General features: G+C 42.0%; 3 protein-coding genes and 1 pseudogene across 6 annotated transcripts in view; 3 read left to right on the forward strand and 1 right to left on the reverse strand.

The window, feature by feature from the left end:
- Window positions 1-23129: 23129 nt before the first annotated feature.
- On the forward strand, window positions 23130-85518 carry VIRMA (vir like m6A methyltransferase associated). 2 transcript variants are annotated; one of them, XM_084798855.1, is made up of 24 exons: window positions 23130-23342; window positions 30063-30178; window positions 35416-35502; window positions 37375-37423; window positions 39896-40064; window positions 41725-41847; window positions 42719-42991; window positions 46972-48112; window positions 53115-53603; window positions 55212-55366; window positions 56737-56819; window positions 60337-60430; window positions 60564-61108; window positions 61615-61850; window positions 62861-63113; window positions 65862-66079; window positions 69183-69315; window positions 74584-74736; window positions 75172-75332; window positions 76972-77068; window positions 79102-79268; window positions 80204-80535; window positions 84384-84527; window positions 85190-85518. In XM_084798855.1, the coding sequence occupies exons 1-24, from the start codon at window positions 23280-23282 to the stop codon at window positions 85342-85344; spliced, it is 5436 nt and encodes a 1811-aa protein (XP_084654981.1). In that variant the 5' UTR covers window positions 23130-23279; the 3' UTR covers window positions 85345-85518. The 2 variants fall into 2 exon arrangements, with proteins under 2 accessions (XP_084654981.1, XP_084654980.1); XM_084798854.1 differs by lacking the exon at window positions 74584-74736 and having other exon boundaries at window positions 23152-23342.
- An 11302-nt stretch (window positions 85519-96820) lies between these two features.
- Window positions 96821-144179, forward strand: part of RAD54B (RAD54 homolog B) — a 72084-nt gene continuing 24725 nt past the window's right edge. Inside the window, exons 1-5 of one of the 2 annotated variants that reach the window (XM_084798896.1) lie at window positions 96821-96954; window positions 100404-100554; window positions 102224-102335; window positions 139415-139609; window positions 142826-143098. In XM_084798896.1, coding sequence (XP_084655022.1) covers window positions 100420-100554; window positions 102224-102335; window positions 139415-139609; window positions 142826-143098 — 715 coding nt within the window. In that variant the 5' untranslated portion in view covers window positions 96821-96954; window positions 100404-100419. Of the gene's footprint in view, window positions 96955-97088; window positions 97231-100403; window positions 100555-102223; window positions 102336-139414; window positions 139610-142825; window positions 143099-144179 lie in introns of those variants that run through there. The other variant, XM_084798897.1, reaches the window with a different exon arrangement.
- Window positions 101113-101666, reverse strand: LOC311596981 (small ribosomal subunit protein eS26-like; annotated as a pseudogene). Its single transcript has 2 exons — window positions 101637-101666; window positions 101113-101452 (listed from the first exon to the last, which is right to left on the reverse strand). The product of its transcript is annotated as a small ribosomal subunit protein eS26-like (transcript).
- Window positions 121968-128526, forward strand: FSBP (fibrinogen silencer binding protein). Its single transcript, XM_084799007.1, has 2 exons — window positions 121968-122510; window positions 126405-128526. Exons 1-2 carry the CDS (start codon window positions 122137-122139, stop codon window positions 126928-126930), a joined length of 900 nt encoding a protein of 299 aa, XP_084655133.1. The 5' UTR covers window positions 121968-122136; the 3' UTR covers window positions 126931-128526.

A 144179-nucleotide genomic window follows, 5' to 3' on the forward strand; every position in this document is an offset into this window, starting at 1 on the left:
GACGGGGCTCCAGCAGCCTTGCCCTTCTGCCTCATTCCCTCTGCCTTGCTAAAAAAACAAAAAACAAAAACAAACCTCTGGATTGCATTCCAAGGCTGTTTCTAAAAATCAAAACAAAACGAACAAAGAGTTGCATAAATTTTTTTTTTACTCAGTCTACTGAGGTAGATAATACAGGAATGTAAGCTCCAGGGTTGGAAGGAGAAGAGGGTTAGCTGTTAAGACATACTGCAGGCGCCGGGCGTGGTGGCGCACGCCTTTAATCCCAGCACTCGGGAGGCAGAGGCAGGCGGATCGCTGTGAGTTCGAGGCCAGCCTGGACTACAAAGCGAGTCTAGGACAGCCAAGACTACACAGAGAAACCCTGTCTAGAAAAACCAAAAAAAAAAAAAAAAAAAAAAAAAGACATACTGCAGGCAGATCTTTGTTAAGTTCAAAGCCAGCCTGGTCTACAATGCAAGTCCAGGACAGCCAAGGGTACACAGAGAAACTCTGTCTCCAAAAACCAAGAAAACAAAACAAAACAGAACCGTACTGACTGATCTTGCAGAGGATTGGAGTTTTCATTCCCAGCACGGGTATGTATCAGACTGCTCAAAGTAACTCAGAGGGACCAGGTGGCACACTGTGAGTTTGAGGCCAGTCTGGTCTACAAAGGGAGTCCAGGACAGCCAAGGATACACATAGAAACCCTGTAAGACTCTGATAGGCAGAGTCTATTTCAGGAAGCGACCGAATGAGAGGCAGAGGCTGCGGGAGGCAGAAGCACGCAGATCGCTGTGAGTTCGAGGCCAGGCTTGTCTACAAAGTGAGTCCAGGATGGCCAAGGCTAACACAGAGAAACCCTGTCTCGAAAAACCAAAAAAAAAAAAAAAAGCAGAGGCTGGTGTGATACAAATGCACACCAGTTTATATACTTAAAAAATATATATATTTACTACATATACAGTGTTCTGCCTCCATATACACCTGCTCATCAGAAGAGATCTCGCCGGGCGTGGTGGCGCATGCCTTTAATCTCAGCACTTGGGAGGCAGAGGCAGGTGGATCGCTGTGAGTTCGAGGCCAGCCTGGTCTACAAAGTGAGTCCAGGACAGCCAAGGCTAACACAGAGAGAGAGAGAGATCCTGTCTTGAAAAACAAAAACAAAGCCTCAGGCTTAATTACCAGTACCCCACATATAAATAAACAAGCACACCCCCCCCACAGTGGACTCTCCTGATGGTTAAATGATTCTAGGCGCACACTTCTCTCAGCAGCTACTACAGTAGCAATGGGAAATGGAGTCAAGTTGCCATGAACGTTCAAGATACAGTAACCTTACCTTCAGCTCCCTTGTTGTTACATAGTCAATGACAGAAATGCTGGGACAGCTCCTGCTGCCTGTCAGGTGTCAGGTGACTGCACCAGTAGCTAGAATGCCCACATGTGAGGTATCCTCTCAATTCTCCGTCTGTGAGATGGGTGGGCAGCTGTCCCAGAGTCTGCCAGATTTTGTCCTTTGTGGTTTTAATGTTGTTTCCACCATGGCAGAAGCAATGCTATCCTTTCAGTAGTATGTAGGGTTCCTACATTCTCTTTTTAGCATCTTGGAGGCTGTTCTACTCAAAATGTTAAAGATGAGTTTATCTGCTGGGCGGTGATGGCGCATGCCTTTAATCCCAGCGCTCTGGGAGGCAGAGGCAGGCACGTCTCTGTGAGTTCAAGGCCAGTCTGGTCTAATAAGTGAGTCTACGACAGCCAAGGCTACACAGAGAAACACTGTCTCGAAAAACCAAATAACAAAACAACAACAACCTTTATAGGCATGGTGGCACATGCTTGTAGTCCCTGTGTGGAGGAGGCAGGCAGAGATCCCTGGGACTCTTGGACAGAGGAAACGAGGTAGAAGGAGGGAGGGAGCTGGGGGAAAGAGGAGAGAGAGACAGACACACAGAGACCGAGACAGATAAGAGGCTACAATGCAATTTAGATACATATTTGATCTTCAAAGGCAAAGATCTAAAAATGAAGCTGCCTCAGCGCTGCTGGTAAAATAGTCTTACAGTGTGGCTCCCTCTGGTGGCCAGATGAAGTCAGTATACTGCAGCGATTCACAGGCTGCTGCTTTAGTGGGTCACAACACTTGGTCTCCTTTGAAGATGGTCGTTACAAGCCAGAGAATTTTAATTTAGAGATTTTTTTTAACCAAGCATTCTGTCAGAAACCTTAGAACAATGCTAATATCTTGATTTAGAACAAAACAAAAGGACAAATATAGGAGACAGAGTCTAGGTGCATGAAAAATGTAGTTAACAGTTGAGACACAGAGCAAAGCGTTAATGTCAACCAGTGGACAGGAAATAGGAACCCAACAGAAATGGCAGCTCTAGGAGGAAAGAAATGCTAATGCCAGTATTTTCAGATACTTGAGAAATAGGTAAAACACTGCGCCTAGTTTGTATTTTGTTAAAGAATACTTGTTTAGTCTTTACATTGTGAACTTAATGAGTACAAGTGTTTGCTTGTTTGAGACAGGGTCTCCCTAAATAGCCCAGGCTGTCGTCAAATTCACAATCCTCCTGCCTCAGCCTCCCACGGTTGAAATTACAAGTGTGGCCGGGCGGTGGGGGCACATGCCTTTAATCCCTGCACTCGGGAGGCAGAGGCAGGTGGGTTGCTGTGAGTTCGAGGCCAGCCTGGTCTATGAAGCGAGTCCAGGCCAGCCAAGGCTACACTGAGAAACCCTGTCTCGAACCCCCCCCCCCAAAAAAAAAGAAAAGAAAAGAAATCATAAGTGTATGCCACCATGTCCGGGTAGTATAGTAGTTTTAAAATAATTAAATATAAATAATATTAAAATTCTCAGTAGGTAACAGAGCAACTTAAGGAAGGAAAGATTTCTTTCAGCTTGCAGACTGCTGTAGCTGGGGAGGCAAGATGGCAGGAGAGTGGGGGCACGTGGTACCTGCAGCCAGGAGGCACAAATGAGTACTGATACTCAGCTCACACCCCTCTCCCAGACGTGCCCAGAGCTCTGCTCCTCCATCCCATCAAATTGACAGCATCAACCATCACACCAGAGTTCTAGAATGTTAGATACCGGCCACCTAACTCTGGAACCTGATCTCTCTTTCCAATAAAAAAGGCCTTGACCAAACTCTGGTGCGGGATCACAGCAGTCAAGGAGGCGGGAATCAAAGCGGAAGTTTCTCTGCTGGCTGTGGCGGGGTTACGGGGCGTGGCTTGGGCAGCGGCCAATGTGAGACAAGGAAGAACTGGCCATATAGGTGAATACTATCTCTGTGTGGCAAGTCCTCAAGGGAGGTGAGTGTGTTTTCCTCATAGAGCCTGTGGCCAGCCCTCAAGGAGATGATGCGTGCCACAGTATTCCCTCGGTGTTCCTGTGCGGGCAGGGGCGGTGCACACATGTCTTGGTCCAGCCTTTCAGCTTTGCTGCACATGGCCTCTCTCATAGCCTCTCTGCTCAGTCCGCAGCAGCACTGGCCCCTCCTAACCCTGTCATGACCCGGTCCTCCCTCACCACCCTACCCGTTCTCCCTCAGGACTCTGTTTGCTTTCTCCCTGGCAGCGTTTAATTTTTAATTGAATTTATTGATTTTCATATTGGCCTGTTTGAGATTCTGTAGAAAAGTGCCGTAAACTTGATTGTAAGCAATAAAATTTTATTTCTCACCATTCTGGAGCCTGGAAGTCTAAAGTCAGCGCGGTGGCCATCTCGGCGTCTGATGAGGCTCCACACAAATTCTATTTCCTCAGGAGGCAGAAGAGTGACCTCTGGAATTAGCATTTGATAAACACGTTATCGAAGAGGAAGGCTGGTAGCCATAGCTCCCTAGGGCAGCTCGTAATGGATAGACCATTCATGGGAAAGTGGGTGCTGAGAAAATGACTTTTCCTGCAGCTGGAGAGATGGATCAGCTGCTGAAAGAGCTTGCTATTCCATCCCTAACACCACATGATGGCTCACACTGTCTACAGCTCTGTTCCATCCCTAACACCACATGATTGCTCACACTGCCTATAACTCTAGTTCTGAGGATGTGAGGTCACCATGTCCACAGTTGCAGCACATACATACATGTAGGCACACACTTGAAATACAAATAATATTATATGGAGCAGATTATATTTAGGAATATATATACATGTGTATCTACACACATATATATGCATATAACAACAATTAATGAAAAAAGAGGCCATGAGTTTGAAAGAGAACAAGGAGGGTTTACAGGGAGAAAATGTTGTTATACTTACTTTTTTCTTTCTTTCTTTCTTTCTTTCTTTTTTTTTTTTCTAAAACAGGGTTTCTCTGTGTAGCCTTGGCTGTCCTGGACTCTTTGTAGACCTGGCTGGCCTCAAAGTTATACTTACTCTTAAAAAAATAAAAGAAAAAAATTAAAAATAGAGAAAAGAAGCTGGGCAGTGGTGGTGCAAGCCTTTGATCCCAGCACTTGGGGGGCAGAGACAGTCGGATCTCTGTGAGTTCGAGGCCAGCCTGGTCTACAGAGCAAGTTCCAGGATGGCTAGGGCAGTTACACAGAGAAACCCTATCTCGAAAAACCAAAAATAGGGGCCTGCAGAGATGGCTCAGAGGTTAAGAACACTGGCTTCTTTTCTATAAGTCCTGAGTTCAGTTCCCAGCAACCACATGGTGGCTCACAACCATCTATAATGAGATCTGGTGCCTTCTTCTGACACACAGGCATACATGCAGGCAGAGTACTGTACCAATATCTGATTTTTGGCTTAAGGCTTACTCTACAAGATAGAACTCACTTATCAACACTGCCTGGGTGATCGAGAGCCTAAGACTAGATAGCACAGGACCGTAAGTAAAGCCAAATACCCTAAAAATAAAGCAACAACAAAACCCCATGGCAATAAAATGGCTCCTAATGACATTCTGCTATATGAATGAGGAAAAGAAGAGGAGGAGGAGGAGGAGAAGGCATAGTGGAGGAAAAAGCTTATTGTAGATGTGAGGGAGAGCAGAGCCAGAGCTAGAGACATTTGGGAGAGTCCAGACTGAACATGACCCTGAGCTGGGCCATGTGAGGAGGGTGGGGGAGGGGAGAGCCAGGAGAACAAGACGCTAAAAAGGTAAAGGGTAAGAGGACTGATGTAGCCAAAATGACTGAGTTACTTAGGGAAGAGCAGCTTGGAGAAGGGCAGACAGCCCAGCAGCCCCTGGGCTGGAGAGTTTCAGGGTAGGAGGCGCAGGGATGCCAGCTAGGAAGGCCCAGGAACAGGTAGGGACTGAGGGATGCTGGGAGAACCTGGAGGGCCAGCGTCAGCTTTGATATGCTAATAGGCACCCTTCTTAGCCAGTGGCCTAACACCAAGACATGAATGCCTGAAGACCAATCATCACCTCAAAGATTAGGGGAGAAAGACCTGTGAGGGGGATTTGAGGTTAGTGAATGCAGGGACAGACTTTGCACCGAGAAAACTCCTTTTGGGAAAATGTGTCTGTACCCTTCCCTAGTAGGGCAGGCAGCTCTCTCTCTGAGTTTGACGACAGCCAGGTCTGCAAAGGGAGTCCAGGACAGCCAAGGCTACACAGAGAAACCCTGTCTTGAAAAAACCAAAAATAAAAATACAAACAAACAAACAACTTCTACTGTGAAATAAAAACAGGAGCCACGTTGTTAAGGAACCGCATTGTCATATATTGTTACTAAGTTTCCATATCTTACAAGAATAAGTTTCTGTTTTCTAAGCCTAATGTATTCTATGAACCAGATTTTTTTCATCCTATGCTGACTTGTGGCCCCATGATGTCTGCCCAAGCATTTACCTTGCTAAACTCTTGAATCTGGGATATATGATTGTCCTTTTACCTTACAAAAATGTATCTTCCCAGAAACCTTGATGATTCCTCTTTCTTATGACGTATTCCTTTACTTATCTACCCCACAGGCAGCCTTGAGCCCTGAGTCCCCCGCTCTTCTGTCCAGATGTCAACAGACAATTATCTCAACAGCTGTTTTCTATCAAACCCCTAACCCTTCCCCATAAAAGCAACCTCAAAAGTCAGCGATGGGCTGCTCTCTGAATCCTGACTTTGGGAGCTGGCTGGCCAGTCTAAATAAAGCATGTTTAATCAGACAGTCGTGGAATTGGATTTTCTCAGGTCTAACACTACCTGTCAGTCAGGGTACAGCTCTCCCCTATTCCTGCTCCTGGAGAACAGCCCCTCCTCCCACCAAAAACTCAGAGAAAAAGAACCCTTCAAAAGAACCTATTAGTAGGCCAGGCGTATGCCTTTAATCCCTAGCACTCGGGAGGCAGAGGCAGGTGGATCACTGTGAGTTCGAGGCCACCCTGGTCTACAAAGTGAGTCCAGGACAGCTAAAGCTACACAGAATAACCCTGTCTGGGAAAATAAAAACAAAAACAAAGAGAAGAACCTATTAGTTACTTTTCTAGTACAGTGACAAACTTACAGAAGGAAGGGTTTGTTTGGGCTTATGGTTGCAGAGGGTTCGGGTCCACCACCATGCAGGTGGGGAAGGGTGGCGGCAGGCAGGCGTGGCAGCTGGAGCAGTACGGTGGTGAGAACGCACAGAGAGCAAGAGCCTCAAAGCCTGTCCCTAGTAGAAGTTTTTTTTTTAAATTGCATTTATTTATGTATTAATTTATTTTGGTGGGTGAAGGTATGGGTGTGGGTGCCTGGTCCACCGTATACGTATAGAGGTCAGAGGTCCACAAGTCAGTTGTTCCTTCTATGGCTAGATTTCGCAGGTGTGGACTACCCTGCTTAGCTGTATATGCCTTTCAAGTTTGTTGTTCTTTAATATATGTTAACTAAATACCAACTGTTTCATTGTATTAACTCTAGGGGGAAAAATCTATCACTTCTGGAGATCATTGGTAAAGCATATGAAGGGTTTCTGGGAGCTGCAGGTCTTCTTCAGTATGTGCTGAAGGGTAGAAGAAGCTGGGTTCAGATGTCAGCGACAGCAGCAGGGCAGAGGAGCTCTCCATCAGCGTATTTGAACTCACCAGTGAGGCAGACGCCACAAGCACTCTTAAAATTTTGTTTTCTCAAGGTATATTTCTGTAGCTATTATTATTAACAATGTGTGCATGTATGTGCGTGCATGTATGTGGCTGTGTGAATAACACATTTGTGGAAGTCAGAGGACAACTTCTGTTGTAATCTGCTTAAAACTGTGGCTCCTCTGTCAACACCTGCTTTCGTCTTTAGCATAACAGAAGCCATTTTGTTTTTAAATCTCCATTTTGATCAAGAGATGAAATCAAGGTTAGGTTTTAAGGTCTACCTGCCTGGGAGCTTACATAGCCTTTTATTTACAATTTAATACTTGTTGAACATTCTGTTTGAATTAAGGTATATGCTCTATTTAAACAAAACCACAATGTCGCTGGGCGGTGGTGGCGCATGCCTTTAATCCCAGCACTTGGGAGGCAGAGGCAGGCAGATTACTGTGAGTTCACGGCTAGCCTGGTCTACAAAGAGAGTCCATGACAGCCAAGGCTACAGAGAGAAACCCTGTCTTGAAAAACAAACAAAACAAAACAAACAAACCCCACAATGCCTTGTTCTGTTCCTTTCCCTTGGAATGCTGGGGAACTGGAAAGGCCCCAAGCCTACATCCTAGCCAGTCAACCTCAAATGCTTTCTCTAGCTTCACAGATACGATGTACTTGGAACAAAATCCATTCTTCTTGTGTTTAGCTGGTGGAAAGGATGTAATGCTGCCCTCCCCTTGATTCCCACCTGGTTACCTGGTTGTCTCCTGGTTACATTTTTTCTTATAAAAAGCCTGCCTTAGATACTGGCTGGCATCACAGTTTGGCTCCTGAGTCCACTGTGTCCTTGACCATGGTCAGTCTTGGGGTGTGGCGTTCAATAAAGCATCCATATCTGACTGAGATTGGTGTCTGGGTAGTTTACGTGACTATTCTTTTTTTTTTTTTTTTTTTTTTTTTTTTGAGAGGGTCTCTCTGTGTAGCCTTGGCTGTCCTGGAACTCACTTTGTAGACCAGGCTGGCCTCGAACTCACAACGATCCGCCTGCCTCTGCCTCCCGAATGCTGGGATTAAAGGCGTGTGCCACCACGGCCGGGTATACGTGACTATCCTTATACTACTGCACTTCCAGGAGTCAGTTCACTCCTGCTCTGTGTAGATTCCAGGAATGGAAGTCAGGTCATCCAGTGCAGCGATAGGCCCCTTCACACGCCCAGAGAGCCAGTTTAAGGCCAAAGTTTTGCTTTCTTTACAAGTTACACAGTATAAAAGGCAGGTTTCATTTATAATTATAAATACGTTGCAGAAGTTGTATTGTTGACTTACTATTTCTGAAAATGATCTACCATAATAAACAATACTGGCTGGGCATGGTAGTGCATGCCTTTAATCCCCTCACTCAGGAGGCAGAAGCAGGGGGATTGCTGTGAATTCGAGGCCAGCCTGGTCTACACAGCGAGTCCAGGACAGCCAAGGCTAAACAGAGAAACCCTGTCTTGAAAAACCAAAAACCAAAAACAAAACAACAACAACAACAAAAACAATACTCGCAGGGCTGGAGAGATGGCTCAGTGGGTAAGAGCACTGGCTGCTCTTTTAGAGGACCTAGGCTCAATTCCCAGCACCCACATGGCAGCTCACAACTGTCTGAAACTCCAGGATCTGACACCCTCACACAGGCATACATGCAAGCTAAACACCACTGCTCATAAAATAAAAATGAATAAATCATTAAAAAAAAATACTCGCTGGCCATAGTGGTACCACACTTTTAATCCCAGCACTGGGGAGGCAGAGCCAGGCAGGTCTCTGTGAGTGGCCCACAAACGGCTGTTGCCCCAGAGGGCCCGGCACCTTCTTCAGACCTTTATGGGCACCAGGTGCGCACATCGTACACACACATGCCTATAGGCAAAGAAGGCCTCTGCTGGGCCTGAGCACGGCAAACATGGCTCTAGCAGGCCTTGCCTTTCCCCCTTCGCCCCTCCTCCTTGCTAAAAACAGGTCTGTTCTCTTATTTGGCCATTTCTTCCTCCTGAGGCTGACCACCAAGGTCAAACTATCAACGTATTGAAGTCCAGCAACCAAAAGTCCCCCTTTGGGGACCCTGATTAACCTGACCAATCAACATGAAACACCTCATCCTAACACGGGGTTTCCCCTTTACCTTCGAGAACCGTCATTTGCCTCTGGGCCATGTCTGTCTCTTCTCTGTCCCCCTAGGGCAAAGATTCCTCCTCCTGCTTCTCCCCTGCCCCTTTCTCCTTCTCCCCTGCTCTCTGTCTCCTGCCTTTGTCTCTTATTCCTTTCCATTTGTCCCTCTGGGGCAAATAAATCTCCTTTGCACTGAGAACTTGGTCTTGGTGTGTCCTGTGCTGACACTGGTCCTTTCAAGCAAAGCATTCATACAAATAAAAAAAAATACATTAATGTAAAAGGTAATAAAACAAAAAAAATCAAACTGAGGGAGGTGATAGTGCATTCCTTTAATCCCAGCACTAGGGAGGCAGAGGTGGGTGGGTCTCTGAAGTCTGAGACCAGCTTGGTCTACAAAGTGAGTCCAGGACAGCCGAGGCTACTACATGAAGAAACCCTGTCTTGAAACATCAACCAAGTAAACAAATCAGAATGATAATATTCTATGTTTCTGCATTAGACAAACTTACTCTGACTGCTGACGAAAGTAATTTGAGTTAATAGTCATTCATCAGACTTTAGATTCACTTCCGACTTGGGTTTTTCTAATTCATCAGAAAGATGAGCTAGTCACAGGAAGGGCCCTGGCTTTTCACCTGAGAGCCATGAGACTTAACTTGTCACGTAGACTAATCTGTGCAGGGGATGGGTTCAGAGACTCCATGCACATCTGGAGTATGTGAAGTGTAGAGTAGGGAGTTTCCAAAGAGAGGCTTGTAACACTGGGACACTCACGTCCACCAAAGCTAACTTTCAAGGTGACTGTTGCCTGCAAGACAGCCTCCAGGAAACAAAACAGGCACTGTCCTCACTCAGGAAGTAACACCGCTGGATTAGTCATTATACCTTAGAAACAATAAAAGTGCAGTTGGTGGGGCTGGAGAGATGGCTCACAGGTTAAGAGAACTGACTGCTCTTCCAGGCGTCCTGAGTTCAATTCCCAGCAATCACATGGTGTCTCACAACCATCTATAATATGACCTAATACCCTCTTCTGGTTATGTAGGTGTACATGCAGGCAGAGCACAGTATACATAATAAATAAGTAAATCTTTTTTTTTTTTAAAGTGCAGTTTGTGCCATTTTTCACTGCAAATTTACAAATTGGAAATAACACAAGACAGAAATGCTGGGTGAGGTGTGCTTGAGACAGGACCAATTGGTGAGTGGTTCTGGGAATCCAGACATTAAGGAAGACATAGGGGACATGAACACTGTCACAGACCGAGCAGGATACATCTACCTGCCCTCCTGGCTTTGACATGTGAATGAAGGTGGCCACCACGTGCTTGGGTCTGCCCTGTCTCCTCTGGCTCTGTCAACTTTCTGTCCTTTTATGTCGTTTACTTGTTTCCAGTGGCTTTGGGTTTTCTGTGTGCTTGTAAGTGTTGTTGAAAAAAATAGGAGTTAGGGCCAAGCACGGCAGTGTTTGCCTGTACTCCCAGCACTTTGGGAGGCAGAGATTGGTGGATCTTTGTGAGTTCAAGGCCATCCTGATCTACAGAGTGAGCCCAGGACAGCCAAGGCGATACAGAGAAACCCTGTCTCCAAAAACCAACAAAACAAAAATAAGAAAGGTCCATACTGTCTGTGAGCTGGAATGGCCCACTTTTGATAAGGGAGAGCCAGATGCAGGGCTGCTCAACCCTCAAACTGCCAAGGGAGTCTGTCAAGTGGTCACAGGCGACCCTGACCATTTTCCTTACATTGGCCTCTGGCGCTCTCTTCTCCTTGAACCCCCTTCTTGGCTGAAATGTTGCGCCCTTAAACAAGGCTCCTGTTTTAGTTACCAAGTCAGAGATTGAGTAAAAACCTAAGTAAAATGCCTGGACTCTCTCTTCTGGTTCCTGTGAGGGAGGAGGAGGGGGAGGAGGGAGAGGATAAGGAAGGGGGAATAGGAGGAGGAGGGAGAGGGGGAGGAGAGGGAGGAGGAAGAGGTAGTGAGGAGGAGGAGGAGAGGAAGGAGGATTATTTCTCTCCATTTTACAATCTACACATCCAGCCAGTCCAGGGTCTCACTGTCTGAAGGGGACCATGCACCAGCAGTCCCAAAAGTCTATCCTGACCTGCTCTCACCTTTATGCCCCAGGAGCAGGCTGGATTATGCTCCACTCCGTCTGACAGACCCTAGCCATTCTCCTTAGAGAGGCACCCCCTAGTGGGCCTCCACTGCCACTGGTGCGAGGAGCCTAGGCCTCCTTTTTTAGTTTGTGTTTCTTTTCAAGCAGCAATCTAAATAACTGGAAGACCCAGAACCCTCTGTTCTATGAGAAACCCCAGGCCCTCATCAGCTAGTTAGAAACTGATTTCTTCACTCAGCAATCCACCTAGGATGATTGTAAGATATTTCTAAGTACACTTTTTGTTTTGTTTTTTTGAGATGGGCTTTCTCTGTGTAACAGAGCCTTGGCTGGCCATGAACTCACAGAGATCCACCTGCTTCTGCCTCCCCTGAGTGCTGGGATTATAAACATGTGCCACCATGCCTGCCTCTAAGTACACTTTTTACTACCCAAGAGAGGGTTGGATGGTGACTGAAACCAGGAGGCAACTGTGGAAGAAATATTGCCCTCAACTATACCGAATCTGGATCCTAATACTGACAAGGTGAGGGGGCCCTAGACACTTAGCTCTGGAGCCTCCTGACCAGAAGGACAGAACCAACTAAAAAGGTAGGTGAGGTAATTCAGGGAAATCCAAAGTCTTCTGCTGGGTTCCTGGAGCACTCTCAGGCATCTGCCCTTTTCTGCTTGAAATCCAGCAGGTTCCTTTTTTTTTTTTTTTTTTTTTGGTTTTTTGAAACAGGGTCTCTCTGTGTAGCCTTGGCTGTCCTGGACTTCCTTTGTAGACCAGGCTGGCCTCGAACTCCCACTGATCCGCCTGCCTCTGCCTCCCGAGTGCTGGGATTAAAGGCGTGCGCCACCACCACCCGGCCTCTCCAGCAGGTTCTTAATATTGCTTTTGTCTCCCAGTTGGCCCCAGATATTTATAGGAAGTTATGGAAATTATAAGGGCTCAAGGGGATGAATAGGTCCTGGTTGTTAGAAATATCTCAGAAGACTTTTAACAGTAGAGATCCAGGAAGTCAAGAGGCTGCCCAGAGAAGTGGTGGCTGTGTTCAGAGAAGGACACAATAAAAATCGTAAGTGCCCTGGGCCACCAGTCAGCCTTGGAGAAGGACCAATGTACACGCTGTAGAGAAAAGGGACATTGGAAGAATGAAGTGCCCATGATGCAAGCAGGAAAAAAGAGGGCAGATTCCCAGTCTTACAGGGTCAGGTTGGCCAGGCTTGGGGGTCCACACCAACGAGCCACCAGGGGTTCATGGTCACAGGAAAAGTAGGGTGCAAAACTCTCCAGTTCCTGGTGGATGTGGGTATAGCTCATTCAGCACTGACCCAACCCTGGGTTCTCTCACTAAGAAAAGAACCAGCATCCAAGGGGCCATAGGGACTGGAACCTACCCCTGGACCACCTCTTAAGAAGTGGGCCTTGGACAAGGTTCTGTGGCTCATTATATCTTGTTATGCTGGGCAAAGAGTCCATATCCAGCCGTCCTGGTGATTTGCCCCTTATCAGAAGAATATAGAATGACAGAAGAGAGCGCTGAGAAAGTGGGCACCTGTGACCTCCTCTTGACAGAATTTATTTTTGTTTGTTTTTCAAGACAGGGTTTCTCTGTGTAGCCTTGGCTGTCCTGGACCCACTTTGTAGACCAGGCTGGCCTCGAACTCACAGTGATCCACCTGCTTCTGCCTCCTGAGTGCTGGGATTATAGTCGTGCGCCACCACGCCTGGCCAGAATTTTTTTTTTTAAATATTTTTAATTTAATTTTAATTTATGTACATTGGTGTGAGGGTGTCAGATCTTGGAGTTACAGACAGTTGTGAGCTGCCATGTGGGTGCTGGGAATTGAACCCAGGACCTTTGGAAGAGCAGGCAGTGTTCTTAACCACTGAGTCATCTCTCCAGCCCCCCTCTTGACAGAATTAACGCTAACATTCCCTGGAGCGTGGGCAGGGACCAGTTCCCCTGGACTGACCTCACATTGGCCGCCAACTGTTGTTAAACTCTCAGGCTCGATCTTGCTTGTAAAGGTAAAGCTGTACCCAATGACAAGAGAAGCTAAGGCAGGCATTAGACATCACATTAGCCACCTTAGAGAGGCAGGAATTACGGTCCCCTGCCACACTCCACTACTCCCTGTCATTAAGCCAGGCACCAAAGGCTATTATCCTGTTCAGGATTTAGAAGTAAATAAGAATGGAAATTATGCTGGGCAGTGGTGGCACACGCATTTAGTTCCAGCATTCGGGAGGCAGAGGCAGATGGATTACTGTGAGTTCAAGGCCAGCCTGGTCTACAAAGTGAGTCCAGGTCAGCTAAGGCTACACAGGGAAACCCTGTCTTCAAAAACCAAAACCAAACCAAACCAACCAACCAAACAAACAAAAGGAATGGAAATAATCCACCTGATTGTGAAAAACCCTTACACTTTTCTCAGCCTATTAGATCCAGAAAAACAGTATACACCATCTTAATCTTGAAGGACACCTTTTTTTTTCTCTCTCTGCCTCTGGCACCTGTGAGCCAACCTATATTTGCCTTTGAACGGTCAGACCCTGAGTCAGAGTTTAGTGGCTAGTTAACTTGGATTAGACTGCCACAGGGATCTAAGAAGTCACCTACTCTGTTTGATGACACTCTTAGTTGGTCCTGCTTAAGTGCCACCGAGGGTACTGGCATGTGTGGATGGTCTGCTCATTGCTACAGGCACACTCTGAAGGAGTGTCAGCAAGCCACAGAGGAACCGTTGGGAATGCTGCAGCTACCACATGTCGGCTAAAAGGGCCCAGTTTCTCTCCCAAAAGGTAACTTAGCTCGGGTATTGCTTAGAGGGTGACAGCAGGTCCCTGTCCTCAAGCAGGATGCAAGCTATATGAAATACCCATGAGCCGCAGGATTCGTGGGTACAGTTGGATGCTGCAGACTTCGGATACCCAGCTTTGCAGAAAGAGCAAGGCCGTTCTACCAGAGCCTGGAAGGAAACGGTCTCCTGAGTTGGGAGGGGAAGAAAAGGAGGCATCCTCAAAGCTCAAGGAGGCCTTGATATCAGCCCCAGCACTTGGGCTACGTGACTGGGCACTAAACTTTTCCATGTTTTTGTGGATGAACTGCACAGGGTGGTGAAAGGCATACCGACTCAAATTTTGGGACACTGGGAAAGGGTGTGGCTTTATTTGTCTAAATGCTTAGATCCTGTGGCAGCAGAATGGCCAGCTTACATCTGTGCCATTGCTGGCACAGAACTGTTGCTAAAAGAAACTGATAAACCAACCACGGGACAAGGGCTGGTTGTTGCCACGCCCCCCTGCCCCCCTGCCCCCTAACTCCATTGAGATGCTCTTTTGGGGAGTCTCTGTGCCTCACCCATCATCAGACTCTCCTTGTCCGTGCACCCAGGATCAGATTCTATCTGCGGTATTAAATCCAGCGCCTCTCCTGCCTGTCCCTGAGGAACAGCCAGCCCACAGCTGTGCTCAGGTTACTGACCACCTGCAGTGTGGACATCCAGACCTCTGACACCAGCCTCTCAGAAAGGTAGATGTGACCCTACTCACTGATGGAAGCTGCTATGTACAGGATGAGGCCAGGTATGTAGGAATGGCTGTGGTGACACTTACTGACGTAATCTGGGCTCAATCTTTGCCTCAAGAGACATCAGCCCAAAAGACAGAGCTGACAGCCTTAACCCAGGCACTACAGTAGGGAAATAGCCACACAGTAAACATTCACAAGTACACCTTTGCCATGCACACTTCCATGGTGTTTTGTACTAGGAGTGGAGCCTGTTGATCTCCTCAGCAAAGAAAATCAAAATCAAAGAGGAGATCCCTGATCCACTTGGCTGCTGAAGAAACTTGCTTGAAGTGGAGGTTTCTGCTGTCTTTAAAACTCAGTTGTGTCATGTGACATTTTGCTGGAGGCTGTCTCGTGCGAGGGGTGTGATTTATGGCCAGCTGAAAACATCTGTGGGTGGACTCTGAGAAGGGAATATAAATAGAAGCCCACAGACAGCGAGGGGATTTTTTGCAGTGCTATGATTTGCAATGGTTCACATTGCTTTGCTGGTCTTCATTTTTGGTACACTTTGCTTCACAGAGAGAACTGCTCCAGAGAACCTCTTGTAGCATTCTGGTTGAGTCCGCTGACTTGTGCTGATTCGGCAGAGTTTTGCTGTTTCTGCCGGATTGTGCCACTGTTACTGATTGCTGTTGCTGTTTGGTGTTTGCTGTCTGGCTGGACTGCTGGTATTCTGACAATGCAGAGTGGAATGACCCCCAAAGAACTATGTCTAAAAAGGCCCACATCCCTCGCTCCTATCAACCTTTGTTCTCTCCTACCTCTGGTTGGTAGGTTGGAAGGGAGGTGGAAGCATTTATGAACCCTAAATAAAGTAGTTTTTTGTTTTTTTTTTTTGTTGTTGTTGTTTTGTTTTTTTAAATCTAAACCACTGGGCGTGGTGGTGCATGCCTTTAATCTCAGCTCTGGGGAGGCAGAGGCAGGCAGTGAAGCAACGCCAACTGCCAACCACTGTATTTGTCCCAAGTTGTTTTTCCAGTACGTTGTAATTTAGATGTGTGGACACATCTCAAATTCTACCATTCTGGATCGAGTTGCAGGAGGATCAGTAGTTCACGATTGTCACTGGCTAGGGAACAAATTTGAAGCCAGCTTGGAATACAGGAAAATAAAACGGAAAAAAATTGAAAAGGGAATACAAGAAAGAAAGAAAACAGCCTTTAATCCCAGCACTCGGGAGGCAGAGGTAGGTGGATCAGTGTGAGTTCGAGGCCAGCCTGGTCTACAAAGTGAGTCCAGGACAGCCAAAGCTACACAGAAAGACTTTGTCTCAAAAACAAAACAAAACAAAACAAAAAAAACAAAAAAAAAAACCAAACCCTGCCTTTTGACACAGATTTCTAAGTAGCCCAGTAGCCCACTTTGTAATCTTTCTGGACAAGATGTACTGCCAGGATGGCCCAGCACATCTCCTCCCATCAGTTAAGAAAGCTGTTCTGAATGTCACTTGAACAGCTCAGGAAGCTTGAAACAAGACATTTTTATCAAACTAGTGAATTCAAGGCTGAGAGCTGTCAGCTTAATTGACCATGCTACATCTTTGTGGCCCGTTGCTGGGGTCCTAAAACACGACATGGCTTTAAGGTTATCCGTGCTGGCACGAGTCTCACCTACCTGCCAGGAAAGACCTCTCTCACATGTGTTGTAAAAGCCAACATGGGCCCATGTGGGGAAGTGTGATTTTTTTAAAAAAATTTTTCTGATGTGTTATTATTACTTGGAAGGACCCAATAGTAAGATCTGAATCTTCACTGTAATTTCTGGAAAATGTTTACCCAGACTTCCTTGAGTTAATGTCTTAGAAGAAGTTGGGAGGGAAGTTTGACACAAACTTTCACTGAGGAAGCTGACAAGAGCATGTGTGTTTCACAGGAGTGTAAAAGTAATTTATATTCTCCTGGCTCAATTGTCTTGGCGGCTAATTGCCTTCTTCTGCTAACCTAGGCCTAGAATCTTTTCAGCCTCTGAGCCTTCCTGCTTAATAAGCTCACCCTTTCTTTGTTCTGAGCTCTGGGCTGCTGGTTCAACTCAGCTATTCCGGCTCAAACTTTTCTCCCAGCTGACTTATTTAATCTGGCTTCTCTCTTGGCCCAGAATTGCTCTGCTTGGCTTTAAACTAACTCAGCAATCTGCTCTCATCTTCTGTCTTACTCTCATTTTCTGGATTGTTCAGTCTTCACCTGAGCTCTCTCTCTGCAACTCCTCTTTCTATTACTGTCCCTCACTCAGTAAAACTGCCTCTTAAATAGCTTCCCTTTCAGGAGGAAGCAAGAAGCTTATTGCCTTGTGTTAAGTACACTTTCTGTTTCCAGCTAGATGATGTATGTTCTAGAAAGTAAAAAGTTATGTTTGTCTTTTGAAAGGTGAAATACAAGCAAATTTCATAACTTATCCACAAAAACTAAGGACCATCCCAAAGCACAAGGTGTCACTTTAGTGACTGTTCTTGTTGATGTGAGTAAGTATTTAAAAAGAAACAATTTAACTCTATTTATTTGTTTATGTATGTATTTATTTATTCAGAGTTAGTTGTAGGATATTTGATCCTATTGTGAGCCCTGAGATTGTGAACTGTAAAAACCTGTCTTTTGTTGGTGAGGTTCAGCCCTAACACACACCTTCAATCCAAGAACTTTCTCTTATTTTAAATAGGTGATTATGGTGTGCCTCAGCCCTAGCACATACCTTTAATCCAAGAGCTTTCTGTACATAGAATTTAATAAAGTTAACTCTATGTCAAGAAGCGGAGCAAGAAACCAGCCGACAGGGATTAAGTAGAAAAGAGGCTTTGAGTTGAAGGGTATCTAAGACAGAGTGGAGAAGAAGGGGCTTTTGAGCTCTTGAGCTCTTTGATTTTTCCTCCTGGGCTGTCAGATGAGCCAGCAAGCTGTGGGCTTTGGGCTTTTGGTTTTTCATCTGAGATGTGAGCTGAGGAGGAATGCCAGCTGGGTATGTTCTCTGCCTCTCTGAGCTAGCAGGTTTCATCCCAGCATCTGGCTCCTGAGTCTTTATTGATAATATAGAACGATTTGGGTTTTACTTTCCTTAAAACAACAAGAGACAGAGAGAGTGTGTACTTGACCACCACAGCCTATGTGGCATGTGTGTGGAGGTAGGAGAACTTTAGAGAGTTGATTTCCTCCTCCTCCCTTATACCACAGGGATTGGATTCGGGTCCTCAGGCTTAGCAGCAAGTGCTCTTACCCTTTGAACCACCTTGAGCAAAGATTTAGTTAGGCACTGGGGCAGTAGCTGAGAGCTCACTTCCTGAGACACATCCATAAGGCACAGAGGGAAGCCTGGAATGCTAGGGCTTTTGAAAGCTCCCTTGAAGCCTGCCTCCTCCAGCATGCTCTCTCCAACAAGGCTGTACCCCTAAGCCTTCTCAGCTTCATCAACTGTGAAGCATGTATTTAAATATAATAGATGAGCCTGTGGGGCCCACCACAGGACCTGCCCTCTTCCTCCTCTTGTCCTTTAGTCGTTTTTTGTTTTGTTTTTAAAAAATATTTATTTATTATGTATATAGTGCTCTGTCTGCATGTACACCTACAGGACAGAAGAGGGCATTATATCATATTACAGATGGTTGTGAGCCACCATGTGGTTGCTGGGAATTGAATTCAGGACCTCTGGAAGAGCAGTCGTCAGTGCTCTTAAGCTCTGAGCCATCTCTCTAATCTTTTTTTTTTTAAGGTAGGGTTTCTCTGTGTAGCCCTGGGTGTCCTGGCAACTCTGTAGACCAGGCTGGCCCAGAACTCAGCCTGCCTCTGCCTCCCGAGAGCTGGGAGTAAAGGTGTGCGCCACCACCGCCCAGCTGACAGGTTCTTACCATGGAGCTCTAGGCCCACAGTGATGAGACTACGTGATCTTTGCTCCTTGTGTAGTCAGTTGACTATCTCAGGTATTTTATCTTATTTTTGTCTCAGAAATGAAAGTTATAGAACTACAAGTAAATTTTTATTCCCCTCAAACTCTGTGTGTGTGTGTGTGTGTGTGTGTGTGTGTGTGTGTGTATGTGTGTGTGTGTGTGTGTGTGTGTGTGTATGTGTGTGTGTGTGTGTTTGTTTGTTATGGGAATATGTGTTACTGGGGACTGAACTCAGGCTCTTGTGTGTGTTAGGAAAGGGCTCTACCACTGCGCTGCATCTGAGCAAACTCAAGCACATGTGTGTGTAATGACTAGAAATCACCCTCAGGTGCTACTCCTCAGGAAGTGTCTGTCCACCTCGCTTGTTGAGACAGGGTCTCTCCTTAGGACCTGGAGTTTTCCCAACTAGGACAGGTTGGTGACCCAGCGAGCTCTGTGAATCCTTTGCTTCTGTCTCCCTAGCACTGGAATTACAAAACCACACCGCCGTGGCTGGCTTTTCCTGTGAGTGCTGGGATTGAATTTAGGTCCCATACTTACAAGGCAAGTACTTTACCAACTGAGTAATCTCCTCTGATCTGAACATAGATTTTGAAAGCCATATCGAAGAGCTCTTGGTTAAGGCAAAAAGCATGGTATAAGCAAAGAAATGTGCATATAAAACACCTCGGCGTCAAGCATTCAACCTATCTGAGAATGGCTGAAATACTTAGGTGGTGCGCTGTGCATAGTGAGAAGATGTGAGCCAGAAACAAGTGGATCTGTTTTCTTAGAAGTCTAAGGGCTGGAGAGATGGCTCAGAGGTTAAGAGCACTGGCTGCTTTTCCAAGGGTCCTGTGTTCAATTCCCAGCAACCAGCTGGTGGCCCATAACCATCTGTATCTTCTTTCTAAAGGCCTCTTCTGGCATGCAGGTATACATACAGGTAGAGCACTCATATATGTTAAAAAAAAAGAAGTCTAATTATGTTCTCAATGTCACTGAGTGTGATGAATTCAACTGCACCACTGAATTCAAATCATGTGCATTCTCCAATTCAGGCTTTTTTTTTTTTTAAGATAAAGGCTGATGAAATGGCTCCTCAGGTGAAGGTGCCTGTCCGTGAGCCTAATGATCTGTTTGATCCCCGGGAGCTACACGGTGGAAAGAGAGAATCAACTCTCGCAAGTTGTTCTCTGACCTCCATAAGTACACTTAAACATAATACAAATTTAAAAAGGAAGCCGGGTGATGGTGGCGCACACCTTTAATCCCAGCACAGAAGGAGGCAGAGGCGGGTGGATCGCTGTGAATTCGAGGCCAGCCTGGTCTACAAAGTGAGTCCAGGACAGCCAAGACTACACAGAGAAACCCTATCTTGAAAAACCGAAAAAAAAATGTATGGGTGGGAAGTAAAGACATGAACACCTCTCCAAAGTAATAAATAAGTCATTAGAGAATTGCAAATGTAGACAGTAAGATAACACTACATAAATATCAGAATAGACAAAATATAGGACACTAACAACATGTTTATCAGGAACTCTTTTTATTTATTTATTTATTTATTGTTTTGCTTTGTTTTTTGAGACAGGATCTCTCTGTGTAGCCTTGGCTGTCCTGGACTCACTTTATAGACCAGGCTGGCCTCGAACTCACATCGATCCACCAGCCTCTGCCTCCCGAGTGCTGGGATTAAAGGCATGTGCCACCACACCCGTCGAGACAGGAACTCTTAATGCTGGTTAAATGCAAAATGAGGTAAATATTTAGAAGACTTTAGAAGACAGTTTGGTAATTTCTTACAAAGATGGTCCTTTTTATCATATAGTAGAGTGATTGTCCTAAGTATTTAGCTTAATGAGATGAAAATTCATACCCATATAAAAATCTCCACTCAAGTGCTTATGGTAAAGATAGATAAAGTAAAACCAAAAACCAACCAACCGAACAACCAAATGAACAAAACAAAAACAAAACAAAACAAAAAACCCCAAACCCAACTGTCGTATGTCCACACAATGGAATACAACGAAGCAATAAAAACAGAACTGACATACAAGCACTCTGGAAACAGAGGCAGGGGATCACTTTGAGTTTGAGACTCTTGTAGTCTACTTACCGAGTTCTACGACAGCCAGAGTAACATGGTGACACCCTATCTCAGAAAACCTCAAATTCAAACCCAATCAAAACAAGCCAAATTCAAACCAAAGACACAGAGGTACACAAAAACACTCCACAAAACTATCAAACTATAAGAAGACTTGGAGCATGTTGCTTAGTAAATGAAGGCAATCTTCAATGGCTACTTGCTGCAGGAATCTACCTACACAGCACGATGGAAAAGGCACACTGTAGAAACACTAAAAAGCCAAGACCTGAGCTGGGCCTGTGAGTGCACATCTTTCTTTAATCCCAGTATTTGGGAGACAGAAGCAAGTGTATCTCTGTGATTTTTGAGGCCAGCCTGGTGAATGAAAGGCTTTCAAATTATTTTTTAAGAGATTGTATCAGTAGATACATAGTAATGTATTTAAACACTACTTAATTAGAATATATCAATATTGGCTCATCAGTAGTAATACATGTGCAATGTTACTGAAAGTAATTAATAGAAGGAGACTCTGAGTGGGGAAAAATATGGGACTGTCTTTGCAATTTACTGTAAAACTGCTCTTAAAAAAGGCACATCCCTGCAATGCCAGCATTGGGAGGTGGAGATAGGCAAGTTGCAATTTTTGCATCAGCTTGGGCAACTTAGTTTTAAAAAATTGTGGGTTAGGGATTTAGCTCCTTGTAGAGTACTTGCTTAACCTTCTCAAGGTCCCAGGTTTGATTTCCAGAGCTGGAGAAAAACAAAAGTATGTGTGGACACTTTTGAATTTGTAGTTATTTCTTTGGGCATATACGCAGGCTTTTTTTTTTTTCTCCCCTGGGTGAAGGAGAAGTATTTACTTGCTATTCCATTCCCCACACGCACTCACTCGTTAGGTAGAAGATAGACAAGCGCAACCGAGGTAGAAGGGACTTCTACAGAGTTCCACAGAGAGCTTGAGTCCTTCCTCTCTCTCTCTCTCTCTCTCTCTCTCTCTCTCTCTCTCTCTCTCTCTCTCTCTCTCTCTCTCTCTCTCTCTCTCTCTCCAGACCTGGTTTCTCTCTGTAGCCTTGGCTGTCCTGGACTCCCTTGTAGACCAGCCTGGCCTCGAACTCACATCGATCCGCTTGCCTCTGCCTCCCAAGTGCTGGCATTAAAGGCGTGCGCCACCACCGCACGGCTGAGTCCTGTTTCTTGTGTAGGCAGCCTGCCAGTCAACAACCTTGGCCCCAGCCTTCAACGTGAAACCTCAATTTTCAAAAAGAAGAAAATGTCCTAAGAGAAGATCATGAGATCAAATAGAAGACTTTGAACAATCTCTAGCAGAAAGCAGTTCTGGCTAACATACAGGACAAAGGAGACATCAAGCCCCTCATCAAGGATGGCAAAAAGATGGTTACATAAAGCGGTGCTGGGAGATACCCAGGACACTGAGCTGATCCACCCCATCTCTCTCGGCCCCGCCCCCTCCCCCCCAGGCTCCTGTTTCTATGTATCTGCTTCTGCTAGCTTGTTACAACTTGATCAACGGTTCTTGAGCTTACCGGAAAGGAGGGAGACTCCTTAACACTCTCGCTAGGACGATGTGTAGGTTGTCTAACATTTGACAGAGAAACTATTCACAAAATTAAAACAAACAAGCATACTTTATTTTGAGGTAGGGTCTCAATTGAGTAGTCCAGGCTGGCCACAAGCTCAAAATCTTTTGTTCTTGCAGTGTTGGAATTGGCAGACCTCATGTCAGCCAGAGACGGACTTTTCACTCTACCTCTCTCTTAAACTATTCATAACATTTCATTTATATACTTTTTGAACTTTATTATAATTAATCCTCACAATCAGCCCATGGATAACGGATTTTTTTTTTTTACATTTTATTAATGAAAAAATGTTCCTGTCGTTTGCTAAGGTTTTTTTTCCCCCCTCTTTCTCTCGTTTTTTTTGAGACAGCGACTCATGTAGCCCAAGCTGGCATCCAGCTCACAATACAGTCGTGGCTTAAATCCTTCCACCTCCAGAAAGCTGGATAGCAGATGTGCGCTCTTTTCTTCTTTTTAAAAACACTTCTTTTCAGATTCACTCATTGCACATAGTTTTGCCTGGAAAAGCTGCCTCGTGGGAGGCGTATGGTGCTGCGTGTCTAGATTTGGCACAATTTCCTATCCTACACCCCTTCAGGCCTCATAACCCCTCGCAGCGTCGTGGCGTCGCTGCGCGGAAGACGGACGGGATTTGGGCCTCTGCAGACGCCGTAGTCCCCTTCCTTCTTTTCTCGGCCCCTTTGGGTTTTCAGAGGGCGCCCTCCGCCTGGCCGGAGAAGGCGGGGCTTGAGACTTAAGGCAGAAAGATGCGACGGGATAGGCCGAGGCTGGCGGAGACGGCGTCCTGTTTACCGGAAGTGCTGCAGCTTTTCCCTAGCCGGAGCCTCAGCCGGGGAGGTTGGAGAACTGCCCCGGAAGTCATCTCCCGGTCCCCCGCCCGCGGCAAACATGGCGGTGGACTCGTCCATGGAGCTGTTATTTTTAGACACTTTTAAACATCCGAGTGCTGAGGTAAGGCTTCGCGACCCGTTTTCGACACGGCCCCTCAGCTCGGGCACGCCTGCTGTGGAGTCGGGGGTCGTCCGGGCCGTGTCCTTCCTCCGTTGCGCTGGGTGGGTGTGGGGGGGTCCTCTGGTCCACACCCCCTCCCCCCAGCTCGGTGCGAGCCCCGTGGCCCTGGGCGGCGGCCCTGCCTTTCCCGGCTTTGATTTGCGGTCGGCGTCTGGGGACAAGTCAGCTGCGCTGCTGGCAGTGCTTATTTTGTCCTGTCAGCGTTGAGTGTTGAGGGGGCGGGGGTCCCGGATCTCAGGTTTACTTCGGGTGGGGATGGGGGGGGGGGATGCAGGCGCGAGCTTGGGCATCTAGTCTTTGACAGCAGTGCCAGGTTCTAGTGTCTTCAGGATACCGAGTAACCACGACAGCAAGTACCTCTCTTCGGTGTCGCCTCTCATGGCAGTCTTTTTGCTCAGTTTGGCTTACACTTCAGTACCTTGGAAGGAATTCACCTATTAGGACGTGTCATGGCTACGAGACTCGCTCCCTTGCATGGAGAGTACTTGGCCAATCGTGCAGTATTGAAGCAATTGTAATAAAAGTCTGTCTTAAGAAGGCAAATCTGTAGTTTTCAGGGGGCGAAGGTGAGGTGTTGAGTAGTTTTGTGTACAGAATTACTTGGGCGTTCCCCGAATGGCCTACGGATACTTAAAATTGAATATACTGGATGTAGCTAATTAACGAAGGTTCCCAAAAGCCAGCCAAAAAATGAACTTTAACGGAGTCCACAGGGAAATTCGGGTAGGAGGAAGAGAGAGCAGATGAGCAAGCCTCATATTTCTTTGTCTCACTGGAAACTCAATAGTTTAGAAAACCATTCTTTGGGGATCGTTTTCTTTTGTTTGTATGATGAGTGTTCTTGTATAGTGCGCCATGAGAATAGGGTAGAGTGTCTCATATGCTTTCTCAGTTGTATGTCCTGTGTTTAGTACAGCGTCTAGGAAAATATAGACGTTTGACTGAAAAAAGTTTAGAATGTTTTCCTATGAAATAATGAAATGGGTAGTGATAAGTTTAATTAATTAATTAAAAAAAATTTTTTTTGGTTTTTCGAGACAAGAGTTTCTCTGTGTAGCCTTGGCTGTCCTGAACTCACTTTGTAGACCAGGCTGGCCTCGAACTCACAGCTATCCACCTGCCTCTGCCTCCCAAGTGCTGGGATTAAAGGCGTCCACCACCACAACCAGCAGATAAGCTTAATTTATTAAGTGGTGTATAGGCCTGTAAAAGTCAAGAGTTGGTGCTTTGGGTTTTTGTGTTTTACTGATAGTGAATTTATGTCCTATGAAATAATTTTTTAAAAAATTTATTTTCAGGTGGGCCACACAGTACTATTTAGTGTCTATTGGCCTATAATTCAAGCTAGCCTTGAGAAAACTCAAAATGGCAGGTGTAGTTGTTACCAGAATAAACTTTTTTTTGTTTTGTTTTGTTTTTTTTTATTTTGTTTTGTTTTTCGAGACAGGGTTTCTCTGTGTAGCCTTGGCTGTCCTGGAGTCACTTTGTAGACCAGGCTGGCCTTGAACTCACAGCGATCCGCCTGCCTCTGCCTCCCGGAGTGCTGGGATCACAGGTGAGCACCACCACACCTGCCGGGGGAAACTTATTTATAGAAGTAGAGAACAATACAGTTAGAAGAAAGAACCAGGAATAGTGTTAATGGTTTTTTGTTTTTGTTTTTTTGAGCCAGGGTTTCTCTGTGTAGCCTTGCCTGTCCTGGACTTGCTTTGTTGACCAGGCTGGCCTCGAACTGACAGCGATCTGCCTGCCTCTGCCTCCCGAGTGCTGGGATTAAAGGTGTGCGCCACCACACCTAATGATGTTAATGTTTTTAATCCCAGTACTTGGAAAGCAGAGGCAGGCAGATCTTTGTGAGTTTGAGAACAAGTTGCAGGACAGCCAGGGTGACACAGTAAGACCCTGTCTTCCTTTGTATCGAGTACCAATCTAACAGCAAAATGATCATTCCTCCAGTCACTGTTTCCTATTGTTCATTCTTAGACATTAAGGATCATAGGAAAACAGGGAAGGTTAAAAATGCTTTCTGGGAGTGATTGAAGAAGGATTAGAAGAATCACATTTGAATTTATCTTGAAGGAGCAGGGTTTTGTAAGAAGTACAGAAATATTTGGATTAGAGTTAGAATTAAAGGCATGTGCCGCCATGCTCAGGCACAGAGCACACCTTCAATCCCAGCTCTTGGGAGGCAGAAGCAGGAGGATCTCTGTGGGCTGATATACAGAGCAGGTTCCAGGACAGCAATGGCTACACAGAGAAACCCTGTCTTGTACAGACAAATAAACCTAAAACAACTCAGTTTGAGGCTGCATTGGCTCTGTAAAACAAAAGGCCCTGAGAACAGACAAAGTTCTTAATCAGTGTCTGATTTAGGAAACTGTAGTAGATACTTATTCAGCTCTCTTTGTGAACATAAAGCGTGCAATATTTTAGAGCAAGGTCACTCTTGTGACTATCAAGGAAGGTTTCATCAAGGCAGTTGGCATATTAAGTAATGTCTTATTGCTGTGGGAAAGGAAGGCTAGTGTAGTCAGTGTTCTCTTAGGTTATGCCCGAAGGAGCTGTGTGAATTGGCACCTGAGAGGCAGTTTTAAAGCCATATCACAGTTCGAGGCCAGGCCAGGCAAGGTTATACAGAGAAACCCTGTCTTAAAAAACAAAACCAAACCAAAAACCCAAAACAATCAAACAAACAAACATGTCAGGGAGCGTCTTAAATAGTAGAGTAGAGTAGTGGGTTCTCTTTGGTGGAAGCCTATGGTTTTTGTGCAGGGGAATTATATGATACAACTAGTAAACTCTATTAGGTGGATTGCTTGGTCAGTCATAGAGCAGTTCAGTGAAAATGGGTAGCAAAATGAGGAAGTGCAAGTAAGATGCAGCGACAGCTCGTTAGCAGATGGATTTAACACTTGGCCTGCTTATTGAGTACTACGTGCCAGGAGCAGTGCTTTGACTATTTCAATGAGTTTGCTCTGCTATTAGTTTTGAAAGTTGCCTTCATTTATAGATAAGAAAACTTGGTAAAGGGTCAGGTTGCTTCCTTGCACTGACACGGCATCATGAGGGTAAAATGACATTCCGGGACATGCCTGCATTCCTGACATCCAACGGAAGAATTGTGAGCTCAAGGCCACCTGGGCCACATAGGAGAGAAACAAGGCACTTGCTGCCAAGCCTGAGGACTAAGGTTCAATTTCTGGGTCCCACTTGGTTAAAGGAGAAGAATTTCCCTGTGAAAGTTTAATCAAAGGTTAATTTCCCTCCCGGATTACCAATTTCTTTAAAAGCGAAGCAATGATCTTGTTTCATTTTTACTCGTATTGCCCCTCCTCTGTAACGTGCCTTGCGTGCATTGCTTCTACTCAGTCCCAAGTGCAGGATGGGATCGCACCACTTTAGAGCCAGAAAAAAATGTACGTTTGTGTGTTTTCTTACTGGCTTGGCTTCATTCTTATTCTTTTATTGTGTGTGTGTGTGTGTGTGTGTGTGTGTGTGTGTGGCTGTGTGCCACAGTGCTTGTGTGGACAGCTTAAGAGGCAGCAGGAGATGAGCGCGCTGAGGGGGAGAGAGAAAGGCAAGCCAGTGAGAGGGGCAAGCTGACAGCTCCAAGTCTCCAGACAGTGACTTCCTGTGGGAAAATGTGGTCTTGAAATCTGACCAGTCTGTTTGTATTCATATTATTTCATGATCATAAACTTTCCCAGAGTTCTCACTCTCAACCTTACTTAGATCTTATTTTGTTTTCCGAGACTGAGTCTTATATAGCCCAGGCCAGTGGCGGGCAAATGTTAAACTCCTGATCTTTCTTGCTGGTTTTTATGGAATTGAGGGTAGGACTTTATGCATGTTAGAAAAGCACTCCTTTCAATTGCTTTACCTTTAACTCCTTTAAAACAAGTTACCTTTAGGCACCTATAAAAGTTTTTTCATTAAATGACTATGGCCGATACTGAGTTTAGAGTGAGTCTTGTGACATACCCTCTCACGGGCTAGGGAAAGAGCGGGTACACAGAGGAGAGGGCTTATCTGGACTTGGTTCAGCTTTTGAGAGAAAGTTAACATTTAAGAGAGCTGGGGCAGAAGTGCATGAGGGAGTCTGGTCAGAGCACAACTGAACAGCATAACGGAGGTCTTGAACTTGAAAAGCAGTGTAGTGTGTCAGGGGCATTCACATATCAGTATTTTGGGTTAGAACAGGTTTATAAGACCTAGAAATTTGGCTTGGCTGAAGGAGCAGGACGTGATACATGTTTATATTCTAGAAAGACTACATTACTTTTTCAGTAGGAGAATGGGGTGGAGCAGAATAAAAAGCACTGAGCCAGGAAGGGGGGTCCTGCTGTAATGCGATCAGAGTAGAACAGTGCACAGAACCAAGGGAACAGCAGCAATGAAGGGGGTGCCGAGACGCAGGAACTGCTCAGACATTCAGCCCTATGACATGGAAATTAAATAGATGGAAGGTTAGGTGAGAGGACGAAGAGCCAAATATGACAACGTATTAGGCATGATGTGGCTGGTGACAGCACCGGGGATGAAGGACAAAGTTCGTTGTGCAGACTTGCCAGGTTTGAAGTATCTGAAGACGTTTAAATGGAGATGTCCCCTGGGGCTTAGTAGAACTAGCCTAGGTGGAGATAGAGAGTAGTTGTTGTCCCCTGGCTGTGGGGGAAGATCTGTTTTTATTCTGTTGCTTGTGCTCTGCTCAGCCCAGCCCTGCTTTCTTCCCTCCGTTTGCCCTCTAGTCCTTATGAACTATGTTCCTAGTCTTTTGAAACTTGACGCTGTCTGCTTTATTGATGCATTCTCTTCTCTTTTCCCTAGCAGATCTTCTCCATTCCCTGGCCCGCAATCCCCTCCTCTCTGATTGGCCTTGGATTTAGAGAAATATGTAATATATGTGTAGTAGAAGTGGTAACAGCTAATACAGAAGATGCCCTGTTTATAGGCAGTGTGTTTAGGGCTGGAGGTGTGGCTTGTTTGGTGGAATGCTTGCCTAGCATGCCTGAAGCCCTGGGTTCTGTTACCACAAAAAAACTGGACCTGGTGGCACATGCTTATAATTCCAGCACTTAGGAGGTAGAGGCAGGAAGGCCAAAAGTTCAAAGCTATCAGTCGGGCGTCTTCGCGCATGCCTTTAATCCCAGCTCTCAGGAGGTAGAGGCAGGTGGATCGCTGTGAGTTCGAGGCCAGGTTGGTCTACAAAGTGAGTCCAGGACAGCCAAGGCTACATAGAGAGACCCTGTCTTGAAAAACAACCCCCCCCCCAAAAAAAGGAAAAAAAGTTCAAAGTTATCCTGATTTAGACATCTCTGCTGTAGCTCAGGTGTGTAGAATAGCTGTAAAAAATGTTTTTGTTTTTATGGCCTTGCATGGGATAGGACTTTCTCTTTAAATAATCTTGAAAAGAATTTAAAATCACCTAGGAATAGTATGGCAGCTTTCTAGTGTTTGGGTCCAGGTTCTGTCTGTATTGTTCCTCTGCTGTCCTTAAAGTAGTAGTGCCTGTGCTGTTGATGGTAGCTCATCACAACACTTGTGTTCTAGAACACAGCAGAATGTTGGAGAAAAGGTGGGAAAGAACGTCAGAGTCTGAACCTTCGGTTAAGGATGTGGCCCATACTTCCTACTTCGCTTCCATTTCATTTATCAGTGGATGTCTGTTTTAAATACCCATGTATATGAAGCATCTATAAACATTTCTTGAGTATCTAGAGTCACGAATAGAAAAAGTTTGAGAAGCTTGGTCTAAGCAAAACATCAGTGGAGAGGTAAACACACTGCAGAACATTTTATGTAATACCAATTGAGAGACTTAGTTAGGTACATTATCATCCAGATAAATCATCAGCTATTGAAAAAAAATGCTTATTATTTATGTGTATGTGTGTATCTCTCTGTGTGCCACGTATACTGGGTGCCCTTGGAGGTCAGAAGAGGACATTGGGGCCCCTGGACTTGTGAACTAGTAGATGCTGGGAAAACCCTGGTCCTTTTGGAAAAGCAGCAAGCATTCTCAGCTGTTGAGTTCTCCAGCTCCATCGTCAGCTGCTTTAAACAGTGATTTTATACAGCATTGTAATTAACATAAAACATAATGATATGTTTATTGCTGATGGTGAGGATTTAACCCAGGGTCTTGAACGTGTGAGCCATGCGCTTTTTTGGGGGGTCGGGGTGTGAGAAAGCATTTCTCTGTGTGTAGTTCTGTCTGACCCAGAGCTCACATTGTAGACCAGGCTGGCTGGCTTTGAGATCCACCTGCCTATGCCTTTCAAATGCTGGGATTAAAGGTGTGCACTTTTTGTTTTGTTTTGTTTTGTTTTTTTAAGATTGATTAATTATGTGTACAGTGCTCTGCCTGCATGCACACATGCAGGGCAAAAGAGGGCACCAGATCTCAGTATAGATGGTTCTGAGCCACCATGTGGTTGCTGGGAATTGAACTCAGGACCTCTAGAAGAGCAGTCACTGCTCTTAACCTCTGAGCCACCTCTCCAGCCCAAGGCATGAGCTTTTACCAATGGGTTACATCCACATTACTGGATTTTAAGATTGTTGATGTCATTTTAAGTTGAGAAAAAAAAAGTTAAAAGTGTATTTTGAATTGAAAAAGAAATGTTTTACTAACAGTATGTTTTATCCTCATTTTTATAGCAAAGTTCTCATATAGATGTGGTTCGTTTTCCATGTGTGGTTTATATCAATGAAGTCCGAGTTATACCCCCAGGAGTACGAGCCCATAGCGGCTTACCTGACAACAGAGCATATGGGTAAGTCAATTCTTTTGTGGATATTTTTTTTCTTTAACTTAAATATGCTCCCCCCCCAGAGTGTGTGTGTGTGTGTGTGTGTGTGTGTGTGTGTGTGTGTGTGTATGTGTTATAAGACACTGGGGAGCCCTGCATGGGTTTAACATACTATGTAGACCAGGCTGTCTCTGTCTCCAGAGTGCTATTATTAACTGTGTGACTCCATGCCTTCCATATTTATTTTTATTTTTAGTATTTTTGGTAGTGCTAAGGATCAGGTCCAGGGTTCATTATATGCTAGAGAAACATTCTATTATTGACTATTTCCAGCCCAGGTGAAGTGATTCTGATGTGACTTGTCATTTTGTTTTTTGGTCTTTTGGTTTTTCTGAGACAGGGTCTCTCTGTGTAGCCTTGGCTGCCCTGGACTCACTCTGTAGACCAGGTTGGCCTTGAACTCACATGAGTGCTGGGATTACAATCATGCACCATCACACCTGGCTGACATTTCCTTTTAAAATAAAAAAGAGTTGGTTTTATATCTGTCTGTCTGTCTGTCTGTCTGTCTCTCTCTCTCTCTCTCTCTCTCTCTCTCTCTCTGTGTTCTGCATGTATGTATGTATGCAAACCATGTGCATGCTTGCTGCCTGTAGAAGTCAAAAGAGCTGTCACATCCCCTGAAAGTGGATTTAATGGCTGATTGTGAGCGACTGTGTAGGTGTTAGGAATCAAACCTGAGCGCTCTGCAGGAGCAACAAGTGCTCGTGATTGCTGAGCCGTCTCTCCTGCCCCTCATTTTAATACTTTAAAATGTGTGTTTTTGTTTGTTTTGGGGGGAGTAGGGGTTGACTCAGAACCAATGACGTACTCTCCAGAGCCATTTCCTCACTTCCTGTTTCATTGTTTTTATTTTTTAAGAATGTATTTATTATTATGTATACAGTGCTTTGCCTGCAGGTACAGCTGCAGGCCAGAAGAGGGCATCAGATCACATTATAGATGGTTGTGAGCTGCCATGTGGTTGCTGGGAATTGAACTTTGGACCTCTGGAAGAGCAACCAGCGATCTTAGCCTTTGAGCCATCTCTCCAGCCATACTTCCCATTTCTTAAAAATTGATTTTGAGATAGTCTCACTAAGTTGTCCAGGCTAACTTTTTTTTCCATTTTTTAATTTTTTATTTTTTAAGTAATTTACTCAGGCCAACCTTTAATGTAGTATTCTACCAAAGTTCCTCAGAAGCTGAGACCATAGATATGTATTGCCATGCCTAGCTTAAACTATGCATGTGACCTTGTGTATTTGTGCATGTACACATGCATGTGTATTTCTGTAGAGGCCAGAGGTCAGTGCTAGGAGTCTTGCTCATGCTTTCTTCATGCATCCTTATTTTTAAAGATAGTGTCTCTTGCTGACTGTTTGGGTAGACGGATAAGTAAGCTGTGGGGATTCTCCAGCCTCTGGCCCCTTGCACCCAGTGTGGGTACAGACTTACCTGGGTTTATGAGGGTGCTAGGAGTGTAAACGCAGGTCCCCATCTTTTGCAGCAGGTATTTTACCTGTTAATCTATTCCCCAGACCCTATACATACGGCATTTTTTTTTTAAGTTTGTCCCTTCAAAGGAGCCATTGGCTGTAAATAGTACGTGGTTGTGTGTTACTTTCTCTTTCTTGGGTTATGTAGAAATAAAATATAAGACCATTGTTCTTGACATTAGAGAACTTTAATAATTGACTTAAAAGAGAGGTTTCAGCAGGGGTGAGGGGGAGTGGTGCATGCCTTTAGTCCTAGCACTTGGGAGGCAGAGGCAGGAGGATCTCTGTGAGTTTGAGGCCAGCCTGGTATACAGAGGGAGTTCCAGGACAGCCAGAGCTGCTACACAGAGAAACCCTGTCTTGGGGGAAAAAATAGAATGGTTTTATTTTTGTGTAATGTGAATAACCATTATTTTCTAATTTTAGTTCTATAGGTTGAAAATAGAAGCCAATGTTTGGCTGTGAAAATGTGAATATATATGATAAATGCATCTTTAAAAGAGGTTTTAGCTTATAGCACAGTCAAAGGCTTTATATACTGATATATTTCATTTTATTGATACTATTTTTAACTCCACTTCTGTTATATAAAATAGTTCAACCTGTTACTTTGTGGTGATTATTATGGGACAGATTCAGGGTCAAAGTTCATTTCTTCCTAATTATGAAAAATAGTTGATTATTTATAGAAGTGGATATAAAAATCTTCAGAGATGTGATTCAGAAATGATAATGTAAAATATAAAACAGTTCCATAAGAGACTGTCCTAAAAATGAGGTGGAAAGTGAATTGAAGAAGATGTCTGACATTAGCCTCTGGCCTGTACTAAGCTGCTTTAGGTCTTTATTTTTATAGTCATGATGCAGGTTGTAAGGAGCTGGGAATCAGGCTGGAGAGAAGCTCACTTATGTGGGAAGCTGCAGTTCCTTGGTAGCAGATGTTCTCTGTGGAGGTTAATCCTGCTCACTTCCTAACAAAGCTTCCTGCAGAGGGGGTGGTGCACAAGCGAGCATCCCTAGAAGAAGGCTTAGCTAGCATGCTCTGTGACTTACTCCTGGAATTGACACACTAAGAGTCTTACTATATTTTCTTAGTTACATATTCTAGTACAGTGAGTCTAGTGTAGGAGGGGCCTATACAGGCTGTGAACAGTAGGAAACGTGGGTCATGGAGACATGTTGGAGCCTGGCCCCCACAGCAGGAAAAGGAGGTCTCTGTGCTTCGCTACAGTGGGTGGAGTATTTATTCTGCTTGCTTTATTCCCTGCTTCTTAGCTGGGGGGAGCGGCTCCTTATGTTGTAATGAGATACGAAAGTACCAGAAACATTTACACATGGCTAACATGTAGAACAATAAGGATTAATGGAGAAGAACAAATTTTATTACATGTTGATTTATGTTTGTGTATATGTATGTGGCCCTTCGTGTGTCAGGCGGTCATGGGTGGCCGTCAGAGGACACCTTGTGGCCATTAGTTGTCTTCTTCCACCATGTGGGTCCCCAGGGCTTGGGTCAGTATTGTCCGCAGTCTTTCCAGTGAGCTATCCTAAAGCCTGGAGTCTTTGGATTTTGGTTTTGGAGACGGGGTTTCTCTGTGTAGGCCTGGGTATCCTGGAACTCGCTCTGTGGACCAGGCTAACCTGGAACTCGTAGATTCACCTGCCTCTGCGTCCCAAGTGCTGGGATCACAGGCATGCACCACCTTAATCGGCAGGAAGCCTTACATCTTAAACTTGAAAATAATGCTAGAGATAAAACGATATGCATGTAACATACTTTATAAAACTCAGGAAATATATAAGCAAACCCAAATTTCCTGTAATATCTCTGTCCTAATAGGATCCTAAATTTGATTGTTGTTTTTTGTTTTTGAGATAAGTTCTTTGTGTAGCTTTGGTTGTTCTAGAACTAGCTCTGTAGACCAGGCTGGCCTCTGTTTGTGAGTGCTGGAATTAAAGGCACACACCATCATAGTCCGAATTGATGAATTTTTAAAATAATTTGTTTATTTATCTATTTATTTGTTTTTAAAGATGTATTAGTATTCAGCCTGCAATTGAGCTAGTAGGCCAGAAGAGGGCATCAGATATCATTATAGATATCTGTGAGGTACCATGTGAGGTACCATGTGATTGCTGGGAATTGAACTCAGGACCTTTGCAAGAATAGCCAGTGCTCTTAACCTCTGAGCCATCTCTCTAGTCCCTATGTATTTATTGTGTAACAGCCATGGGATTAAAGGCATGCACCACCACAGCTCTACTTAATGTATTTTTAAAAAGATATATTTGTTTGTTTGTTTGTTTGTTTATTTGTTGAAGCAAGGTTTCTCTGTGTAACAGCCCTGACTGTCCTGGAACTCATAGACGAGGCTGGCCTGAAACTCTCAGAAATCTGCCTGTCTCTGTCTCTTGAGTGCTGGGATAAAAGGTGTGTGCCATCACTGCTCCTTACTTGTATTTTTAGTTGTATGTATATGTCTGTCTGTCTGTCTGTCTTCTGTGTGTGTGCATGTGGGTCAGGTTCCCATGGAGGCCAGAAGAGGAACCTGGATCCCTTGGAATTAGAGTTACCTGCAGTTGTGTGAGCTGCCCAGGGTGGTTTCTGGGAACCAAACTTGGGTCCTCTGCAGGAGCACTACTTGCTTTTAACTACTGTGTCTTCAGCTCCTGTTTTGTTCTTTACTTTCTGGGTTGGTTTTCACTGTGTAGCTTGGGCAGGCCTTGAACTTGCAGCAGACTTCCTGGCTCACCTTTCTAAGCGCTGGGCATACAGGCGTACACTACCATATCTGGCTTTGGATTTTGTTAGTTTTCTCCTTTAGATTTTTTTTTTTTTTTTTTTTTTTGAGATAGGGTGTCTCTGTGTAGCCTTGGCTGTCCTGGACTCGCTTAGTAGACCAAGCTGGCCTCGAACTCACAGCGATCTACCTGCCTCTGCCTCCTGAGTGCTGGGATTAAAGGCGTGTTTCACCACTGCCTGGCTCTCTTTTAGATTTTTGTGGGGAGGATGTGGTGTGGGTGTGTATGCTACAGTGTGTGTGGAAGTTGGAAGAAAACATTCAGGAGATGGTCTTCTTCCATGTCTGGGTCCTGGGGAGTGAGCTGAGGTTATTTGGCTTGGTGGGGGTGCTTTACCATGTGAGCTGTTTTGCTGTCCCTGGTGTTATAAGTGTGCCGTTTTACATAAGTCACTGTGTTGTGAAAGTCCAGTGCAGCCAAGTATCCTCTGATTATTTTTGTTTAAGAGCCTCATGTATCCTAGGCAGGAGCTCAGCTGTATCTGTAACATTAAAAATTTTAAATGTTTAATGTAAATACCATATAGCAGGTGAAAGAACTAAAATTATCTTTCTGATTTTGACGATTCATTTTTAGGTGGGTAGTGGTGGTGGAGCAGGCCTTTAATCCCAGCACTTGGCATGCAGAGGCAGGTGGATCTCTGAGAGTTCCAGGCCAGCCAGAGCGGTTATACAGGAAACCCTGACTCAAACACCAACAATAACAACAAACTCCCCCCCTGCATTTTTAATAATACTTAGATGACCTGAAAATTGTATTTTGTTAAAATATGTAAGCCATTTGCTTTTTTGTTATTTAAATCTCTGGTATTTTTTTTTCTGGTCTCAGGCTTGCTTAGGACTTTGTACGTTCTCTGTTTTTTTGTTTTACTATAGGAACTAAACTTTAAAGGCTGACATCTTGTCCTTGTTTGATTTACAGGGAGACGTCTCCACACACATTTCAACTAGACTTATTCTTCAATAATGTCAGCAAACCAAGTGCTCCTGTTTTCGATAGGTTGGGAAGGTATGTATGTACTGAAGAGCTTCATCGAGACCTCATGAGTCAGAAAGCAAGCCCTTCCGCCACAAGGAAGTGTGTGGTGCTAGACACAAGAGTGCAGCCTACCTAATGCCAGACTCCTGAGAGAGCTTAACAAGATACAAGTCCAAATGTGTGACAACGTAATAGTAACATAATCACCATCGTTCATTTGCTCTTTACTTGTGTGTACATGCATCATAAACATGACACTTACATAATTTACTACTAACCTGATTTGGAAAGGGCAGCTTTCTGATTCTTAAAATTATATTAGGCAAAATAACCATTAAATGAGTTTAATAAGAACTCATTATAACATGACAACAACCAAAGGTCTCTTTAAGATGAAAACAATACATTTCTACTAGGAATTAGCAGACTTTACTCATTCTTTCCTGAACCTCTTAATTTCTTAGGAAATTACATTGAAAATTTAACTTTTTTTTTTTTTTTTAAATTTAACATTTTTAAAACCCAGGACTTTAGACAATTAAGCATATGCTTTCCACTGAGCTGTACCCAGCCCCAAAATGAGTACTTTTCTTTTCTTTCTTTTTTTTAGTGGGGAGGGGGGGGCGCGTTTTTGAGACAGGGTTTCTCTGTGTAGCCTTGCCTGTCCTGGACTCACTTTGTAGACCAGGTTGGCCTCGAACTCACAAAGATCTGCCTGCCTCTGCCTCCCAAGTGCTGGGATTAAAGGCGTGCGCCACCACCGCCTGGCAGTACTTTTCTTATATTTTAGTCCTAGTGTACTCTTTACAGGGTGCAGTGCTAGGGATTGAACTTAGGGCCTTTGGATGCCAGGCAAGCGCTCTATCACAAAATGACACCCTCAGCCTCGTGATGTGCATTTTTGTTGTTAGAGGATAGTGCTGTGGTGCTCTGTCTCTTTGTTCGTTAGAGTTATGTGGAGGTGCTTTTAAAATGTGTGTGCTTTAAGCAATGTGTGTCCTTAACCCAAACCAGCTACATCAGAGTCTTTTGTGACTTGAAAAAATTTAACATTTGGTTACATTGAAATATTTGAAAGTGGAAAGACTTTTAAAAGTGTTTTTTAAATATCACTTTATTATAACCTGAGCACCTCAATATAAAACTAAACACTGGTGAAAACTGTTTTTCTTACTAACTTTTGAGTTATTGAAAAATGCACAAGCTCTGCTAACAGATAACACTTAAATAGATTAAAGTACCTGACATACAGTAGATTTCATATAATGAAAATACCTAAAACAATGTAGTATACTGAACTGATAGAAAACAAGGTTGTAAGACTATTATTAATTACTTTGTAATAGTTTATAGATTACATTGTTTTCTATAGTTCTAACCATATAGGAACAGCAGAAACCCTTTCCATTCTTAAAGAGAGAGAAAAAATTATTACCTGTTTTAGTAGCTGTACTTTTAAGCAGTTTTAAAATATTACAGAAAATAACAAACAGAAGACACTGTAGTACATCTGTTGTAGACCCAGGTCTTTTGTCTGGGAGCAACCAAGGTCCCACCTCAGGCCCCTGCAACTACCCCACAGCTCTCTCAGAAGCCGGGCCGGGCTGGCCTGAGACCCCAGGACAGGGCCGTGGGTACTTTCCATGGTGCCATCTTGGGAAGCAAAGTTTAATTTACTATTTTTACATGTACATCCCATGGTGAAGGTGTGTAAGGTCAGAGCACAAGTTTGTAGAGTTGGTTTTCCTCTTCCATCTTTACATAGGTTTTGGGGATTGAACTCAGGTCATCAGACTTAGGTAGTAAGTGTTTTACCTAGTGAGCTATCTCGCCAGCAAAAACTTCATAATTTGTAATACTTATTATTTGAGCCTTTCTGTTAATTTTTTCCCATTTCCACAGCCTGGAATATGATGAGAATACTTCTATCATCTTCAGACCAAACTCAAAGGTAACTATTGATGTTACTTTCTCACCTTGTTTCTTCTGTTCTTCTATTCAGTTTTTTATATAGGTGAGTGAGACAGCACTGGACCCAGAGTTCCAGGGTGTTATGTCTTGTCTGCATCTTACAATTAAAAGCTGCTTTAAAATCTAATTGTTCTGTCTAAAGAGCTTGAATCATTTTATGCTACATATGAAATAAAATATCGTTTTAAAACAATAAAGTACTGGGGCTGTGGAGATGGCGCAGTGGTTAAAAGCACTTGTCGCTCTCACAGAGGACCTGGGTTTGGTTCCCAGCACCCACATGATGGCTCACAACCATCTCTAACTCCAGTTCCAAAGGATCTGATGCCATGCTCTGACCTCTACTTACATCAGTATGCAGGTCGTGGGCATACACAGAAAAACATCCATACACATTCAGTAAATCTGAAACTGAAGAGCTTTACAGGCCTCTCTTTCTGTGAATTTAGTCTTGACTCTGGCATAGGTCAATATTTTTGGGTTTCGCTTTTATTCGGGCAGACAAGCTCATAGCATTCAGGCCAGTAAATTATTACTAGATACTGCTATGTTCTGTTAAGGTATTAAAAAAAGAGAGATTTAGTTTTAAAAATTACTCATATGTATCTGTATGTAGGTATGTGTTTATGGGTTTCCCCAGATCCCCGTGGAGCTAAACTCACGTGCACTTGAGAGCTGCCTGATGGGGGTGCTGGGAATTGAACTCAGGTCCTCTGCAAGAACAGTACTGCTCTTCTGACCCATCTCTAGACCCTTTATTAAGGTTTAAAAAATACACCTTTCATATCCTTTCCACATCAGTACTTGCTTTATTTCTTTGTGCACCAAATCCATTTAGAGTCATGTAATGGAAGATCTGAAATACAGAACGAATGTGGGGCCACCTAGCTGAGAATAACTCTGGAGTATAATCTGCAATCTTTTGTATCCTGTTTATACAGATTTATCTTCTTTATCTGTTTATCTTTCTTCCACTAGGATTCCTTTTTGGCTTGTTTTATGTGTTTTTAAGGATTCATTTCCATTTTTGAGTGGTGGAAAGCTGGCTCATCCTGCCCTTGTAGAGGACCTGAGTTCAGTTCCCAGCACCCTTGTCAGGTGTCTGACAGCCCATGTAACTTCAGCTCTAGAGGGGTCTGTCTGCTGCCTGTGACCCGCAAGAGCACCGCACTCGTGTGTGCATACAAGCAAACACACTAACTAAAGTAAAAATCTCTTTAAAACTAAAAAAATTATTTTGTGTGTGTGTCTGTATGTGTCTTTGTTTTATGTGTTTGTCTGTGTTTTTGTATGCCACCCACGAATGTGTTTTCTCTCCCTGAGTTATGAAAATGTTTCTCATTATTCCAGTAATAAGGCTCCATATGTAGAACTCCAAATGGTTTTCTTTTCAACATTTAAAAAAATAATTTGTTCATATTACATCCCCATTGTCCCCTTACCTTTTCCACCCTCTCCCCTCCCCTAGCCCTCTGACAGTATACCTCTGATTTTAATGTGAGAAGTGCTGGACAGTTTATGGACCTTTATCGTTCTGGAAACTGGACATTGTTTGTGCTGTTTACTTCCATGACTCTCACCTAGTTCGCTCTCAGTTTTCTTCTCTTGCTGAGAGCTTGTCCATGCACTTTGACCACAGTCAACATGACCTATGGACATGGGAAGACTTAGTCTTAGCATGGGACCATGCTGGAGGACCATGTCAATCTATGCCTGTGAGTGATTTTCAGCAATATTGACCTGCATTGTATTAAAAAACATTTTTAGCCAGGCAGTGGTGGTTTACGCCTTTAATCTCAGCACTTTGAGAAGCAGAGGCAGGTGAATTTCTGTGACTTAGAGGTCAGCCTGCTCTGCAGAGCTAGTTCTAGGATAACCAAGGCTATGCAGGGAAACTATTTTGAAAAACCAAAAAACAGAGCATCTGGGTATTTTGCCTGCATGTATGTCTGTGTGCTACATGCACATGGTGTCCATGAAGGCCAGAACAGGGCATCAGATTGCCCGAAGCTGGAGTTATGGATGGTTATGCGATGATGTGTGCTGAGAATTGAATTTGGGTCCTCTCTAAGACCAGCCAGTGTTAGTGCTCTTAACTGCTGAGCCTCTGTTTTTATTTACTTTTTGTTGTTGCTGTTATGTGTAAATGTGTGTATCCGTGTATGAGTATGTGCACCTGAAGCTTAAGTGTGATGCCTGTAGGGACCAGAAGGAGGCACTGGACCCCCCAGAAGCGAGAGTTACTAGTAGCTGTGAGCCTCTTAATGTGGGTGATGGCAACCCAACTTAGGTCTTTTGAAGAGCTGCAAACACTTTAACTACTAAGCCAAACCTCCAGTTCCTTCAGCATTGTTTTTAAAGACTTTAGCTGAACCATAAGCTGATTTAATATCATTTTGCTTTTGGAATATTAAAACATTAATGTGAGATCTTTCACCATCCTAAAAATCAGGTAAATACTGATGGTCTGGTGCTAAGAGGCTGGTACAACTGTCTGACCCTGGCAATATATGGATCGGTAGATAGAGTGATAAGCCACGACAGAGACTCTCCACCGCCTCCCCCTCCGCCTCCACCTCCTCCCCAGCCACAGCCAACTTTGAAAAGGAATCCAAAACACGGTGAGAAGCTGAGTGTGCTGTCCCAGTGAAACTGCTGTGGGCTCTCTTACAGCAAGAAAAGCTGATCCAAACAGTGTTTCTATTTTTTCCTCTAACCTTGTATAAAATCTGACATATTTGTTAGTAAGAGTTTATTTTTAGTTTCTTCATCTGTTTTTCTGAAGAGCTAGGTAGCTAGCTTGCTTTGTTTGCCTGCTTTTCAGATGCAGTCTTAGTATACAGCCTTGGCTGGTTTAGAACTCCCAGAGCTCTGCCTGCTTGAGTGCTTAGACTGTAAGTGTGTGCCACCACACCTGGTCCTGGAGAGATTTTAAATAGTCCCAATGCTGGATGGCTTTCTTTTTTTCTATCTTCATTTTTTTCTGTTCTTTCCCCCTTCCTTTCTCTCTTATTTGAGACTTTTGTGCTCATTAAATAGAAACAAGAACAGTAAAGACCTTCAGTGCACTTGAGTGACTTTCCTTCCTTAGCCAGACAGCTTGGCTCATTTCTCCAGCATGTCCCCTGTACACTGCAGTGCTGATTGCTATAAGGCGTTGAAATAAATAGTGTCTGGGATAAATTGTGAAGAGTCTGCACGTAGGTGTTTTTAATTATTTTTGATGGTGGTGGCTTCACACTGTATTTTCTTCTCTTTCAGTCTTTTTTTTTTTTTCTTCTTTTTTTTTGTCTTGTGGTGTTTTTGAAACCGGGTCTCACTATGTAGTTCAAGCTTCTCTGACTATGGCCCAGGGCTGCTAGAACTTGAGATATTCCTGCCTCCTCAGCCTCCTGAGTGCTGGGATTACAGTGCATGTTCTCTCTTTTCTTAAATCTTACCTGCTAAGCCCATTTAGACTTTTACATTACTCTTTCTTTTTTTTAAACCCTTTATTCTTCTGAACTGGTAGAACATTCTTTTTCTTTTTCTTTCTTTTGTTTTTTTGTTTTTTTAGAATTTCTTTGTGTAGCCTTGGCTGTCTTGGACTCCCTTTGTAAACCAAGCTAGCCTTGAACTCACAGAGATCCACCTGCCTCTGTGCTCCTCCCCACCCCCCACCCCCCCAGTGATCAAAGGCATGTGGCTAAACTATGCATGGCTAAAACTTTCTTTCCTTTTTCCTCTTTACTAGATTGTGAGCTCCTGGAGAGACACGAATATGCTTTATTTACATTTGTCCCTTTAACCATATCAGAGTTGCATGTGTGTATTTGTGTGTGTGTAAGTGTGGTGTATGTGTGTTGTATTTGTGTTGAGTATATTGCACTTACTGGATTTAGAGGTGCTGTAGTTCAAACCCAGGACTGTGTGCTGTCTGAGCATGTGCTTTGTTATTTTTCACCCAGTCCATAGCAGTTTTTTTTTAACCCTTCATCTGTTGAAAGACATTTGAGTAGTTTCTCCTTTTTGCCTATTAAAGTGAAGTAGAACATTTATCTATACTTTGCTGTCTGAAAATAAGTCTTTATGTTTCTAGGGTATTGTCCTAGACTGTCCTAGACTATGTCATAATTTGGTGTGTGGACAGTTAGTCAGCAAAATTTTTATTACATCTCCAGGCAGGAAAAGTTTATATTCTTACTCAGTTCTGAGGATAAGTTCAGATGATAAACATTTTTTTGTGTGTGAATTCATTTCAGTATACTTTAATAATTTAAATGTATTGTTTCCCATCTATAGCTGATGGTGAGAAAGAAGATCAGTTTAATGGAAGTCCTCCACGACCCCAGCCACGGGGACCACGAACTCCTCCAGGACCTCCTCCGCCTGATGATGATGAAGATGATCCTATGTCTTTGCCAGGTATAGAGTCTGTGCTAGGGTCTCCTCCCACCCACTAGTCATACAGGGTGCTGCTTCTTGTTTCTTGTAATTTTTAAGACAGGGTTTCTCTGTGTACCCTTGGCTGTCCTGGACTCACTTTGTAGACCAAGCTGGCCTCGAACTCATAGAGATCTGCCTGCCTCAGCCTCCTGAGTGCTGGGGATTCAAGGGGGTACTCAGTGGGTGCTTATTAATTCAAGAAAAACATAAGGTGATCAAGTGTTAATGATTGCTGTCTCTCTTCAAGCTCCCTCGTCCTGTCATATATTCTTTGTGTTTTTCCTGTTGGCAGAGTAGCTTGTTAGATAAAATGTTAGGTAATTTGAAGCTATACCAGTGGTGCTTTGAAAACAGTATACAGTATATGTAGTATATAGCACATATATACATAGTATATATAGTATATATAGTGTAGAGCAATCAAAAATAAGTAGTGTGTATTGGTAAAAACAGCTCAGCTAATGAAAAGAAACATTTCACATATACTACAGAGCATAAAATACTATAAATTAGTATACTTTATTAATTGTTAGTACAAGAAGTTATAGTGAATGCTGTGAGTGGGACTATTTTTAGTTTGGATCAGGGTTTCTAGTTTAGGCTGGCCTCAGATTTACTATGGAGCTGAGACTGGCCTTGAACTGTTGATCTTTCTGCTTCTACTTCCCAAGTGCTAGGATTAGACACATCCGTCATCTTAACAATTTTAAGTTATTAATCTACCATATTTTAAAAATCAGCATTTGTGAGCTAAATTATTGAACATGTGCTAAGTGGCTGTAGGCTCTAGTCCTGCTGCCTTGTGCTATTTAAGTCATTGAATAATCTGCTTTAAATCTCCTTTTTTCAGTGTCTGGTGACAAAGAAGAGGATGTTCCTCATAGAGAAGATTACTTTGAGCCCATTTCTCCTGATCGGAATTCTGTCCCCCAGGAAGGTCAGTATTCTGATGAGGGGGAAGTAGAAGAGGAACAGCAGGAAGAGGGAGAAGAAGATGAAGATGATGTGGATGTAGAGGATGAAGAGGATGAAGATGAGGATGACTGCCATACAGTAGACAGTATCCCTGATGATGATGAGGAAGATGAAGAGGAAGAAGGTGATGAGGATGAAGAAGGTGAAGGTAGGTAATGTTAGCTAGGACTTTTTGATTTTAACTACTAGAGACTAGCTACGTGTTCTTTGAGCATCACAAAGTTTATAACAGCACTAAATCAGTTGGAAGAACCAGGTGTGGTGGCAGCACTCAGGAGGTAGAGGCAGGTGGATCTCTGTGAATTCAAGGCCAGCCTGGTCTACAAAGCGAGTCCAGCAGCCAAGGCTACACAGAGAGACCCTGTCTCGAAAAAGCAAAACAGCAACAAAAATGGATCAGAAGCGCTCTAAGGGGTCATGTAGTTTGGCCTCAAGACGTGATAGCAAATAAGGTCTCTTCTGTCTGTCGTTCTCTGTCAACTTACTTATTTTTGTGATGGTGTTAACCTCCTCTTTTTAACTAACTAGCCAGAAGTGCCTGACTGTCATCTCCCTGAGGAGCGGCTTTACTTGGCTTCTAGATTGAGTTGCTGCTTGGTACCATCAACATTAGCCAGGGAAGCAGGGTCTAAAAATGGGCCAACTTTCTAACCGTACATGCCACATAGATACTTTAACAAGATGCTGCGATAATTTTACAAACCTGTCTTCTGGGTGGCTCAGTTAGAAGTACAGTGGCTGAATGGTGCAATTCTTTGGTTTTAGGTTTTAGTTTTAGTCAATTGACAAAAATGTCTTTAAAAATTCTTAATTTGCCAAGAAATGGCATGTAATACTAAACGCTTACGCAAAGTGACAATTTGCCTTGACTTTAAAAAAACAATGAAGGTGGTTGTGGAATTAATTGCAGGGCCATTTATGAGCTGGATCATTGCAGGCATTTATGAGCTCACAAATACATAGTAATTCTAAAACAACTCTCACCCCCATTGTTTTTATAAGACAGACACATAGTTAAATTCTAAGTGATACTTTTTTTGTGTGTCCTCCATTCCAAGATTGCCAGGTAATCATGTTTAGATTTCGTGTGTATGGCTGGCATATAGTTAGATTTATGCATCAGTTTTCTTATGCAGGACAACTTATCAGAGAAGGCAAGGATTAGCAGGTTAACTGACCTACTTGTATCTGGCTTGTTTGAGAGTCAGATTCCCAGAGACTTGTCCTTTCATGAGTGTGTTGCTAAGGCTAAGCAAAGAACTGTCAAGAGAGGACAAGTAATTTTCTGGAAACATTTTATTTTTTCAGTTATTTTTACACATTTTTACTCCTTAATGGGTAGGCAATAGTATTGCTAGGCGATAAGGTAAAGGTAGTCTTTAGTTTGTGATTAACAAAAGAGACTTTTTTTTTTCAAGATAGGGTTTCTTTATGTAGTCCTGGCTGTCCTAGAACTCACTCTATAGACCAGGCTGGCCTCGAACTCAGAGAGATCCACCTGCCTGGGTATCCTGAGTGTTGGGGTTAAAGGGGTATGACACCATGCCCAGCTAAATATATTTTATTTTTAATTCTGTGTAGATCTGTGTCTGTGTATGGGCAAGTTCAAGTGAGTACAGGTTCTTGAAGAGGCCAGAAGATGGCATTGGATGCCCTGGAGCTAGAGGTGTAGGTGGTCGTGAGCCCTCTGATGTGGGTGCTGGGACTTGAACTCTGGTCCTCTGGAAAAGATAGATGAACATTTCTTCAGCCCCCTACAATATGTTTTCCTGAAAGACTTGATCTTGTGATTACATTATTCTCTTTCCTTTTTTTATGTTTGCATGCATGTATATATGTTGTGTTTTGAGAATAGGCATATGTGAGTTGGTCATAGCACAAGCTTAGGTGTCAGTCCTTGTCCTCTACTTTGAGACAGGGCTCTTATTGTTCACAGCCTCACACTCCAGGCCTCCTGGCCTGCAAGCTTCAGGGATGCTCTTCTGTCCCATCTTGATAAAGGAGCACTGAGGTCCAGCCTTAGGTATGTTCTGGGGTTTACTCAGAACTCAGGTTCTGAGGCTTGAATGGAAACACTTTACCTACTGACCCATCTTCTCTAGCCTGTCTGTCTGTCTGTCTGTATATGCATATGGAAGCCAGAAGTGTCTTTTTATCACTTTCTCTCCTTATTTTTAAAAACATGGTCTCTGAGTGAACCTGGAGCTCATTGTTTTGGCTAGGCTGGCTGGCTAGCTACCCCCGAGATCCGCTTGTCTCTACTTCCCTTACCTTCAGTGTTGGGGTTACAGATGCATGTCACTGCACCCTAACATTTATATGGGTCCTGGGTTCTCGGACTCTGATGTTTATGCTTATATAACCATGGAACCATTTCCCCATCTTTGGTGTTTTTCATGGCGCTGGGTATCAGAACCTAGATTCTTATGCTTGAGTGCCAGACACTGTACCAACTGAGCCATCTCCTCAGTCTCCTTGTCCCCCTTTTTTGGGATTGTCATTTATTTATTTATCTATTTATTTATTTATATTTTGTGTGTACAGTTGTTTTGCCTGCGTGCATGTTTATGTACCACATGCTACAGTGTCCACAGAGAGCAGAGGGCATCAGATCCCTTGGAGCTGAATGGTTGTGAGCCACCATGTGGGCACTGGAAATGGGACTTGGGCCCTTGGGAAGAGCAGCAAATACTCATAACCTTTGAGCCACATCTCCAGTCTGTGATGGAGTGCTGATGTGTAGCCTAAGCTGGCTTGGTACTCACTGCAGCTCTCTTGCCTTTGAGTCCTAGGATTACAGGCACTGAGTACCATGCCTGGTTTGTAATAGTCTTATGTATCTTTTGTTGTTTTTTTTCTGAGACAGGGTTTCTCTGTAGCCTTGGCTGTCCTGGACTCCCGTTGTAGACCAAGTTGGTCTCAAACTCACAATGATCTGCCTGCCTCTACCTCTCAAGTGCTGGGATTAAAGGTGCGCACCACCACGCCTGGCTGTTTTACTTATCTTTACCACTGGCTGTCTTGGACTCCGTTTGTGGCCCAGGTTGAGTTCTAACTTAGATCTGTCTGCCTCTGTCTCCCCGAGATCACAGGGCATGCACTATTTTTTTTAAATCTTAAAAATAACCTTGGAGCCAGGTGTGGTGGTGCATGCTCACCACTTGGAAGGCAGAGGCAGGTGGATCTCTGTGAATTAGAGGCCATCCTGGTCTACAAAACAGGACAGCCAAGGCTACACAGAAAAACCCTGTCTTGAAAAACTAAACCCAAACCAAACCAAAACCTGTAACTGGGCATGGTAGCATGCAGCTTTAATCCCAGTACCCAGAAAGCAGAGGCAGACAGATCTTTCTGAATTCTAGGTCAGCCTGGTCTAATAATGAGACATTGTCTCAAATAAATAGATATAAATAATTAAGTAGAATTAAATTAAATTTTGGGCTGCCATCCCCAAGACCCGCATGGTGAAGGAGAGGACTGCCTCATGCTGGTTGTCCTCTGATCTGCACACATGTGCTGTGACACATGTCCCCCAACCCACATAAATAAATGAGTAAATAGTAAGTTTATTTTTAAAAATCTCTGAAGAGGCTGGGGAGAGGGCTCAGTGATTAAGAGCATGAATTGCTCTTGTAAGGACCCAAGTTTGGTTCCCTGAATCCCCACTGGGCAGCTCAGAATTGCCTGAGGCAGTCAGCCCAGGAGCAGTCTGACACCTGTGGCCTCCTCGGGCACTGAAGTGCACATAGCCATACATAGATACATGGAAAATTAAAAGTAATTAAAAAATTTAAGTATCTCAGAACTTCCCTTCAAAGAGAGGGATTTTTGTTATTTTGTCTGTTTTTATTTCTGTAAGGAAAAAGTGTCATCACAGAATTAATTATAATGCTCAATAGGCATAATGGAGAAATTAGTAAGCTTATCCATCATTATCCTATCACAAATTTTAAATATTGTCAATTCTTGTTATGAGTAGGTAGGATCAGAAGTTGATTTTTTTTTCCAAGTAGGACAACAGTCATTGAGAATGCTTGGTTTACCATGAAACAAGGTTATTGATCAATCAGTGTTCACGCAGTAAATAAGAGTGATGTAGTGCCTAAATACTGTTTAAACATTTTTCAGGGGATGATGGTTACGAGCAGATCTCTAGTGATGAAGATGGAATTGCTGACTTGGAACGTGAAACTTTTAAGTATCCAAACTTTGATGTTGAATACACTCCAGAAGACCTGGCGTCTGTCCCTCCTATGACATACGACCCGTATGACCGGGAGCTGGTGCCACTCCTGTATTTCAGCTGCCCCTACAAAACTACATTTGAAATTGAAATCAATAGAATGAAGGATCAGGGTCCAGATAAAGAAAATTCAGGAGCAATAGAGGCTTCAGTGAAGTTAACTGAACTGCTAGATCTGTACCATGAAGATAGGGGTGCAAAATGGGTAACTGCTCTAGAAGAAATTCCAAGTTTAATTATAAAAGGATTGAGCTATTTGCAGTTGAAAAACACAAAACAAGACTCCCTTGGCCAGTTGGTAGACTGGACGATGCAAGCTTTAAATTTACAAGTAGCCTTTCGCCAGCCCATAGCCTTAAATGTCCGGCAGCTTAAAGCTGGAACCAAGCTTGTGTCCTCATTAGCAGAATGTGGGGCTCCTGGAGTCACAGAGTTGCTACAAGCAGGAGTGATCAATGTATTGTTTGATCTCCTTTTTGCTGATCATGTCTCATCTTCCCTTAAGTTAAACGCTTTTAAAGCTTTGGACAGTGTCATTAGCATGACGGAAGGCATGGAGGCATTTTTAAGAGGTACGCAGAGTGAGAAAAGTGGCTATCAAAAACTTCTAGAACTCATACTTCTAGATCAGACTGTGAGGGTTGTCACTGCTGGCTCAGCTATTCTTCAAAAATGCCATTTCTATGAAATCTTGTCAGAGATTAAAAGACTTGGTGACCACATAGCAGAGAAGACGTCATCTGTTTCTAACCACGGTGAACCTGATCATGACACAGATGCTGGACTGGAGAGAGCAAACCCAGATTATGAGACTGAAGTAGAGGCATCTATGGACATGGATCTTTTGGAATCCTCAAATATAAGTGAAGGTGAAATAGAAAAGCTTATTAATCTCTTGGACGAGGTTTTTCATTTAATGGAAACTGCACCTCATACAATGATCCAACCGCCTGTAAAGTCTTTCCCAACAATAGCACGGATTACTGGACCTCCGGAGAGGGATGACCCGTACCCTGTTCTCTTTAGGTAAGACATCTCATGAGTCATTGGAGAAAATAGGGTCAGGAGCAGTGAATGGTTTCTTTAGCCAAGTATACATGAGAGGTTGAGAAAATAGGCATGGGAAGTAATGTAGTGAGTTTTGGAGTGCAGAGTGGGGTTAGAACTTCGGTTGAGTAGTTTTTACCTGTAACAGTAGGAGATGAAATATGGAGGAGCTGAGGAGCAGGATAGGAAAGCATTCTCAGGTGACAACAAAAGCAAGTAAGCAGTGAGGGTGCGGGGCCTGGGATGGAGCTCAGTAGGTGCTTGTCTGGCTTGCAGAAGCCTCGGGAAGTGGGAGCACAAAGATCACAAGCGTTATGTCATCCTTGGCTGTGTGGTGAGTTTGAGGCCAGCCTGGGCTATGTGAGAACCTGTTTCTTAAAGTAAAAAAAGGGATGAGACAACAGCCAGAAAGGCGTGTCGTGCACAAAAAGGAAGATTTTTATTTCATGTTTCTGGAATGGGCAAGCACAATGGGAAGAGTGACAGTTTAAAACTCAGTAAGGAGGGAGATGTGTACAGTGTGGGAGGAAGTGCTCAGTTACTGGAACAGGGTGTGCTAGGAGCTGAGGTTTAAAGACGTATGCCAGGTGTGGTGGTATGTACCTTTAGTCTGAGCACTTGGGAGGCAGGTAGTTGGAGCTATGTAAGTTCAAAGCTAGCCTGGTCTCCATAGGAAGTTCCAGGCCAGCCATTCCTACTTTGTGAGACCCTGCCAGAAAAACAGTCTGGTTTTCAAATGGCAAAAGAGTAGAAAATATGTGAGTATGCAAATGTAGTTGCTTTTGTAATATTGGCGACAGATACCAAGGAATTGAGGCCCTTGATACTGGTAACTTTTTTTTTTTTTTGAGACAGGGTTTCTTTGTGTAGCCTTGGTTGTCCTGGACTCCCTTTGTCGACCAGGCTGGCCTTGAACTCACAGCAATCCATCTGCCTCTGCCTCCCAAGTGCTGGGATTAAAGGCGTGTGCCACCACTGCCTGGCTGGTAACTTCATTTTTAATAAAACAGGAGGTATAAAGTCATGTCCTGATGGTGGCTGAAGGTACTAGGTGGAAGGAAGGAAAGAGCTACTTTCAAACATATACACTGGGGCTTAAGAAAACCTAAGATGCTGTCTTGACGTATTTGTGCGATATGGAAGAATATCTCAAATTAGTTGGCACCCACCTTACAAGTGGGTCTTTGTAGAGATAGCCATGTGAGCTTGCTGTATTAACTGCTTTCCAGATAGTCTGTAAGAAGTTAAGGATATACTTGGGGTCATCTTGTCATTTTGAATTATCTTTGGGTTTATAGAAAGCGGTCACTGAGGGTATTTATTTATTCATTTAATTATTTATTGGTTTTTTTCGAGACAGGGTTTCTCTGTGTAACAGAGTCCCCTGGACTCCTAGACCAGGCTGGCCTCAAACTCACAGAGACCTGCCTGCCTCTGCCTCCCAAGTGCTGGGATTAAAGGCCACCACCGCCTGGCTAGAAGGTATTTATTATGAATACTGTGATATTTGTGAACAATTGTTACAAACATCGTAAAAATATTCTGGAAGCCCCAGTTCAAGCAGTGAAAGGATTAAAGGATTTGTTTTTAGGGCCTGAAGCGATGGCTCAGTGGTTAATAGGACTTGTCCTCTTCTTGAGTTTGGTTTCCAGCACTCACATGGTGGCTTATAACCGTCAGCAACTCCAGTTCCAGAGGGTCTGGACTGTGTGGGCACTGTACACACATGGTGCATAGACACATACATGCAGGCAAAAGCCCCTTGCATATAAAGTGAAAATTAATCCTAAAAATTTAAAGTCAAGTTTAGTTTTTGGTAAGTGTAAATTCTGACCTTTCATCTACTTATTAGTAATACTTTAACAGGAGTTTACAGAAGTTGTTCTGTTACCATGTGTAGTGACTACATGTGCAACGTGTTAGACTTTCAAACTTAAGAAAGTAAAATACTTTTTGTAAGTCAAAGTTAACAAATGTACATTAAGTTAATCTTTGTGAAGTTTTTCCCATTTCAAAATTTTTGGGAAAAACTATTTTTTCCTGAAACTGTTTAAGCTTCATTTCTAAAAAAACTGATTTTAGAAGAGCTTAGCTAGGCATGGTGGCACATTATAATTCTAGCATTCATAAAGCAAAGGCAGGAGGATGGCCGCATGTTTGAGACCAACCTTGCCTACACAGTGCCAGTCCAGCCTAGATTTATAGTGCCTTACCCTGTTTGAAAGCAAAAACAAAAACCACAGTTGTCAGTAACATTTATTATGTCTGTTCTGTAGTAGTGGGTACATTATAACTTCTCTCCTCCTAAAATTATATATACTAGGGGCTGGAGAGCTGGCTCAGTGGTTAATAGCACATACTGCCCTTGCAGAGAACCAGTGTGATTCCCAGCACCCATGTTTATAGAGGCCAGTAACTCCATTTCACAGGGGATCCCATGGCGCTAGCTACTTCAGGTCAGATCTTTAAAAAAAATGTTATGTATATGAAGAAAAGTTCTGGGGCTGGTAAGATGGCTCAGTAAGTAAAGGGACTTGCCACTAAGACTGGAGTCCTCAGTTTGATACCCAGAACCCACATAATGGAACGAGAGAACCAGCTTTCTCAGGTTGTCCCCTGATCTGCACGCATGCATGCACGCTAATGGAGAGAATCAGAGCTTTTAGATTGTCCTCTGATCTATACATGCATGTGCGCGTGTGTGCACCGACACAGACACACACACATACGCAAAGTATTAAAAAAAGAAACAGTTTTGAAGCCAGAGCCTGGTAGCTGACTCCAGTAATCCCATCACTTGGTAGGGCGGAGGCAGAAGGATTGCCATGAATTTGAAGTTAAACTGGGCTACAGAGTTTGAGACTAACCAGAGACCCTGATTCAAACTAAAAAAGGAATAGTTCTTACATTGTATTCTGGAAAAACAAAAAAAACAAAAAGCCCCCAAACCTGATGGTTAGTAGTAACTACTTATATGTTGTAATTTATACTTTGTAATTTTTTTCTGTGGTGATACTAACTCATCCTACAGTAAAAATCTAAGTCCACGAGATGTTCCTGTGCTATATAGATAGTATATTCCCTGGGTACACTAATTCACAGGGACTGGTGTTTTTTTTTTTCCTTTTTATTTTTTATTAAACTTAAAATTTTTTTTACATATACATTTATATTATCACACATTTATACAATAAACTACCTATAGCAAGAGGAACCATGACACAGTCAAGAATTATATAAATGTTACATTCTCAGTGTTTTGGCTATTTGTATTTGACAGTCTTGAAGAAAACGTCTTTTCTATCTTGGTGTGCCTAAAATTCTGAATGTAAATCAATATCATATCCCATCATTATCAACTTAAAACATCTATCTAGACCTAAAAACATACTAACCTCTAAACAACTAAGCTTAATTGTAAAACTAAACTACCTGGTCTTCAACCCCAACAGAGACTTGAGAAGGAATAAAATTGATTAACCTGAGTATACAGGGAGTGCAGGTTAGTAGCTTTCCAGATGAGAAGATGACAGAGAAAGTTTACTACATGAACATTCACCCAAAACTCTATAACATTGGAGCGTTATCTTCAGCCTTCTGGCCCAATATATCTGACAGACATATTTGTGAAGTAGGAACTATTGAGGACTTGGCTTATTCTGTCTTGGCAGAGTTTGGCTATTGACTTTGCCTGCATCCAAGTTTGCCCTTTTTAAGGCAGAATTCTGTCTGTGGTAGAAACGAAGACATTTTGCCCAGTGACTTGTTTGCTATATTTGAAGCCATCTCTATAAGGAGGTTCTTTGATGCTCATCATCCTCTTTGAGATAGGCTGGCTGTTGCCAGGAGTTAACCTGTCTCATTGTTAGTGAATGTTTAAAATAATAAAACATTTAAAAATGCCATAAGTTGTATGTCTCTGAGGTTTTTGAAGACCTTACCTATTTTACCTTATCTTTCTATACTTGTATCTATCTGTTGCACCTAAGATGTATATTCTTGTGATTAAAAATAGACTAGTAATTGATATGACCATGATTTGATCAACTAACAATTAACTTGTATAATTTATTTATCCTAAACTGACTGCAATAGCACTTTCAAAGTATTGGAAGTAAACTTTGTATTATAATTGAGTTATATGGGTACAATACCTCATATTAGAGTAGAAATATGTATAATATGTGTAAAGAATAATCTTACATTTGAATTCTATACTACTGTATCTAAAATTACACTTATTTTGCATCTATATACAAAATTCTATACCAGTGAATTAAAAATAACCTTGTGAGTGACAACTGAGGCATTAAGTTGAGTAGATTCACTAATCTACTCTTTGTTCTATCTTCCCTGTATATTTCTATATCCCCCCTTCTTTCTTTTCAACCCATATCTCCAAACTTAGGAATGTATGGTAAAGGAAAAGAGAGACATTGCTGAGTCTAACCTTGTTTTTCTCTCTAAATACAGACTGGTATTCTATAAGTAGTGAAATAGGACCATTTGGTAGGTGGTTTAGAAACAAGAATCAGAATTAGTCATGATGAAGTAAAAAAGAGAAAACCTGGCTGGGCATGGTGGCGCACGCCTTTAATCCCAGCACTCGGGAGGCAGAGGCAGGCGGATCTCTGTGAGTTCGAGGCCAGCCTGGTCTACAAAGCGAGTCTAGGACAGCTAAGGCTACACAGAGAAACCCTGTCTTGAAAAATCAACAACCAACCAACCAAAAAAAAAAAAAACCAACAACAACAACAACGGAGCACGCGAACCGCGAACCTGTCATTGGTCATTTCTTCAGGATCTGTTGAATATTTTTTACTTTATTTGATGCCACAGAAAAGAGTTGGTACTCACATTGTAATAAGTAATAACTATTTCCATAATTAAAGCCGTTCATATGTTTACTTTATCCAGTCTGTGTTTTGAGTAAAGGAAGATGCTTTGCACCTACCTGACAAGTGTCACTTGGCTTCCACAGGTATCTTCACAGTCATCACTTCCTGGAGTTGGTTACCTTGCTTCTGTCAATTCCAGTAACCAGTGCCCACCCCGGTGTACTGCAAGCCACAAAGGATGTTTTAAAGTTTCTTGCACAGTCACAAAAAGGCCTCCTCTTTTTTATGTCAGAATATGAAGCAACAAACTTGTTGATCCGAGCTCTGTGCCACCTCTATGATCAAGATGAAGAGGAAGGCCTTCAGTCTGATGGAGTTGATGACGCCTTTGCCTTGTGGCTGCAGGACTCAACTCAGACTCTGCAGTGCATTACCGAACTGTTCAGCCATTTTCAGCATTGTACAGCCAGTGAAGAGACTGACCATTCAGATCTCCTGGGCACCCTCCACAATCTTTACTTGATTACTTTTAATCCTGTGGGAAGATCGGCTGTTGGCCATGTTTTCAGCCTGGACAAAAACCTTCAAAGTCTCATCACTCTAATGGAGTACTATTCCAAAGAAGCCCTAGGGTAATTTTCTACTTACTCCTTAAACTCTCAATTACATTAGAAAACTAGATCACTAATGGGTTAGTGTCCTTATGAAAGAAGGTATGTATGTATGTATACCTTAAGATACACACAAACACACACACACATATCTACATATCTTTTCTCATAACATGTAACTTGATAATTACACATTAGAATAGCAGGAATTTCTGCAGTGTGGCTGGTAACCAATGTGGTGGATTTTCCCAGCTTCCTTCAGTTACCACCTGGTGCTGAGAAAGGTTGCAGCTACAGTACCCCTCTGCCTTGTGTGAAAGGGACTCTTGGAGCCCAGAAGTACATACCCTAAGTTAGTGCCCACACGCTTTCACTTTCACCACACTCCTCATTTTGCAATTGCTTTGATTGAATTGGAGGGATTGAGGAAGAGAGAGTGATATGGAAGAGCTGCCCAAGAGGGCAGAGGAGCTTGGCATACAAGGAGAGAGACCCGCTCTCTTCCTTGCTTGTGTCATGAAAAACAGGCAAGACTGGGCATGTTCAGGGCGGCATGATCATAGTATCATACAAAACGGTAGCATTCAGCTAGCGGTTTGCCTTCACGATGGGGTACTGGTTCACTACTTGTAATTCTGAAAGGCAAACTACAGTGGCTTCTCTGCCTGGTAGTGTAGCTTTATTCTGTAATGGAAGACTGATGAGGAATGTAGAAGATCACATTTGCTCCTGTTTTTCTAGGTTAGATGAAGATTTTAAAGGAGACCAATGAAGTATACTTTCTAGTATTCATTGCTCATGAAATATGCTTGTTAATATTTCATTGTTCACTTGTTCTTGTTAATTTTGCTTTCTGCTGTAATGTTTATGAGTTTGTTTTTGTGAGTTGTCTCTCCTTCCCTATGGGTTTTGTTTCTGTAGATTCAACTAACAACAAATCAAAAATGTTGACATTGCTTCAGCATGGTGGAGCATGCCTATAAAGTTGAGGGCAGTTTGGTCTACAGAACAAGACCCTATCTCAAGATTACAAAAAAAAAAAAAAAAAAAAAAAAAAGCAAGGGAGAAGTGCATCTGAGCCTGGCAAGGTGGTGTATGCCTGTAATCTCAGTACTTACATGGCTGAGGACTGTGAATTTGAAGCCATCCTTAAATCCTTTGCCACACAGTTTTAGGCTAGCATGGATCATAGAGTGAGACTGTCTGCACTGAACATGTATAAGCTTCTTTTCTTGTCTTTATTCTGTATACAATGCAACATCTATTTGCATAGTATTTACATTGTGTTAAGTATCCCAAGTAGTCTGGAGTTGAATTTTAAATAGATGGGAAGATATGCACACATTATGTGACACTGTGCCATTTTATATGAGGGATTGGTGGCTCCATACATCTGCAGTCTGTAGGGGCCCTGGAACCAGTACTCCATAGATACTGAGGGATGATGCTTTTCAGATGAATTGAATGTGAAGTGTAAAATCTGGTTATTTTCAAGAAGTTAGGTGATGTCAATAATGTTGAATTGTAAATTTCCTTGATCTCTTTAAAACAACATGCAAAAAATGTCTAAAAAGTATTCCTGAAAAAGTATTTTCATACCCCACATTTAAAAACCTTATTTTATTTCAGTGATTCCAAGTCTAAGAAGTCAGTAGCTTATAATTATGCATGCATACTTATTTTGGTGGTGGTTCAGTCTTCCAGTGATGTCCAGATGCTAGAACAGCATGCAGCATCTCTCTTGAAGCTTTGTAAAGCAGATGAAAATAATGCTAAGTTGCAAGGTATGGTATCTAGAATTATTTTTTAACATTTGTGATACATGAAGAGAAAAGGCTGAATTCTTGAAATTGTTGCTGTATCATGTTTGTGTGTATGTTCATGTGTGTGTGAGTTTGCATGCATGTGTGTGCACGTATAGGTCTTGAGGCTAGACCTTTCTCAACTGCTCTCCGCTTTATTATTTGAGATAAGGTCTCTCACTGGATGTGGAGCTTGCCATTTTAACTAGACTGGCTGCCCGACAAGCCCCTGAGCCACATCTGTCCGCCACACTAGTGCTGGTGTTACAGCTGTGTGACGTCTCTTTATACTGTGCCTGGCTTTCACATGAGTGTCGGAGATCTGAACTGAGAGCCTCATGGTTTTTTGCATAGCTGGCACCTTGCTCACTGAGTCAACCCGTTTTTAATTTCTCGAGTTGCCTTTTAGGAAAAGAGTTTATTAAACTTAAGATTTCATGAAGTGTTTTAGAATATAAATGAAAAGGTATGAAAGTGCCTTCCTTTTCCTGAAAAATAGTGGTCTAGCTAATCAGCATAGACAAGCAGTGAACCGACAGAGGAAATTGCAGGTGTCCATTTTGGTCTGGTTCTGTTTCTGCATGTACTGCTGTACTTAGATGTTTGTCCTGTTGTGGGTTGACTACAAGACGACTGTTGATTAGCACATTATACTACTTTTAAAAGTAGTTAATTTAAAAATGGCAAGATAAGAAACTGACAGAATCGTGCTAGTGATATAGCTCAGTGTTCAGACACTTCTCTGGCATGCATGACAACCCAGGTTTTACCTAACACAGACACACACACACACACAAAAGACAAAAGTAAAATTTCTTTTTAAAGGAAGGAGGGCTGTTCAACAAAATGTCTCTTCATAGCTAGATTCTGTTGGCAAAAGTAAAGATAGGTGAGTAAATGCTGTGTTATATTAGTTTATAATATTTATAAATCTTGTTTTAGTGTTTTCATTGACTGTTAGAATAAATTCACTTTAATTAGGCAGATAGATAATTATTTGAACATTAAAGAAACTCAGAAAAATTAGTATCACTAAGTTTTAAATCAATAGAGTAGGTCTCCATTCTCTTTTAAAAGTACATGTAGAGGGTTATATACATAGGGTGGGTATGGTGACGCGTGCCTATAGTCCTACCATCTGAGAGGCTGAGACAGGAAGAGCATGCGTCGGAGGCTGATTTGGGGTATAGCGTGAGACCTAGCTTAAAAAAAAAAAAAAAGAATTAGTTTACCTTTTTGTAAAATCTAGATGATTGAAATGGTTGCATATGTGATATTTTCCTTTAGGGGAAAAGTTTTGTTATAAAGACTTGCCTTTAAAAATATTATAGATTATTCTTTTTGTTTCTAAGAACTTAGCAAATGGCTTGAACCTCTGAAAAACCTCAGATTTGAAATTAACTGCATCCCAAATCTAATTGAATATGTTAAACAGGTGAGTAAAAGTTAAAGGGCTTTGATTGTTGCGAAAGTGTGATGATGCATAGTGATAACCCTGAAGTTACTGTCTAGATAATGTAGAAGTCACAGCCTTGGTTGATTTCCTTTTTTATTTTTTAGATGTATTTTTATTATTTTATGTCTTCACATGTTTTGCCTTCATCTCTGTCTGTTCACCACATGTGCTGGTGCTTGAGTGGTGCATCTCCATGTGGGTGCTGGGAATCGAACCTGGGTCCTGTGCAACAATAAGTGCTCTTAACCACTGAGCCAACTCTCCAGCACCCTTGATTGATCTCTTTAACTTTGTAGTATCATATTTTATACATGGGTGTAAATAATCATGTATATGATGCTCTGTTTAAATTACCTGCTACTCCATGTGTGGAGGTCAGAGGACAGCTTGTGAGAATTGGTTCTTTCTTGTACCATGTGGAGTCCAGAGATAGAACCCAAGACCTCAAGCTTTTTAGAAAGTACTTTTACCTGCTGAACTGTCTCCGAGGTCCTACAAAAATCTTTAAAGTTATATGCTAATAGTGTTCTAATTTTAACTAATGAAATTAATTTAATTCAGAATAGTTGGGTGAAATTTGATATACCTGTTTCCAGGTAATTCATGTATGGACCAGTCCTCTCTGTTGTTAATTTTGGATAGTGACAGCTGTAGTTGAAATTGTAAGTTGATCCAGGACAGCCAAGGCTACACAGACACTGTCTGGAAAAACCAAAAATCAAAAAAACAAAAAACAAAAAAGAAGAAGAAATTATAAGTTAAAGTCTGTAAAATCTATGATGTGAAATAGTATTCATATTCTATAATGAAAAAAATCAGTTCATTCATCATTAATCTTGACAGTGGTTTTCTTTTTCTCTTCTTACTTGATCTAGTGTACAGCATAGCAAGATGGGCGAAAGGCACACATTCGAACATTTAAAGCTACATTACTATAGACTAAATTATCTCCTACCCTATGTTTAGCAGATGAGTGCTGTGTGCTTTTGTATGTGAGAGGGGAAGCCCCATTGTTTTGCAGTTGCAGTATATTATTGAAGTAATTTATGTCTGTTGTTGTTACTTTGAAATCAGGCAAATCCCTGAGTTTGAGGCCAGCCTGGTCTACAGAGTGAGTTCCAGGACATCCAAGGCTACACAAAGAAACCCTGTCTCAAAAAACAAAAACAAGCATATTCTTGTTTTTTGTTTTTTATTTTGGTTTGTTTCTTGTATAGACAGGGTCTCACTGTCTAGCTCTTGTTCATGTGTAATTCACTATGTAGATCAGGCTGGCATGGAACTCACTGAAATTGGCCCACCTGCCCCTGCCTCCTGAGTTCTGGGATTAAAGGTGTACACCAACTTGTCGGGCTCTTAGGAATATTTTTATCTCCTTGATGCCATTGTGTTCTTACCAGTGTTGCACATGGCATGTGAAACTTTCCTATGTTTTTTTCTTTCATTGTTAATTAATGTTCTGTAAACTGAGATTGGTTGTGTATTCTGTGTATGTGAACATGGTAGAGAGACTTTTGATGATGTGTGTAGTAACTATAAAGTGACGAGTTGAAGTATTTACATAGCAAGACGTTTAACTAGTTCTAGAGATTGCATTACAGGAGTCTACTCTAGAAGTGAGAGCAGAAGAATCAGGAATTGAGGCCATATTCTACCACATAGTAAGTCAAGGCAGCCTGGGCTACATGAGATCCTGTCTCAAAAAAACCAAAGAGGTCAAAGGAAAGAAAGGAAATTGAATTATGTCCTATAACTAAAAACTTTCAGTTGTGCATGGTGGTGCATGCTTGTAATCTCAGCAGTGGGGTGGCTGAGGCAGAAGACTGCAAGAGTGAAGCCAGCAGACACTGCCTCAAAGCAAACAGTGCATGGAGGAAGCTCAGCTGGCCGAGTGTTGGCCCAGACTTCATTCCCAGCACGGTGTAACCAGGGTGAGGCGATCTGCACCTCTAAGGATCACTAGTTCACTGTGTGGCGAGTTTGAGGTCAGCTTGATTCTAGTTCTAGAGCTTAGGCTGTTCTCTGTGACTGTGCCAGGTGACCATGCCGAGGTCACAGTCATGCACCGCTACATCCTGTTCAAGTCTTTACCCGTTAGTTTTGATACTGTAAGTAATTCTTGTCCTACAATACACCTAACACAGTTGATGATTTCTTGTTGTCTCAGTAATTTGTAGAACAATAAGAAAAAAGATAAGGGGAAAGGACAGTGGAAAATAGAAGCATATGAGGGAGACTGGGTTTTTTTCTTCAGTTTTAAAGCTGATACCCTGGGACTTAGAAGTTGGAATACTTTAAGTCATGATTGTAAATTTTTTCAAGTTATAAATTTATTTATAATGTTAGTCTGTGAAAGCTACAAAATATGAACAAAACTATTTGGTGTTTGGAAACAAAACATAGTCTGGTATTAAATACAAAACCAATTACAGTTCTTATACTCTCTCTTCTTAGTGTCTGCATTTTAAAAAACAAATGCTATTTAGTCTATAAGTGTTTCAAGATTTCCCCTAAAGCTTGAAAGAGGTTTAGTAACTTGGGGCTTTTTAAGTACAATCTGGCACAGTGGTGCCAGAATCTGTAATTCTAGCCACTTATGAGGCAGAGGGAGCAGAGTTAAAGTCTGAGGCTAACCCTGGCACCTCAGTGATACCTGTGTTCAGAACAAAAAGAACAGCAACAAAAACCCCAAAACATAAGAGCTCATTTGTCATACAGATGTTGCTTTACTTGTAAAGAAAAAGTAATATAAAATGGGTATATAGATAAAAAAAAAATTAGTCTAAATTCTTAATGCAAAGGGTTATAGGTTTCTATTTACTACTTTGTTTTAGTACTTGAAACATGAAAGTATGTTGCATTTGATTTTCTCTACATATCATGCAGTACAAATGTACCTGTGATGGGGCTGGAGACATGAGCCAGCGGCTCAGAACAGCTGGCTGCTCTTCCAGACTACCCAAGGTTAATTCCTAGCACCTACATGGCAACCCACTGTACCTCCAGTTCCAGAGGATCCAACACCCTCACAAACATACACATGCAAGCACAACACCAATGTACATAAAATAAAAATAAACCATTAAAAACTGAAAATTATAAGAAAAAATGAAATGTACCTAAGGTGAAATAATTTATGTAAAATTTTTTAGTAGTAGGGTTTTTTTTTTTTTTTTAATACTTGTGTCCTTTTTGCTTGTGTGGTTTTTGAGACAGGTCAGGATATTGTTTCTAACCCTGGCTGCTTTGGAATTCACTATGTAACCCAAGGCTGGCTTCGAACTCATAACTGTCTCCCTGGTCAGCCTCCTGAGTGCTGGCATTGCAGGTATGCACCACACACCCAGATTTCTCATGCTTAAAACATGACAAGATGCTAAAGTGTATACTTAGAGCCTGTGCTGAGGATTAACCTAGGGCCTTGTACATGCCAACACTTACTCTGCCTCTAGAAGCCTATACTTTTAACTAACTTGTCTGCTTTTGTTTTTTAAAGAATATTGATAACTTAATGACTGCAGAAGGAGTTGGCCTTACCACTGCCTTACGTGTTCTCTGTAATGTGGCATGCCCACCACCTCCTGTTGAAGGTAATATAATTAATATTCTTTGAAATTGCCATACTTTAATCCAAGTATAAATATCATTTATTAAATATTCAAAATATTCTTGATTATTATAAGTAATTAGACTTTTCTTATTATTTCCTTATCCTACATAAAGGTCAACAGAAAGACCTGAAATGGAACCTTGCTGTTATTCAGCTTTTTTCTGCTGAAGGAATGGACACCTTTATTCGGGTTCTGCAAAAATTGAACAGTATTTTGACGCAGCCTTGGAGGCTCCATGTGAACATGGGGACTACCCTTCACAGAGTTACTACTATTTCAATGGCTCGCTGCACGCTCACTCTTCTTAAAACTATGCTGACGGAGCTTCTGAGAGGTGGATCCTTTGAGTTTAAGGACATGCGTGTCCCTTCAGCACTTGTTACTTTACACATGCTCCTGTGCTCTATCCCTCTCTCAGGTCGTTTGGATAGTGATGAACAGAAAATTCAGAATGATATCATTGATATCTTACTGACTTTTACACAAGGCGTTAATGAAAAGCTTACAATCTCTGAAGAGACCCTGGCCAATAATACGTGGTCTTTAATGTTAAAGGAAGTTCTCTCTTCCATCTTGAAGGTTCCGGAAGGCTTCTTCTCTGGACTCATACTCCTTTCAGAGCTGCTGCCTCTTCCCTTGCCCATGCAGACCACGCAGGTATCACTTCCATATCACATGCATCTTGTAATGACTGCAGTAGCTCCTTAGAAAGCCAGGGATGCTGGTCAAACCCAAGCAAGCCTTCATCCTCCTCCCCCAGAGACAGAGTAACTGAGTTGAGGGTGATGAAACTGAAGCAAGTTGGAAGCGTGGGGTAACATTTTAAATACCTTTTGTGAAAGTCAGTTTTATCATGTTGTTATGTATACTTGTACTTAAATTTTCCTGTTACTTCAAATCTTTTTTCTCCCCTTTATCGTGTTTTAGAATTTGTCAATTAGATTGCTTCACCAATGGACTCTCTGCTCACTGACTGCCAACCTGAGAACAATTCATTTTTTTTAGACCTGTTGGAATCAAACAATTGTTGAATTGTGTAATAGCGAATTATGTCTTAAGCATGCAGTAAAGGTGTTCTTTTTATAATAGTTCTTCCTGAACTGTTTTGCGACTATAATAAATATTAAAAATCTATGTACACACACATTATACTTTTTTAACAGGTTATTGAGCCACATGATATATCAGTGGCACTCAACACCCGAAAATTGTGGAGCATGCACCTTCATGTTCAAGCAAAGTTGCTCCAAGAAATAGTTCGTTCTTTCTCTGGCACAACCTGCCAGCCCATTCAACATATGTTACGGCGTATTTGTGTTCAGTTGTGTGACCTTGCCTCTCCAACTGCTCTTCTGATCATGAGAACTGTGTTGGATTTGATTGTAGAAGACTTGCAAAGGTATTTTCATTCTACCTTAAGAAGTTTTCTTCAAGTTGCTCTTGGCACAGATACCCTCTTTTACATAGTTTAGAAACTAGGGCTTAGTAAGCCTACATACCATATGGATGTGTAAATACACACATGCACACATATGCATAAATTAATATATGTAAATTATTTTCTTTAGAAGGTTTTATCTTATTTCATATATAAGTCATTTGAAGGTCTTGGTTTGGGGGGTTTATTTTACTTAATTCATTATTACTGTGTAGTGTGTGCATGTGTGCATGTACATGCTCATATGTGTGTGGTCAGGACTTTATATAGTTGCTTTTCTCTTTGCTTCTTTACATGGGTCCTAGGGGCTTGAACTCAGGTCATTAGGGTTGTTCCATGAGTGCCTTTACCTTCTTGCCCCAGGTTCTCATTTTTAAAAATTATTTATTTATTTATTTTTGATTTTATTAATCACTTTACAGCCTGTTCCCAGCCCCCTCCCGCCTCTCCTCCCAGTCCCACCCTTACTCCCTCTCCCCTATTTCCCCCCCCCCCCCTTCCTTCCCAGAGGAGAGGCTTCCAAAGGGTACCAACCCACCCTGGAGCCTTAAGTTGCAGCAGGACTAAGTGCATCCTCTCCTACTGAGACCAGACCAGGCAGCCCAGCTAGGGGAGAGGGATCCAGAGGCAGGCAACAGGATCAGACACAGGCCCTACTCCCATTGTTAGGGACCCACGTGATGCCCAAGCTGCACAGCTGCTACATATGTGTTAGGGGGCGGAGTAGGTCTGGCCTAAGTTTTGCATTTTAAAAAGGTGAAGTATAAAGAATTCCTCTGACTTGAAGCATATTATTGAAAACCTGAATTGATAAAATTTTACAGTGACTGTAAACTTCCAGAAAAATTATTACATCAAAGGAATAAGGTGTATATTTTAGGCAAAATTTGTGTGCATTGATACATATAAATATTAAATGATATCTTGAAAATCAAGAACCTTGTTTACTGAATATATTAATTTTATTTCAGCACTTCAGAAGATAAAGAAAAACAGTATACTAGCCAAACCACCAGGTTGCTTGCTCTTCTTGATGCTCTGGCTTCACACAAAGCTTGTAAATTAGCTATTTTGCATCTGATTAATGGAACTGTTAAAGGTGATGAAAGATATGCAGAGATATTCCAGGATCTTTTAGCTTTGGTACGGTCTCCTGGGGACAGTGTTGTTCGCCAGCAGTGTGTGGAATATGTCACGTCCATTTTGCAGTCCCTCTGTGACCAGGTATTCATAGTTTTTTTTTATTGTCAATGTGTGTGTTAGTCTGTGCTTAAGTGCTTGTCTTGATGTAAGTCTTGGCTGGTAATAGTACTAGTCATAGTAAGTAATACAGCTTGCTCATCTGTGTTATGCCTTGGTTGTTTAGGAATTGGTAAGTGGAGGAAAAGCAAGCTGACTTGGTGCATCATTATTTTCTTTATGCGGAGACTTTTTATTTTTATTTTTGTATTAATATTGCCAACCTGGGCAATGGCTTTTGTGATAATTTTTCAATACTTGTTATAGCTAATTCTATTTACTGTAGTACTTTCCTTCCCTATTATATTCAATTTTATAACTCTGAATTTTGTTACTATGTTGGTCTTTTGTTAGGATATCTTTTTTGTATGGTTAGTTTTTTGATACTGTGTCTTTTGTAGCCCCAAGTGCCCTCAAACTTTAGGTAGCCAAGGCTGACCTAGAATGCCTGATTTTTCTCCTTCCATCTCCCAAGTGCTGGGGTTACAGTGCGTGCCGCCATGGCTGCTCTGTGTGGACTCACTGCAGCTTTAGTGATGCTTCCAGCTGCTCTCTAACAGCGCTTTTCTCCTGCTGCCTTTCTGAGACAGGGATCCTGCTTCTGATGTTAGGGATCTTTAACGAGCATTTCCATGTGTCAACACATTTTAGCTAGTCAAAATGCTCATGCCACAGAGTCAGCACATGTGATTTTTTCCCCCCAGACAGTATTTTCAGTGAAAGCCTGTATTGGATGGTAAAAGCGTGGTTTGGTTACATTGAACTGTTTTGCATATGGCTTGTTTTCAGAAGTGGGAGACTATAGTTGTGGACGTGGTTGGAAAGCTTAAGGCGCCTGTGATTGGTGTTGATTAAGTACTCACTTTGAGTCCCATGACTGCTGACCTCGCTGCTCTTTCCTCTCAGCCGGCATTCAGAGCTGCCCTTTTTGCTCAGATTTCATTACGTTTTCCATCTGCTGCAAATCTATGATTGCATATTCCTGAAAGCCCAGTTGACTTCCATAAAATGAGTAGTGGATGTTTCTTTAGGTGTAGTTAGCTAGACTTGCTTAATATTGGGAAACTTGAATTTTAAAAGTATAAAAAGTAGAGGGAGACATTTACTGAAGACGGTGCCTGGGCTCACAGCCATCTATACTGGGATCTAATGCCCTCTTCTGGCCTGCAGGTATACATGCAGGTAGAGCACTCACATACATAAATAAATAATCTTTTTAAAAAGTTTGTTTGCTCTAGTCACCCCTTCTTATGAAGCTTTAGTTTCCATTATTGATAAGTGGACTAAAATTTCAGCTAAAAATTTTTATTTCTAGAGCCTGGTGTGGTGGCGCATGCCTTTAATCCCAGCACTCGGAGGCAGAGGCAGGCTGATCTCTGTGAGTTCGAGGCCAGCCTAGTCTACAAAGTGAGTCCAGGACAGCCAAGGCTGTTACACAGTGGAAAAAAAAGAAAAAAGAAAAAAAGAAAGAAAATAGTTATTTCTATAACCTAATATAATATTATATATTATTTATGTATTTCTTACTAGATGCTAACATAATGTTATATTCCTCTATAATCTAAAAAGAGTGTAAGTTAGTGAATAATAGACTGATTTAAGATATTTTACAACCAAGGGGTTTTAACCATTTTAAAATTGAAACTGCCAAACTCAGTTCTTTGTCTGAGAATTTCATAGACACATATAATGTGTTTTGATCAGGTCCACCCATCACCTCTGTACCTTCCTGACCAGGTCACCCCAGTTCTAAATCTGTCTCCTTATCATCATTATCTCCCAATTCTACATGTTGCTTTTTTCCTAACCCACTGAGTCCACTTGGTGCCCCCAGCATATACATGGGTGTAGGACCATCTGTCTAGGAACGGTGGCCAGCCCTCCTCCTCTGCTCCTCTCTGGCCACCCTCTCGCCTGTGTTTGTGCCCTTTGCCTGCAGTAGTCTTCACTTCATCTTCACATCTCACCTAGTGCTATACTCCCCAGGCCTCTTCAACACCTCTTTTCCCCTTACACAGCCCCCTTTCCAGCTTCATGATCTATACTGTGTCCATCCCCACACAAGTGACATGGAATCCAGAAGCTATGATCCACACAAGAGAACAGTGTGGTGGCATTTGGCTTTGTAAGATTAAGACTAGGTAGATACCGGAAAGTAGCTGGTAGTGCCTGACCTTGTACGTATGTTGTTAGGCCCATGCGACTCCTCTGCCCTTGCCAAAGACAATGTTTCTTGCAAATAGAAGATAAAACTTTAAAGGTTTTTCTTTTTGTTTTTTGCGTTTTTTTTTTTTAAGATAAAAAATACTGTGAAGGAAAATACTGTGTCTGTTCCCTTACATATATATTCTTACAATAACTTGTATAAAAGAGCATATGTTCTATGTTTGCAGTGGGACCATAACAATAATCTCAAATGTTTTATTTACATGTATGGTTGGTTTGCCTGCATGCATGTCTGTGTACCACATTCCTGCCTGCCGCTGGCAGAAGCCAGACGAGGGCGACAGATCCTCTTGGATTAGCGTTTCATTTGCTTGTGACCATGTGGGTTCTAGTAACCAAACCCTAGTCCTCTGGAGGAATAACCAGTGCTGAGCCGTCTCTCCAGCCCCCAACAGTTAAATTTTAATGAGATTGTTACTAAACATGAATTGGTGTGTGTTCAGAAATAAACAGTGGAGGGTGATGGTAATAATCATCTGCACATATTTCTCCCTGCCCCGCCCCCAGGACATTGCACTGATTTTGCCAAACCCTTCTGAAGGTCCTGTCTCCGAGCTTGAACAGCTCTCCAACTCCCTACCGAGTAAAGAGTTGATGACTGCGATCTGTGACTGCCTGCTGGTGACTCTAGCTAACTCCGAAAGCAGTTACAATTGTCTGCTGACGTGTGTTCGCACAATGATGTTTCTTGCAGAGCATGATTATGGATTGTTTCACTTAAAAAGGTAGGCTTTGCAGAATTTAATATCCTGGGCCCCTCCCCCCATTTAGTTAATCTGTACTTACTATGGAAGGTTGAAAGTACGATTTCTTTCATAGGAAAAAATTTGTGTATGGCACAGTTTAGCAGTTAGTGATGGACTTTTAAAATCTCTTCTAACTATCTGAGTTGTTTTCTACTTTCTGAAACTTAGGGATAGAGCTGTGTCAAGTCTGCATAAGGGTTTCTTTCTGTGTGCACCTGAAAACTTAGTTCTCTTGGCTAGATGTCTCAGTGGAATTACTGGCTCATGTGATAGCCTACTTAACCTGATAGAAAGCTGCCAGGCTGTTTTCCAAAGTACCTCCCTTCAGCAGTGCATTAGAGCTCCAGTGACTTCTTAGCCTCACCGGAACTTCACATCATCTGGGTTGTTTTGTTGTCATGGAGCCTTTCTGTATTGCCTAGGTTGGCCTCGGACTCCTGGCTTCATTCTTCTATCTCAGCCTCCAGAGTAGTTAGGATGAGGAACACCTGCCACCATGCCCTGGCTTTGCCAGTTTTTGTTTTGTTTTGTTTGTTTGTTTTCCTATAAGACATTCTAATAGATATATTAGGTATTGAATTTTTTGTTATTGATGTTTTGGGGGTTGTTTGAGACAAGTCAGTGTTTCATAGCCCAAGGTGGTCCAGAACATGTGCTTCTCAGCCTCTGGAGTGTTAGGATTATAGCAATGAACCAAATGCTCAGTATAGGCTCTCGGGGGTTTTTGTTCTTGTTGTTTTGTTTTTTCAAGACAGTGTTTTCCTGTATGGCCTTGTTGTCATAGACTTACCTTGGAGACCAGGCTTGCCTCAGACTCACAGATATCTGCCTGCCTCTGCCTCCCAAGTGCTGGGATTAAAGACGTGCACCACCACACCCAACTCAGACCCTAGTTTTTGATAGAACACACACAAATATAACTCATTTGCTTAAGGTTTTATGTGGTCACTAGTAATTGAAATGGTCTAGTTTTGATCCTCTTATTTTTTTCATTATCATCTTTTTTTTTTTTTTTTTTTTTTTTTAGGTCTGATTTCATTCCTATTTGTCACGCCTTTCTCTCTGACCCTGCCAAAAAGTTCTCAAGAGCAGAGAGCTGATCTTTCTCCCATTTATGTTGCTTTACCATGCATATATGTCTTATACAGTGGCATCTCACAACCTGACCTGTTTTATAAATGGAAACACTGCTTGTTTAATGCTAATATCATACTTATTTCCATTTGGTTGGTTATGGTTATGTTGTAGCTTAAAAGACAACTGAATATTGAAATGGTTTGTTCTTGAAGTTCTGTTGAAACTAAGTGCATAGACTACTTAAGATCAGGATTTTAGACTCACACCAAGGGTTTTTTTTTTATACCCCATAACTCACATATCTCTTTATTTATGATAGAAATTTGGTACACTACAGAATGTTGTACATTTTTATGTGAACATATATACTGTCATTTCTCTTGGGTGTACAGTGAATGTTAGATTTGCTGTTAGAGTTTATGATAATTTCATTTATCTTTTTAAGCAACAAATTATTTTACATGCAACATCACCCAATACATCCACCAAGGAGTTTTTTTAATGCAAAAGTCTTTGTGTGTTGGGGTTGTTTAACTGTAGGCCGAATCCAGTTTTCTGTAGTTATTGCAAATAAGGTGTTGCTGGAGCCCAGTCCCCACTGGGCCAGTAGTCTGCAGTAGCACCACCTTCATTGTGTATAGTCCACAAAGCCTAAATATTTACCATCTGTTTTTTTGTTGTTTTGTTTTTTTCTGGTTTTTTGAGACAGGGTTTCTCTGTGTACCCTTGGCTGTCCTGGACTTGCTTTGTAGACCAGGCTGGCCTCGAACTCACCAAGATCTGCCTGCCTCTGCCTCCTGAGTGCTGGGATTAAAGGTGTGTGCCACCGCCTGGTTCTTAAGCAGAAGTTCATTGATCTCTGCTCTAGACTTTTGATTTCCTTTATTATTCTTTGAAACTCCTAAGTTAGGTTTCCCAGGTTGGTCTCTGAGATAGTGCTAACCCTCTTATGTTAGGGAAACCCTCACATCATGAAAAGAAATTTAATTAGGGAACTTACAAGAGGCTTGTGTTAGGTTTTGAGAGTTTAGTATTTGAGGGAAGTTTTTTAGAAAATGCCAGAGCATGGCGATACATACCTGTGATCATCGCACCTGGAAAACTGAGGTGAGAGGATTGTGAGTTTGAGGATCGCCTGCCCTGTATAGTGAGAGCTCCCACCACAGACAAACAAACAAACAAACAAAAGCCAAACAAATGAGAGAGAAAAAAAAGAAACAGAAAAAGAAAGATTTTGTATAGTGAGAGCTCCCACCCCAAACAAACAAAGAAGAGAGAGAGGAAAAAAGAAACAGAAAAAGATTTAATTGAAGATTATAATGAGTAATGAGCTGATTGTTTTTGGTTTTATATATATATATATATATATATATATATATATATATATATATATTTTTTTTTTTTTTTTTTTTTTTTTAAGGTTTTTCAAGGCAGGGTTTCTCTGTGTGATAGCCCTGGCTGTCCTGGAACTCTCTTTGTAGACCAGGCTGACCTCAAACTCACAGGGCTCTGTGAACATGTTTTTTAAATGGTGAAATAAATTAGATTCTGAAGATACTTATTTCTCACACTAATCTTAACATTAGCACTAATATTAACTTAACCTTTTGACACATTATTGTCTTGTTTCCTTTTGAGATAGAGCTTTATGTTGAAGCCCTGGTTCATCCTAGAGCAGGGATTCTCAACCTGTGGGTCACTACCTCTTGAGGATCAAACAGTCTTTTTACAGTGGTCCCATATCAGATAGTCTGCAGATCAGATATTTACATTATGATCATAACAGTAGCAAAATTATAGCTACATAATAGCAACAAAATAATTTAATGGTTGGGGGTTGCCACAGCATGAGGGACTATATTGCAGCATTAGAAAAGTTGAGAACCCCGGCCTAAATCTTTTCTTTTGTCTGCCTTCTAAGAACTGAAAATACAGGTGAGGGGCCACCACATTTGGCTTATTTTATCTCCAGTTCTTAATGTGTCTGGTTTTCCTTTAATTTCAGTTCTTTAAGGAAAAATAGTAGTGCTCTGCATAGTTTGCTGAAGCGAGTAGTCAACACATTCAGTAAGGACACAGGCGAACTTGCATCCGTGTCTCTGGAATTTATGAGACAGATCCTCAATGCTGATGCAATGGTAAGTGTGCGTTTATTATTTTTATTTTTGGTATTTATTTATTTATTTATTTATTGTTATGTATACAGTGCTCTGGCTGCACATACACCTCTAGGCCAGAAGAGGGCATCAGATCACATTGTAGATGGTTGTGAGCCACCATGTGGTTGCTGGGAATTGAACTCAGGACCTCTGGAAGAACAGTCAGTGCCCTTAATCTCTGAGCCATTTCTCCAGTTCTGTGCATTTATTATTATTTTTTGATTTCTTTACAAATGTGATTACAAAGATCACAGGCTAAATTCAATTAAAAAATATCTTGAAACAGAGTAATGCCTTTTTCATCTTCTGGTAAAGTGACATGCTATCCAAAAGATGTCCAACATTTGCTCATGATTGTTCAAATTTAATTATTACCCTTCTATAGTGGTTTCCATATTCCAGAAGCCATTAGTAAGCCTGCCTTGGGGGCCCAGTGTGGTGGTGTATGTCTTTAATTCTAGCACTTGGGTGGCAGAGGCAAGCAGATCTTTGAGTTTGTGGCCAGCCTGGTCAACAGAGTGAGTTCCAAGACAGCCAGAGCTGCACAGAGAAACCCTGTCTTGAAAAACAAATTAGCAAGGCCTGATGGTGCATGTGCTTAATCCCAGCATTCGATAGGCAGAGGCAGGCAGATCTCTGTGAGTTTGAGGCTTGCCTGGTCTACAAAGTGAGTCCAGGACAGCCAGGGCTACACAGAGAAACCTTGTCTTGAAAAACGAAAAACAGAAACAAAGGTCAGGCGTGGTGGCTCACACCTTTAATCCCAGCACTCGGGAGGCAGAGGCGGGCGGATCACTATGAGTTTGAGGCCAGCCTGGTCTACAAAGTGAGTCCATGGCAGCCAAGGCTACACAGAGAAACTTTGTCTTGAAAAACAAAGCAAAAAAAAAGAAATAAATAAACAAGAAACAAAGAGAAGGAGAGAAATATTGACCAGGAAGTGTGGGTCCATGTACATGTCTTGTGCGTCAGTATATGCTTTCAACACTAGTTCAGTTCTTGGGAGCTGAAGAGATAGTTCAGTGGTTAGGGGCATTGTTGTTCTTCCAGAGGACCCAAGTTCGGTTCTCAGCACCCACATGGCAGCTCACATCTGTTCGGTAACTCCAGCTTCAGGGGATCTGATACCTTCATACAGACAACATGGAGGCAAAACAAAAAATACGTAAATCATTAAAACAAAAAGAAATTCAGGTCACACTTAAGAATACTGTTTAGAGAAAGTTGTAAGGGATCTTTTTACTGCAGGTTATTACAAAATAAAAGATTTTATGAGAAAAATGTAAATATATTAGTATGTTTCTCCTCCCTTCCCCTCCCCCTCTTTTCCCCCTTCCTCTCCCCTTCACCTTCCCCTCCCTCTCTCCTCCCCCTTCCCCTCCCTCTTCCCCTCCCCTCCCCCTTCTCATCCCTTTCCTCTGCCCCTCCCCTCCCCCCTCCATGCCCCTGTCCCTCTCCCTTGACACAGGGTTTCTCTGGGTAGCCTTGGCTGTCCTGGGTTGGCCTCTAACTCAGAGATCCTCTGCCTTCCGAGTGCCACCACTGTCCAGCTAGTGTGTTTCTTTTATGTATGTAATTTATAAGACTTTTTATTAACCCATCTTGCTTGTTATCTTTCTAGACATTGTCCTCCAATATTTTTTTCATTTTTTCTCTTTTCGTTCAATAATTCATTCAGATTACATCTAAATTGTTATCCCCTCACTTGTATCTTTCTGTTTCCCCCTCCCTCCTTCTCTTCCAATTTTGTTGGCCAAGTTTTTGCTTTTCCTTGGTGGTATACATGTTTTTGCTCTGGTACTCAGACGTAGAAAGGAGGAATAACGTAAGTTTGAGGCTAGCCTACTTTGTCTTACATAGTGAGTTTCAGGCTAGCCAGAGCTACATAATTATGTGTTTAAATCACAAAAGGTTGTTGAATTTTACCAATTTTTTTTAATTTTTAATTTTTTCCAAATGCTTTTTATGATTCTATTTTGATTAACACATGAGTTTTCTCCATATTATTTTAAGTGGACTGGGTTTTCTGATTGTTAAGCCAGAATTGTTTTTCTGGGATTGGTCCAATTTGATCCTTTTTATGTGTGTTGTTGCCAGATTCTTTTGTGAGGATATTTGTATATGTATTCATAAGGGGTCATGGTCTATAACTGTCATTTCTGTTGATTTTTTGGCTTCAGTGAATAAACCGAAGAGGTTTCATTCTTACATTTTGGGTGTTTGTGAAGTTTTCTTTTTTTTAATATTTTTTAAATTTAAAAAAATTTTTAATTGTTTTGGTGTTTTGTTTTGTTTGAGATAGTTTCTTTGTGGAACAGCTCTGGCTATTCTGGAAGTTACTCTGTAGACCAGGCTGGCCTCAAACTCACAGAGATCCATCTGCCTCTACCTTCCAAATGCTGAGATTAAAGGCATGTTCCATTACTGCTCAGCATAGATTATTAATCCTTTAGTTATTTGATACACTTCACTTATGAAGCCATTTGGGGTTTGGGCTTTTCTTTTGGGGAAAGCTTTGTGTGCCATCCCTGCGCATGGGCTATGCTTCTGTTCTCTGTGTTTTCACTTTTAGCGAATAATCTGCTGACATGAGCCCCATTTTTCTTTAAAAATATTAATTTAATTAAGTCCATTCAGAGTTTCCTAAGCCTAGGTTTCTTAACCTCTTAGAAATATATTTGTCTGCGTTCATCTTCAATATCTGATGGCATATAATTGTTCCTAGTATTTTCTTATAAACTTAAAAATATCTGGTAAGGTGTCTGCCTTTTTGTTCCTGATTTTAGTAACTTGAGCCATTCCTTTTGTGTGGTGCTTGGTATTGCCCCTGGTGAGGGGGCAGATATGACATGTTAGGCTGGTGCTCTGCTTCAGCCTTCCCTCTGTACTCCTTTTTTCTCTTTTGTCTTTTTCTATTTACATGTTTGTCAGTTTTGTTGATCTTTATACTTTTGTTTTCTGAAGTTTTAGATAAACTGATTCACTCATGGTCTCAACAGTAGACAATTCCAGAAATAAATAATTTTTGTGTTTTAAAATTTTGTGTTTTAAAATGTGGACCATTCTGTGAGTGTGGTGAAACCTCACCTGTTTGGCTGCATCCTGCAGCACATGAGTCACCCTATGTGGAACACATCTACATGTATGTACTATTCACTTGTTGGTCATTTAATAGCCATGTGGATGGTCAGTCAGATTGGCCCTTGTGCCTACATATGATCTCTTCATAATTATCATACTTGAAGTTTGGTAGTCCCTTGGAAATGTAAATCAGTATATTGTTAAAATTTGGGAAGCATGTAGCCTTATTTCTTGAGATACTCTTTCTGATTCTTTCCTCCTCTTTTGTAATTCTTAAATTACATTTTTTGTGTGTATGTGTGTAGAATGCATGTGGTGGCCAAGGGACAACATTTGGGAGTCCATTATCCTAACAGGCTGGCCTCTGCCTCCCGAGTGCGGGGATTACAGGTGTGCACCACCACTGCCCCCGGCTTAAGTGTTGTGGTTTTAAAAACATTCTAGAGAATGAGAATATAGCTCAGTTGTAGAGCACTTACCTAGTATGTGTAAAACTCTGCAAATAAACCAACAAATCAGCAAACTGGTTTGCTTGGGTTGACTTCTTAGGGACTGATGTGTAGAGTCTTTTAGTTTATAAACTATCACTTTAGAGGATAGTTTGAGTAAACCATACTCTTTTAGTATACTGTTTTACTGTGTTCATCTCTCCCTAACAATGCATGGGTTAGATAATTCACCATTGCCTCCCAGAGCAGTAGAGCTGTCGATCTAGTGGTTTATTGGTTTCTCTGTAAAGCCCATGTTCTCTTTCACCACGGTGTGAGTCACTTCTTCAGTCTCATGTTCTCTGAAGAGAGCAAGTGCTCCCCCAGGAGTGCTGTCAGATCGAGAGTGGTTTTGTATAGAAAATTTTTCATTCCATAGCCCAGTGTGATGGCACATGCTTCTAATCTTAGCAACTGGGAAGTGGAGGCAGGAAGACCAGTTCCAGGCCATCAGTGGCTACACAGTGAGTTTGAGGCCAGCTGGGCTTCTTGAGACCTTATTATTTTTATTTTTAATATGCATTTAGCTTTTGACATTTGGGCATTTATAAGACAAATGTTATGAACTCCAAACAAAATTTTAAATGTTTATACCAATTATGCCTTTAGTCCCAGCAGGCAGAGGCAGGTGTATCTCTGAGTTCTCAGCCAGCCTGGTCTACAAATTGAGTACAGGACAATCAGGGCTACACAGAGAAACCCTGTCTCAGAAAACCAAACCAAACCAAACCAAACCCAAAAAAGAAAACCAAAAACTAAAGCTTTAGGGTAGGAGAGATGGTTAATAGTATACACTACTCTTGCAGAGGACCTTGTTTGCAGTAGCACAGCTGCCTGTGACCCCAGTTTTCGGGAGTTTGACATGCTCTTCTGGTCCTTCTGGTCCTACCCGCACACACATGGTATACATAAACTTAGGGAAACTCACATAAAAAATATAAATCTTGCATCAAGACTGGTGGAGACATTTCATTGAGTTATTTAAAACAAGGAGTGTTGACAGACTTGCCACTATTGTTTGATATGTATATAACTCTCCAACATGCATCTTTTTTTCCTGTATAGTAATATGTATGCTTTTAGAGAAGAAACTCCTTGTTTCTAGGCTGGCAGGTTTTATGTGTGATAGTTGCTGTTTTTACTGCCTATTTTAGCTTCAGTGGTGAAATTCTTTTTTTTTGTTTGTTAGTTTGTTTTTTTTTTTTTTTTTCGAGACAGGGTTTCTCTGTGTAGCCTTGGCTGTCCTGGACTTGCTTTGTAGACCAGGCTGGCCTCGAACTCACAGTGATCCATCTCTGCCTCCCAAGTGCTGGGATTAAAGGCGTGGGCCACCACGCCCAGCTCAGAGGTGAAATTCTGGTTCCTTCAGTTCTCTGTCCTTGTAAGCATCTTCTTACCTCTCAAACATACTTCAGTTATCTGTCCTTCCAAGTGCCAGTGTTTGCAATTAAATAATTTTTGAGAAATATGTGTTAGTAATTTAAATATGTGTTTACCTATTTATTTTTACCAATCTACTCAAGACATTTCTACATTCAGTTAAAAACAAGTCATTTGTTGAGTTGTTTAAAAGGTTTTAACATTGAGGGGAACATCATAGCAAATGGCTGGAGTAAATTTAGAAGTGTCTTTGTAGATTTCTGTGTTCTCAAATTTAACTTGTGTGTGACATTTACAGGGCTGTTGTGGAGATGATAGTGGTCTCATGGAGGTAGAGGGAGCTCACCCGCCCCGGACGATGAGTATTAATGCTGCAGAGTTAAAACAGCTTCTACAGAGCAAAGAAGAAAGTCCAGAGAGTTTGTTCCTTGACCTAGAGAAGCTTGTTTTGGTAAAAAGAAAACTAGAAAAAAAAATAGTAATAAAATCAGCATTCCTTCTCAGTTTGACTAGTCTAAGCTTTCTGTGGTGACCTTTTTAAATAACTCTTAGCTGGGCATTTATACCCACTAGGTGTCTCTTGGGATTAATAATTTGGAGTGCACTTCTTCATTGTGTTATGAATCTAATGAGTAAAAGCAATGGACGTGGTGTTTGAATTATTTATTTTTGAATGCAGGATGCCTCTGCTACTATTATTTAAAATGACAAGTGTTTTGATGTTTGTTTTATTTTAATATGCTTAATGTTAAGTTGATGACTTGTAAATGGTGTCCAATTTTTCAGTGTGATGTAATTGTACCTTTTTTGCTGCAGTCAGTAGATTAGGGCCGAAGTGCACAGGGTCTGTCTGCTGCACCTTCTCATTGCGTATGCTTGTGTCCAGGAACATTCAAAAGATGATGATAGTCTGGATTCCCTGTTGGATAACGTGGTTGGACTGAAGCAGATGCTGGAGTCGTCTGGTGACCCTTTGCCCCTCAGTGACCAGGATGTAGAGCCAGTACTGTCAGCCCCAGAGTCTCTCCAGAATCTATTCAACAACAGGTACAGCAGGCAGGGATATGAGTGTAAGAAGAGAGTATTTAAATATTGGCTGCCCAAGTCTAGATTGGGTCAAGCAAGGGTTTTTTTATTTTTATTTTTTGGTTTTTTTAGTTTTTCGAGACAGGGTTTCTCTGTGTTATCTTGGCTGTGCTGGACTCCCTTTATAGACCAAGCTGGCCTTGAACTTACAGCAATCTGCCTGCCTCTGCTTCCCAAGTCCTGGGAGTAAAGGTGTGTACCACCATGCCAGCTGGGGTCTTTTTGTTTTTCTTTTTGTTTTCCTCTAAAGAGTGAGATAGTAAAATTTCCAGAGTTTGCAGGCTGTCTACACCCTGCGTATTTTATAGGTTTTGGTTTGTTTGTTTGCTTTGCTTTGCTTTTTAAGAACAACCTTAAAAACACACATGCAGCACCTGGCCTGCGGATTGCATGAGAACAGACTGGCAGAGCAAGCTTGACTTGATCCTGAGCTTAGCGAAGATACAACTTTTTTGTGGTAGTTCATTTGACAATAAGATTTCATGTAGCTTAGAATGTCTTAGTTCGTGATTCTCCTGCCTCAGCCTTCTGACTACTGGAATGGTAGGTGTGAACCACTGTCCTGAGCTGAGGGTTCTATCTCTTTACTTTTATAGTACTAGCCTGATTGACCATCTGATATGACACAGTCTCTACATTTAGGAATTTTTAGCAGTTTCTGTTTAGATTGGAATAGTGTGATCAACCTGCATTTTTGGAAATAAAGCCAGGCTTTGTTTGATTTACTAAAAGCCCCAAGTCTGTTACAGTGGGATTTTTAAAAATTCTCTTAGACAGTGCATCCTGATGCAGCTTTTCCTCCCTCCACTCCTCCCAGTCCTTCCACCGCCCCTCGTCCTCATATTCACAGCAACCCCGCCTTCCCCAGGAAAGAGCAGGCCTTCCAGGGTCACTAACCAAACAGGCCACAGTCAGATACAGTAAGACCAGGCATACACCCTCACATCAGGCCTGGGTGAGGCAACCCAGTAGGAGGAAAGAGTCCCAAAAGCAGGCAAAAGAGTCAGAGACAGCCCCTGCTCCCGCTGTCACCACGCCAGCAACCATAACATACGCAGAGGAGCTAGCGCAGACCTATGCAGGGTCTTCTGCAAAATTGCTGCTTCAGTCTCACTGAGCCTCCATGAGCTTTGTTAACTCTCCCACAGGGTTCCCCAGAGCCCCACGGGGGAGGGACCCAATGGAGACTCCAACCTGGCTCTCTTTCCACCCAAATGTTTGGCTGTGGGTCTCTGCAGCAGCTCCCGTCAGCGGCTGGAAGCAGCCTCTCTGACGACAGCTAGACGAGGCACAACTGATTTTTTTTTTCCTTCTTCTTCTTTGAGATAGGGTTTCTCTCTGCAGCCCTGGCTGTCTTGGACTAACTTTGTAGACCAGTCTGGCCTCAAACTCACAGAGATCCACCTGCCTCTGCCTCCCCGAGAACGGGGATACAAGGGGTGCACCACCATGCCTGGCTTCTGATTCTTGAATAGCTGTTTGAAGGATTAAGGGCTAATCTTATTAACACTCTGGAGGATAATAATTTTAATTACTTAGATAAGCCAAAATAATATTTTTTTGATTCTGGTTTTAATCGAATCCTTTCTTCATGTTCTAGGACTGCGTATGTGCTAGCTGATGTCATGGATGATCAGCTGAAGTCTCTGTGGTTCACTCCATTTCAGGCTGAAGAGATCGACACGGATCTGGACTTGGTATAAAGGATTTTGTTACCGACTTTTAGAAAAGCTGATGTTTCTGTTGGTTTCTTTGTATATTGGTAGCATTCTAGTAGTTTATATAATATATAAACTTGAGGTCCATTTGAGGGCAAATTCATGTTATCTCTATGACAGCCACCCACTTACTGGAATCTAGAGCTCATTATTTTTACACTATTTGTTTCACTTTGATCTAGTTAGTAATTTGTATTTTGAGTTTCTGATAAGGGAAAACATCACATTCTTGCATACGCCCTGAAGGCCCTGGTTTCTTTATGCTGCTAGGACGCAGACTATCATATATGACAAGACCAGTTCATTGAGTTCAAGGAGAGGAGGTGTGTAGCCTCTGCTCTGGGGTGGTAATTGGTATTCTGCCTAAGGCGGAAAAGGTTTGTAAGTGTAGAGACAGTCTTTTATGCTTTGCAGAGCATATTTTTATAGATGAATTTAGCCACATCTTATTATACTTGTGTACTGGTTATTTTCTTTATCAGAGAAAAATACTTGGTTATTCAACCTTGTCCAGAAGACACTTGTGGGTTGGAGAGATGGCTCAGTGGTTAAGAGCACTGTCTGCTTTTCCAGAGGACCTGGGTTCAACTCCCAGCACCCACATGGCAGTTCACAACTGTCTGTAACTCCAGTTCCAAGCCTGTGCACATAAAATAAAACTAAATAAAGATTTAAAAAAGACATTTGTATTCATCATGAGTAATGAAGTTGAAAGAATGGGTTTCTTTGTATTTAAGATTGAGACAATTAAACACAACTAAAATTGCCTTAAAGAATTCTTTTTTAGTATAATTTTTTTAGTGATTCATTAGAACTGTGCTGTCCAGTGAACTCTGTATAGGGGTAGAAATGCTCTGTGATTTTCCTCCTTTGGTACAGTAGCCAGGAAAATTAAATTTTGGGTAGTGTGACTGCAACACTGCGTTTTGGTTAGGCATGGTGGCTTACACCTGTAATCTCAGCCCTAGGAAGGCAGAAGCAGGAGAATAAATACTCACACACGGGAGGCTCAGCAGTTGAGGGCTTGTTGCTCTTGTAGAGGACTCGCCTTTAGTACATAGCACCTCACAACTACCTGTACCTCCAGCTAGGGGATCTGATGGCCTCTTCTGACCTCCCTCAGCACCAGGGATGCACATACAAGAAAGTAAAGCACTCATACACATAGAGTGAAAAATAAACCTTAGTTGAGCATGGTGGCACACACCATTGCTGTGAGTTCAAGGCCAGCCTCTACAAAGGAGAGTTCCAGGACAGAAAGGGCTATTACACAGAGAAGCCCTGTCTCCAAAAATCCAAAAAAAACAAAACAAAACAAAACAACTTACAACTTATATGTAATTGATGGCTAAGGTACTATATTAGGCAGTACAATTTAAAATATTTGTGTGAGAAGTTGTTCCTTTTCAGCTGGGAGTGGTGGCTCACACTTGAAATTTCAGCACTAAGTTGACAGAGGCAGAATTGCTGTAAATTTAAAGCCAGTCTGGGTCACATAGTCCTTTCCAGGTCAGACTGAGCTACAGACAAAGACCTTGACAAAAACAAAAACAAAACAAGACAAACCTAAGCTTTCCTATCGGCCTACTCTGCCTGGTATTGGGGTTAAAGGTGTACCTTAACACCACTTGGCCAAGCTTTCCTTTATAAACTTAAAGTAGACTGTCTTCCAGTGATAAGCAGCTTTAACTCTCGATTCACTGACGTTAAACATAAGCTGGAATGTTGTCATGAGATGCATCAAGCTGTCGGGCATCTGAGCACACAACTCTTTTCTAACAGATGTGGGCAGCCAACCGCACAAGGTGGCTTGGCACATTATTTCCATTGTTTGGAAATGTTCTTTAGATACTCTAGTATTAATTTATAAATCCTGAGCCCCCGTCACACAGCAGTCTTCTAGATTAACCGACCTGCAGCTTTGAGGAGCAAGGACAAGAATTTGTAGATAATGGTAGTTTCTGCAGTGAAAGTTACACAGACTTTAATGTGTTTTATTTTTATGACTACAGGTAAAGGTTGACTTGATTGAGCTCTCTGAAAAGTGCTGTAGTGACTTTGATTTGCACTCAGAATTGGAGCGCTCATTTTTGTCAGAACCATCATCTCCAGGAAGAACCAAGACGACTAAGGGCTTTAAACTTGGGAAGCACAAGCACGAGACGTTCATAACCTCAAGGTAAACGTCACCCCACTGGAGAGCTCACTTTGTTTTGTTTTGTTTTGTTACTTTTTTTTTTTTTTTTGAGACAGGTTTCTCTGTAGCCCTGGCTGTTCTAGACTGGCTTTATAGACCAGGCTGGCCTCTAACTCACAGAGATCTGCCTGCCTCTGCCTTCCTAAGTGCTGGGATTACAGGCGTGCCCAGATGTGAAGAGCTTACCTTAAGACAGACACATAACCGTAACCCCCTCCCCCTTTTGAGACCCTATTATGTAGACCCTGTTGCTGTATTTTGTAGAGTGTTGCTGTCTTGGAACTTACTATGTAGACCAGGCTGGCCTCTAACTCACAGAGATCTGCCTGCCTCTGCCTCCCTAGTGCTGAGATTGAAGGCGTGCACCACCTTGACTGGCATAAGTGTAGTAAGAATTTTTAAAGTGAGTAATTTCAGAGTGTGACTGGTGAATTGTATTGTTTTTTTGTTGCTGCTGTTGCTGAGGTTTGAGCCCAGGGTGCTTGTGAAGCCTTGCTGTGCTTTTCTTCCTTTGGACAAGAAACAGACTGGATTGTTTAAAAAATATTGTTAATCTTGCTAGGTGGTGCTGGCGCACACCTTTAATCCACGCACTCAGGGAAGCAGAGGCAGGCAGACCTCTGAATTTGAGGCCAGCTTGAGCTACAGAACGAGTTCCAGGACAGTCTGGGCTATACAGAGAAGCCCTGTCTCAAATGACAACAACACAAATAGTGTTAGTCCTACCAATAAGCAAGCATTTGATTTTTAGCTAGTTTGTTAGATTATCATAGAAAATATTATTACTGGAGTAATTCTTGTAGTGGAAGCACAAAACGTTGAAATTCCAGTTTTAGTATTGTAAAGATGGACTAGAGCATTTTCATTGGAAATCTGAAGAAGAAAACTTTTCCTATAGAGTGCTTTTGTCTTAACAGTGGGAAATCCGAATACATCGAACCTGCCAAACGAGCCCATGTTGTACCCCCACCCAGAGGCCGGGGCCGGGGAGGATTTGGGCAGGGCATACGGCCCCATGATATTTTTCGTCAGAGAAAGCAGAACACGAGTAGGCCACCGTCTATGCATGTGGATGACTTTGTTGCAGCTGAAAGTAAAGAAGTGGTTCCTCAAGATGGAATACCACCACCAAAACGGCCACTCAAAGTGTCGCAGAAGATTTCCTCTCGTGGTGGATTTTCAGGCAATCGGGGAGGACGGGGCGCTTTCCACAGTCAGAACAGGTTTTTCACTCCGCCTGCCTCGAAAGGTATGTTTTCTAATATGCTGGAGTGGCAGAGTCATAAACACATGCCCCAGATAGGAGGGGCTCAGGGATCCTTCTGTCTTCCTACAGTTAAGCCAGCTCTATCATTATTTGCAGAGTACTCTATTGAATAGGGATAAAAAAAAATAAAACAAGTCTTTCTCTTATTTAGTTCTCTTTGAGATGTTGTACTTTTAGTTATGAGAGTTTTTTTCTCCTTTTTTCTTTCTTTCTTTTACTATTTCCCTTTTTACATTGGGAAGTTTTTTTTGAGGCAGCATCTCACAATGTACCCTTGCCTGGTCTGATACTCACTCTGAAGAAAAGTTTTTGAACCTAGAGGTCCACCTATGTTTACTTCCTGAGATTAAAGGTATACATCACCACACCGATCTGGAAAAAAATTATATATTTGTATGAGTAGTTTACTTGCATGTGTGTCTGTATACCACATGTGTGCCTGTTGCCCAGCAAGGCCAGAGAAGGCATTGGATCCCCTGAAACTGGAGTTACAAGGGGTATGAACTACCATGTAGGAACTGGGAATTGAACCTTGTCCTCTAGAAGAGCAGCCAGTACATTTAGCCCTGAGCAATCTCGCTAGCCCTTAAAATGAGAATGTTCTATATGCTTCCTGAGTAATGCACGTATCTCCTCTTCACAGTTACACCTCTCAACATTTTCCTATGCTTTGTATAGTTCACCTCTTGCTTCTCTTACCTGTTTCCTTGTCTTTTCCACTCATGTATGGTATATAGGTATATGTGTGGCTAAGAGTAAAGGCATACGCGGTTATGTGTGGCTAAGGGTAAAGGCATACGAGGTTATGTGTGGCTAAGGGTAAAGGCATACGCGGTTATGTGTGGCTAAGGGTAAAGGCATACGCGGTTATGTGTGGCTAAGGGTAAAGGCATACGCGGTTATGTGTGGCTAAGGGTAAAGGCATACGCGGTTATGTGTGGCTAAGGGTAAAGGCATACGCGGTTATGTGTGGCTAAGGGTAAAGGCATACGTGGTTATGTGTGGCTAAGGGTAAAGGCATACGCGGTTATGTGTGGCTAAGGGTAAAGGCATACGCGGTTATGTGTGGCTAAGGGTAAAGGTATATGCGGTTATGTGTGGCTAAGGTTAAAAGCATACGTGGTGCTAGAGGTTGGTTGATATTGGTTGTCTTCCTCGAATGTTCGTTCTCTGCCTTATATATTGATGCAGAAACTTTCACTGGACCCCAGGCTTGTCGATTGAGCTTGCCTAGCTAGGCAGCATGGCCTAGGGACCCCTGACACTGCCTCTCAAGTGTTGGCATTACAAGTGGGTCACCTATACTTGCCCAGCATCTGTGTGTGTTAGGGATGCAGACTCAGTTCCTCATGATTTTGTAGCCTGTTCTTTCTCCCTCTGAGCCGTCTCCATCTCTCTCTAAATCCTTCAGAGACAGGCTTTTGCTGTGGAGTTGAAGCTAATCTGGAACTCATATCCTGCTGCCTTCCTCTTGGCAGAGCTGACCTTGCAAAGTGCTCAGCATGCACCACTATGCGGTTTATATATTTTTCTTCTTTTTAAAACCAATATTATTTGTGTATGTGTCTGTGTACACACACACATACACACACACACACACACACACACACGCACGCACAGACACACACAGACACACACACACGCACGCACGCACACACGCACTTATAGAATCCAGACTAGACAGGCATTGGAAGTGGAGTTAGAGATGAGCGGCCTGACATGGGTATTGGTATTTAAAGTCTGTCCTTACGATTAAACAGCAAGTCCCTTTAACTGCTGTGCCGTCTCTCCAGCCCCTGTTTTCTTTGTAATATCATATTTATTTAAACTTATTTATTTGTTTGTGGTTTTTGTTTGTTTGTTTCTTTTGGATTTTTGGTACTGGTTTTCTCTCTGTGTAACCCTGGCTGTCCTGGAACCCATTCTGTAGGCCAGGCTGGCTTCGAACTCACAGAGATCCATCTGCTTCTGCCTCCCCTAGTGCTTGGATTACAGATGTGTATCACCATGTCCAGCTTTATTTTAAATTGTTTTAAAAGTTTAGAAACTGATTATACTTATAAATATTACTCCTTTGTTGTTAATTGTTTTATACAAAGTATTGCTGTTTTGTTTTATTTCGTTTTTGTTTTTTCGAGACAGGGTTTCTCTGTGTAGCCTTGGCTGTCCTAGATTCACTTTGTAGACCAGGCTAGCCTCCAACTCACAGCGATCAGGCTAGCCTCAAACTCACAGCGATCCACCTGCCTCTGCCTCCTGAGTGCTGGGATTAAAGGCGTGTGCCACCACGCCCAGCACAAAGTATTGCTGTAGAGCAAGACTCAACCCACACTTGTGGTCCTCTTGTATCAGCAAGTACTGCAATTACAGTATATGCCACACACTGGCTTCTGAGTCATTGGTCTCTTCTCCCTCTCTTCCCTCCTCCCTGTTCGTCCTGTTCACCCCTTTTCCCTCTCTTTCTTGCTCTCTCACTCTCCCTCCTCTTCTTTTCCTTCTCCTCTCTCTTCACACACACTCTCTATTTTCTTTGAGACAGGGTCTTAAGTATCCCTATGTATTTTATGAATCAAGTCAGGCTTCAAATTCGCTTTGTTTTCAAGGAATTCTTACCTTCTTTACCTCATGAGTGCTGGAGAAATTATCCTTTACTGGCAAGCTGATGACATGTTTTCATATCTCCTGAGTTAGAAGGTATGTATGAAGGTATCTTAGTTAGGGTTTCCATTGCTGTGAGGAGAAACCATGACCATGCCAACTCTTTTTTTGGTTTTTCAAGATAGGGTTTCTCTGTGTAGCCTTGACTATCCTGGACTTGCTTTGTAGACCAGGCTGGCCTGGAACTCACAGACAGAGATCCACCTTTCTTTGCCTGCCGAGTGCTGGGATTAAAGGTGTGCGCCCCCCCCCCCCCCCCGCAAAGGTTTATTTATTTATTATTATGTATACAGTACTCTTCTTGCATATACACCCCCAGGGCCAGAAGGCATCAGATCACATTATAGATGATTATGAGCCACCATGTGCTTGCTGGGAATTGAACTCAGGACTTCTGGAAGAGTAGACAGTGCTCTTAACCACTGAGCCATCCCTCTAGCCCGCCAACTCTTATAAAGGAAGACATTTAATTGGGAAGCATGGCAGCATGCAGGCAGACATGGCGCTGGAGGAGGAGCTGAGAGCTCTACAGCTTGATCCACAGGCGGCACAAGGGGACCGTGTTCCTCACTGAGTGGAGCTGAGCATAGGAGCCCTCAAAACCTGTTCCCCCAGAGACACATTTCCTCCAGCAGGTCCACACCTCCTAATAGTGGCACTCCCCATGGGCCAAGCTTCAAACACAGGAGTCTGTGGGAGCCATCCCTATTCACACCACCACAGAGAGGCAGTCAGAGTTTGTACTAACAGCAACCCCGTGTACATAGGGCGTCAGGAACCGTTCTCAGAACGGCATCCAGTGCTTCTGCATCAGACCCATGGTGTAGTTGTCTTAGCACCCACTGTACAGAGGAGCATGTAAGTGGCAGAGCTAGTGTTTGAACCATGGTAGTTCGGCACTGTAGTCACCCTGCTTTTAACCGCTGTACGGTGCTGCTTAGTGCACAGACTTTGCAGCTCCTGTCTTGTCCCTCTTGAAGAGTCATCCAGGTGGACAGTAGGTGTGGTGGTAGGAACCTGTAACCTCCACACCCAGGAGCTGGAAGGCCGGAAGACTGCAGGTTTGAGGCTGGTCCAGGCTACGATACGGCAAGACCCTGTCTCAAAAATCCCCCAAACAAGGGGACCAATCCAAGTGTGAAATCAGTTTTGATTGTGTTGTTTGTATTTAGGAAACTACAGTCGTCGGGAAGGAACAAGAGGCTCTAGTTGGAGTGCTCAGAACACTCCTCGAGGAACGTATAATGAGAGTCGTGGAGGCCAGAGCAATTTTAACAGGGGTCCTCTTCCACCATTGCGGCCACTTAGTTCTACAGGTACATGTATCTCCCCACTTGTTCCCGCTGAGAAGTTCCTTCTTTTCAGATTGTCAAGGTGGTTTATTTTTATTTTAGTGTGTTGACTTATTTTACAGTTAGGTTTGTACAGGGAATGAAACTTAACTGTCATTAAGGGGTATATTAAAAACAAACAGTTGTTCTAGTGTCTTTTAACTGCAGAGTATGTTGATAGCAAAGGTGGCACCATATAGTGCTGTTGTGAACAGTATTGTGTAAGCATAGAACCGCTTTCTACATCACTATCTTACGTTTAGGAGTCCTGTCAGACAGATCTTTGGTTTTAAATGGGTGTTCTAAAAATGAGTTGTTTTTTTTTTTTAAGTGTGTGTGTGTGCATGTATGTGTGGGAGTGTGGTGGTGCACAGGTGTGTGTGTGTGTTGGTAGGTACCTGAGGAGGGCAGATGAAGGCACTGGATCGCCTAGAGCTGGAGTTACCTGACAGGGCTGGCATGTCATATATATCCAGTCTTCTGAAAGAGCAGCAAATGCTCTTACCCTAGGAGCTATCTTTATAATTCTAAAATAAGTTTTATTTGGGATATAATTCTTGGAAATCACAGCTTACTTATTTGCAAGTATAAGCACTTAGACAGTGGGAAAAGAAAGGATGTTTGAACTGTTTTTTTTTCTTTTCCAGGTTACCGCCCAAGTCCTCGAGACCGCGCTTCTAGAGGCCGTGGGGGGCTTGGGCCATCCTGGGCTAGTACAAATAGCGGCAGTGGAGGCTCAAGAGGAAAGTTTGTTAGCGGAGGCAGTGGGAGAGGTCGCCATGTACGGTCGTTTACTCGGTAGATGTGGTCTTAGGAAATGGACATTTCATGAGGAAAAAAAAAAAAAGACATTGAAGGACCAATTTAGACTTAGCAGGTATATCTGAAGACATCTGAGAGACTATTTTTATCTGAAGAAAACAGATTTTGTTTGATACTTAACAAGATTTCAATAAAAATCCAAACTTTGTATGTATGTTTGTATATATTTTTCCCATTTTTATATGGTATTTATTTAGGAAATTTCTAGGTAGAAAGAGAAAAACTAAATGACTTGTTTTGTACTTTTCTTGCTTATACGTAGATATTCCCAAACTTTCTTAGCCTGTGACACCCTTTAGTGTGTCTTGTTAATTTCTTCACAGTGTCCCTAGGCCAGAAGCAAACTTACTACTTTTGTTTAGTAAACAGTTAGGTCCAAGCAACTGAAGACTGTACACCATCAACCCTAGGAACTGGACACTGTTCAGTCCTCACCCTGGGAGGCAGCAGCCATTCCAGCCCAGGTTTCTCGAGCAGTGCTGTTTATTAAACTGCTGAACGTTTGTTACAAATGTGTGCTGTCATGGAAAGTCATATGCTGTTACCCAATGCTGAACTGTGAACTACCTCAACTAGTAGTTTGTGTGGTGTCCAGCACATGCTGCCGTTTCCTCTGGTCTGTAAGACACTCTGTGGCTCTCAGGGTTATTTACTGAGGTGCCACCACACAGCTTAGTCATCGCGGCTGTACAAGAAGCAGCAAAACAAGCTGTGCTTCAGCTTTGGACCTACTGACGCTATTTTATTATATAGTTATTTAAGGCCTAAAAGTTGGCATATCCTAATATGGTTATTTTGGGAATCAGAAGCATCTACTTTATATTCAGAAATAAAACTTATAACTTTGACAAAGGAGCCATATTTCCCCCAAGGTATGTTTTAATTCATTGAGCCTATATAAATGGCATAAAATATAGAGTTCTCTTGAACAAAAATAAGTGTATGAGTCTCATTCCATCCTAACAGTCTCTGTTTTGGGGAATTTACTTGAGTGAGTTTAATATCAGTTTATTAGGAAAAAAGACCTTGAAAAGCTCAGCCTTAGAGTTGAGGTTTTAGGTTATTGGTAGAAATGCTTGTCTAGCATGTGTGGTTAATCTCTCTCTCTCTCTCTCTCTCTCTCTCTCTCTCTCTCTCTCTGTGTGTGTGTGTGTGTGTGTGTGTGTATGCTTTGTTTAGACATTTTAGGGGTATTGTTTGGTATATAAAAATTAGAACTGCAAAGTTTATATCATTTGTAGCACAGGTAGAGGACAGGATCATTTGTATTCATCCCATAAAAGTAGGAAAGACTACAATATTGATGGACTTTATTTTAAAACCTCCTGCTAATAGTGAGGTAGGAAATTAGGTTAGTTTTAATGTTTTGTACAAAAACTTGGGAAAACCTACAGGATGCGATGAGGAGCTAGAACAGGTGTCCTAGCATGGCCCGTGGTCTGCCTTAGCTCAACTCTTCATATTAAAGCAACTTCCTGGCTTCTTTTTTATGCTTTATTTACTTGTTAGTTTGTGTCTGTGATCTATGGGGGAGATGAGGACATATGTGCCATGGCGTGTCAAAGGTCAAAGGAGGACTTGGTAGAGTTGGCACACTCTTTCTTCATGTGGTTCTGGGTATCAAACCCAGGGTTGGCAAGCTCTTTACCCACTGGGCCGTCTCACCAGCCCAAAATCCAGGTAAGATCTTCTGCCTTCTGGAAAGGCAACGAATGGTCGTGTGAACAATGTACTTAAAAAGAGAAGTAAAGAAGTCCTAAGTGTATGAAATGAGCCAGAATTTGTTTTGTTTTGTTTTTTTGAGATAGGATCTCTCTGTGTAGCCTTGGCTGTCCTGAACTCTCTTTGTAGACCAGACTGACCTTGAACTCATAGAGATGCTTTTATTTAGTTATTTTTTTTTTCTGACCCAGAATTCCTAAGGAACTTAACCAGCACATCCCAATTTGATTTTATTGTGGGGGTTTTATAGTAGCTCCTTTCAAAATAACTAAATAGATAAAATGGGAGCGCATTTTCATGTCCCACTTTTATAATGTCAGACTAAGTAACAACTTCTTTGGGGACTATTTTATATGAAGGTGAAGATAGAAAGTATATGCATTTTTTTTTAGTCTCATAAATTTACAACTAGGTGTGGTGGTACACATTTTTGGAGGGCAGAGGCAAGTAACTGAGTTCCAGGCCAGTACATAGAGCTATATAGTTTCAGGCCAATTAGAGTGACAAAGTGGGACCTGGTAGCTAAAACAAAACAAAAAACCAAGTAATTAATAAGATATTAGAAGGGTCATATAGACTCACAGTCTAGAAGAATGAAACAGGCTGGAGTACAAGCAGAAAACCTAATGGCTCCCAGAATACCTGAGAGCCAGGAAGAGGCAGCTGACACTAGCCTCAGCACCAGGGAGGGAGAGCCAGGAGAAGCTGAGTGCTATGGACCTCTCGGGTGCTGGCAGCTAAACAACTGTTTTTGTTTTTTGGTTTTTGTTTTTTGAGACAGGGTTTCTCTGTAGCCTTGGCTGTCCTAGACTTACTTGCTTTGTAGATCAGGACTGTCTCTGCCTCCCTGAGTGCTTGTGGACTAAAAATGTGCGCCACCACTCTGTATGTGGGAGGACTGAAGCAACTTCTGATTTGTTCCTTAGAATTAAAAAGTTTTCACAGTAAATAAGTATGGCTGTGAGACAGGCATTGTGGCACACACCCGTAATCCCAGCACTGGGGAGGCAGAGGCAGGAGGATCTCTGAGTTTGAGGCAACCTGGTCTACAAAGTAAGTGCAGGACAGCCAGGGCTACACAGAGAAACCCTGTCTCGAAACAACCAAAACAAAAAGGAAACAAAGATTAATAGTTGTAACCATTTTCTTAAAGACTTACTTTAAAAAATATGTGTATGTTTGGGTATTGTGTACTCAGGTGCAGGCACCCAAGGTCAGAGGTAAGGGCTCCTTCTGGAGTGGGAGGTACAGGCATTTGTGAGCTCCTCAGTGTTGGTCCTGGGAACCAGACTCGTGTCCTTTAAAATTTAGGGCAGCAAACACTCTTGAGGCCCGAGCCACTTCTCTAGCTCTCTCCCCATTTACAAAAAGCTTACATTTATTTTGTGTGTGCTCATGTTCCACGGTGGTGGGTGTGGAGTCGGTTCTCTTTCTGCAGCCTGGGTTGTCAGGCTTGCTGGTAGGTACCTTGAGCTGCTGAGCTGGCTGTCTTACCCTGTCCTTATTTTTGACATAAGGTGTCTTACTGAACCTGGAGCTCACTGGTTTGGCATGACTTACTGGCCAGAAGGCTTCAGAGATCTTAGTGTTTTCACCTCCCTGTCATTAGGATTCCATGTGTGTATTGCCATGCCTGATTTTTTTATGTGGGTGCAAGGTATCCAAACAAAAGTCCTCATGACTATGTGGCTGAACCTCTTCCAAACCTGTGAAATACAGTTTTGGACAACTTGGTTATTGTTAGTGTGTCCTTACATTTTAGGGTTTTAAAAATGAGGGTTTTTTTTCCCCCCCTTCAGTTTCCATTTTAAAAATAAAATAGTGAAATGCAGGTATTGTAGGCTGACCAAGCCTCTAACTTACCTCCAAGTGCTGGCATTACTAGTCACTAGTGCATCTTGTAAACACACACACACACACACACACACACACACACACACACACAGAACCAACAAAACAAAAAAAGAAAACCAACTTTAAAAAAATGTTCTCAGAGTAGTAGCTTGATAAAGAACTCGATTTGGCAAATGTGTTCATTCTCAGTGATGGCTCTTGCTAAGAGAAACAGAACACTCTGGGGCTGCTTTGAACTAAAGCAACCTAATAGCTTCCCTTAAGTCTGCAGCTGCTTGAAGTGGCTTTTCTCTAGGGGTGACAATGTTAGATGGCTGAAGGCTCTGCAGTGATGCACTTGCTATTTACTCTGGCTAAGTATGTCATCTGAATAACTCCAGAGGCATGTGAAACTACAAAGAGGTGTTAGTAACTTTTTTCATGAAACTTATTTTGGTAGAAATCTAAGAAAATTAGTAGTTGAGAAGAGGTCTGTGCTAATCCTGGTTTTGTGATTCACTAGCTTACTGTGTGATATAAACAAAGTTATCTGAAGCTTTTAAAAACATACATTCTGGTCAGAGTGGTGGCTCATGCCTTTCATCCCAGAATTTGGGAGGCAAGGCAGAGGCAGGCAAATCTCTGTGAGTTCAGGGGCAGCCTGGTCTACAGAATGAGTTCCAGGACAGCCAGGGCCACACAGAGAAACCTTGTTTGGGGTGGGGATAGGGACAAACCAGCTGGGCTCCTTGCCTTCAGTCCCAGCACTCTGCAGGCAGAGGCAGGCTGATCTCTGTGATTCCAGGCCAGCCTGGTCTACAGAGTTGAGTCAAGGACAGCCAGGGCTACACAGAGAGACTCTGCCTTGAAAACACAAACAAAAGAAGCTGGTCAGTGTAGGAGGCCAACTGCAGCCTGAAGTCTGAAGAAATCAGATGCCCAACACCCACCCACCTCCGCCTCTCATTCCTACATTAGAGTTACGCAGTTTGTGCTGTGGTTCTGCAGCCTTCAGTTTATGTTCTTTCCCAGTGCTGGCTTCTTCATTCTCCTTGTCAGCATAGGCTGTCCCAAACTGAATCGGGGGGTGGGGGGTGGTGGTGGTGGTGGTGGTGGTAAACCTACCTGCCTTCCCCCAACCCCGCCTCACTAATTATAAAGGTCAGATAGCCTCTTGTTGGGGGATTTTCTCTGAAGGCTTTCTTCTTGGGGCTTACCCCCTACATCACTCTATCCAGGGTGGCTCCCTCTTACTCTTATTATAAGCTACCCTTTTAAATGAAGTTCTCCAGGCCTTAAGGGGAAGTTTCTCTTTTCCTCATTGTCCTGTTTCTTGTTTCTGGTACCTTGTACTGCAGCCGTGGTCATGTTCCTCCGCTGGCAGCCCTTCAGGTGAGGCCTTTTGTCCAAGAAGCACCATTCCTAAAGGGCAGGTATGTGTCATCTCCCTTGACAAACCAACCAGCCTGCTGTGCTGCCCTTCTCTTAACAGTCCTGGGCCACATTAAAAACAAAGTGTGGTGCCACACGCCTTTATCCCAGGCAGAGGCAGGTGGATCTTTGTCAGTTCAAGGCCAGCCTGGTCTACAAAGGAGTTCTAGGACAGCCAGGGTACTTAGATAGGGAAACCTTGTCTGGGGAGGTGGGGGAGTGTGAAGTGCAAAGGGGATAGGGAACTAATTCCACTGTTTGCCTTATACTTGAAACTGTAGGCTGACTCAATTTTAAAATGTCTATATTTAAACACACACACACACACACACACACACACGCACGCACACACATGTATATATACATATACATGGGGCTGGAGAGATGGCTCAATGGTTTAAGCACTGGCCGTTCTTCCAGAGGACATGGGTTCAATTCCCAGCACCCACATGGCAGCTCACAGCTGTCTGATACTCTAATTCCAGGGCTTCTGACACCCTCATACATGCAGTTAAAACACTAAAGAACAGGGGGAAAAAGATAGTAAAATTGCCGATATTTAACTTTTGCACCTGTAGCTTCTCAGATGATGTGGATCCTAATAAAATGAACCCAAATGATAACCATAAAGAAGAAACAAAATAAGAAGCTCTAGTTTTAGTGTTTTCGAGTTTCTGAGTTTTAGAAACTCAGCTAAAAAGTTTTAGCATGAGATTACATAGTAGGGTGACTGCAGAGAGTTGTGCACAGTACATCTCAGGGTTTTGAAAGTTTTTGCCCTAAAAATGATAAATATACTTTAAATATGCTTTTTAAGCTTTATTTATTATATATACAGTGCTCTGCCTGCATGTACATCTGCATGACAGAAGAGGCCATTAGATCACATTATAGATGGTTGAGAGCCACCATTTGGTTGCTGGAAGTTGAACTTAAGAGTTTTGGAAAGTGCTCTTAACCTCTGAGCCCTTTCTCCAGCCCCTTTAAATATGTTTTAACATCAGAATGGAATGTGTTACATTGGGGAAGAGGTTTTGCCTGTAGTTCCACAGGTGATGAAAGACTCTGTTCCATCGAAATTGATAGAGATCCCATCTGTATAAGAGAAACTTCCACATGAAAGTCAGGACTGAAGGAAGAGAAGAGAAAGAGACAGTAGCACAGATGATGCAGAAAGCACATCTCCCTGCATGGAGGCAGCTCAGCAACCCAGCTGGAGAAGGACGTATTCATCACACTGGCAATCTGGAAAGCCTTGATGCTGACATGGGCTGTTGCTGGAGACAGATGCCCAGGACCACCGTCATGAAGGATTATCACATCAAAGAGTCTTCATAAAGACATATGGACTGTGAAGTTTATGGGATTGATAATTGTTTCTGTTGAAATAGTTAAATTGAGCTGGGTGTGTTGGTGTACATCTGTAATCCCAGCACTAGGGAGGCAGAGGCAGGCGGATCTCTGTGAGCTGGAGGCCAGCCTGGTCTACAAAGCAAGTCTAGGACAGCCAAGGCTACACAGAGAAACCCTGTCTCAAACAAACAAAACAAAAGAAAAACGGTAAATTGTATACAATTTTTAAACGGGGAAGATGTAGAGGGATTTTAATCCAGCAACACTGCCACTCTGGCTGGAATAGAGACACACCTTTAGCACACACCTTTAATCCCTCTGGCTGGAAAACAGACATGCCCTTAGTATAATTGAGAGACATTCAAAGCTACAAATCAGAGAATGATTTGACAGAATAGGCCATGTCTAATGAGAGAGAGAGAAAGAGAGAGAGAGAGAGAGAGAGAGAGAGAGAGAGAGAGAGAGAGAGAGAGAGAGAGGTTGCAGAGGGAACAAGGTAGACACAGGTGAAGACAAAATGAGCCAGAGAATGAAGGAGCAAGAATTAGAACAGACTGCAGAATTAGTTTGAGGCCAGGCAAAGCAATTCAATCAGAAGCTGGGAGAAGACAACTTGAGTCAGGCAGCTTGGAGAGGAGGTTGAGGAAGAATAGCTGAGTTGAGGCAGCCAGCCAGAGTTCAGAAAGAACTAGAAAGGGTGAGTTTATTCAGCAGTAAGCCGAAGTAAGAGGCTGAAAACATTCTAGGCCTAGATTAAATTGTATGGAGGCTCAAAGCTTCCAGGCCTAGGCCTAGGTTAGCAGATGGAGTAAGCCTCAGAGACGACAATTACATCAGGAGAATAAAAGTTCCTTTTACAACAGGCATTTTGGCTTAGTCTGTTCCCAGCTGACCTCTGGTTGATTCCCTCAGTTGCATCCTGGGCTATATTGGCTATATTGGAGAGAGGATGGTATGGAAGATGGGACATGATTTTCTGACAGCCCTGGGGAAGGGCAGCACCATACAGCAGCTGAGTAGGGGTGAGAGGCAACAGCTTCACATTTCTACCTGCAGCCACTGGAGGGGTTCTCTTCAGAGACCTTTACATAGGGGAAGCTGGGGTTCTTGACTTTGCCATAGAAAATAATTTCCAAAATTAGTGTGAAGCAAAGTTTGAGTTTATTAAGAGATGTTAACATAGATTTAAGCAAGGCTTTAAAAGAAATAGCAGCGCCTAACTACATCAGTGTGTGTGTGTGTACGCGCACACACACACATCTCAATAGGGAATCACTAAATATCTTAAAATAGTCATATACAATGCTGTTGGCTTCTAAAATTACATTGTTAAAAGATTTATAAAATCATTTCTTGGGGGAGGGTGTACTTAAAGTAAGTTTTATGTGCATGGATGTTTAGTAGGCACTTATGCTAGTGTACTACATGTGTGCAGAGGCCAGAACAGGGTGAGGGACCCCCTGGAGCTGGAGTTACGCATGGTTGTAAGCTACCATGTGGGTGTGAGAGTTGAACTTGGGTCAGCTGGAAGTTCAGTGTAAAAGGAACTTTTATTTGCCTGTTTCAGTTGTCTCAGAGGCTTACTGCCTCCTTCAGCTAACCTAGGCCTAGTTCTCTGGAAGTTTCTAGCTTCTGTACAATCTAGCCTACACCCAGAATGTTTTCAGCCCCAGAGACTTACTGCTTAATAAGATCAACCTTCCTCCTTGTTACTGAGCTCTGGGCTGGCTGGTTCAACTCAGCTGTTTTGGCTCAAACTCCTCTCCCACCTTGTTTATTCAATCTGGCTTTTCTCTCAGACTCTTTTTTTTTTTTTTTAAGATTTATTTAATATTACGTATACAGTATTCTGTCTGCATGTACACCTATAGACTAGAAGATGGTGTCAGATCACATTACGGATGGTTGTGAGTCACCACGTGGTTGCTGGGAATTGAACTCAGGACGTTTGGAAGAGCAGTCAGTGCTCTTAAACTCTGAGCCATATCTCCAGCTCCATTCTCTCAGACTCTTAATTGCTCTGCTTGGCCTCAAGCAAATTCCAGCAATCTACTCTAATCTCTTGGCTCCTTCTCATTCTCTGACTCACTTGGTCTTCACCTGGTCTTAGCTTGTTTTCTCTCTGCAACCTGTCTTCTGTTACTGTGCTGGTAAACCTGCATCCTCTCCCCTTCTGTCCTGCCCCTTAGTAGCTTCCCTTTCCTCTCTCTTCTCCTGAGAGTTGGCTAGATCCTATTCTGTAAATCTATGATTTGTCACCTTTTCTGCCTTTCAATTAGACATCTCTTTCAAGCATGGGTGCTTCCTTCTACAAACTAACTTTACCTTCATTGTTTGGGATTAAAGGCAAGTCCCACCAAGCCTGGACCTAAGCTTCTCTTTCCCTGATCCTTGCTCTATACCAGGCTGGCCTTGAACTCAGGTCTGTTTGCCTCTGTCTCCTGGATTAAAGGGGTGTTTGTATTCCAGCCGGATCACACAGACCTAGAAGGTCTTTGGATGTGATCTCCTGCTAGAACAGCCATGTTCTGAATTAACCTTCCTCTACAAGCCAGTGTTCTCAGTCATTGACCATCTCTCTAGTCCTTTCTTCCTGCTTTTTTGGTAAATGAGGCTGAGGTGTTCTGGCTATGGTTACAGGTCATGAGGGAATTAAAATATGTCTTCATTGTAAAGATGTTTGTAAGGATTAACACCTTACTTGAAGGCCATACACACAGAGACTGATACAAACACACATAAAAACCATCCCCCCCCCAAAAAAAAGCCACGTGTTTCTTTTCTTTTCTTTTCTTTTCTTTTCTTTCTTTTTTTAAATTAAGTACCACAATGAATTTTGTTGCATATTGGAGGAAGCAGCAGATAGACATTTACTGAGAACTCTGGGCACTTGGTACTCTGCAGCATTATCATAGCACTGGAAATTCTACTGGACTCAGGCTTGACTCATTCATAAAAGCTTGTACTTGTCAGTGTATCATGATATTACAATGTGTTAGACATCATGTAAGAGGGTAATTTTTTCAATGTGGGGGATTGAACAAGGGCCCTACACATTCTGAACAAGCACTCTTATCACTGAGAATTATTAATACATGGTAAAATAAATTGTGTAACATATAAGACTTTATTACTTCCCTAAATCTAACTTCAAAAGATCACACATCAAAAATAAAAATATGCTTGTCGTGGCGCACGCCTTTAATCCCAGCACGCGGGAGGCAGAGGCAGGTGGATCTCTGTGAGTTTGAGGCTAGCCTGGTCTACAGAGCCAGTCAAGGGCAGCTAGGTCTACAAGAGATACCCTATCTCAAAAAAACAACAAAACAAAACAAAACAAAAACAAATAAAAATACAATATGTCGGAATCCAAAATGTGGAGACCAAAGAAACATGCTGAAGATTCAAGAGACACACAAGTCAAAGGACAGGGCAGACTGGCAGGTCCCAGCAGCACCTGCCCGAACAAGAAACAGGGCTCTTTCTTCCTGTCCTATGTTCATGACCCTTTTGTGACATGGTGCCACCTTTCGCCTAATAAGCTCCAACTGCCATGCCAGGTTGCAGCTGTCTTGGGGCCACTGTTGGTTTTCCTTCAAATTCCTCCTATCCTGAAGATCCACCAGACTCCTAGGTGTTGTAAGGCACCTGCCCATTTTATCAGCCAGCCCCATCCCTGCCAGAGGTACCTCTGACCACTCTTGAGTCTTGACAATGAGCCTTGTATAGGGGTTTCAGAACGTGGTCTGTGGAACACCAGTGTTTCTTGGAACTCATTAGAAATGGCTCAGATTCACAGAACTTAAGTCTGAGTTTGAGTGACTCCTCGGAAATTCTGATGCTGGTCCTGGTGTGTGGAAAACTCTCCCCACTCTGTGGTGTGTTGTTTGTACAGACAAACAAGCTCCACCAAAGCACTTTTACGTCAGGAACAAAGCAAAATGCCTGCTCAAAACACCTCTCACGCTCTGAGAAGAGTAGGAAGGCAATAAAGAAGCAACTGTGTTAGGGAGAAGGGATGGAAATTGTGCAACAGAGTGAGGGGTGAAGTCTGAGGTGAACAGGGATTGGTCAGCTAAAGATGATATTAAAGAGAGTCTGCAGACACCAACAGGGCTGTTTCCCTGCCCCATCACCCTTCTTTTGTGTCCCTTAGAAAAAAGGGCGTGGGAGCTGGAGAGATGGCTCAGGGGTTAAGAGCACTGACTGCTCTTCCAGAGGTCCTGAGTTCAATTCCCAGCAACCACCACGTGGTGGCTCACAGCCATCTATAATGTAACCTGATACCTCTTCTGGCCTGCAGGTGTACGAGTAGACCACTGTATAAATAATCAATAAAATAAATCTAAAAAGAAAAGAAAAAAGAGGGGTGATGGTGGTTTAGGGGGCCTCTTCCCTTAGCAGGCTCCATACTTCAACTTTTATAATCCTGGTCCCAGCTGCCAGAAATCAGATTTCATTCATTGAAGTGTCTCCTGGGGACTAAAAAACGTCCCCAGGATAAAAGCTTTTAAATTGGAGGCTGTCAAATTACTCCTTAAATGTACATAGCTAGTTATACTATAGAAACTATAGTTTTCGTTTCTTCATTAAACCCTCCATTTAAAAAAAAAAAAGCTTTTTAATTTTTGTCAAACTGCTGTATAAAACCCAGCGAATGACCTTTACCCACCCTCTTCTCAGACAGTATCTAACATCAGATTTCTTAGGGCAGAAAGATCACTGTAGCATTTGGAAGTTCACTTGGACAATCCTCTGAATGATAGCAGCAGGTCCTTGCCTAAAATACTTTAGTGCTTTTTCTAGTCCAAAGGAGCCTTTTTTCTTTTCACAAGAGTCCAGTAACCACACACTTATCTTTATATACCTAGAATTTTAAAAGCCTTGTAAAACATCTTAGAGGATCCATCTAATCAAAGTCATTTGAATGATTTCGTGCACCCAAGACATAATTTCCTGATTTATGTCCACATAAGTTGTGAGGAACCAAACTAGTAACGTTTTAGATCTGGCAGTCAACCGGAATCCAACCGGAACGCTAGAAAAAGGAAGTGCAAACGTACGTGAGCAGCGCTGCGCCGGAAAAGGTCGTCCAACCGTTGTCGGGGCCAGAAGCCGCCGCGCGCGGTGTTGCGCATGCTCGGCGCCCGGCCGGCGATTGGCTGTCGGGGAGGCGGGAGACTTGAGATTGCTCGGTGAAAGGGCGTCGCTACCTGCCGGGGGGTGCTCGCGTTTTCGGTCGGTGTGGCCGGTAGGTCTCTGCAGCGGAGGCCCGGGGAGGCGCGCGCGGGCCCTGGGGCAGGGTGGCCTGGTCCCGGGTGAGGGTGGAGGAGGAAGGCGGCGGGAACCATGGCGCTGGCCGGCCTGGGGCGGGGGCGTGTCCTGAGGTGAGGACATTGCTGGTGCCATTGCCCCCGCGGAGGCCGCCTGGGGCCTGAGAACAGCTCTGTCCCTGTCCCCGCAGGTGACAGTGATGGGGATGTGGAACCTTCCAGCGCGGTTCTTGGGCGATTTTATCTACCCACTGGTTCGTTCTCGCTCCCCCACCCCGAAACCATTTACAAGAATTGTAGGCAGGTGCGGTCCCAAAGTCTAAGGAGAACTGGCAGTATAAAGTAGAAATCTTATTAGCCAGTGTAGCTGGAAGCCGCAAAGCTGAAACAGCAAGGGCGGTCTCTTGCTGGCTTTGTGGAGTTTTAGGTTTTTGGTTTTTTTGTTTTTGCATCCTAGAGTTTGCCACACCCCCTCCTCAGTGAAGTCCAGAGGCAGGCATAGATTCTGGTTATGATCCTGTAGGCAGAGCTACCTGCTCCTGTCTCTCCTCTCATGGGACCTCTGCCGTCTCTATTCTCATAGGGTTTTGTGGATTAAACAGGCAACTGTAATTATAGGTAGTAATATTACAAGAAGCAGTGATAGCTACTGTGTGCCAAGCTTTTTTCTAAATCCTTGAGTTGGTCTCACAGTTGTAATAGTGTGTGATAAAGTTGTATGTGTGATAAAGGCACACGAGGAAACAGACACAGAGTTAAGTTAGCTGCTGGGAAGAGCGTTCTGTATTCAGACATTAGGCTTCAAAGCTGTTTTTTTTTTTTTTTCTTCCCTGAGATATGGTTTCTTTGTAGCCCTGGCTGTCCTGGACTCACTTTATAGACCAGGCTGGCCTCGAACTCACAGCGATCCGCCTGCCTCTGCCTCCCTTGTGCTGGGATTAAAGGTGTGCCTGGCACCAGTTATAGTTTATTATAAAGAAAACATCTTCATCATGGAAAATTTGAAGTACACAGAAAAGAACTCAGATTAAAAAAATCGCTTGTTATTGTAACATGCAGAGATAATTAGTGTTAATGTCATAGCACATGCTTTGCTAGTCTTAACATTAAGTTCATTTGTATTTCTTTTTTTTTGATTTGTATTTCTTAAAAATTTGTTTATACATATTTATCTATTTGCTTGTTTGTGTGTGTCTGTGTACACGGGCATGCATGCACCATGATGCACATGAAAAACAGAGGACAATTTGTGCGAGTTGGTTCTCTTTGTTCACCGCATATATGGTCATCTGGCTTGTCTTTGCTTACTGAGCCATCTTGCCAGCCCAACAACTCCTTTGTTTTATGTATACCTTATTTATATAGGCCCAAAGAAAACAATGTTAAAGTTACGATTTTACATTGTTTATTTTGTTTATTTTGTGTGTGAATATGTGAGGGTGTGTATGTTCTATGATGTGGCAGCAGAAGGCAGAGGACAGCCTGTAGGAATTGGCTATCCCCTATTGCCACACTGGGTGGGGCCTGGGAGTCAAACAGGAGGACATCAGGCTTGGTGACGCGTGCCTTTCACTGCCCAGCCAACTTACAGACCCAAAATAATAATGTTAGGTAATATTTTTGGTGCACTTGTATTATGACTATGTCTTGTTGCGATAGACCAGGTGTGGAGTATTCTGCTTGTGGTACTAACAACTGGCTCTCAATATTTCAGAGTTTTGGATCTATCTATCTATCTATCTATCTATCTATCTATCTATCTATCTATCTATCTGTCTATCTATCCAAATATATATATGGGAGAAAAAGAGAGACCATGTGTAGATGGAGCAGCTGCAGGGAAGACTCAGAAATTTGAGGAGCTTGTAAAGGCTGTATTCAGTTGTGTATATGAGGATTTATTCATCTAGTACCTTATTATGGACAAGTGGATTTCTTTTGCTATTAAGTGGTGCTAGCATACTTACACATAATCATCTAACCTTTTGTTTTGTTTTGTGTTTTTGTTTTTCAGCACAGGGTTTCTCTGTGTAGCACTGACTGTCCTGGAACTCACTTTGTAGACTAGGCTAGCTTCAAACTCACAGAGATCCACCTACCTCTGCCTCCCGAGTGCTAGGTTCAAAGGTGTATGCCGCCACCGCCTGGCTTTAAGCATATTTTTGATAGTTTCTAATACTAAAAGTTGAATTTCTGGGTTAATCAAATGATTTAAAAAACTGTCGTCTGTCATACAGAGTTTCTGATACCTTCTCCTTTACCCAAGTTAGTGGAAATAATATTGAGAAAAATTAGAAGAGTTTATTCCAATGTCTTGGTTTATCTTAGAAAAACACTGTTTTAAAAGAAAAGAACAGGAACTGGAGAGATGGCTGAGTGGTTAAGGGCGCTGCCTGCTCTTCCGGAGCTTCTGAGTTCAATTCCCAGCAACCGCATGGTGGCTCACAACCACCTCTGATGTTACCTGATGCCCTCTTCTGCAGATAACGCACTCATATGCAATAAATTAATCTTTTAAAAGAGGAAAGAAGAGCAAAATCACATTGCGTTATAAGCATGCCTTAAATTATCAGTATTTTTCTTATTAGTTTATTCAGAACATTTACTGATGAATATAATATATTTGGAGTTGTGGTTGATCCCATTTTTAGAATTCTCTTAGTTTTCCAGTGCTATGATGAAACATTATGACTCTATTAGTCAGTGTTCTCTAGAGGAACAGAACGTGTGTGTGTGTGTGTGTGTGTGTGTGTGTGTGTGTGTGTGTGTGTGTATGAGACCAGGCTGGCCTTGAATGTATGGGGATCCACCTGTCTCTGCCTCCCTAGTACTGGGACTAAAGGCATGTGCTACCATGCCTTTTTTGGTTTGTACACAGTGTAGGCGTGCGCGTGCTTGTGTGTGTGTGTGTGTGTGTGTGTGTGTGTGTGTGTGTATGTGTGTGTGTGACTTACTCTTGCCTGCTCATGTGTGTGTGGAGGCCAGAAGCTGGTGTTGAGATTTCTCTTCTCATTCCCTTACCCATGTTATTTTTTGAGATGCTCTCACAATACTTGGGAGTTTTGGCGAGAGAGCTGGGTAGTGAGCCCTGAGATGCCCTTTCTCTGCCTTCTGTTTGGAGTTACTGATTCATGCTGCCTCTTCAGTGACTTTTACAAGGACGTTGGGTATTTCCAACTTAGGTGCTCATGTTTGCGCACAACCACTTTATTCACTGAGCTATCTCCCCAACTCCAAGTTTTCTAAGACTTAAATTTCTCTGGTTAAGAAAAGATTATTTTATCTGCATGATTTTTTTTGTCTCCATGGATGTATGTGCACCTTGCTGCCTTTAGGGCCAGAAGAGGGTGTCAGATCCTTTGGAACTAGAGCTGTAGACATTGTTCTAATCATGTTCATGAATGGCTTCTGCTTTGGTATTTTTCAGGTTAATATTGCTGAAGATGAGACGATCTGCAGCGCCAAGTCAGGTGCAGGGAAATTCCATTAAAAAACCAAAATTCATACCTCCAGGAAGAAGTAATACAAGTCTGAATAAAGAGAACACAAGGATGAGTCCGGATATAAAACCATTTCAGGTAAATGAAAGAAGGGAATCATAATATGAGATATATATCGCCTAAAACTAAGTATGGTGCCTCATACCTGTAATCCAAGCACTTGGAAGGCTGAGGCAGGAGGATTGCCACAAGTTCAAAACTAGTTTAGGCTTCATAAGTAGTTCAGGCCGGCATGGTCTGCATAGTGAGACTGCCTCAAAAGCAATCAAACAAAACAAACAAAAAGTAACCCCTTGTTGCCTATTAGAACTTTCAGTGGCCTCTGTAAATGTTTTTATCTCCTCAGATGTGGGGATGAGATGAGAGAGGTAGCCAAGCTGTGCAAATGCATGGCTTGGCCTGAGCCTAGAACATTTTAGCAGCCTAGTTCACACGGTAACCCAGAATCTCCTTGATTGAAAGTATGTTTCTAAACTCCTAGGAACCACACTTAAGGGAGGCCCCGTGTCCAGCAGTACATGGCCAACATAAAACACAGCCAAGGGTATTTTTGGAGATGATTTGTTCATTTTTTTTTTTTTAAAGTACCACTCCCATTTTATTTGTCCAAAGTATTTTTTTTCTTCTGTCCTGTCTTTACATGGGCTTTGGTGGAGGTTGTGGTGCAGCACCAGCAGGTCTAAACCGTGGTGGGGGTGTTGGGCCCTTCTAGGCCTCACGGGATCGATTCCTGACCACCTTGCTGTGACTGGCACAGCTTACGCAGTAATGCAGCTTGCTGTGGATCTGGGGAAGCACATAAGCGTCAAAGGCACTGCTTGAGAGATGTCCCTGACAGTGGCGGCCTCTACAGTGTTCTGGATGACTGACTTCTTAACGGCCCTGTCCTTGGGCATGCACTGGGCGTGCAGCGGATTGGCTGCACATGGCTGCAGCCCTTTTTAGCATGGCCGTTGTTTCTCCTTTTTTTGATCGTCTTGGAGCCAAGACCCGAAAGAGATGTTTTGTTTCTTAATGCTTTGTTTGGGCATGTTTTTACTAAGTTGTCTTTTGTTTAATAAAGTTCTTATAAGAAAAGGGATTATAGAGCTAGGTCAGGTGGCACACACCTTTCATCCCAGCACTTGGCAGAGGCAGGTATTTCTGGTTGTGAGCCTAGCCTTTAACGGCTGAGCTATGATGATGGGCATGGCCGCACACGCCTGTAATCCCAGCACTCGGGAAGCAGAGGCAGGCAGATCTCTGTGAGCTCAAGACCTACAAAGTGACTCCAGGACAGCCAGGACTAGAAGAGAAACCCTGTCTCGAAAAATCAAAAAAAAAAAAAATATTTTTTATTTTATGTGTGCTGGTGCTTTTCCTGTTTGTATGTCTGTGCACCACGTGCATGCAGTGCCCCACAGAGGGCAGGAGGGCTTTGGATCCCTGGAACTGGTCCTTCAGATGATTGTTAACAGTCATGTGGGTTTTGGGATTGAACCCAGGTCCTTTGCAACAGCAGTTACATAACTCAGGCTGAGTTAGAATTGCTGTGTAGCTCAGGTTTGCCTTGAACTTGTTCTGTGTCCTGGGATGGCTTCCAGCTTGAACCTGGGTTCTGGAAGCACAGCCCTCCTCCCCCAGTGCTATTGTTAATACAGATGTGTAGAAACTGGCAGCTTGCTTTAAATTTAGAGCCTATTGTACAAAAATGTCAGAACTTAGATTTAATTTGTACACTAAATACATATTTGCTTTTGAATTTTAGGGTGCTGAGCAGTCACAAAATGATCCAGGTATATGTGGTTCAAATCTGTGGCCTGCTGAGGGAGGCGCTAAGGAAATGGACCGTGCGGCTGGAGCTGATCCACTTCACACAGGTAAGACCGTGATTTTATTATCACAGTGCTCTAGAGATGACATTCAAAGTGGATATTGGGGCTGCAGTAATGGATGGCTCAGAGGTTAAGAGCGCTGGCTGTTCTTCCAGAAGTCCTGAGTTCAATTCCCAGCAACCACATGGTGGCTCACAACTATCTATAATAAGATCTGGTGCCTTCTTCTGGTGTTCAGGTGGAACACTGTATACATAATAAATAAATAAACCTTTTTTTTTAAAAAGGGATGTTAAGGGCCAGGTGCTGTGGCGCACACCTTTAATGCTAGCACTTGGCGGGGGGTGGGGGGGTGGAGCGGGTGGGGTGGGGTGGTGCTGCAGAGGCAGGAGGATCGCTGTGAGTTCTCGGCCAAGCTCGGGACAGCCCAGGATACAAAAAAAAAAAAAAAGTTAATTTGACAATTGTTGATATAGTACTACTGGATTTTTGGCTTTAGATGATGTCAAAATTTATCTTTAGAAGTTGAATTTCTATCCATTTAGCCAAAAGGCTGTAGCTCTGTGGTTAGAATGTTTGCCTTGCGTGGCAAGGCCCTGGGTTTGAGCCCCATCACTGGCAAAGTAAGCTTTCAGAACAAACTCAAAGCCATGTAATTGAAGTCTAGTGTTTTGTCATTGGTGCATGTTTAAGACTGGAGGAAACTTGTTGATCAGATACAGTGTTTAAGCACTGATTGGTTGTATTTAAATTTCTGTAATAAACATGCTGATACTACCAAACTTGAAGAGATAAGGTTGAAGGAAGCAAATGACAACTTTATTGTAGTCTGTGTCAGATCAGATTTGAATTATTAATTCGGGAAAATTAAGCATTTTACCTATGTTCCGTCTCTTCATTGTTGACTTGAGTTAAAATAATTATGGTTCCTTCTGTTAGAGATACAGGCAACTAACGTGAGATAGTTTACAGAGCTTATTCAACCTTTGTTGCAGGATATTTGATCCCTCATGAACCCTTTCCTCCTTACTTCCCTCCCAGATTCCTTTTTTTCTTAAAGTCTAGGCTTTTTCTTTTTTTTTTTTTAAGATTTTATTTTTTATTATTTGGTTTTTCAAGACAGGGCCTCTCTGTGTAGCTTTGGCTGTTCTGAACTTGCTTAGTAGACCAGGCTGGTCTCGAACTCACAATGATCCGCCTGCCTCTGCCTCCCAAGTGCTGGCATTAAAGGCGTGCGCCACCAATCCTAGCTTAAAAGATTGATTTATTTATTACATACAGTGTTTTGCCTGCATGTATGCCTGCACGCCAGAAGAGGGCACCAGATCTCAGTATAGATGGTTCTGAGCCACCATGTGGTTGCTGGGAATTGGAGGAGCAGCCAGTGCTCTTAACCTCTGAGCTCTCTCCAGCCCCAGGCTTTTTCTTTCACTGTCAGGCAGAGGGCAGATAATCAATACTGTGTGCCTGTGTTGGGTTTTTTGTTTTTGTTTTTGTTTGTGATTTTCTATCACAGTAGCTGATCTCTTCATCTGAGAATGATGTGTTTCCTATGGGATATAGTATAATCTATTGCTGATTTGCACACATTTACACATAATTTTTGCCATTCTCTTCAATGCTAAATATGAGGAGTTAAGATAATTGAAGAGTGAACCTGATTTAGTGATTGACTGTCCTGGGAGCCTGTTCCAACCTTCTGATAGTCGTCTGCTCTCCCTTAGAGAGGTCAAATTGGAGACAGAGTCTCTCTGAGACTGGTTGTTCTCTGGTGGACTGCTGCAGAGGGATGTACTAGGGAAAAGAATGGGATGAGAGATTCATAGCTTGTACAGATTGTACATTTTGACTTTTTAAAAAAAATATTTATTTGTGAGCCAGGTGGTAGTGGCGCATGCCTTTAGTCCCAGCACTTGAGAGTCAGAGGCAGGTGGATCGCTGTGAGTTCGAGGCCAGCCTGGTCTACAAAGTGAGTTCAGGACAGCCAAGGCTACACAGAGAAACTCCGTCTCGAAAAACCAAAAAAAAACCTTATTTGTATATGAGTGCTCTATCTGCATGTACATGGCAGAAGAGGGCATCAAATCACATTGTGGATGGTTGTGAGCCACCATGTGGTTGCTGGTATTGAATTCAGGACCTCTGGAAGAACAGACAGTTCTCTTAACTACTGAACCATCTCTCCAGCCCATTCTGACATCCTTTAAGTTATAGATCTGACTCGTTCTGGAAGGAGATGTAAGCCTGCATGTTTTAGTTAAAATATGTTCCTGTGTACCCATATTACCTTTTTGTTTTGTAGTTTTTTCCATATGTAAAGAAATAAAAAACAGTTTAATTAGCATTAGTTTTCTCTCTTCCCATCCCTATGTGCAGGAGTTGAACCTGTGGTCTTTATTTTTATGATGATGATGATGATTGATGATGATGATGATGATGTTGTTGTTGTTTTTGAGACAGGGTTTCTCTGTGTAGCCTTGGCTGTCCTAGACTCACTTTGTAGACCAGGCTGGCCTCGAACTCAGCAATTCCCCTGCCTCTGCCTCCTGAGTGTTGGGATTAAAGGGTATGTGCCACCATGCCTGTTCTGAACCTGTGGTCTTATACATGCTAGGCAAGTTGTTTACCACTGAGTTCCATAAGATGGCTTGTTTGTTTTCTTTCTTTAATAAGTACACTTGACTGCATTCTGCCTCACTGGATACTTGTTTGTCTATAGCACTATATATTTGCAGATGATGCCTTTTGAGGATGAAGGTGTCAGTTTACGTCTAATGACTTCCAAAGGTTCAGAGAATGTTCTTTCAGGGGTGGTGTGATATGAGAGCCCATTTTTGGATAGCCCTTGTCCTAGTTATTTAGGGTGATTATTGCTGTGATGAAATGCCATGACCAAAGCAATCTGGGCAGGAAAGGGTTGATTTGGTTTATACTTCCAGATAACTGTGTGACTGAAGGAAGCTGGGACAGGCATGCAAACAGGCAGGAACCTAGAAGCAGGAGCTGATGCAGAGGCCGTGGACGGTGCTGCTTACGGGTTTGCTCCCGTGGTTTCCTCAGCCTGCTTTCTTACCGAACCAGGATCACCAGCCCTTGGGTAGCCCTACCCATAATGGGCTGGACTCTCTCCCATTGATAGCTAACTAAGAAAATGTCTTCCAGGCTGGGCGGTGGTGGCGCACGCCTTTAATCTCAGCACTTGGAAGGCAGAGGCAGGTGGATCACTGTGAGTTCGAGGCCAGCCTGGTCTACAAAGCGAGTCCAGGACAGCAAAGACTAACACAAAGAGACCCTGTCTCAAAAAACCCAAAAAAAAAAAAGAAAATGTCTTCCGGGCTTGCTTACAGCCAGATATTATGGATGCGTTTTCTCAACTGAGGTTCCTTCTTTTCAGATGACTTTAGCTTGTGTCACGTTGACATAAATCTATCCAGTACAGCCCCCCCCATTTTTTTTTTAACTAATAGTTTCACTGAGTCGTCTTAGGCTGGGCCTATGAAAACCAAATCCTGGAAGAGGGAAAGTGTGGGTTGAATATGTTCCCTAAAAAGCTATGAGATTCTAAGTCCTGATATCTGTGAGTGTGACTTTCTTTTCAAATGGGGTCTTGGCGGAGGTAAGCATGTTATGCTGGGTTCATACTAGTTTATGGTTATGGTGGCTGTTCTTGGTTGTCAACATGACTAAATCTGGAACTAAAAGCCCCAAATGGGGCCATACCTGTGAGGGAGTTTTGCTTAATTTGAAGTAGGAAGACATGCCTTTCATCCAGATCTTGAGGCAGGAAGACACACTTTATGCTAGGCTGTACCATACTCTGCTGGAAGCCTATAGTAAGGACATGGAAGAAGGAAGCTTTTACTCTTTGACCGCTTGTCTTCACCATGCGAGCAAGTCCATCCCCTCACTGGCTTTAGAGCCTGCTTCTTCAGGATTCCAGTGTATACTGAAGACCAGCTGAGGTGTCCAGCCTTGTGGACCGAGCAACTTCCTGGCAGCCACTGTTGGATTAGCTGAACTGCAGCCTCTACGTCATCTTAATAAATCTCCTCTCTCTGTGTCTCTGTGTCTCTGTCTCTGTCTCTCTGTCTGACTGTCGGTCTGTCTCTCTCTGTGTTCATTCTATACAGAATGTTTCTCTACAGAACCCTAATACAATGGTGGACTCTACATTTCATGAAGGGATGTTGGAAAGATGTGTTGTTTTCTGTGACACCCATGACCAAGGCTTTGGCTTCTGAGTGCTTAGAGAAGTCAGGTGGGCAAGACAAGGCCACTGGGTTGTGATGGTCTGCTGCTCCTGCAGACCAGCTCCCGAACAGTGAAGAGACAAGAAAAGAGAAAGTCTTGGTGGATGTGCGGTAGTGAGGATTGAGCAGGTGGTGAATGGCTGGTTAAGGGCAACTAACCGTTGGTTGAACAACTGGCTTTCATAGGAACCAGCTGTTGAGGTGAGGTTGAGGAATGGAGGGAAAAGAAACACTGGAGAGCAGGTATATGTGGTGTAAACTGAAGGTCTTAAAGCCCAGGAGAACCTTATTTTCTGTCTCTCTCACCTGCTGTTTGTCTTCTCTGTCTCACTTGCTCTCTGTCTGTTCCTGCTTGCTGTTACCCTTACTTTTCTGTGTCTGTCACTTGCTTGCTGTTCTTTGTGGGCCAGCCCCAGTATTTTATTTAAAGTGAAGTTCAGTTTTTTACAGATTACATCATAATTTTTCTCATCTTTTACAATCAATAGAACATTTAAAAATCAACAAAGCAAGAGAACAGTCTAACAAGGAAATACAAACAGTTCTGTATAACCTACAATAAAGCATACAGCAAAAATCAATCAATTTCCAAGTAATGGTCAGTGTAACCTGATTATTTTTTCTTAAACAATACTTGGGAAAGTTTAATCATAAATTTCCCTGGGCTAAAGCTATTGTGTTTACAAGATTGTCATAGCAACATAGCTTGAGCTAAATACTCTCTAATAAAGGAAAAACTTGACTTACTCCCAGTCCCAAACAAACAGGTGTGCTATCCAAGCCTAAACTAACTGCCACGGGGTCCTCTATTGTAAAGTATTCGTAAAGCATGACGTCCCAAGCCCACCTTCTAGTGCTCTCAAAGCAGATTCGAAAGACACTTTTCTACATCTAACAGTATCTAGCCCAGGTACTGTTATGTCAAGGCCCTAACTCTCTTTAGTGCAGTTTCTGCTTGGGTGCTCACAGTCAGAGCAAAAAACTATTATTGTTTCCAACCTTTGGCCAAATGCCTTCCTTGAACGTTTCTGTGGGAAAAAGTTTTCCCTGTGTGATTTTCATTAGGGCTCAGTCAAAGTGAGAAATAGAAAGACAGTTTTAGAAGAAAAGCAGATATCAGAGTAATTTGGCAAAATGACATCTGGACCATACATAATATTTAAGGTCAGTGGTGATCAGCCCTCCGGTAATCCAGCCTTTGGAACCTTGTCAAGCAAAGCCTCAGCAGCTGCTCTGGATGTCTAGAGATCATGCTGGACAGTCAGAGGTCTCTGGAACTTTGTCAAGCAAAGCCTCTACGACTTGTCCTCATGTTGTGACAGTAGTCTATGCTTCGGTGCTATTGAGGGACAGTTTTCAGAAGCCTTAGCAAGAATTTGTAAGGAAGCCGTAGCATATTATAAGGAATATGCTTTGTGAGTGGGTAAAGAGAGGTGAGATGGAATGTGAAAGTGAGTGAAGACCCTTGGTGTGAAGAGCAGGAGAAGCCTTTTCTGGCCTGGCAGAGGACTAGAATAGATTTTTGTAAAGAGATAGTGTAAGGCTTGAGAATATAGCTCACTGGTAGAACATTGGCCCACCATGTTCAAGGTCCTGAGTTCAAACCCAGCTTCACACAGAGCAAAAACAAATAACAAACAAACAAATAAAAGTAATATGAGAATAATTGAAGTAATGAAAAGTGGAGGATTTTAAAAATTCTTTCAAAAATATTTTAATTATATGAATTTATGGGTTTCTAAGATTTTGATACATGTTTATAAAGTATAATGATAAAAGTTAGGGTAGTTAATATTTTCCTCTCTTTAAATTAAAAAGTAAAAAAAAATAAAAAAATAAATAAATTAAGTAATTTATTCAATTTATATATTTGTCTTTTTGAGGCAGAGTCTCATATAGCTAAGCTAGCTTCAAGCTTTGAATTTTTATTCTTTGTACTTCTGTCTGTCTGTACTGAGATTACAAGAGTCTGCTGCCACAGGTATGGCTTTGTGTGTGTGTGTGTGTGTGTGTGTGTGTGTGTGTGTGTGTGAGAGAGAGAGAGAGACCCTGGGCATATGGAAGCCAGAAGATAACCTCAGGTGTACTTTGTCAGGCAATATTTACTCTTTCTTTCTTTCTTTTTTAAAGATTTATTTATTTATTATGTATACAATGTTCTACTTGCATGTGTGCCTGCAGGCCAGAAGAGGGTACCTAATCTCATTATAGGTGGTTGTGAGCCACCAAGTGGTTCCTGGGAATTGAACTCAGGACCTTTGGAAGAGCAGACAGTGCTTTTAACTGCTGAGCCATCTCTCCAGTCCTGTTTACTCTTTCTTTTTTCTTTTTTTTCTTTTTCTTTTTTGGAGGCAGACAGAGTCTCACTGATCTGGAGCTTGCCAGAAGGTCTAGGCTAGCTGGCCAGCGAGGCCCAAGATTCTGCCTGTCTCCACCTCTCTATCCCTAGGATTACAAACACATTTCACCATGCCTGGCTTTTTTCTACATGAGTTTTAGACACTGAGCTGAGGTCCTGGTGCCTGTGAGATAGGCAGTTTTACAACTGAGCCATTACCCAGCCCTATTTTTTCCCCCCAAACATAAATATTATACATATTTAAGAGGTGCATGTGTGCTGTATGTATTTATCCAGTCAGGATAGTTAGCACTTTAGCTCCTTGCTGTTACTGTTTGTTTCTAGCCTTCTTGTATAGTAAAGGATTATGAACTCCAGTTCTCCACTTGTTACGGCTGGCTAATCTTTGTTGTTAGCTTGACTGCATTTAGAGTTACCTAGGAGATGCATGTCTGTGAGTGAGGTTTTTTGTTTTTTTGTTTTTTGTTTTTTTTGGTTTTTCAAGATAGGATTTCTCTGTGTAGCCTTGGCTGTCCTGGACTCACTTTGTAGACCAGGCTAGCCTCGAACTCATCCACCTGCCTCTGCTTCCTGAGTGATGGGGTTAAAGGCGAGTTTCCAATTTTAAGTAAGTAAGGAATCCCAAACATGAGTGTGTGCAGCACAGTCCATGGGCTGGAGTCCTGGACTAAGCACAGATGGAAGGAGGAAGCCTGCTGAGTACCAGTGTTCCCCTTTCTTTGCTGAGGTGGGAGCAAGCAGCAGGCTGCCAGCAACCCTGGTCATGGTGAAACCATCCTCTGAGCCACGGGCCAGTGGAACACTCTCCTCCTGGTTGTTTTTGTGAGGTTTTTGGACATTACACATACCATGATGCTGTAGAGCGGTGGGACTTAATAGTCTATTTAACTGAGTTTTAGTACTGTTTTCCAATCTTTCTCAACTGTCTCCTTCCTGAGAGTGAAGGATTAAACATATATCATTGTGGTAGAGTCTTTCTCTGGTAAAGAAATGAGATACGTGGATTTCAAATGAGTATTAGGTCCTTAGGAATGCTTAGACATGTCTCAAGGTTCATAAACGCTCACAGATAGTATAATTTTTCTTTTTTCTTTTGAATGGTACATACACACATGCACACACACACATGCACACACACACATGCACACACGCATACACAACGCACACACATGCACATATACACACATTAAATCTTTTGGATGGCTCTCTTTTATGGGCTGCCTGTAAGTGGCACAATATTACCAAATGAAAATTTCCATTCAAAAGAATGGAGAGCTGTTGCCCTGTCACATTTCCTGTTGGAGAGAAGACTTGTTAAATATGGAGAAGCCTGTGCCAGGTCTGTTAGGATTGCATTCATAGTATTGTGGTTAGCACTTTAGGTACAGCATGAGATCATTATCAGATTAATACGATTTTTATTGATTTTGCTATTTAATTAATTTTTGTGATGGACATAATAAAATTTAACATTTTAAAATATACAATTCAGTGGCTGGTATTTAACAAATAGCAGTGTAGTACAACTTTGTACAACTGTCATTTCTGTGCAGTTTCACAGCGTCTTATCTACTTTCTATCTCAAATACGATTTATCTATTCTTGATATGCCATTCAGAGAGAAAACAGGGCTGGTGAGATAGCTTAGTTAGTAAAGGTGTTTGCCATGCAAGTCTGTCACCTGAGTCAATCTCAAAACCCATATCAAGGCAGAAGGAGACTGCCAACTCCACAAAGGTATCCTTTGACATCTGTGGCACGTGCTCACACATACAGTAGTAGTAATGAAAAGATCTTAAAGAGAAAAATACAATAAGTAGTCACTGTGGATTTTTAAAATAAGTGAGTGTGGTACAGTAAAAAGTCTCTCCCTTATGTTTAGACATCTAGCATGTTTCTCTAGAGGTAACCTCTTGTGTGTGTACGTGTGTGTGTGTGTGTTCTGTAGATATTACCTGTTACTTTACTTGTGCTTTTGATAAAACACAATGACCACCTAGGACCATCAGAAAACAGATATTTACAATTCCTTTTTTAAAAAAGATTAATTAATTAATTATTATTATTTTTAAAGATTTATTTATTATGCACACAGTGCTCTGTCTGCATGTACACATATAGGCCATCTCTCCAGCCCTTATTTATTTATTGTTATGTATATAGTTCTCTGCCTGCATGTACAGCTACATGCCAGAAGAGGGCATCATATCACATTATAGATGGTTGTGAACCACCATGTGGTTGCAGGGAATTGAACTCAGGACCTCTGGAAGAGCAGTCAGTGCTCTTAACCGCTGAGCCATGTCTCCAGCCCTATCTCACAATTCCTATGAGTTATGAAGTAGCAGTGAGAATAACTGCTGAGGGTTGGCTGAGGGTCTCCACACGTGAGGAGCTGTACTGAAGGGTTGCAGCATTAAGAAGGTTGGGAAGCATACTCTCGCTGTGTCTTGTTGACAAAAGCTAGCCATCACAGACATTTCACATATTTGGGAAAATTTTATGTCTATATTCTCTGAAAAGAGCAGTTAGCTTATTGCACTGCATTTAAAAAGTATCTTATATATTTGTTTGTTTATTTGTATTTGTGCATGTGTGCCAGCCAGAGGATAACTTACAGGAGTCAGTTTGCTCCTTCACGTGTGTCCCAGAGATCATACTCAAGAGATCAGGCTCGGCAGCACGCACCTTTACCTGCTGTGCCATTTTGACCATTCTGTATTTTTTTTTTTTACATTTCATTTTTACTATAATAGTGTTGATACAAAAATAGGATTTCATCTCAAAGGGAATAGAGATAGTTTATTCTGGAGCCAAACTGAATGACCGTGGCTTGGGAACACAGATTTAGGTTACCTTAAATTTCATGTTCCAATGAGGAACCAGTGTCATGAAGTTTTTATAGTAGCAGAACAAAGAAAGTCATAAACCAAGGTACTTTAAAAATATAAGTATGGAGCTGGAGAGATGGTTAAGAGCACTGTCTGCTCTTCCAGAGGTTCTGAGTTCAATTCCCAGCAACCACATGGTGACTCACAACCATCTATAATGTGATCTGATGCCCTCTTCTGGCCTGTAGGCATATATGCAGATAGAGCACTCATACATTAAATAAATATAAATAAATAAATCTAAAAAAAAAATACAGACATACCTGTAATCCCAGCACTTGGGGGAGGCAGAGGCAGAGGCAGATGGATCTCTATGAGTTGGAGGCCAGCCTAGTCTGCAAATGAACCCAGGATAGTCAGGCCTACACAGAGAAACCCTGTCTTGAAAAACAAAACAAAATGAAAAAAAAACAAACAAAAAGCCTAAGGAGCTGGGCATGGTGGTGGTGCCTTTAATTTGAGCATTCAGGAACAGAGGCAGGAGGATCTCTGTGTGTTAGAGGCCAGCTTGGCCTATGTAGTGAGTTCCAGGACAGCCAGGTCTATGTAGAGAGACCTTATTTCAATAAAACACAAAAGGAAAAAAAAAGCTTAAAATAAATTGCAGTTCAATTCTGCAGTCACTGAAGTTCTTGTCGGTTAGTCAGCTTTGCGGGTTTGTTTTGAAGATACATCTTTTTCTAGAAACTGTCATTCACAGTAGTTTAATCTTTTTTTTTTTTTAAATTAAGATCCACACAAAGATTCACTGCATCTTTGATTAGGTTTTTATTCAAATAGGCTTGTCTCTATTTGCTTTATGGAATGAAACAAATGTTAATCGTTTATGCAGCAGGCTTCTTCTCTTCTGTGGTAGCTTTCTTCTCCGCTGCTGGTTTCTTCTTAGAAACCTTTTTGTTGCCTGGCGTGGTGGCGCTTGCCTGTAAACCCAGCACAGAGGGAGGCAGAGGCAGGTGCGTCTTTGTGAGTTCGAAGCCAACCTGGTATATAAAGCAAGTCCAGGACAGCCAAGGCTACACAGAGAGACCTTATTTCGAAACCTCCCCCCGCGCCCCAAAGAAAAGCTGACTCCATTGTATGAACATGTCAGTGTCTTACTAATGAATATTTGTGTTGTATGGAGTCTTTTGGTATTATAAAATATAAACAAAGCTAAAATGAGCATGTATACACACACACACACACACACACACACACACACACACACACACAAGAATATATGTTTGTGTGTAATACCATGGAGCAGGGTGCTGGTCACAAGGAATGTGTACTCATTCTGGTGGATAATGGCCCGTTGACCTTTGCAGAGGTTAGTACAGATCTGTGCTCTCATTAGCAATGCTTGAGCAATGTATGTATAGGTTTGTTTGTTTGTTTGTTTGTCTTTCGAGACAGGATTTCTCTGTAAAGCTTTGGCTGTCCTGGACTCTGTAGACCAGGCTGGCCCTGAACTCCTGCCTCTGCCTCCCCAAGGGCTGGGATCACAGGTGTGTGTTCTCTCCTCCCAGTGATATTGGACTGTATGTGAGTAAACACTTATGATTTGATAGTTTAATAGCTAAAAATGTGAGTTTTTGTTTTGTTTTGTTTTTGTTTTTTTGAGACAGGGTTTCTCTGTGTAGCCTTGGCTGTCCTGGACTCACTTTGTAGACCAGGTTGGCCTTGAACTCACAGAGATCCTCCTGTCTCTGCCTCCCAAGTGTTGGAATCACAGGAGTGCGCCACCACACCTGTCCTAATTTTTAAATTTAAATTTTACTATTTATATTTCAGATTGAGTCAGATATGGTGGTACTCGCACTTGGGAGGTTGAAGAAAGTTTTGGGTCAGCCTGAGTTATATAGCAAGATCCCTATTCCCCTAAATTCGTGACTCAAATATATATTCATGAAAGTACTTTCAGTGTGACTCCTGTGTATGTGTACTTTTTCTGAACTTGTTGGAATAAGCTGCTGGCATGATGCCATATCACCCTCAAGCCTTCAGTGTATGTTTTGTAAACAAACTGGAGAGCTCATGAATGTGGCTATGCTTTTTAATACTAGGCTCTGGGGTCTGGAGACATGGCTCAGAGGTTGAGAGCACCAGCTGTTCCTCCAGAGGGCTCAGGTTCTATTCCCAGCACCCACATGGTGTAACTCTAGTTCCGGGGGATTTGATGGCCTCTCCTGACCTCTGCAGGCACTGGGCATGCGCATGGTGTATATACATGGGTGCAAACAAGTACTCATACACGTAAGATAAAATAAAATGCATCTAAAAACAATTAAAGATAGCTTGTGGAGTGAGTGCCCTCACCTCTTCCACCATGTGAAGACACAGGACACTGTGCTGGGTATACAACCTAGAAAGCGTCCCTTCTCCAGAGACTTAATATTTCAGTGTCTTGGTTTTGGAATCCTAGTCTTCAGGATAGCAGGAAATACATTTTTTGTTGTTCATAAGCTACCTAGTTTGTGGTATTTTGTTATGACAACTTGAATGGATTAAAATAGTGTTTATTATTTTCCCCTGTTAATTCAGGATTATGTGCTATAGCTTGTTGCCTTGCCTTTAGTTTGTTTGTTTTTTTTTTTTTTCAATTTTATTTTAATACAGGGTCTCATTTTGTAGTCAGGCCTGACCTGGAACTTGCTATGTAGAGGTTTGCTTTGGACTTGGGGAGATCTGCTTGTCTTTGTCTCCTGAGTGCTGGGATCAAAGGTGTACACCACATGCAGCCTTTCCTCCTTATTTTTAGTTTTAGTTTTTTAAAATTACTTGCATGTCACGCATGTATGTGTGTATTTTGTCTGCGTGTATATCTATGAACCACTTCTGTGCAGTCTCCATAGAGGCTAAAGAGGGCATCTGACGCCCTGAGACTGTGTTATAGTCAGCTGTTAGTCATTATATGTGGTTGCTGGCAATAGAAGCCGGGTGCTCTGCAAGAGCATCACTGCTCTTAAGTGCTGAACCATCTCCCCAGCTCCTCTACCTTAGTTTTTGAGGGAAGGTTTTTTACACTGATCTTGGAGCCACCATTTCAACTAGTGAGTCCCTGGGATCCCGTTGTCTCTGATTCTCCACTTGTTGCTTGCAGGGCTGGGCTTCTCGGGAGCTTCTGGAGGGCCATTCTCAGGTGCTCATGACTCCACCTCCATGTACACTGTGTTCTAACGTGGATTTCTTTGATGCTGCTTCATGGTTAATTTCTAATGGAAAATTAGGAACTAAGGAGACTATCCTTTGTGTTTAAGGCCCTTTTGGGAAGCTTTAGGTTGGTGAATAAATAGTTTTCATGCTTTGGGAGCTGTGTGGAATTCTTTTTTTTTTTTTTTTCATTTCATCATTTATTTACATGTTGAAGCTCTCGCACTAAGTTTTTACAAGCTGGTGAACACTGACAAATTATTTCTCCCACAGAACTATAACGAGCTGTGTGGAATTCTTACCCAGTGAGAGGGGAAATAGAATGTGTCTATTGCACAGACACAGTAGAAGATAATTCTGCTAGCCAATTTGCTTTTAGTTCTCTGGATAAAAAAGCTTTTGTTGAATGATTATTATTTTTTAATATTGACTTATTTTAGTGAATCAGTGGTTAGTCCTTAACTAGCTTTATACCCTGATAACCACACAGAAAGACCAGGATCAGTTTAATTAGCCTATAGCTCAATGCTGTGCAATAATTCCTCCATCCTAAGCCTCCAAGCTAGGCTAGTTTCCTCCTGTTCTGATTTCCCACTTTATACTTGCTTTTTCCTCATGTCCTAGGCCTGGTTCATTTCTCCGCATGTTTCCTGGTCTTCTCCTCGTGGCTTCACCCTCTCCTTCCTTCTCTCTCTCCTCCCCTCACTCTATCAGGATGTCCCATCCTTTTCTCTGTCATTGCTCAGCATTGGCTAGTTGGTTTTATTGACAACACAGAAAACAAATGGTGACATATTTAAACAAACTTGAGGAAGATACTTAGAATAAACATCATATTGCAATGTCCAGATTGACACTAGATAGTGGGGTAGAGAAATCAACATTTGAGTAAACAAGTGGAAGCTGTACACAGTCCACAAGAACATTATGCCAACAGCTTTTAAAGCGATCTGTGTGGGGGGACTGTTGGAATTTTTGCTGTGGATGCAAGCAAATATACTTGTTAAGTTTTGTTCTGGAATCAGTCGGGTTGAGAAAAGGGCCGTGATCACTCAGATGTTGGCCTCCTGTTCCCCTTCCTGCTCATTCTGAAGTGTATGTATGCTGGAAGCGCCTGCTTAGGGATATGCAGAGCTCTTCAAGAGACTGGAGCAGCACAGTGTCCCTTATGTGTACAACAGTTCCCCTTTTACATTAGACAGGCGCGATGGGGAGAGGCAGCGGTCAGATGACATTCATTGACATTCATATTAGTCAGCAGGGTCTCTCTGCGTAGCCCTGGCTGTCCTGGACTCGCTTTGTAGACCAGGCTGGCCTTGAACTCATAGAGATCCGCCTGCCTCTGCCTCCCAAGTGCTGGGATTACAGGTGTGCGCCACCACGCCCGGCTTAGTCAGTAGTTCTTAATTCACATGGATTTTAGAGATGTGTGAGTTCCTTCCCCCTACACCCCAGTGCTTGGAACAAAATCCAGGTCTTTTATATATGCTAGGAACACATTTTGCCACGGAGGTGGGCTCTCTACCCAAGGCACAATTTTAAAAATATTTAAAAAGTAAACTTTAGGGCCAGTAAAATGGTTCAGTGGGTAAAGGTTTGCTGCCGTGGCTGATGAGCTGGTTGATGCCTGGACCCATGTGGTGGGAGTAAAGAACTGACTCCTGAAAGTTGTCCTCTGACCGCCACATATACATGTGTACATACAGCTGAAAAATTAATAAAATAGAATAAAAAATTTAAAAACTTAGCCAGGGTCAGTGGCACATGCCTGTAATCCCAGCACTCAGGAGGCAGAGACAGGCAGCTCTCTGTGAGTTCCAGGCCAGCCTAGTCTACAAAGTGTGTCCAGGACAGCCAAGGCTACACAAGGAAACCCTGTCTCGAAAAACAAACAAACAAAACCCAAAAAACTCTTAATTGTATGTATTTGCACCTTGCCATGCGATGTCATGGTATACTTATAGATAGTAAAATGGTTACTGAAGTGAAGCAAATTAACATATTCACCATCTCAGTTAATTTTTATGCCAAAAGCAACTAAAATTTACTTATTCAGCCAACATCCCTAATCGAATAGTTTTATTAGTTAGATCTCATATTGTAGGTTAGATCTTTAGATTAATTGAGCCTACACAATTTGTTTTAACTTTTGACCAGGTTCTCATACAGGCCAGACCGGCCTCAAACCCATGGTGTAACTGATCCTCTTGTCTCTGCCTCTCAAGTACTAGATTTACAAGATGTGGCTCTGTTAGCACCCATTCCTTAACGGTTCACTTTATTAGGGATTCATTAAAGAAGAGGGCACCAGATCTCATTATAGCTGGCTGAGAGCCACCATTTGGTTGCTGGGAACTGATCTCAGGATCTTTGGAAGACAGTACTCTTAACCTCTGAGCCATCTCTCCAGCCCTGTTTTGCCTTTTTAAAAATGATGATTTCTTTATTTTGCAGAGCTGCCTGCAGTTCAAGCACTTGTATTGAGTCAGACCCCTAGTCTGTGCTATTTATTTTGAACTCTTAATGGTATATACTGCCTCAATTGTGGTGAGACCAGTGGGGTCTTGTGCAGTCTGTGTTCAGATCCCTCTGCCCACTCATCTCCTGTGTGGTATGGTTTCCCAGCCGAGACAACTCCTATCTGAAGGATAGGTTCTGTGTGCTTTCTGTTTGTTCCTAAGTAGCAGGTTTCAATTCCTTGCCAGCTACTGTGTTAATGAAGCCAGTCTCATCCTCTTCATCCAACAAGGCTGACTTGCACAGTCACTGGCTGGTTATTGAATCCTCTGTGGCCTTCAGTGAGTAGGACCGTTTGCTTCTCAAGGCTTGTGGGTGCATGTGACTAAGACCTGTGACCCATCTGCTGTTCACAGTGTCAGATGTCATGTGTTTAATATTAGAGCAGAAATTCTTTTTCCTTCAGGTGGATGAATGGGACACATTTAAAATTGAGGGACATGCATGAGGGACATGCGTTTTTCAAAGTGGAGGTAACTTTTTTGCTGTGTTTCTCATAGTTTTTGAATCTTTGCTGTCTCTCCTTAGAAGCCTAAGAATAAGACTTTATAAGACATGTTCTCCAAATGGTCTTTGAAAAAAACTTTTCATTCCCTAGCAAGTGGTTTAGATTTGTTCACTTAGTTTGAATCTGCTTTTTGAATCCACACTGAGGACCAGTGTGGGAAAAATTAAATTATGATGTTCAAAGAACTCTGTGACCACCTAAGCCAGCAGTGTTGATCTGTGGAAGATAAGGGAAAGGCAGGTCAGTGCAACACATCTTAGTAGCCCGTGTTGCCTCACGCTTCAGGGTTTATTTTAGGTATATGTAAGCACAGCACAATTAGGAAAAAAACCTTTCCTGGTGATAATTAACTCAGTCTCTTGTGCATAACAAAGCTTAAGACATAACTACATTGAAAGTCTTTCGAGTACAGATGTACAAATGACTTCTTCCATAAAGATAGGTTCTATAGCTTGACCGAGAAAACAGCCCGAAGATAAGGGTCTGGGGGAGATGGCGTTACACATTGACAGAGACAAACCAGCCCAAGCTAAGGGACTGGGGAGGTCTGCTGTGGTCTCAGCACAAAGGTCACCAAACCTTACCTTTGCTCCCAGCCCTCTCTGGGCTGAAAACAGATTAACATCACATCTTTGAAGAGACGTGTGTGTGTGTGTGTGTGTGTGTGTGTGTGTGTGTGTGTGTGTGTGTGTGTATGTGTGTGTGTATGTACCATGCCTGATTCCCCTGGGGCTTATCTGTGAGCCCAAGGACCTCTGTACCTCTCAGAGAGGAGTATTTAACCGCTGCCTTTTAATTTAGTTTGTTTGCATGAATCTCTGTTTCAGCCTCCCAAGTGGCTCGAATTACAAGTGTGTGTACTACTTCTTCCAGCTTCAATATTTCTTTTTAAAAATTTGAGACAGGATCTCAGTACTTAGCCTGCCCTGGCCTTGATTGAGGTTTTGATGCAGCTGAGTCTCTATTGGGGCTGCTGTGTGTACCGCTAAACCTGACACGACCTTGTTTTATATGTCTTCTCTTGTCTTTCATATGAATCCTTTTTTTTCCTTTGATGAATCCTTCTTTTATTTATTTTTGTGGAGCTTGACCACAAGGTTCTCAGGAATGCATTTTTTTCTACTTTCAGGATTGAGTCAAAAGCTGCTTGTAAAATGGAGTCTTGCAGGGGAAGGCACAGCCTGAAAAACTTCTTTTACACAATATAGAGTAACTTAGAACAGGCAGTAGCCTGATTTCAACATTCCCCTGCCCCCCCTTTTTTCCCCACCATCGTACTTGTAGCACAGATTGGCTTTGGATTTGCTGTAATTCTTCTGCCTCAGCTTCCTGAAGTCTCAGAGTCCCCTTGCAGATGGACACCAGTGTAGAGGCTTCAGATGCCATCGTAGGAGCACAGTAGGAACACAGTAGAAGCCCAGTAGTACGGCATAGGGTCACCTCAAAATTCCCAGGTTTTTGTATTGTCCACCTAACTGGGCGACTCAGCTAAGGGCTGGTTCATTAGCGTATCAATGCGACCTTGTACCTAGCTCATTAGCATATCAAAGCCGTTCTTGGGGTTGGCTCACTTTGGAGCTGCCTGGAGCTGCCTTATGTCTTGTAAACACTATGTTATTCCAAGTCACACAAAATGGCTTCACTTATGTTTTACTAGTGAGAAAATGGAAGGTATAGAAAGTAATGGTGTTGGCTTTTAGCCTAGTTAGCAGACAAGAAAGTCGGAGAAATTCCTCCATCTGCTTTAGCTTTAGGGATGAGATAAGGGATTCTATTCTGAAATTGTGATACTTTGGATCTCAAATATCAGCAAAATAGGGTTACTCTGTAGGCTCTGTTTCTTAACAATTAAACTTTATTATATAACCCGACTAGCTTAGACAAGAGGGAAAAAAGGTTATGTATGGGTGGGTCATGTGCCTGTGTGTGTGTGTGTGTGTGTGTGTGTGTGTGTGTGTGTAGGCTAGAATAAGTGTCCTTCCTTCCTCCATTGATCTCTACTTTATGTACTGAGACAAGGTCTCTGACTAAACCGGGAATTCTTTGATTAAGCTAATCTAGCTAGCCAGTTTATCCTGGAAACCCCCTGTTTTTGCTTCCTAAATTTAGGGATTACATGTAGGTTGCTATGCCTGTCCAGATTTTTTTGTTTGTTTCTCTTTTTTGAGATGGGGTTTCTTTGTGTAGCCCTGGCTCCCTGGAATTAGCTCTGTAGACCAGGCTGGTTTTGAACTCACAGAGATCTGAGTGACTCTGCTGGGATTAAAGGTGTACAAATACGGGGGTTGGGGGAGTTGAACTGTGGTTTTCATGCTTGAATGACCTACTTTATTATCTGAGCCATTTCTTTTCTTTCCTTGCGCCCCCCCCCTCTGTGTCTCTGTGTAGCCTTGGCAGTCCTGGACTGTTTTTGTAGACCAGGCTGGCCTCGAACTCACAGCCATCTGCATGCCTCTTGAGTGCTGGTATTAAAGGGGTGTGCCACCATTTCATCAGCCCATTTTGTCTCTTGACACAGAGTCTTGTTATATATAGCCCAGTCAGGCCTTGAGTTTGTGCTTTCCTCATCCCTTCCCTGGGCACCATACCCACCTTTTATTCCTTTTCATTTTTTCTACTTCTTTGGACAGATAATAAGTTTAAAGATTGTTGCATGTTGCCAGGGTCATTGATCTGGTTTGTATATTTCTTTTTTTGTTTGTTTGAGACAGGGTTTCTCTGTATAGCCTTGGCTGTCCTGGACTCAATTTGTAGACCAGGCTGGCCTCAAACTCATAGCAATCTGCTTGCCAATGCCTCCCAAGTGCTAGGATTAAAGGCGTACGCCACCATGCCCGGCTTAGAATCCTTCCTCCCTCTCTCTCTCTCTCTCTCTCTCTCTCTCTCTCTCTCTCTCTCTGTGTGTGTGTGTGTGTGTGTGTGTGTGTTTATGTGTGTGTGTGCGCGTAGACTTTGGCAGTTGGCTCTCTTCTTGTACCATGTGGGTCCCAGGCATCAAATTCAGGTCATCAGGCTTGGCAGCAGTGCCTTCACTGTGCGAACTATCTTGCCAGCCTTTGACTGAATCAAGTATGGTTAAGTTTGGTTTCATTTACTTATTTTTTTTGGTATTGAGATGCTAGGGATTAAACCTGGGGCCTTGCACATGTTAAGCCCTTGCCGTACCACTGAGCTACATTGTGAGTCTTTCACATATACTTAAAGTAATCCCCCTATCTGGACAAACATATCATGAAAAAATAAGCTTGCTTTGTTTTTGTGATTATTATAACATGGAAATTAATGGCTAGATTAGGTGTTTCTTTTCATAGTCCATGTTGTGTGATTAAAGTAAACAAAAAAATCTTGCTTTAATAGCAACACTTTTGTTTGTACACTCCTATCCAAGACATGATTATGCCATTTCTTACTGTTAATTTTTTACACATGATAAAAGCAGACTAGTATATTTACATATATTACAGGTAGAATAATAAAGCCATTTACCTGACTTTTATATCCAGTATTCAATAAGAATGTCTCCCTGAACAGCAGAATTATGCAGGGGACACTAGACACTGGAAATGGAGAGGAAGCTTAGCTTTACTGCAGTCTGAGCTGGTGTAACCTAACTAGCTAGAGGATATGCACTTCCTGATTGACAGCAGGACCAGCAGTATGCAGATTCTGTAAGGGAGAACACCCAGCTCTGTTAGGAACCACTGCATTCACCCCGCCGGGCTTCTGATTTTCGAGTCTGCTAGATTTGTAAACAAATAGCACAAAACAGTCCCTCTTGTTTTTATTAAAGTGATACTGCATGCTGCTTCAGCCCCTCAGCCTGGCATGCACGTGTGGAAATGTGATATTCTCACTACATTAGCTAATTCTAAGCTGTGTTTCATGCTTATCTCTAGACCTTTGTGCATCGAATCCTATCTCGAGCTGCTCTCTTTATATACAAGAGTGTTTTGCTTGTGCTTTCCTGTCTTCTGTGAGAAGCTTTATGTAGGTCAGGCTTGGCTTAAGCAGCTTTCCCGAACCTGCGTCAGCTTAAGCTGGAGGAATTTTAATAAGCCCTCCCCTGTAGGCGTGGGCCTAAATGAGGCTAGCCTAGTTAAGCCTGAGCTTTCTGTCTGTGAAAAGAGCTGAGCAGAGCTGAGGGCTGCATGGTGGTTTCAGAAACTGCCTACTTAATTTTAAAAGAACAATGGTAGGAAAAGCTAGATCTTCCAATTTTACCTTATCTGAAAAGCTTGATTTGCTAAACCTTGTGAAGCCATATGTAAAAATTCTCGAAGAGCACACTAATAAAAATTCAGTAATAGTGGAAAAGAATAGATGTTGGGATGTCATAGCAGTTAACTACAATGCAATTGGAGTAGACCGCCCTCCTCGAACAGCTCAGGGCCTACGCAGCCTTTACAAAAGGCTCAAAGAATATGCCAAACAGGAGCTATGGCAGCAGAAGGAGACCCAGGCAGACTTTAAAAGCAGTATTTCCGAGCCAACCAAGAAAGTTATGGAGATGATTCCCCAGATTTCCAGCTTTTGCCTGATAAGAGACAGGAGCCACACACAAAGGTAAGCTTTATTTTGTTTTGTTGTGGGAAATGATGGCGCCTCCTATCTATTGGGCTCTGGCTCAGCTGGGCTAGAGATGTGCATAGTAAGCGCCTCACAAGGGGAGCCATGAATAGTGGCTTTGTTTGCTTTCTTTAAAAAAAAAAAAGTAAAGCTTGGAGGAATTTTTCGGTTCTGCTAGATTTAAACTACTTTTTACTGTCTTTTCCCTCTTTCATCTGGGAGTTTCTAAGAGTAAAGGTTAGGGAGAAATTAATGGGATGAAGCTTGTGACATCACTAAATAAACTTTTGAACACTTCTTAGCATATATTGTACAAAATAATGTGTTTCATTTTTATAATATGTATTATGTACTTTGATTATATCTCAAACTTTTTAACCCTTAAAATTAGCTTACTTGCTTCTGAGATATTATTCTTATTTAAGATTATATTTCATTGAAATAGGTTTTTTATTTTTTTATATTAAATTTGTATGATGTTAGTAGCTTTGGAGCAAATGGAAACTTTGTTTCTTTTATGAATTATTACTATATATGTTTCTTGAATATGCACTGAACGTACACAACTTAAAATCAAGCTCATTAATGACATGATTGTGTATGTGAAGACTGCTGTTTTTCTAGTATATTTGAAATTGATAGAATGGGAACTAACTAAAAGAAGTTAACACGTAATTAAGAGGTTTAGATTATTAATAGAATGAAGTGTAGTTGATTAGTGGTCTAGTTTCACTTTGATATTGGGCCATAGAAAAGGGTAAACTTTCTCATACTGCTCTGTAATTTAAAAAACTCAGTTTTAATAAGGGCAACCTGGGTTAGGGGTTGCAAACAATTTTGGGTTAAGCTTGTTTTGTATGATTATTTGCTTAAGAATCGTAAAAGCTGTTACCTGTGACTAATTCAAATTTAACTCTTGATATAAGATAAAAATGGCAGCTCCATCCTTCTACTGAGTCACTTAGGGTAATTTACACGAACTGTGAACTCCTTGCTAGTTGGAGGCCTTTCAAACAAAGGTGCAGTGTGCTTTCTTGCTCCAGCAGAGACATTATGTAAGCAAAATTGCTGATAACCTCGGAACTTCTTGAAGTTAGGAGAGCAACAGAAGCGGAAAACTTTAGCAGAGCCTGTCTGTTGCTTTGGTAACTTATTAGGAGATATTTTTTATCTTTTTGCGCTATACTGCTTTTTTATACTTGATAGCAAAGATCTTTAAAAAAATGTACCCCATTTGGTGATCCAGGACCTGGCTATACAGTGGGCTAATTGTTGGGTCCACTAGTAGAAATTTTCACAGTGGTGACAAATGATGAGATTCTGTGTTGGATGGATAATAATCTCCACAGTAAAATTGTTTGGTGCTGCACTAGTTTTGAGTTTTGCCTATTTCAAAAATAACGTGGAGAAGAATGGATTTTGTATTACTGGTATAAAACTATACCTTTTGGCTATTAGATTTAGATTTTTATAATTTGAAAATGATACGTAAACACTGTGAGTTTAGTTAGTTGCATATTTAAAAATACAGCGAATGCAGTAGAGAATGTAAGTAGTCACCTGTTTACATTTTGATCATCATATGTCACACACATGAGTTTTTGATATACTAAGATTTCTCTGATAAAAATGAGCTAGGTGGTTTGTGAATTTCTTCATCTGATTGTTGAAATAGCACTGTTTACTAGTACTTTAAAAAAGGAAGAATATAAGAAATATGTCTCTTATGTTAGTATCTACATTGATATTTTTCTGCTAGCTTATCATTTAATATATTTATGTTTTTAATCTCAGTTTATACTATTTAGCTGAGATCATTTCAAATTCTATTTATCTCAGAAGTTTAAAGTTTGTAATTTTGATTATATTTTTACACAAATATTATTATTAATTTGACCAAACTCTCTAATAGGAAATTTAACTGCAGGTTTTATAAATTTTTAAAAATATCTACTGACTTTGTAACTGTACAACTTATAATTATTTAAAAAAATTTATGTCTTTGAATAAAAGCAGATTGTAGTTTATATTTTGTAATTCTTTCAATCCTCTAAATTTAGATTCTTAGTTTTAAAAAATTTTTACTTCTGCTTATCTTTCTTGAGACTTTCTCTTATGCTTTGTTTTATTACTTATAATGCTTCACCAAAATAGAATGAATAATCTAGGCATAAACATATTTTTAATTTGTATGGGAGTATAATTCCTATATTTGTATGCTACATGCTATGTTGCAGCAGAAACTATGAAGATGATTTAAAACAGTTTTTATTTATAGCTTTAGCCTTTTCTGATTCCAGGCTTTAGTCTAGACCAAAGCTTTTCAACATATGGGTCATGACACTTTTGGGGATCACATATCCAATATTTACATTATTCATAACAGTAGCAAATTTACAGTTATGAAGTAACAGTGAAATAATTTTATGGTTGTCTATGTCCTATAGACATTTGTATACCATCTTCCTCAAAGTCATCACCTTTTATGATTTGTAGATCAGTGCAGGACAGAAATAGGAGGACACCTCAGATGACCTAGCGTCTAAGAACCTCAGCGGTGTAGGGACAATTAATGTTTCTTTGAGAACATTAAAATGGCTTTTCTGGGCTAGTGAGGTGGCTCAGTTGGTAAAGGAATTTGCTGCCACGCCTGATGAGCTGCCTTTGATTCTAGTACAGGCATGGTGCCAAGAAGGAGGAGAGAGCAAACTGCTGCATGTTGTGTTCTGACCTCCACACATACAAATAAATAATTGTAAAAAACAAGTTTATTTGTTTACTTTTTTGTTTGTTTTTGTTTTTTTCATTTTTTTCAAGATAGGGTTTCTCTATGTAGCCTTTGCTGTCCTGGACTCTTATTTATTTACTTTCTAAATTTGAGTCTGAGGAGATGGTTCTGTTAGTAAAGACCTGCCACACAAGCATGGAGATCTGCGTCTGATCTCTAGAGTGCATGTAATCTAGAGTGCATGTAAAAAGCTCAGAATGCAGTATCCGGCACTGGGAGGAGGCAGGACAGGTGGATCCCTGACATTCATTGGCCAGCTGTTTTAGCTCAGTGGATGAGCCTCAGGTTCAGAGAGACCCTACAGTAAAAAAAAAAAACAAAAAACCCAAAAATGGTAGAAAGCAACGGAAGAAAGATACTTGACAATTCCTTGGGCCTCTGTGGGGACACACACACACACACACACACACACACACACACACACATGCGTACACACATGTTCAATTCTCAGCACCTACATTGCAACTGACAAATGTGTAATTGTAATACCATCTACGGGTCTTGATTTAGTTCATTTTCAATGCCAATTAAGGAATTAAAAGGCATGAAAGTTCTTGAGCTGCAAAGGATAGCAGAGAAATCTTGAACATTGAAGGTAGCAACAATAGAATCAGCCAGCAAGAGAAGGAAGAAAGGTATTTATTGGGGATAAGGAAACATACAGAGAAAAACATCCTCTACAGAGAGGAGAGAGGAGCGAGGGAGTTGGAAAGCAAACAAACAAACAAACACCCCCCCCAAACAACAACAACAACAAAAAGCTTTTTGAGACAGGATTTCTCTGTGTAGCTCTGACTGTCCAAGAACTCACTACACAGATCAGGCTGGCCTTGAACTCAGAAATCCACCTGCCTCTGTCTGCCTTCTGAGTGCTGGGGTTTTTGTGGCTATTTTGACATAGGGTGTGGTATATAGCCCAGGCTGCCATGGAACATGAGTTTATCCTGTTTCTGTCTTGCAAGTGCTGAGATTACAGGTATGTGCTATCACTCTCTAATCAAAGATTTGTAGTTAAATGTACTAAATATATAAATATGAAATTATGCTATAAGTATATTATGCTTATTGCTTATAGTGTTTTGTTTTCTTTTAATGTGCTATAGTGCAAACTTGGATGAGGCTGCCCAAGCTGGTACCAGTTCACTGCAGGTAATGGTGGATCACCATCCTGTTGCTATTACTGTAGAGGTGAAGCAAGAAGAGGATGTTAAACCGTCTCCTCCACTGGTTGTCAATCCTCAGCACAATAATACTTTAGAACAAAGAGAAGAGCATGAATTAATGCATGTTCTGGAAGGATCCCTGTCTCCATCACTTTCTTCTGTTGATATGAGAATGACATCATCTCCGTCTTCTATTCCAAGGAGAGATGATATTTTTCATCATGACAATGGAGAACACTTTAGGTCTCTGCTAAGATGTGACCCTCAGGTCCTGCAGATGTTAAAAGAAGAGCATCAGATAATTTTAGAAAATCAAAAGAATTTTGGATTATATGTTCAGGAGAAGAGGGATGGATTGAAAAGAAGGCAGCGGCTGGAGGAGGAGCTGCTAAGAGCAAAGATTGAAGTAGAGAAGCTGAAAGCAATTCACTTACGGCACAATCTGCCTGAGTATAGTAGTCTCTAAGAATGTCTTTCAGTCTTACGATGTGATAATTTTAATTTTGTCAGAGTTATTTTAATTTTGGAGTATCATGAAGCTCAGCACATTTCCTATAAAAATGTTATTATTCTCTTTCTTACAAAAAGCTTTTGACATGATTTTCATTTCCTTTTTGAGTCTTCTTTCTTTCCTCCCTCCCTCCCTCCTTTCTTTCTTTCGTTCGTTCGTTCGAGACAGGGTTTCTTTGTAGCCCCGACTGTCTTGGAACTAGTTTTGTAGACCAGGGCTGGCCTTGAACCTGTTTTTTGTTTTTTTTTAATTCAAAAACACAATTTTCTAAGTATTCAATTTTCTCTTCAGCTACTAAACCTTACTGATTGGTTGGCATGCTAATCCAGTTTATTTCCTTTCCTCAGTTTTTTTCTAAGCCATTTAACTGTTGACCTTATGTAAGATCTTTTATCTTGATTATACAAAATAGTAAAAATAGAGTTACATATAGTGCATAAGCCTCTAATCTCAGCCCACGAGAGGTATAGGCAGATGGGAAGATGACGCCATCTTTGGGTACATACCAGTCAGCTTGTGCTGTATGAAATCTTGTGTCAAACAAAACAAAATACACAAAATTGTATAAACATGTACATATTATTTCAAAGTACTGAATCTTCAACAGTTTTAGCTACAACTTTGGAAGTTAGAGATGAGAGAGAGAGAGAGAGAGAGAGAGAGAGGAGCAAGCATGTGTTGGAAGTTACTTAATGAATGGTAGGTACCTTTACTGCTTAGCTACATCCCTAGTTTTTTTTTTTGTTTTTTGTTTTTTGTTTTTTAAATAAGATCTTACTGTGTAGGCCAGGCTAGCCTGTAATACAAGCGCCTCCTGTCCCAGCCTTCTGAATACTGGCATTATAGGTATCTGCTAAGTTAACAGTAACAAACAACCGGTATGCATGTCATTGCTGTTCTTTATCTCTTGAGAGAATGTTAGACCATGGAGTTGGAAGACATTTGCAAAACACTTCCGTTTAGAGGTAATGAAACTGAGGTCCAGGGAGAGTGCCATAATTTATTCTAGGTATCAAAGCTTTTTATGGCAAAGTAAGTATTGGTACTTAGTGTTATTGGGAGTGGGTGGGAGAGGGAGGGAATGGTGGTGGTAATTTTTATTCCTTATTTATCCTATAGAAGTAAAAATCTAGGAAAATCTATGTAATTAAAATCACCTTTTGGGGTGGAGGTGTAACACTTCCCTGGCATGTCTGAGGTCTTGTCCTCTGGTACAAAAGAAATTCACTTTTATACATTGCTGTGTTATGGAGTCTAGGGAATTGTATCCATCCTACCCTCCTTCTTTTTTGTTTTGCTAAAAGAGGTCAAGACTTTTCATTGATAATATTGCATATTTTGACTATGTGATTAAAATTACTTAATTTTAAATGTTTTTCTGGAAAATATTTTCTTCACAGTAAACTTAGAATAAAACAAAATGGAAATTACTTATTAATGAAAATAACAAAAATCATGTTTACATATAAGTTATAGATTTTTATAAGTATGATTTTTGTAAATATTGTTGTAGTATTCATGGAAATAAAATCTTAGTTTTTATAAAGCTTACATATTTAATTTATGTTAAGTATTTAATGTGTGTCTTACATATTTGATTTCCATTTTTGCTGGGATTTTGATGAGGACAGACTTTTAAAAGTCAGGCTTTCGGATTGGGCAGGTAGAGTTTCAGAAATACTGGGGATAAAGGGAGCTTAGAGTTAGAGTGAGCTCTCGTGGAAACACTAGAGACTGGGATGAAGTGGACCAAGGTGTCCAAGCACAGGTGCACTCTTAGCCAGGCAGTTTGTAAATGAGGATAGGTAGAAAGATTTTGGTGACTTGAACTAGGGGCTTTGTTTTGGTCTCACAGTGACCTGGAATACATGATGTAGATCAAGTTGGCCTCAGTCGCCCAGTGGTCATTCACCGTGGAGTGCTGGGACCAAAGGCTCGCCTGACAGCTTTCTTGACTGCACTGGGTAGCTTCATTTAGTTCAAGTTGGACTTTTATATGCAGGAATATGTCAGAAATCTGTATTCTCTGCGAAAATGTCCAGTTTTTAAATGTTTGCAATTCATTCAGAGTGCTTTTAAAACACACTTTAGGCATGCTAGTGGGCCTGCCCTTTAGCTCTGGGGCTTCCAAGCTTCCGGTTGGTCTTTGGAGTAAAAGGTTCAGGAAGGCTATGGCTGTGGTCCAGAGCTCTCCTGGTGTGCTTGAGGCTTCAGGTTCCATCCACAGCACCACACACGCAGCAGTGTGGGGCCTGAGCCTCAGCATCATTCTTAGAGAAGTATAAATCTATCAGTGATTCAGGAACTAGGGCTCGGGTTCTGCGGTCTGTTAATAGTGCCCCCTAGGGATCCTAGGGTAAGAATTGAAGTTGGTGCTTACTAAATCAGCCAGCTTCTCAGCAGTTCTTTTTTTTTTTTTTAAGATTTATTTATTTATTATTTATATAGTATCCTGCTGTCATATGTGTGTGCATGCCAGAAGAGGGCACCAGATCTTATTGTAGATGGTTGTGAGCCACCATGTGGTTGCTGGGAATTGAACTCAGGACCTTTGGAAGGGCAGCCAGTGTTCTTAATCTCTGAGCCATCTCTCCAGCCCCCTTCTCCGCAGTTCTTGTTGAAGAGAATACGGGTGAAATGGAATTGAGAGGATAGCAACTTGTTAACAAGTTATGGATTGTTACATATGGATACTAAATACTATTTTTACAGAGTAAGATTTAACTGAATATAAAGTGAGGAACTGTTGAAGGCTTTTTGATTATAGAGATGACATGATTAAAGATGTGTTTTAGGGCTGGGCACTGTGGTGTATGCCTGTAATCCCAGCACTTAGGGAGGCAGAGGTAAGGCCAGCCTGGTCTCCAAAATCAAGTCCAAGACAGCCAAGGCTATACAGAGAAACTGTCTCAAAAAAACAAACAAAAAGGGAAAACCTGAACCAACCAACCAAACAAGAAGATGTATTTTGGGAAGAATGCTGTCAAATTTAGTGATACAAGGAGTGATTACAGGAAAAAAAAAATGATTCTTAGGGTACTAGGTTAGCTTGTTTATTTAATTTTGTTGGTTGAATCACAAAAGCATTTTATACTTTACACTTGAAGTAAGTAAAAATTTGTATTGTGATATGCCTTGAGGACCGAGGATGTAGCTCGGATGCTTGCCTGGCGCCCAGGAGGCCTCTGGGATAGATTCTCAACACTGCAAAAACCTGTGTGGGGGTGGTGGTGCACCCCTATAATCCTAGCACTTGGCACCCGAGGATCAGGAGTTCAAGGTCATGGATTCTTTTGCTTTATTTGCTTGCTTGTTTGTGATTTCGAGACGGGTTTCTCTGTGTAGCTTTGGCTGTCCTGGAACTCTCTGTAGACCAGGCTGGCCTCGAACTCACAAATATTTATGTCTCTGCCTCCCAAGTGCTGAGATTGGAGGCGCGTATCACCACCATCTGGTGTTTATGGCAGATTCTTTTTAACCTGTGCTATGACTTTCATTTAAAGTGTATGAATCTTCTAGTTTTAGGTAACATTTTTTATAATATAATTTTACTGAGTATGTCTTTATAGTAGAGATCTTTTTGAAATTATTAAAAGTAAGAGAAGATATGAAGTGTAATTCACATTATAATTTCAGATTGCTACCACTCATACTTGATAATAAACATTCAGTCTGAGTATTGATTGTTTAATAGAAAAACCCATTTTGTAAGTGTTTCTGTGGAAAATTAACTCTGAAATGTTTCTAGAAAATAATTCAATGTTTAAAAAATATATATCTGTTTTGATGGTTTGGTTCTATAATCAGTGTGGAAATTAAAAATATATAGATGCAAAATTGCCTTTGAAATTCCTTGGTTGTACATAAAGTGGCATGGTCACCGTTTCCTCTAGTGTTGTTCAAATGTGCTGTTTCCCTTTGTTAAGTGACACAATTTGCTAGCAGTTAAGGACTATGTAGAATAATAAACACGCCTTTAATTCCAGCACTCGGAGGCAGAGGCAAGCAGATCGCTGTGAGTTCGAGACCAGCCTGGTCTACAAAGCGAGTCCAGGACAGCCAGGGCTACACAGAGAAACCCTGTCTCAAGAAACAAAACAAAACAAACAAACAAACAAACAAACACTTAATTTTTTTGTATTTTAAATCCAGAATTCCATTCATCAGAGTAAACTTACTGTTATTTTTTCTGAATCAATATTGTTTTAATTGTAAAAGTTATAAAATAATAATTTTACCTATTCTCTAATTCATGTTTTCAAAGAAGGGTTTATGACAATTCCTGAGTAAAGAAAAGAAAAAAAATTAGTTATTTGACCATAGAACCCTTTTTGAAGTAATCCCCTCCCCCGATCTTGTAGAGTACAGCATGGAAATTTTGAGCTAAATCTCATCTCTTTATTTTTTGATACTGAGGCTTTTTGAATTTGAGGACTGCCTGTGACCTGTGGGCAGCCTTTGCTGAGGGCAGGTTTTACTCTGCGGAAGCTTCTGAAATCCTACATACCATCCAGAGCTGTGGGGCCCAGGGAGCTCACACTATGTGAGAAAAGCTGGGAAAACGAGGGCTTTTATTTGTTCATGTTTTAGGTGTGATTCTGTAGAGATACTTTAAATGTGAAAATGTGCTAAGGTAAATGATCGTTTGATTTCTCTCTCTCTTTTTTTTTTTTTGAGACAGGTTTTCTCTGTGTCTTGGAACTCACTTGTAGATTAGGCTAGACTCAAACTCAGAGATCTGCCTGCCTATGCCTCCCAAGAGCTGGGACCATAGGTGTGCGCCACCACTCCCAGTGAGGTAAAAGTTTTTGATGAAGCAAGCTTGAAAGAAAATTATCTTCAAGACTGTAAGAGATACCAAATACATTGTATCTAAATATCATACATAAAACAATCTTAAGGTCCATAAATTCTCAAAATAAATATTTGGTTGTAATGCTTGGGAAGTAAATGAAGTATGGTACATAGTTAAAAAACACAGGAGTAAAAATTTTAAAATTAGGCAACCTAATTAAAATGAGCAGAACTGTGCTGAATCTTTGTATATATTTTTGAGATATCTACATTTTTTTGTCTATACATGGTGTGCTTTTATTTAGTTATTTTAATAAGTACCTGTAGTCACACCAGGATGATTAATATATTTTTATAGTCTTTTGAATTGATTAAGCTACTAGGTATAATTTATTTATTTATTTATTTATTTATTTATTTATTTATTTTGGTTTTTGGAGACAGGGTTTCTCTGTGTAGCCTTGGCTGTCCTGGACTCACTCTGTAGACCAGGCTGGCCTCGAACTCACAGTGATCCGCCTGCCTCGGCCTCCCAAGTGCTGGGATTAAAGGTGTGCGCCACCACCGCCCGGCGGTATAATTTAAAATTATTTTTTCAATTGCTTTGTAAATAATAAGAAATAAATGACTAAATGCAAGTAAAAATATCACTCATCAGTTCAATTTACATGCTTTAATATTTATTTTGTTTTTGAGGCAGTTCAATGTAACATGGGTTGGCTTTGAACTCTCTGTGTACCTGTAGATGCCCTTGAACATTTTCCTGTGCTATCCAAGTTCTGTGGTTCTAGGTGTGCCACCATGCTGATTTAGGTGATGCTTAGCATCAACCATGCTTGATTTAGGCGATGCTTAGCATCCACCATGCTTGATTTAGGCGATGCTTAGCATCCACTATGCTGATTTAGGCGATGCTTAGGAGCCACCATGCTGATTTAGGCGATGCTTAGCAGCCAGCCCAGGGCTTCTTGCGTGTAGGTAAGCACTCTATCTCAGCTCCAAATGGATGACTGAAGTGAGTGCATTGGAGAGCTGTACTTGTTAGGAGGCATTTTGTGTTTCAGTTTACTGCAAACATTTTATTAACAAGCTATTTAGACATACAAAAATGAGAGAAGTTTGTAGTAAATATTCACCTGCCTGCCTACCACTCAGAATCTACAGTCAATATTTTGCTAACACGCAGGAGGGCCTGGGCTCAGTCTCTAGCCCCGGAAGAAGAAAAGATTCAGAATGTGGTCACACTACAGCTCCCTCTTAACCCTTCCTAATCAGTCTCCCCGCACCTCAGCCAAACACTGTTAGTTGTTTAAAGTCCTACCTAACCAGGTATGGTGGCTCATGCCTGTAGTTCCAGCTGTTGCTCGGTAGAGTTGGGGACATCACCAATTAGAGGCCAGCCTGATATGTATGTCAAGACTGAACCTCAAACAAATAAACAAAAATACCCACATAAAATTTGCTGGTTTTAAAATATAATGTAATTAGAAGCATGTTCTTTATATAATGTAGCATGTTTCTAATTATTGCTTAAAAAAACTATTGTGCTGGTTGGTTTTATGTCACCTTGACATATTACTAGAGTGATTTAAGAGATGGAGACCTCAGCTGAGAAAGTACAGTCATAAGATTGGGCTGCAGGCAAGCCTGTAGGGTATTTTTTTAAATTGGTGTTTGATGGGGAAGGAAAATTCCACCCCTGAGATGGTGGCCCTGGGTTCTATAAGAAAGCAGGCTGAGCAATAGCCTCCAGTAATAGACTGGTATGGAAGTGTAAGCCAAATAAACCCTTTCCTCCTCAACTTGTTTTTGGTCATGGTGTTTCATCAAAGCAATAATAATTCTAACTTAGGACACTACCTTCATGCTTTTAGTATTCCATCTCTTTCCTTTGTCCTTTTATTATTAGTAGTTCATTGCTGTTTTTTTTTATAGTGGAATAATATTCCGTTGTATAAATCTTTTTGTTTGTTTGTTTGTTTGTTTTGAGACAAGGTTTCTCTGTGTGTAGCCTTGGCTGTCCTGGAATCATTGTATAAATCTTGAGCAGAAAGAAACATGTTTGTTTTACACATAACGTTTGAAGTTTGACACTCACTATTTTTTTATTAGGTAAAGGAAGGCATAGGTATTTTCCAATTTGGAGCCACTTACATATTATTGTATACTTTAAGAAAATTATTTATTTTATGTGTATGGATGCTTTGCTTGCATGTATTTCTGTGCACCACAGGTGTGCTTGTGCAATGGAAGCCAGAAGAGGCTTTGGCTTCCCTGGGACTGGACTGGAGTTAACAGATAGTTGTGGAGTGTTGTGTAGGGGCTCAAATCAAACCCTGGTTCTTAACCACTGAATCATCTCTCCAGCCCTTATTGTTACTTCTTTAGTGTAATAAAAGCTTTCTTGGTGTTGTAGAGTTCATAAAGTGCTTACCTACCATGCATGAGGCCCAGGTTCAGTCTGTAGCATTACATATATTATGTGCTTGTGTACCCCTGTACTCCCAGCACGCAGGGCAGTAAAGGCCAGAGGATCAGGAGTTCAAGGTCATCATTGGATAGATTTTGAGGCTAGTCTGGACTACATAAGACGTGTCTCCCTACCCTCCACCAGTAAAAACATTAAATTTCTAGTTAACATATGTGGTGGCTTGACTGAGAATGGGCCCACAGACTCATATATTTCAGTGTTTGGTCCCTAGTAGGTGAGTTGTTTAAGGAAGGGTTAGTAGGTGTGACCTTGTTGGAGAAGGTCACCAGGAGTGGGCTTTGAGCTTTCAAAAGCCCATGCCAGGCCTAGTCTCTTTCTGCCTTCTGCCTGTAGATGAGGATGTAAGCGCTCAGCGACTGCCCGATTTCTACACACCGTGCAGTGGTGGGCACAGCCTGACCCTCTGAAGCTGTAAGTAAGGCCACAGTTAGGAACTCTCTTCTATAAGTTTGTTTCTTCACAGCAGTGGAAGAGTAGCAAAGACAGCATATTTTGAAGTTCTGTAGGTTTAGGTAATTTCAATCAAAAAATTATCTACAGGAGTATTTAGTTTTGGAATTGGTTACGTAAGACCCTTTACTTTTCATTTGCTCTCTTGAAAACAACTTGAATATTTAGAATTGTTAAAGTAGGAAAGGCTTGTGCTTGAAGATGCATATTTATGTCATCCCATTCTTAGGAACCGTTGATCATAGGACAAATGCCAAGGCCGGATATAGCTGCATACGTTTTTAAACTTAGCATTCAGGCGGATCTCTGTGAGTTCTGTGTATCGGTCACGTACACAGTGAGATCCTGTCTCAAAGAAAAAGATGAGGTGCCTGTTATTAATAAGTTACTCTGTCTTCCTCAAGACTTGGTTTTATCCTTTTGTTCTTGCTAAAGGGTCCTCAAGTCTCCTGGTTCCTTTTCTGTGTTGACTTAGGAAGTATGCTTCTAGGAGAAGCAGCTAGAAGGGGGTGGATTCCAGAAACAAAAAAAGACTGTTATGGTGGAATTTGGGAGTTAGTCAGGGAAATGGTAAATTACTATTTTTCTGTCATATGGGTGGTGTGGTGTAGGTTATGTTCCTTGCTGCTGTTCCCAATGGCTGTCACTTTACTCTTTGGAGTCCCTCATCTTTTCCCTTTCCTGACCCATGGGGTTAAATGACAGAAGGGCAAGAACCAAAGTGTTCATTGTGGTAGTCAAAATTTATGGTGCACTTGCTATGTGGGAAATGCATTCCAAGCATTCTACACACACACACACACACACACACACACACACACACACACACACACACACACACCCCTTTGAGGTAGGTATTAATGTAATATTTTTTTTTGCATGCACATGTGTGCATTCTTGTGTGTGTGAACATGTGTGTGCATGAGCATCTAGAAGCCCCAGGTTGATATTGGATGTGTTCTGTCATAGCTCTCTACTTACTTTCTGGGGCGGGGTCATTCACTGAAGCCAGTGCTTGCTATTTCAGATAGTCTGGCTGGCCAGCTTGCCCTGGGGAATCTCCCTTTTCTGCCTCCTGACGGTGGGTGTTGGGTGCTGGGAGTCTCAACTGGTTTTCAAGCTTGTGCAAATGCTTTATCCACTGAGCTGTTGTGCCCGCCCCCTCGGCCCCCTCCCTGCCCCTGCTCACTTCCCAGCTGACACAGGGAGTTAAGTATGTTGTTGAAGGCCACTCAGTGCTCTGCCCCAGGCCGCCTGCCTGGCTCTGGCTCTGGCTCCACAGTGTGTGCTCAGCTGCTGCTCCATGAAAGAATACTGCTGAATCTGAGAGTCTTTCGGTTTTAAAATTAATTCTAATTTCTGAATTCCCAGAATTGAATTGTCCTTTTTCAGGAATGGGAATATTGGATATAACAATAGCATTTTTGTAGTTACAACAGAATATTTACTATATTTCTTTCCAGCATTTAAAAATTCTGAGACAAGGTCGAATTATGTAAACCTGGGCCAACCCGGAATTTGGTATATAGCCCGAGCTGGTGTTTCCCTGTGATGATCTCTCCTCAGCCTCCCTCACCCTTGCTGCCACTCCTAGGTATCCAGGCATCTGATAGGGTGTCCCTTAACTTTGGGCAGTCTTGAACTGTTTAAAGAGAAATTCTATTTTTCTTCTGGATAAAACACAGAAAGCAGAAGAACAAGTTTTAAAGACGCAGTGAGTTTTTGCTCAATGAATAGTGACTGCTCTGGTGAGAATTATTTGAAAATAACCACACCTCACATTTTAAAAGTATTTTAATGTGTATGGGTGTTTTGTTTACGTGTTTGTCTGTGTTCTATGAATGTGCCCGGTGCCTGTGGGGGTCAAAAGAGGGTCTGGAACTAGAGTAACAGACGGCCGTGAGCCCTCTATGTGAGTTCTGGAAGCAAACTGGGGTCCTCTAAGCAAACAGAATGTGCTTTTAACTTCTGAGCCATCGCTTTAACCCCAACAGTGTTTTCTCTTTTTTACACTTCACAAATTGACCAAAAACGTCCTTCCTGTACAAACCTTACACATTTGTTGAGGCCTGCTCCTTGGGGGTAGCATAACTATAGATCTTTTTATTTCAGGCCCACCAGCCCCATCATCTCAGCTCATTGCTGATGTAAAAGAATCTCTATACTAGGCCAGGTTGACCATAAGCTATGTTTATGCCCAACAGACCCTATGGCCTTATTAATCAGCAAAAAGTCCCCAATCACGAGCCCAGCTGCCTCCAACTGCCAGGCACACTTTCAAGGTTAGCTAAAACTACTTGTTAGCAAACTAACTTGAGTCAGCGCTGACTACCCTGTTACACCATCTGCCCCCATGAACGAGCTAATTGCAGTTTTTATCTTTAAATATGCAATATAACTTACCCTCAAGGACACAGTTCAGACCCTGAACTGGCCACCTCCCTAAGCTTAGAAAATAAAGCTTTCACTTTATGCTTCTGTGTCTAAAGTGAGTTTTCTTGGCTTCCACCCTGAATCCAACACTTTCTCTCTGATAATGAGAAACCACAAAAATAATCAACACACGACCAGATGGTTTTTTGTTTGTTTGTTTTTAAAGCAAGATCCTCACTGTAGTGAGTAGGTCATGGTGGCGCATGCTGTTAATTCCAGCATTTGGGAGGCAGAGGCTTGTGGATCTGAGTTTGAGGTCAGTCTTGTCTACAAAATGAGTTCCAGGACATCCAGGACTATGTAGAGAAACTCTGTCTTGAAAACAAAAACAAACCAGACAACAACAACAAAACCCCGATCCTCAATATATAGTACAGGCTAGCCTGGAACATATATCCTATCCTATCCTGGGGTCCACCATGCCTAGCCCATAAGCTCTAATTTATTTTATTTTATTTATTTATGTATTTTTCTAATTTATTTTAAAACTAATCAGTTTCTGAAAAAAATCGATAGATTAATACAATGCTGACAAAATTTAGGTATACCGACTTTGAGTTAGCAAAACTGCATTTGTTAAGAAATGATGGAAATACCAGGTGGTGGTGGCACCTACCTTTAATCCTAGCACTTAGAAGGTAAAGGCAGGCAGATCTCTCAAGAGTTCAAAGCCAGCCTGGTCTACAAAGCCAGTTCCAGGACAGCTAGGGCTATACAGACAAACCCTGTCTTAAAAAACAGACTGACAGAATCCTATCATTTGTGGCCCCATGGGTGAGTAAGGAGAATATGCAAGTGAAGCAGGCAGCTACTGTATGAATTCACTTATGTGCAGCATCTGCAAGTGTTAGGATAGGGGCAGAGCATGGCAGCCATGGGGATGGGGTGGGAGATGGGCGAGGTGTCAGTCAAGACACCACGTTTAAGTTGTACAACATAATATGCATACGTTTTGTCAATTAAAAATAAATGAAGGGAGACTGGAGAGATGGCTCAGAGGTTAAGAGCACTACCAGCTCTTCCAGAGGTCCTGAGTTCAATTCCTAGCAAGCACATGGTGGCTCACAACCATCTATAATGTGATCTGACTCCCTCTTCTGTCCTGAAGGTATACATGCAGACAGAGCACTATGTGTAATAATAAATAATTAAATAAAAATAAATAAGTGAAAGAAAAATAGAACTTTTTTAATTTCAGAAAACTCTGCACGCTTAATTTCCTCAGTTTGTCATGTTAATTAAATCAGTCATTAAAACCTAGTTTTTTTCCCAATGTCTAGACATGGAGAAATAAATTCACTATTTCAGGTGACTTTATATGGCTTATGGATGAAAAGACATTATGCCCATTATACTCATGGTAATGTTTGCACCCGGTATTTGGACCTCTAATTTTTTTTAAATTTAAATTTTTAAAAATTAAATATGAACCTCTCAGTTTCTAAAATACTAAAATGAACATGTCAAATAATCTTTAAAATTTTTTATATTCATTATAATTTTGATTATGATTTTTCTTTTCTTTCTTTTTTTGTTTTTGTTTTTCAAGACGGGGTTTCTCTGTGTATCCCTGGCTGTCCTGAACTCGATTTATAGACCAGGCTGGCCTTGAACTCACAGTGATCCACCTGCCTCTGCCTCCTGAGTGCTGGGATTAAAGGTGTGCACTTTATGATTATTAGTGTTTTGTGTTGGAGGCATTTGTGATTGGAACTCAGATGACAGTTTGTGGGAGAATTGATTCCCTCCTTCTATCATGTGGTTCCTGGGACCAAACTGAGACCGTGAGGCTTGGCGCAAAGTGCCATTACTCACTGACCACAGATACTCTATATTCTTTCTTAGCATATGCTGATTTTGTTTCTTTGTTTTTGGTTTTTCAATACAAGGTTTCTCTTGTATTCTTGGCTGTCCTAGACTTGCCGAGATCTGCCTGCCTCTGCCTCCTGAGTGCTGGGATTAAAGGTATGTACTACCACTCCCAGCTACTCTGAATTTTTAATGCAAATGATTAATATATTCTTTCTTAGCACACTCTGATTTTCTTATGCATATGATTATTACTGTTGCTGTTATTGCTTTTATAGACAGACTTTCATATGGCCTAGGTATGCCTCATATCTAGCAAGGATGACCTTGAACTGATCCTCTTGCCTCTGCCTCCAGCATTCCAGAATTACTGGTGGAACACACTGCCATGATATGACCTTCATACTTATAAATTAAAGTCATCTTCAATAATGATGTTTTTAAATTTATCTTTTATTTCAGTTCATTCATCCTCTAAGGAAATCCTAGAACCCAAGGCCCAAGAAGAGGAATCTAGTAGCTTCCTTAAATATTTCAGTGTTGTTTGGTGTAAAGCTTCAAAGAAGAAACACAAAAAATGGGAAGGTGATGCTATTCTTATTATAAAAGGAAGGTCCTTCACACTGAAAGATTTGGAAGGCAAAGACATTGGAAGAGGTACTGTGGTATATATTACCAGTATTTATGTTTGGATCTAAAATTAGTATATATTTGTGGCTGTACAATTGACACACAATTGGGCTTTCTAAAGGGACGGATTGGGATGTAATTTAATTCAATTTTATGCCTCAGCTTTGTATGATAGATAATGTCTTTTGTAATAGTGAACCTAATGCTCTTAATGAGCTATGCTAGTTCATTAGTGCAAATTCCGTCCTACAGTTTAATTTCCTTTGAAAGGAGCCAACCAGCTGTAGTTGTCTTAGTTGTCTTCTGAGATTAAGGAGTTTGTCTTGGTTCCCCCCCACCCCAATGTTAAATGATTGAAATTGTAAAGAGCTGCCATTATTATTAGAAGGTTAGTGATACCCAGTCTCAGTACCACTCAATAAAAATTTGAAATACAGAACAAGGAGGCCAGGGCTGAGCCTGATAGATGCACACTGCTGGCTGGAGGGTACCGTTGTTTCTGCTGTGCAGCTCCTGATAGATGCACACTGCTGGGCTGGAGGGTACCGTTGTTTCTGCTGTGCAGCTCCTGATAGATGCACACTGCTGGGCTGGAGGGTACCGTTGTTTCTGCTGTGCAGCTCCTGATAGATTCACACTGCTGGGCTGGAGGGTACCGTTGTTTCTGCTGTGCAGCTCCTGATAGATGCACACTGCTGGCTGGAGGGTACCGTTGTTTCTGCTGTGCAGCTCCTGATAGATGCACACTGCTGGGCTGGAGGGTACCGTTGTTTCTGCTGTGCAGCTCCTGATAGATGCACACTGCTGGCTGGAGGGTACCGTTGTTTCTGCTGCGCACCTCCCAGTGTAACATGTCCTGATACAGAGCAGTCTGCAGACCCAGAATGTGGCACACTAGTTGTTTTGTTTAGTTTTGGGTTTGTCCAAATTATAAATCTGTTGTATATATTCACTCACTCACTTAAAAATATACTTTATAGTTTGTTTGACTTTTTAGCTTATATGCCAGCTACTATGCTAGGGGTAAAGATCCAGATGTGACTACAGTCTATAGCTTAGTAAGGAGAAGGCAGTGTAAGTGATAGTTAGGAAGTGCTAAGATAGCTGTTTCAGTGAGAATTCTGCCAGCTGGAATGGGCAGCCCTCCCTAGTGCTGCAGCCAGGGAGGGGCGGGGCCAGTGCTACGCAGCCCTCCAACATCAACATGGCATTTGCAGCCCAGACCAGGGAAGCCCTCATGGTTTCTATTGGCAGCATGGGCCAGGATCTCACCGTGGCCTAGGCTAGCAGCACGTGCTACTCACACCAGGCTGCCCCTCACTACCCTTGTGGCTCCAGCTCCGCCTCTCTTCATTGTGCACTCGCTCTTTCTCTCTCATCTTGCCACTACTTACCTGCTCATCTTAGTGAGGTTGGGTGCTGAGTGGGTGAGGGGCTTCTGCAGATGGCCCTTGCTGACAGGGTGGCCTGCAGAGAAGATGAGGAGGCAGCGGAGGGAGGGAGGGAGGGAGGGAGTCAGTCAGTCAGTCAGGTGCCCAGGGGCTGAGGAATCTGGAGGCTCTGACTGACATGCAATCAGGTGCTTCTGTCTTTACACTGCCTTCACAGAACAACATAGACTAGTGATTATCTGGGAAGTACAGAGTATGTGTTTGAATTTTCATTGCATTTCCAGGGTTACAAGTTAGTCACAATGAGAAAATATCAATGGAACAGATTTTATTTTTATTATTAGCTCTATAACTACAATTTAAAGAATCTAAAGAATGTCTCCCCCAAAGCAAACACATTTATTGTATGACAGCCTGCTTCTAGACTGGCAGTGTTTGCAGTCTGAAAGCACTCCAGACAAACAGAATATCTGAACCAGTTTTTTTTTTTAATTTTATTTTTATGAACAGCAAATACTAATACCTAGCTTTTTAAAAAAACTATATGTTTCATCATCTATGCTATAAAGTAGAAAAAGTTTATTTTAATCCATCTATCTTATTTACTGAGTTGTGTTTCTCCAGGGGTGTACCTTGTATGACCCCCTATCTTTAAACTACATTTTCAGAGAGCTTTAAGCATATTTAAACGGAGGTCTGTAACCTATTCTCCTGGCCAGTCAGTTGGTCAGTTGTCTCTGTTTACCCTGCAGCAATTATACTGTTTGAGTCTGCTCAGGGGCAGACACCCCATGAGGATTTCTGGAGCGTTAGCCTCATCTAGCTGTGTGTTCATCTTTGCTTAATGATCTCTAGGGCATAAGAAGGACTTCCAAATAGGGCTAGATAAAGTTAATTTTAAGATTTCCCTAAAATGACTCAGGCATAATATTCGCAGGAAACACAGAAAATGAGTCATAATGCAGAAAGCCCCCAAGAATGCAACAAGCAGAGACCAAAATCCAAAGTGAGAGGCAGAATGACAGAGATTGCAGCATTTGGCTCAGCGTTGCTGGAGCTGTGTCAAACAGCTGTGCTGGCTTCATGACTCTTGCTGTTTGCAGTGGATATGACTGCCAGCGGGGGTTGTTTCAGCTGTGTTAATTTCTTAAATACTTCTTTAAATGTATCCATCCATCCATTCACCCATCCATCCATCCATCCATCCATCCATCCATCCATCCATCCATCCAGTGTGTATGTGTGGTGACAGCGTGCGTGAGAGTGAGTGAGCACACGAGTGCATATACACATATGCAATGGTATATGTGTGGCGGGAGGGAGGTAAGAGGACAACTTTTGGGACTAGCTCTTTGATAGTTTGCCCAAGAGCTTTCAAGACATTCTTCTCTTCCAAACTTTTCATTTTACCTTAAGAATGCTGGTAAATGGGCTGGAGATAGTGTTTATTAGTTAAAAGTACATATTGCTCTTCCCTTGGATCCGCATTCCAGCACCAACATAAGCACATATATTATTTATGTGTAAATAAATAGCAAATTAATCTTTTTAAAAAGTACTGAAATTATAGACTATTGCATTAAAAAACATACACATTTGGCTTTTTATGTGGGTTCTAAGAATTAAATGAATTATTGGGCTTGTTCACCTATCATTTTGAGCTATCTCATGACCCTTAGTTTTTTCTTAAATCAGAATGATAAATTATGTTCTTGACTGATGAGATATACAATGTAACTTACATACAAAGTACAGTGTTTATTCTTTATAGTCATGGGAAGGTAACTATTACTAAGTTTTCTTAGAATATCAGTTCAATTAATTTGTTTGTTTGTTTGTTTTTTTCTTAAAGGCATTGGATATAAATTCAAAGAGTTTGAAAACATAGAAGAAGGCCAAACGCTGATGATTGGTGGAAAAGAAATAGAAATCCTGGGTACAATCTCTTCCGACGATTTTGACAGTGGCAAGTGTTTTCAGTGTGGAAGAGGAAGCCCTGTTGTTCCAAGTTCTCAGGGTGCCAGGAAATGCTTTTCTAACCCTCTCAAAAGTGTCTGTCAGTCAGCTCAGGCAAAGGAAAATAAATGGCAGAATTGCAAACCACGCCATGACCCATACGCACCAAGTAAGACTTTAAAGACCATTGAACATTCTGTTTTCATTGTTTATAAAGTTGTTTTTGTTTTGTTTTCTTTTGTGTTATGTTTTGATTTGTTTTTTTAAGACAAGGTTTCTCTGTGTAGCTCTGGCTGTCCTGGAACTTGCTCTGTAGACCAGGCTGGCCTGGAACTCAAAGAGATCAATCAGCCTGCCTTTGCCTCCTGAGTGCTGGGATTAAAGGCGTGTGATACTACCGCCTGGCTACTGTCCAAAGATTTTTGACATGTGAACTGGCATTTAAATTTTGTTTTAAAATTTGCAAATGGTTGAGGTCAGCCTGGGTTACGTAGTGAGTTGAAAGTCAGTCTGGACTAGATATTGAGATTTGTCTCAAAACCAAAAACTAAACAAAACAAAAACTTAGAGATGGGTCTGGAAGTGGATTAGTGGCAAAGGCACCTGCTGCCGAATCTGGTGACCTGAATTTGATCCTTAGGCCACACACGGTGGAAGGAGAGGACCAGCTCCCACAGGTTGTCTGGCCTCATGTGATTCCATGGCACGCACACACCTATCTACACATGTACTTGTACGAAATTTAAAAAAAAAATTGAAGATTTTAGGGGAAGATTATATTCAGATGTACTCTTTCACATGAAGAATAATGATGCTGTCAAATACTGTTGGGAGCTATTTAACACATAAGTTCATAGTTTCAGTGATGTATGCTGATCTTGGCATTTGGTGTGCATCTACAGGAACTTCCAGGTTCTTGTTTCCCAGAAGAAAGCATTGAGCAGGGCCATAGCTACAGCAGAGACGGTTTACTAATAAATAGTGTACTTCCAAGGAGGGGAAGACGCCTTAGAACAGAGGAAAAGTTTAGGAGCTGTATGTCAGTGCTGCACAAAGGATGGACACGTATATTCCATATCACAGGCTTTCTGGCTCCTTTGCATACGTTGAGCTTCCTCAGGAATGCTTTCTGTGGCATGTGTTTACATTGAGCCAATGGTCATCCTCTGAGGTCTAGAGTCCTCTTCCAGCGGCTCCTGCTGGTTCTAATTGGCCTATGCCTGAGGATTTCCAGCCGTTCTCTTTGCCAG

Source organism: Acomys minous, assembly GCF_964271855.1.
Source record: "Acomys minous genome assembly, chromosome: 1".
NCBI classification, from domain to species: domain Eukaryota; kingdom Metazoa; phylum Chordata; class Mammalia; order Rodentia; family Muridae; genus Acomys; species Acomys minous.

What these genes read in the sequence shown, in the direction of transcription:
- VIRMA (XM_084798855.1), top strand. Translation starts at nt 23,280, where the DNA reads ATGGCGGTGGACTCGTCCATGGAGCTGTTATTTTTAGACACTTTTAAA. An exon ending in TGATCCTATGTCTTTGCCAG is followed by an intron (nt 41,848 to 42,718) that starts GTATAGAGTCTG and finishes TCCTTTTTTCAG; the next exon opens with TGTCTGGTGACAAAGAAGAG. An exon ending in TCGACACGGATCTGGACTTG is followed by an intron (nt 77,069 to 79,101) that starts GTATAAAGGATT and finishes TTATGACTACAG; the next exon opens with GTAAAGGTTGACTTGATTGA.
- FSBP (XM_084799007.1), top strand. Translation starts at nt 122,137, where the DNA reads ATGGTAGGAAAAGCTAGATCTTCCAATTTTACCTTATCTGAAAAGCTT. An exon ending in GACAGGAGCCACACACAAAG is followed by an intron (nt 122,511 to 126,404) that starts GTAAGCTTTATT and finishes AATGTGCTATAG; the next exon opens with TGCAAACTTGGATGAGGCTG.